The sequence below is a fragment of the Nannobrachium achirus genome (assembly GCF_963921795.1).
Source record: "Nannobrachium achirus genome assembly, chromosome: 12".
NCBI lineage: Eukaryota > Metazoa > Chordata > Actinopteri > Myctophiformes > Myctophidae > Nannobrachium > Nannobrachium achirus.
The window spans coordinates 47,536,156-47,680,334 of record NC_137832.1 but is presented as its reverse complement, the minus strand read 5'-3'; the positions used below and the strand labels follow the sequence as shown (position 1 = coordinate 47,680,334).

The 144,179-nt window shown below is 43.9% G+C and overlaps 4 protein-coding genes across 7 annotated transcripts; 3 read left to right on the top strand and 1 right to left on the bottom strand.

Annotated features, from left to right (window-relative positions):
* Positions 1 to 25,689: 25,689 nt before the first annotated feature.
* notch1b (notch receptor 1b) lies at positions 25,690 to 97,823 on the top strand. Its single transcript, XM_080739176.1, has 37 exons — positions 25,690 to 25,865; positions 26,972 to 27,047; positions 48,686 to 48,957; positions 49,659 to 49,997; positions 53,696 to 53,818; positions 54,062 to 54,295; positions 55,196 to 55,351; positions 55,833 to 56,018; positions 56,587 to 56,700; positions 62,119 to 62,232; positions 62,671 to 62,904; positions 63,613 to 63,723; positions 65,776 to 65,909; positions 66,729 to 66,787; positions 66,947 to 67,092; positions 67,757 to 67,870; positions 70,018 to 70,137; positions 70,727 to 70,879; positions 71,393 to 71,621; positions 72,129 to 72,330; positions 73,317 to 73,470; positions 74,619 to 74,803; positions 75,760 to 75,892; positions 76,447 to 76,704; positions 77,524 to 77,636; positions 77,867 to 78,193; positions 78,752 to 78,999; positions 79,606 to 79,849; positions 84,488 to 84,711; positions 85,283 to 85,425; positions 88,439 to 88,652; positions 89,005 to 89,095; positions 89,669 to 89,837; positions 92,605 to 92,903; positions 93,751 to 93,898; positions 94,812 to 94,909; positions 95,033 to 97,823. Exons 1-37 carry the CDS (start codon positions 25,808 to 25,810, stop codon positions 96,407 to 96,409), a joined length of 7,599 nt encoding a protein of 2,532 aa, XP_080595302.1. The 5' UTR covers positions 25,690 to 25,807; the 3' UTR covers positions 96,410 to 97,823.
* Positions 97,824 to 104,042: 6,219 nt separating this feature from the next.
* Positions 104,043 to 112,532, top strand: ubac1 (UBA domain containing 1). Of its 4 annotated transcripts, none has more exons than XM_080738029.1 (10): positions 104,043 to 104,555; positions 105,580 to 105,700; positions 105,798 to 105,871; positions 106,497 to 106,604; positions 107,142 to 107,244; positions 107,736 to 107,844; positions 109,575 to 109,866; positions 110,596 to 110,682; positions 111,679 to 111,817; positions 112,029 to 112,532. In XM_080738029.1, the coding sequence occupies exons 1-10, from the start codon at positions 104,418 to 104,420 to the stop codon at positions 112,142 to 112,144; spliced, it is 1,287 nt and encodes a 428-aa protein (XP_080594155.1). In that variant the 5' UTR covers positions 104,043 to 104,417; the 3' UTR covers positions 112,145 to 112,532. The 4 variants fall into 4 exon arrangements, with proteins under 4 accessions (XP_080594155.1, XP_080594153.1, XP_080594154.1 ...); XM_080738027.1 differs by having other exon boundaries at positions 109,554 to 109,866; XM_080738028.1 differs by having other exon boundaries at positions 104,043 to 104,564.
* Positions 112,533 to 117,573: 5,041 nt separating this feature from the next.
* Positions 117,574 to 119,019, bottom strand: LOC308295648 (hydroxymethylglutaryl-CoA synthase, cytoplasmic-like; the record flags this gene model as incomplete). The annotated part of the gene is made up of 1 exon (XM_080738698.1): positions 117,574 to 119,019. The coding sequence occupies one exon, from the start codon at positions 119,017 to 119,019 to the stop codon at positions 117,574 to 117,576; it is 1,446 nt and encodes a 481-aa protein (XP_080594824.1).
* Positions 119,020 to 121,015: 1,996 nt separating this feature from the next.
* On the top strand, positions 121,016 to 142,508 carry LOC308295350 (protein transport protein Sec24C). The gene is made up of 21 exons (XM_080738403.1): positions 121,016 to 121,143; positions 122,492 to 123,268; positions 124,489 to 124,559; positions 125,806 to 125,859; positions 125,955 to 126,066; positions 126,542 to 126,669; positions 126,988 to 127,123; positions 128,517 to 128,626; positions 129,499 to 129,611; positions 129,908 to 130,099; positions 130,827 to 130,923; positions 131,355 to 131,459; positions 131,903 to 132,070; positions 132,648 to 132,744; positions 133,298 to 133,446; positions 134,749 to 134,887; positions 135,713 to 135,834; positions 137,266 to 137,445; positions 138,942 to 139,148; positions 139,479 to 139,568; positions 141,747 to 142,508. The coding sequence occupies exons 2-21, from the start codon at positions 122,533 to 122,535 to the stop codon at positions 141,885 to 141,887; spliced, it is 3,147 nt and encodes a 1,048-aa protein (XP_080594529.1). The 5' UTR covers positions 121,016 to 121,143; positions 122,492 to 122,532; the 3' UTR covers positions 141,888 to 142,508.
* The last annotated feature ends 1,671 nt before the right edge of the window (positions 142,509 to 144,179 follow it).

Here is a 144,179-nt window from a genome sequence, read left to right as displayed (position 1 = left end):
CGGGTTCGATCCTGGGCTCCCCCAGAGTTAGTGTCGAAGTGTCCTTGAGCAAGACTCTGAACCCCTAATTGGTTCCGATGTGTAGGTTGGTGCCTTGCATGGTTTCCTCCGCCATCTGTGTATGACTGTGTGTGTGAATGGGTGAATGTAATGCACAATCTAAAGCCCTTTGGATAAAAAGTGCTATATAAATGGCAATGCACCATTTACGGTACAATATATATGTTACAGTTTGTTTGAGGTAACAGTAAGATTGATACCAGAGAGATAGAAAGGGGAAAAGTAGCAGTTAGTAAGGCAGTGAAATACAGGGGGGAAAGGAGAGGAGTGAGAGAGAGATAGGCCTAGTTGTAGAGATGCATTGCAGATACTTTTCAGTTCTCAGTAATCCCTGTGTTGAGCAGCGGCAGCTGGGAGATTGGCAGGCGTTCAGTCCCTAATGAGTGACCATCTCCCTGACCTCACTCCATCTCTCCCTCCCTCCCTCCCCTCTAGTCCGCTGCTCAATAAACCCCTCAGTCCCGACCTCCACTCTCCACCCCTCGCTCCAACCGGCTCCCCACAATTAGGAGTTGAACTGAACGTAATTGAAATGAGAGGACGCAAGCCTGTGTGGCCGCACACAGAGACATAATAAAGGTGCCAACTGCAGCCAAGACTGGTTCTTCAGTGTGATGTAATCTTTGTTTCCAGAAAGAGCCTTTCAGAATAAGGTTCTTTAGAGAACCATCTAGTATTATATTTTCTTATACCCTTTATACTTCCAGGGGGGTATCTTGGGCCACTCCTTTTTCCCATCTACACCAAATCTCTTAATTGAAAATAGTCAGTCTACAACACAGTGCGTTGCAATGCATTGTGAGCTTGTAGATCTGCCATTTTTGGTGAATGTTCACTTGGTGAATTGGGACGCTAAATGCAAGGGTTTGAGTGGTTAAAAGTGCCTCAAAGTACCATCAAAAAAGAACCATAGAACCATACTATGAGGAACATGGAGAACCATTCCCTAAATGAACCATAGACTTTCAAAGAACCATTCAAGAACCATTTATTTTTTCCGTGTGGCCAGGGTGATGATGATCGGAGCCAGATGCCACAGTGTTCTGTCTTTCCGTGCACAGTTCGTCCACACATTCGCACAGTGAGGGCCTTTGTCCTTAAGTGGTACCCGAATATATGAGAGATGCATCGCAAACCAAACCAGTGGGGCAGAACTTGCCTGGCTGGCATGGCGGCCCTGTACCACTACTACACTCTGGCACCAGAAGCCGGGGACGTGTCAGGGGGGACGTGGGGGCGTCAATTGGGTATTGCAGGGGTATGCAGCTGCCATACCCTGGGTCCAGGGGGGAAAATAAAAGTTACTTTTAAATATAAATCCACGAATGTCTCTTCAGTCTATCTGTTCTGGTTATTATGTTGTTAAATTACAGTAAAATAACTACAAATGCAAAATTTAACAAAATGGTCACTTTAACAAGGTATTATAATTGTTTTCTCCACACTTTTATTCTCCCCATCTTGACAAAATGGTATATTCCCAGGTTCTGCAGGTCAGCTGCACAGGTGCAATTCATCATTGTTAATTGTGGCACGTTTACTATATTATGCCAAGTTTAGCCACACTTGAACAACTGTTCCAGACTGCCATATCCAGCCCAAGAAACCATAGATTTTTTTGGGGGGAAAAAATGGAACTTCTATAAATAAATGTATCATTCATGTTGCCAAGGTATGGCAACATGACTGGTGTCACCAGTCATGTTGCCATACCTTACCTTTTTCTGAACTGACGCCACTGGGGGGACGTGGGGCAGGTGGCCAGTGGACCGTCTGAGAGGGATGAGGGATGGGGGGGGGGGGGGGGGGGGGGGTGGCATACTGGCTGTCTGGCCTGGCCTTGTCGCTGTTGGATGTTATGGCACAGCTCGATGATTCTGAATGGACTGGCACGATGGTCAGTGCATGTGTCCCTTTGAAGATCACAAGAGGCCACGGCACGGAGCATGTTACTCATGGGCCCTTTGGAGGTAAAAATAGCCTCCTTTGTCATGCTGTTATCGTTTGCCTCTAGTTAGGGCTCAGACTTAAATCGGACAAATTGGGTTTTTGAACCTCCATACTGTGTTAATTAGTGTGTGCACATGCATAAATGTGTACACACAGGATTTTACTATGGTATGTTCAATTGTAACCACATGAACCGGGTACATTTTTTACACACTCAGAGTTACACATAAATTAAAACTGAGGATTTGACTCTGTTGGAGTAACAAATTAATATTTTCATAAACTTCCGTTATGCAAATCCTCTCAGCCTTTTGTTGATGGAGTAAACAAGTTCATGTAAAGATGAATCCATCCAGCTGCTTGACGTGATGGGATCCTCAGCACAGCAGCCTCTGTCTTGACAAAAATCGTCTCAGTTTCCCTTTTTTCCTATATTCGCCTCCCTTTTCCCCCCTGCAGCCATCGAATGTGAGTCACCGCAAAACGACATCTCTAAATGTACAATGTGATCCTCCATTTGACACCAGACCCCGTATCAAAATGCAAATACATTTCCGATGGAGTGTAGCTTTACTTAAAGACTCAAAGCCGGGTGTAACCCAAAGCCTGTTGTGTAGGTTGACAGGGAAACCACCACCTATAAGTGAATGCCACGCCATAAACAGAAGCCGTCGATATTATTACACCACTCCAGACTTTTTCTTCCCAGGCTCTGAAGGAATTTCATTCCTGCTATAAAGAAAGAAAAAAGAATCCCACGAATGATTGTGCGCAGGCGACTGGGTGGTAAACAATGGCCAGTGTGGCCCTCAGGCTTATTTCTCCCTTTGTTTTGTTTCTGGGGGAGGAATGGAGGATAGGGGGGGAGGGGGGGACAGAAACCGTTGACTGGGATGAAACAGGATGACAGGTGTCAGGTGAGCGAAACAAGAGTGTGATGGTCCCATAGATAGATGGCTCTCTGGCTGGTGAAACAAGAGTGTGATGGTCCCATAGATAGATGGCACTCTGGCTGGTGCGAGCAGGGGCGTCACACCAAATTCTGGGCCCTGGGTACAAGGATTCACTGTGGGCCCCCCATGAATGTTAACTATTGAAAAATAGCAGATATACAAGCTCACAGCGCGGCACCGAGTGCCGCGCTGCGAGCTTGTAGATCTGCTATTTTTGAAAATCTTTGAAAATGTGTGCAAGAAACCCATGTTTCCATGTCAGTGATGCTCAAACTTTTTCATGTGAAGGACCCCCAAAATGATATGAATTTGGCCACGGACCCCCATCTCAAAATATTTAGTTCCAGGGACTACCCCGGAAGCAAAATTTGAGAATGTTCGCTTAAAAAATACATATTCAAAGATTTGCACACATTTTCATGACTTTTCAAAAATATAGCTAAAGTTACTAGGGCCCCTCCACCTTGGGCCCTAGTAACTCAGTCCCACTTTCCTACCCCTTGTGACGCCCCTGGGTGCGAGAAAACAAGAAATACCACCTCGCACTGCACCGTATCCAAGCCATTACACAAGAGTCAGCATTTTGAAAAATGATCACAAAACAAGCTGTGGGAACTGAATGCGCACGACACTCACAGTGGGGGAAATTGATGCAAACACACGATAAAGGCTTTGGGAGGCTAGGATATTTGTTGTCTTTTTCTTGATAAGATAAGATGCAGATTTGGTTGTCGGAAGGCAGCAGTTATTTAGTTCACTTAGCAGAAGGAATTTCAATGTTGAATAGTTTCTCACTAGGATTCAAGAAGGAACACTGCTCTGTAGGCAACTCTACGCGGTAAAATCCCAAGTGTTGATATGACTCTGGGAGTGTAAAAATGTGTAGTTTTTTTCTTCATTTTTTTTAACACTCTCTGTGTCAAATGTACTCTCAAGATTCTGCTGTGTACAGTGTGTGTTGTGTGAATCGCAATTTTGTGGCGACACTCATTCTCCACCCTCCCACCCTCCCTACTTCTGGGAATAACAGGCCATTTCCTGTTGCACAAGAGAGCTGGGGACATCTCATTTCCACCTCCGTCCTTATGGGATATTATGGGATGTGGGATAGCAGTGTGTGAACCGATGTCAGCCAGGGACGAACAGCAGCGACGTGTACATGCATGCCAGAGATTGGCACAGCTTTAGAGGGTGCGTGCCACACGCACACGGGCTCAAATGCTTGACAGCGAGTGGCTGGTTCGATTCCTGGTTGGCCGGACTATGTCGATACTTGCTGCACTTGTTGTCCCCTACTGCCTCTCCGTGTTTCCTGTCTACTCTCCAGTCTCACAGTAATTGTTTTAAACATTTTCCCATGGACCACCTGAAATGATGCCATGGACCACTGAACCACTGCCTTTGATAATACCATGGATGATGATGATGATGATGATAACACAGTGACCAGGATGAATATGCGGCAGCATTAAAACAGTAGTTCTCAACCGTGACCACCCAAAATAACCATATTTGAACTGGGAACCCCCACGCTGATAATCACTTGGAAGTAGGAGGAGTTGAGGCATTACATTTTTGGTTCTACAGATAAATATTTTGAAAATAGCAGATCTACAAGCTCACAACGCCTCGCAAAGCAATCTGCTATTTTCGAAATATTTGCCTCTGTCTTATATTATTTACCATTTTATCCAATGTTTGAAACATTTTTATTGTATAGTTTGTTGATTACTTTTGATGTATTGATGATTAATTTCATTTCTTCTTAAAAGGTCTTAAAAGTCCTTATATTGTCACTTTGCTGTCATCTGGGGACCCCCCCCCCAAAAGAAAAATCATGTGGGGATCCCCCTGGGGGTCTCGACCCACAGGTTGAGAACCACAGCGTTAAAGGTCCATACCAGTGGTCTGACATGTAGCCCACTGACTGTGACTCACCGTTTACTTGACATTACTGCAGAGGATTTTCCAAAACACGGCTGTAATTTATTTGATTTCCAAGGAAACCAATGGATTCTGTTCAATTCAGGATTGCTGTCAAAAAAAGAAAAGAAAATATTAATTCATGAATTAAATTAAAATGCCCATAACATGACTTATACACCATGTAATACAGTATATACCTAGCAATGACCTAATTTTAATTTAAGAGCTTATTGTCTTTTGAAAGGAAACCCTGTTTCAGATTTTAAATGCTTGAAACCTGAAAAGGCATGGGGAAATGTATTGGAGTTAGATGAAAAACATCCCTTTAACCACTGTGAACTTGCCATCCATATTTATATATATTTTGGGCATCTTTCAAAAATATTCATAAAGTAAACAAAATAAAATATAAAGCTAAAAAAACTACAAGCAACGTGTCATGATGTTTATAAATCAGCTATTTTCACACTGTGACGCCATCATAAGACAAAGAAATGCTGCACTGTGGCCTGGGCCACTGGTGTGGTGGTCCGGGCTGCAATGCCAGCCTGAAAGCGTGACGCGGGTTCGAATCCCGTTCCTGAGGACCTTTCACTGTGTGTCACTCCCCATTTCCTGTCAGTCTACTGTCCTATCAATAAAGGCATTAAAGCCCCCCAATAAATCTAAAACAAATTAAAATAAATACTGTACTGTGGTCACAGTGACCTCAACCTTTCACCTATGATCACCCACTTCAAGCTCAAAACTGAGCTTGTAGATCTGCTATATTTGCAATATGCAATGTGGCCCTCTGGAGTGAAGGTGGAAATATAGTGGCCCTCGCCATCATCAAAGTTGCCCACCCCTGGTCTAAGGAGTAAGGACACGGTCACAACGCACTTTTATTCTACCTATGAGGGTGGATTCTGCCAATGCATTTCAATGGGAATGGAGTGTTGGCAGAAAGTCTAGCTCTCCACTACTTTCTCACAGGCATTAAACACCCACCACCCAGTTGTTTAGCACCAGGTAAGCTAAGTTACTTTCCCACCACGGTGAAACTGTCTTGTCATGACTATAGGATGGAGTAATCACACAACAATAAGCCTCAGACAAACGGGTCTGAGATATGTCGACGACTGTATTTGGCTTTGTTTTGAGAGAGGGTGGTGGATATACGAGCACCCTGTGAACAAACATGAGAGCTGAAGCCCTCAAATAGCTGTTTTGTTTTAAAAAGCAGGATTAGGGACATGAGCTAATAGCTACCGGGTCTATACTTTATCCAAGTTCCTCCACATTTTCTGACCGTGAAAAGGGGAATTCCCTAAACCTAAAGTAAGGCAAATACACAAGTCAGAGGTAGGCCATACCATACAGTATCTTTGATTCTCCAGGTCTGCATGAGGATTACATATCAGACCTTTCTACCACAAGAACAGTACAGGAAAACAAAAAACTCACTTCCTTTGTACAACATACAATAATGTTGAGAGAAGTGGCGCACAATTATGTGATTGTGTTAACCACTTTAGACCTATAGGCTACTTGTCATATTACGACAAATAACGAAAATAATATACAGGCTATCAAAGCATCACAATGTGACACGTTGTGAGCCTGTAGTGTAGACTGTTTTCTCTACTAAGTTATGGCATGAATCAGGATTAGTGTATTGTACCTGACAATACCATTTTGGTCGAAGCGTAAAGATATTTTATCCTGCAACTTTAAATTCCTGTTTGGATTTGTGAGGTGCACTCACTTTGACTGGATTACAGTACATTATGTATACCATATCATTGCCGTAGGTCGCAGATTAGTAAACGTTCACAGCATGTACCGTATGTATGTATGTATGTATGTATGTATGTATGTATGTATGTATGTATGTATGTATGTATGTATGTATGTAGCCTATGTATGTATGTATGTATGTATGTATGTATGTATGTATGTATGTATGTATGTATGTATGTATGTATGTATGTATGTATGTATGTATGTATGTATGTATGTATGTATGTATGTATGTATGTATGTATGTATGTATGTATGTATGTATGTATGTATGTATGTATGTATGTAATGTGAAAGTCCTATGACGTCTATGACATCTGACATCATACCCTTTTATGCCCTTACCATGTCTGTAGAACCAGCCACACAGATATGGGCTGTCTTGGCCATACAGTATATGGATTCTGTTAGGGTGGTATGTGGCTGATGTGGCCTCCATATGGGTAACTGGTCCGATATACAGTACATCACTGGCCAGATGGCCAAGAATTCTCGCCCATCTTGCCCTGAGGCGTCTTACTAGTAGTATACAGGTATATACCATATTCCTTTTCTGGACATGTATAAAAGCTAACCACACAAAATAGCATTTTGCATCTTGTACCTGTGAGTAGTGAGTGACAAATAAAACATTGATTCTTGAGGGGTGCCGTGATTTGTGTGGCCAGCCACACCCACCTGTTTCATTAAGTATGCCTGGTTGTCAGGTGGGCGGTGACCCAGCTGAAGTTAGCCACACCCACAGCTGTTGCTTCAATTGGGCCTTTTGACTCAGGGGCCTTCGGCTTTCAGGAAGAAACCAAAAATAAGTGAGTACTTTTCCCAGTACTGTCTGCATAGCTCTGTGTCTGGCTGAAGCCCACAGGTGGTTCATTGTCACACACACAAAGCTGCTGCTCTCCCCATTCCTCTCAGGGTGTCGCGATCTCCCACTGTTCCTCTTACACACCCACCACACTACACTGTTCTTACACACCCACCACACTACACTCCACGACACTACACTGTTCTTACACACCCACCACACTACACTCCACGACACTACACTGTTCTTACACACCCACCACACTACACTGTTCTTACACACCCACCACACTACACTCCACGACACTACACTGTTCTTACACACCCACCACACTACACTCCACGACACTACACTGTTCTTACACACCCACCACACTACACTGTTCTTACACACCCACCACACTGCACTGTTCTTACACACCCACCACACTACACTGTTCTTACACACCCACCACACTACACTGTTCTTACACACCCACCACACTACACTGTTCTTACACACCCACCACACTACACTGCAACACGCAGAGAGCTACTAATCCCCACCCTTCCTTCCTACTCCCAAACTACAATTACCAGATTACTCACGCACACACACGCACGCACGCGCGCACACACACACAAACACACACACACACACACACACACACACACACACACAAATACTATCCCTTTTATATAATTTTTTTCCCACTCTCTCTCTTGGTCGCATAAATATTTGCAGCGAAATAACTGTTTGCTTAAGACTTTGATGCTCTCCGGTTTATTATTGGAGGATCTGGTGTCACTTAATGCGCTTACTGCACATTTGGAAGTGTGTGTGTGCGTTTGCGTGTGTGCACGTGTGTGTCTGTGCACGTATAGTTATTTAGCGGAAAACAATTGTCACTCTGATAGAGCGTGAAAATAAATAACAAAAAGACAGTGGGAGTAGGTGTGCGTGTGTGTGTGCGTGCGTGCGTGCGTGTTTGTGCATACATGTGTGTGTGTGGCATGGTGTGTGTGTGTGTGTGTGTGTGTGTGTGTGTGTGTGTGTGTGTGTGTGTGTGTGTGTGTGTGTGTGTGTGTGTGTGTGTGTGTGTGTGTGTGTGTGGCTGTGAGTGTGTGGTGTGTGTGTGTGTGTGTGTGTGTGTGTGAGAGAGAGAGAGAGAGAGAGAGAGAGAGAGAGAGTTGGAGAGAGGCAGAAAAGGAGAGAAAGTCCCCCTCAGTCCCGGCAGTGACCTTGCAGCATTTAAGCCTGTGTGTCACTAACCCCAGCCCGGACGACTTCACATGTAGCTATTTCATTCCCATGACTGGGTCGCAGATATTTACCCACAATTCCTGGGTGGGTTTGCCGGAGCCAGTCTGTCCCAGCTGCTCAGCGATCCTTGGCCTCTCACATCACATCTCCCTTATCAGATCTACATCGAGCCACAGACCACAGAGTAGATATCACATTCACGCTCTTTCACCACATAGAGTGGCACCGAAAGAAGCTAACAAAATAGATGCTGACCCTCAGGTTAACCACTTTCAACTTGGCTTCAACTATTTTGGCCAGGTAGTTACAGGCAAAAAGATTGAAACTTTTCGAAAGTTTCCTTACTTTCTGTGTTATATCTACAAGCTTACAGTACATCACATCCAGATGTGATGCATGCATCTTCATGCAACAGGCGACAACAAAGTTTGAATGGGGCTTTTCTTCTCTTTTCTTAAACTGGCCGATCCAGAGGTAAAGAATAAGTGATCGTCCCTAAAAGTCCTGGACAGAGCACCCCTAAAAACACTTGCTTTGTAGACGGTTGGACTGCCTCCTCTTTTCCTCTCAAAATGAACGAGAAAGAAAGCCAAAAAGGGACGCAAAAGGGCCCGCAAGTGGGAAACGGTGACCTGTGTAACTGGAATGTTAGGTGGTGGCCCTTTACTCTGTGGGAAGTGAGGCAGCATCGAGGAACACTGTACATTTCAGTCCCTTTAATTACGTCAGTGTGCAGAATATTGTGCCGCTGAATGCCTATTTGTTTAGTTGTTTCCTGATTTGGACGACTCCTTGGCTCTTTGTTTTGGCTGATATTCAAAACTACCATAGTCGTGGCTAATGAGGGTAATCTCATAGGAGATCTTACGGAAGATGAACTACTGGACTGAAGCAGTTGCATTACTTTTTTAAGTGTTGTGGTTACAATCCCCAGCCTTTTATTAGACAGATGTTTGTTTAGTAAGTCTATTAATAAATTATATTGGATGGGAAGTCTCGATAAAAAAAGAAAACGGAAGAAAATATATACATATTCTGAGTAATAATCGACCTGGGAATTAAATGAACCCAGGATGTCTGATTCATGACGCACGCTATACTGCACACACAATGTTAATTTAGTTGAATTAAATTCAATTAACACAGAGGGTGAATGGGTGCTTTATGAAGAATGAATGAGATTAAAGACGGCATAGAAAGAAAGAGAGAGGAAATAGAGTCAGAAGAGAAGAGTGAGCTGGTGGTGAGGGTGAGAGAGAGAGAGAGAGAGAGAGAGAGAGAGAGAGAGAGAGATGCCTAATTGTTCTGTGGGAAGTGAAGCAACACTGAAGAACACTGAACAGTTCAGTCAATTTAATTACGTCAGCATGCAGCAGACAGTGTCGCCTGCCAAAAATGGCAGATCTACAAGCGCACAGCATGTTGTAGAACGCAGACACCGTCGTCACACTACCACGTTATAAATCAGGCTTAACCCAGTATGAAAGACAGAGGGAAAGATGGACGGAGAACTGAGGAGGACTGGCATTACTGAGTCCCCGAGGAGCTCCTTAAGAGGAAAGGCCACATACTTCCCAAACTCACAAAACCACAGCCTGGCCGTGTCTTTTTCCTGGCTGCACCTAGTCGGTCTCAGAGAAATGATGGAAGTTATATCATTTATAGGCACCACAAAAACAAGTCTCTAATATCACATGTCCGACCACAAGACTTAATTCTTCTTCCTGCTTTGCAAATATGCAACAGCATTTCGTGTGACAGCTGAGTCGTGGTCATCATTTGCAGCTGCAGAGGTGGAATTTCTTGTACGGTGGAGCACATAAAGGTCATTTGTGTGGCATCACTGGCATGGCTTTTAAGAGAGAACAAAATATTAGATGCCATAGCCCAGGGGTCTTCAACAGGGGGTCCGGGACCCCTAGGGGTTCCTCAGATTTACTACAGGGGGCTGCCAAATCTCTGTATGATAGGATCATTGCTGCGAGGCGTTGAGAGCTTGTAGATCGGCTAGTTTTGGCAAATAGGTTTGGTGTAGAGGTAAAAAAAAGTATATTAGAGTGAAAGGTCAAATTTACAAAGTATTGACGATTTAAGTGGTTAAATATAAAAAAAAACACACACATTAACATGCATCTGCAACACAAGTTTATACAATATGTAGTGGTGGTCCCTGTTTTATCTCCCTCTCAGCTAAGGGGTCATTGGCCTGAAAACGTTGGAAGACCCCTGCCATAGCCCTCTCTGTGTCCAAAGGCCATTACCAAGTGTCAGGTCCGGACCCCCTGTTAAAGACCCCTGCTAGCAAATAGCAATGATTATCATCGAAATACAGAGCTATAACAAAACATTTAACAAAACCACTTACAGTACGGCCCCTTTATACATGGAGGATTTTGCAAACCCCCCCTCCCCCCGGTAAACAAAAGGAGGAAGTAGCCCTGTGTGACTGACTTACATTGACTTCCTGTTTGTGATTATGTGTCCAAAAACAGAACCAGCGTTTGTGGACCTCCCACGGTTGCATTACGCTGGGGGCAGGGGCACAACTGACCCACTGTGTCCCCTCTCTATCCACACATTGTGCTTACGTAGCCAGGGTGCCACAATACTGGGAAACAGCTGCGCCCAACATAAAAGCGCCAAGTGTATTTACTTCATGGCCCGGCGACATGTCAACTGGTCATTAGCCTAATTACCTTCATGATTAGAGTTAGGGGTTCTAAATGGGTTATTTTACCTCACCTTTACTGGAATTAGCGCGGTTGTTGATAACGTCTGACAGCAGTCTTTGTCTTGGGGAAATAAGCTACTGTATTGCCTATATACTGTACGTCATTTACTAGACATGGTGTCAAACCATAAAACGGATCAGTTGACGAGTATCCGTTATTGGGGTTAAGGGATCTGATCAAACATTAATAATACAATAGTAATATCAAGATAATCACCAGTAAAACACAGGGAAATTACAGTTCTGCAGCTGTAAATCTTTCTTTTAAATCAAAGGGAATGTTTTGTTACCCAACCTGTAGTGTAAGATGGTATGAAATATTCATGCGTCATTAAAACATCCTTGCATGGACCTTTCCTTTTTTTCCCCCTTTTGTATACTTTTCATGTCCAGAATCCAACCTGATGCATTGTAGAGCACATTAAAGCTTCAATGCTGAACTTGTTTTAATGAATACAACATTATTTTAACCAGTCTGTAGCCTACTCTTCCATTAAACCCTGGTGTTACATACTGTAGGACAGCTACTGGTTGACCTGTAACCCTGCCTGAAACACATGACCCCAATATCTCTCCTGGCCAAGAGGGGATTCCCTCATGGATCAGGATGAGATATGTGATCTCCTATACCAGTGGTTCTCAATGAATGGTCCGGGGACCACCAGCGGTCCTTGAGGGGGGTTCCAGGTGGTCCCCAGCTAAATAATGGAGAGTTGGTAACCAAATAGACCCTAAATAATGGAGTTGGTAACCAAATAGACCCTAAATGATGGAGAGTTGGTAACCAAATAGACCCTTTACCGATCTTTAAGTATTGAGAGCATAAAATGAAACCAGATGTATTTGGATTAATTTCACGCTCTCAAGAGTTATTAAATTAAATTATTGTTAAACATCTGTATTGCTTCATTTACAAGCCATCTACACAATTAGAGAATGTAGAAGAATTCTATATTTTGATCAATGTTTGCCTGTTATCTCTATACTGTACTGTAAATATTCTATTGGGTCTGAGAGGGTAAATCTCCTCAAATGGTGGTCCGTGGCTCAAATGCCAAATAAATAATGGACCTTGATATGAAAAGGGTTGAAAACCACTGTCCTATACGGGAGATCCAGGTTAGAATCCTGGGTGTTACAGTTACCTCTCTCTGTGAACTGTACCGTCATGTACCTTTTTCTATGCAAACTTCTAATAAAGTCTTCAATCAATCAATCAAATGTCATTTGAGGACATGGAACTTTAATGGATTGCCGCTTTAATGGCATTTCAGCTGTATAATACACAGCCCTGGTACCGTGTGAAATACACAGATGAGTTATCAGATGAATTATGTTCATTCATGCTTCTGTGCACCGAAAATAGCAGAAGCTCACAATGTGTCATCATTGTGGTTGAGCTTGTGCTGTACTGTAGATCTTGGCATTTGATGCTGTCGTACATCAATCATGTTTAGCAATGTGACACAATGAACTCTGTATGTCCCGTGTCATGGCAGCTGGAGGCTAAGTTTGTTTTGTCTACTATAGTCATATATAAACTTTATCTCTGACATACGAAATGTATAGTGCAGGCTAGCATTGATCCTGCACTTGCATCCCATTGTGATAATGAAAGGATGGATGCAGGGGCTTGCCAGAGGATTTCTCCCCCATTATTTTAACCCACTGTCCCGCTACGGTTTCCAGCGACTGGCTGCATATACATTTGGTCTTCAGCTTCACACAATACCTATTAACGGCAGTCTCCTTCCCTTAACCTTGCCGCTGCAGGAAAACAGGAGCCAAGGACCCCGGGCTCACATTTCCTCACACTGGACAGTATAACCTGCGATCCGACAATAAAGTGAATAAGGCCGCTCCCTATGCCATTGATAAGAACAATACAACAAGTCCAGGATACATAAATCTGGGTTTGATCCACTAAGGAAATAATAAGACTGCAATACAATGGCCTATGTGCCTTCTCTCGGTACAAGTCGTGTCCCTGTGGTTCACGGGATGAAGTATTGTCTCATATAAGTGGATGTGAGGTACACTTTGACGGTCGCGAATGGGTTAAAATCCAAACGAGACTTTGTTTGAAAGTCAAAGCCCCGCTTCCCACTGAAAAGTGCAGGATAAAGAGAGATAAAGAGAGCAGATCGCATCTAGTTGAACAATGAGTGATGCCAGTGAAATTATATGATTCATTCAAGAGAAGCCAAGCCACTTGATTGTATCCAAAAAGCCTGTGATTTTTTTTAAAAGCATTTCCAGTAAAGTGATAAATGTGTCATCTCAAGTCAGCTCTGAATAACCACATTTAGTGCTGTTCACATCAGTGGAGCCAGCAAATCGTTCAGAACCTTCTGTTTTATGCCACCTCTTTTCTTTTTTAGATATACAATTTATATATGGACTTTTGGCATTTTATCCTTTATTTCAGATAGTTAGCCTACAGAAGAGTGAACAGAGAGACAGGAAAGGTGGGAGCCAGGAGGGGTGACAGAGAGTCAAACCAGGGTCAGTCAGCTGTGGGAAGGTCTACACATATTTACGTCATATGTCCTCAGTGAAGCCCCTTTTTATGTCATTTTTATGCTATCTCAAAGGCCCTTGAAGATCTTGCTACCACACGATGAGCATTCCAAATGGAAAACTTACTACTTACTTAATCCTCTTCGTGCTAGCTAGCACATACGGTCTTCACCAACGAACGCCAATGCTGTCTGTCTTCTGCCCAATGTTGCACTTGGCCCCAGGTCCATTCCAAATGGAAAAGATTCATCTTTATCTTCCCACTTTAAAGACTGCAAAGGCAAACATTCAGGGGAAAATAGTAGATCTACAAGCATTTTTAACAACAGTTTTCTCTCATGGCAGTGCATAGTAAGCTGGCTCCAGACCCTGAATCGCTAGCCACGGCCATTAAAAATATATGTTCAGGAAATCAAAATGAATGAAACAAAATGAAAATTCAGGCTGATAGTCAGGCTTTGTGCCTGGCACAACATTATTTTCAGATGGTGTTCCGTGGCCAAATACAAATACATCGAATAAATGTGGCCGGGTCCTTGACATGAAAATGTTTGAGAACCACTGGTTTAGAAGTAGCAAGCAGTCATTGTTGTACCGGTAAGTAGACAAGTAACCATCAAGTTTCTCTGTACAATGATCAAGGACAGGAGGACCCTAAAGGCTGTCATAAGGAAGGAGGTCTGATTGGGTCCTCAAGGATGGTACCTTGGAACAAATTGGAACCTTTGAGTTTTATTTTTTTTATTTTTGTGTAGCCTGGGGGTTGATATACAGGTACTCTTTAGACACATTGCCATGGTGCCTGGCTCACAAGCACGTGTACGCTCACGCGCGCGCGCACACACACACACACACACACACACACACACACACACACACACACACACACACACACACACACACACACACACACACACACACACACACACACACACACACACACACACTACAGGGCAGCCCGGTGACACAGAACAGAAGTTAGAGAGGTTGACCCAGCAGACTGGGCGAAGGTGACTGCACCCGGGGCCAGATAGAGAGAGCTGATATCCACTGACGGTGTCAGTGTATTACGACAGCCATGTTTTCCAGGGGTCCCAACGTTCAGCAACAGCAGGACAGCTTTGCACTGACACCTTTCCTCACCTCTAGCATTCATATGTGTGTTTTTGTGTGTGATTGTTACTGTATGCACGCAGGAGTGCAGAGTTATAAAGAAGACAGTGGCCTCACACTTCTGTAATGGATCCGATAATGCCTAATTTTTATGATCTGCATTTTTGGCACACAACACCGTTGTTTAATTCACTTGTTCTCAAACCTTTTCATGTCAGAACTCCCAAATTTACACTTATTAGCCCATGGACCACCATTTAAAAAGACTAGCCCTTACCCGTTCAAAGGGTAACAGGTAGAGTCGCCGAAATGAAGCTCGCCGAGAAACGGGGGGTGCGTTCGGAAATGCACACCGGGTGTGGCAACGGTGCGCTTTTTCAGCCTGAACTCTGAAGGTAAACTTTCTGAAAAGCAGCAGTTGCTAACCATGATGTTTATAAACTAGGGTAAATTATGGCTATAGTCTTAATCTCACAGTATCATAAATGTTAATGCTAGCAACAACAAACATGTAAAGTAGGACACACAATCACAGTATGCCTTCTTCAGTATCAACATGAATTAATATTCTAATATTCTATTATAATTTACCCTAGTTTATAAACATCAATAGCAACGTTAGGTTAGCAACTGCTGCTTTTCAGAAAGTTTACCTTCAGAGTTCAGACTGAAAAAGCGCACCGTTGCCCCACCCGGTGTGCATTTCCGAACGCACCCCCCATTTCTCGGCGAGCTTCATTTCGGCGACTCTACTGGTATTCAATTTCAAAGATATGAGCTCCGAAATGATGTGCAGTGTGTGGGTTATGGGATGTGCACTGTGCACACAGTATATGAGGGATGGAAAGTAACTTTAACTGCTGCTTGCCTTGCATGATAATATGTAGGAGCATCAATGTAAGAAATACCCGTTTCGTTTAATGGCTATAGAGATACTGTGTACCGATCTGCATGATTTTTGGACAACATCTGTAACAGGGCCAGACACCCACACACACACACACACACACACACACACACACACACACACACACACACACACACACACACACACACACACACACACACACAGAGCCAGGCCCGGATTGACAGTAGGGAGTAGAGGGACGATTCCCGGTGGACTGCGCCGCCGCCACGGCGCCATAGCGCCGCGTACCCCCCCCCCCCCCCCCCCCCCCCTCGCCGCTGATTTCTTCTTTTTAGAAGAATCAATGCGTGATTGGTTAGTTTGGCTTTCTGGCCAGGCCCTACCACAAGCGTGCTCACAGACAGACCGACCGGCTAAGGAAGGCAGCACACAAACACACTTCTGACTGAGGATAGTGGCCAGACAGCAGAGAGAAGAAGGCGACAAAATAAATAAATAAATAGTTAAAGCCATACTGTGTAAGTTGCCCAACTAGTGGTCATTAGCCCTATAGCAAACCGCGGTCGCGTCCGCGTCTTTCGTCCGTTTTTCGTACCTTCAGACCCCCGCGTCTGCCTCCACCTCGCTGAGATCTATCTTTTAAGGGGTCCCTTGTTCCTGTGCGTTCAGTAATTCCAGAGATACGGACTCCTTCACCCTGCCTGGTAGGCGAAATTACCTAGAGAAGGGATGGTACAAACGGGCGACAACAAATATGGCTGCCATAGCGACCCCACTTCAAGATGCGCTGTGATTGGCCGGCAGTTGTATAACCCTCGCTGTGATTGGCCGGTAGTGTGATGACGCAATTTTGGCGCGAGATGCGGTCCACGGCAAGGATCTCAGTTTACATATAGAGAAGGCTTTACAGGCTGAAATTCACGGCGCGGATCTTCTAAAACTTTTGTGATTTAATAGTTAGGAGAATTTTAAGATTTGTTTTATAAAAAAAGTTACATAGTACAACTTTAAATTATGGACCCCAACCCCAGCCCCATAGCCCCACAAAGAAAAAGAGAAAACATGGAGCTGAAGGGAGAGAAGGATGGGGGGAAATGTTATACTGACTGAAATGTTCAAAGCTTCAGCATGCAGTCTTCTAGTAAGAATGATGCAGCAACAAGTAAGTTGTTTCAATATAAACACTGGTTCTTCTCAAGTTTCTCAACATGCATGTGGATCCCTAGGGGAGCATTAGGCCAGATACATTCATTGCCATTATTAGGATTATTAAGAACACAATTTGTTCCATTTTGTACCCTAACAAAGTTAGACCATTTTAATAGCATGAACACAAATTGCTGTCTGTAATGACTCTCAAGTTACACTTGAGGGTTTGGAGGAAACATTTGGTGGATACTAGTATGCACAACTCTAAAATAACTGGTGCAATTTTGTGTTGGAGCGCCTCTGTGCGGCTGCAGAGTTAAGGTGCTATCTATCCCTGAGACCACACTACTAAGTGATTATGCTAATGTATGGACAGAAGTTAAGAAATGGGAAACATTGTACTGAGTTGGAGTTTCATACACCATCTTCAGGCATATTCTACACTATTGTTGTCATTTTATATATAATTTGAGCTTGACTGTGATACATGTGGCTACCTGATTGATTGATGTTTTTGTGGGATAGAGAAAAATGTGAAGCTGCTGTGCTGTTGAAACAGACAATCTGTAAGCTAGCTATGTGGTATGTTGTTTGTAGGGTGGAGGCCAGTGCTTGTTAGTTCCAGTAATTATTCCACAATGTCTTCCTAACTGAATAGGAGGTTCCATAGCACTACTAGCAGAATGGAACTACTAGCAGATATAGTGATGATTCTAACTGAATATAAGATTATTCCGGGGGAGAGGTGCATGCAGAGCTCTACTCAGTGATAATACAGTACAGTACTAGATTGTACAGTTTTACATTGAACATTGGTGTTTGCATATAATATTGATATAGTAAGCTGACATCTAAATGCTTTGCTGACAAAATAATACTATATTTTTATTTAATTGCATACCATATAAATAATATGGACTGGATATAGAACACTTTCTAGTGTGACTGTTGGTATATGGAATAATGATTTTCAGTGATTACTTAGCCCATGTGGAAAGGAAAAATGCTGTAACTGTTGTCTTCATATGATTGCTCCTGTGACATACTGCACTGTCTGCACAGAAGCGAGTGTTGTAGTGACTACTTCTGTAGGCCTACAGTGGGTGGTATATATTAGTATATTAGTTTTTTATGTGTTTTGTTTTACAAGAAACATCTCAGCCAAACAGAACTGAAGCTCTGTAAGGCTGTCACATGTGTGTGAGTGCGGGTGGCAGGCGCGTTCATGTGTTTTCATGTTGCCTAGTGTTTGGGTAGGGTGGCCTGGAAGGGTGTATGGGTCCCTATGGACCAGACAGGCCCAGTCCGGCCCTGCACAGAGCTGGTTAAACACACACACACACACACACACACACACACACACACACACACACACACACACACACACACACACACACACACACACACACACAGAGCTGGTTAAACATGTTGCCTCATGCTAGATGCAGAATAGATATGCCTCATGCTAGATGCAGAATAGATATAGATACACCATAAAAATGCTAATATACAGCATATGATTTGTGAAAGTGACAAACGGGCTTCACAGTTATGTCAGGTGTGTTCATATGCTAATAGTGATGCGATTTCAGATAAATTGCTCCAGCCACTGAGGAGAAACGCTGTGACAGACAGACACTCACTCACTCAGATAGACACTCACTCACTCAGACAGACATTCGGAAAATTATATGTTTGATATCCCAATAAGAGAGGAAGAGAGGGTTTTTACATCTCTATAGCAGTGATTCTCAAACATTTAAATTCCAAGGACCCCCAAATGTACATGCATATTAGGCTACGGACCCCTATTTAATGGCATTTATATCTGTGGGACCCCAATTTATATTGTAAAATCAATGTTAATTTAACTCTGAGAGTGTACAAATGGAACCAAATGGACCCGTTAGCATTTGGTTCCATTTGCACACTCTCTGAGTTACATAACCATCAGGGTCCATTTGGTTCCTATCTATGATTTAGCTGCGGACCCCCTGGAACTCCCTCAAGTACCCCTGGGGGACCCAACTTTGAGAACCACTGGTGTAAATAAGTATATCGGGTGTGATGTCAAGAGGCATGAAACCGTTGAGGACACAAAGATGAAAACATATACTGGCCATGAGCTGACAAGAACACCAACATCACCAGGAAGCCGGATTGTGAAATCAATCACAGTGGAGGCACGCCTAGTAACCACTTAAGATCTAAACCTTTTCGTAGACGAATAGCAAAAAGCTTGCATTGGGATGTGTTGTGAACTTTTTAGAAACATTATTTTGGCACATTTTGACATTGTTTAACAAATGCGTCCCAAATAGGGACACAAGGGTTCATGTGGTTTTGATTAAATTGTTGCTCAGTTAGTCCACTCAAGTGGCACCAAAAACAATCTGCAAAAGGGAAGCTACAGTCTGAGAATTCATCTTTTGTTCCTAATTTATTTATTTTTAAATATATTATTAAATATAAATATTTATAAAATATCAATTGACATTTCCAAAAATGTCAATTGATATGTTATAAATATAACAGAAGCAGAGGTGTGGATTTCCTCCCCCAGGCCAGCATATCAAACCCTATTTTTTGCTAAATCACCACACTGGTACTGGCATGCCTTGTACCTTCACAGCCTGCAACAACTCAAAGACTTTCTCAAAAAAAAAAAATAGAGGAAAAAAAACATTTTTGAGAAAAAAATTTTTTTTGAGAAAAACATTTTTGAGAAAAAAAACATTTTTGAGAAAAAAAAAATTGAGAAAAAAAAAATTAGAGAAAAAAATTTTTTTGAGAAAAAAAGTTTTGAGAAAAAAAAAATTTGAGAAAAAAAAAATTTTTGAGAAAAAAAGAATTTGAGAAAAAAAAAATTGAGAAAAAAAATTGAGAAAATTTTTTTTTCTCAAAAAAAACATTTTAGAGAAAAAAAAAATTTTGAGAAAAAAAAATGTTTGAGAAAAAAAATAGAAAAAAAAAATAATAATAATAATAATAAATAAAACGTATTGGTGATGCGATGACGTGGTGTATACGGATGTTACTGCGATTGAGGTGAAAGAGAAAAGTGGAAAGTTGTGAGCTAACTATTAGCTATTTTTGTGTGTGTGTGTGTGTGTGTGTGTGTGTGTGTGTGTGTGTGTGTGTGTGTGTGTGTGTGTGTGTGTGTGTACACAGTGGTGTCAAATTTCACTCCACTTACTGCGACATCACCGGTCACCATGGCAACGGGGGGCCAATGATAGAGTTATGGGCGGTATTCCCTACGTTCTACCTACATCGGACGTTCTCCCTACCTACCGCTTGGAAGTGGGATGCGGCTTTAAGCCAATTGTAAATATAAGATTATATGTCAGGCACACGGCAATCTGTCAGAGCTGCAGTGGGCATGCCCTGCTAAATAACTAATAATACAAGCAAACAGTTATTTTGGTGAGCGACACTATTGTTCGACAAAGCATAAATTAGGCTTCAATATTCCCTATACTGTACACCCACTGTAGGTCCCATAATTGAACAGTAACAAACAAATCATAACCACAGCAGATCTACAAGCTTGTAGATCGGCTGTTGCTGGTGTTGTAGAGGAGTGTATGGAGGGGGAAAAAATGAGGGAGCCGTCGTATATAGGCTGGTTGATGAACCAAAGAAATACAAAAACATACCACCGCTGTTTTTTTAAACATGTCTACGCATATGATATAAGTTATGTAAATCACATAACTTTTCTATTGTGTTGTTGTCCAGTGTGATAAGGGGAAATGTGTTTATTGTGCGGCATTGTGAGGCTGAAAGTAAACAGGATTTGTGTTGCTTTCCTATTCATTGTGTTGACCTGGAGAGAGGGGGACAGACCCCCCCCCCCCCATACCCCCTCTAGATGTGGTATAGCAATCACAGATGGGGGGACCTGTTCCACTTTATCGGACCTGCTGCCTAAAAAAAACAGAGCCAGCTGTACCAAGTTCAGGGATCTCATTGGGTTAGACTAGAACAATCAGCTTGATAGTGCTGTAATCCTCGTTCTCTGACTTTTAATGCACACTCTCTCTCTCACGGGTATTATTGTAAGGAAGAAATTATAGGCCTGTGCAACATCTATTCACCTCGCCTTGTACTATCATGCAATTGGACAATGGACAATGCATTATCAATCTTTCACACCAATGAGAGAGGCCATGGACGGGGTTATTAGGCAATTTGCCGTGTAGCCTCTTGGGTAATGATGACCTTGTTTTCCCAGTGCAGGTGTGTTTGTTAGTTCTCTGAGTCTGTGGTGAGTTTATCTCTGGGAAGGGATCCGCTCCTGTTTGTTTTAGCCAGAGATTCATCAGCAGAGTTAATTCCTCGGCACTCAGTGCGTGACTAAACATTCACGAGGTTGTTCAGATTTTTCACCATGCTGTTTTAACCACTTGAACCCTAACATCCCTATTCTGGGCATGTCAGAATAGCCGAATATTCGGCGGAGACTCAGAGATTTGTGGAGGGAAAATGGGGTGTTATGGGGTGGTATTTTTATAATGGGATGGGGGCACACTACAGTAAAGCTGTGTTTACATCTGAAAGAGACAACTTACCATGAACCTCAACAATAATTGTCAAGTAAGTCATTCAAAGTCATTCATTCAAAGTAAGTAAATAAAGTAATACAAAGCACTGCATATTATGCATGCAATGTTTTGAATTACTTACCAAACAGATGATTAACTGACTCACAGATGTGGTGAGTCACTGTCTTGATAAGAAAGATCTAAAACAATTCATTTCTGTTTTTCTTTGAGTAGAATTCCGTATAAGCTATTTTCCTGTAAGCTGCTGCTTCTTTTTTTTCCTTTTTTTTGTCTCAGGCAGCTGTTCAAGCCAAGAGTGGTCTTCTGTGAAGCAAAGGCCTATACTGTTCTGCAACAGCAGCACATGTGGAGTGTAAAGGACATGTTAGGGCATGTTTAGATAACCCACCCACCCTCATGTACGAGACCATTATGGCATTTATCCACGCACACGCAGTAATATGAAATAGAGCACCATTAACGCTTCATCACTTTTGGGAGTAAATGCAAGCTCGAGACATTCCAGAAGAAATACTTAGATGCAGGGTCGGATTTGATGGGGGCATCCATGCTCTGGTCATGTTTTACCCCTGTTTCTGTTCAGACCTTTTGGGAAATGTAGTCTTCTGATATGTAGCCTACTTTTTGATAATATCAATAACAATTTAATTAAAAATGCATATCAACCACAATAACCCTGGCACCTGGTATTTTGTTTTAAAACTTTTCAAATAATTATTCAAATGTAATTCATAAATAGCATGAATAGCAGATATGCAAGCTCACAACACTTCACAACATTTGTGGCACAAAGAAGTGGTACAAAGAAGTATACTGTAGGTCTTAAGTGGTTACTAGGCATGCCTCCAGTGATGCTGCATTTGCGGAAACTTTCACAATCCAGCTTCCTGCATGGTGATTTTGGTGTTCTTGTCAGCACACAGCCAGTATATCTTTTCATCTTCATGTCCTCAACGGTTTCATGCCTCTTGACAGGGTCTAACTCTCAACTCGTCCCCTCTTTTATATCCCCCCAGGGCCAAAACGGTTTGCTCTACATTCACCACACACCTGTAACTACTTGGCAGAGTACCCCCCTCCCCCCAGGTGTCAAATTGAGGATTTATTAAACAAATGAGGCCTGAAGGTACACAAAACACACAGTTAGCATGTTGTAACAACAGATACACACAGAGTCTGTGTGTCCATATCATCACAAACTGGGCGAGTCATACAGGCCTTATTTGTTTGTCATTCAATTGAAAACTATTATGATTACAATAATAAGAGATATAGAGAAGTTTCACTGTAAAGGTAAGCTGTAAGGCATGCTGTATTATCAGTGTTGGGTGTAACGGCATTATAACTAACAGCGTTCGTTACATAGCGCCGTTAGGTTTGGTGGTAACGGAGTAACTTAACAAGTTACTTTTGCAATATAGCAGGATCGTTACCAGTTACATTTCCCAAGAAATAACGGTGTTAATTAGGTATTTACCTATAATTTCCTGTTCTTTCTGTTGCCACAAAGGAAAAATAACCCATCTGACACATTTGCGCTGTTTCCTGAATAAATGAGCTCGATCGGTTACGAAATTTGGTGTAACACGGGGTTACCCGCGGTCATCTATTAGCGACATAAGGAGAACTTATTTGTGCGCTTCTTGTTTACATTCATTTACAGTCACGCACGACATGGCAGGGCTTGAGAGAAGCCCTTTACTAAGGCTGTGGAAGGATTCACACTATTTTTGGATTTACTGGTGAAAGGATAGATCAACGTCATTACATTATCCACGTTGAAGCTGCATGCAGCCACGCACACAGCTGACAGCCTCAACAATCCGGTAGGCTGCACTCTTTTTTATGTTTACCAAACTTCCTCACAGGTGGGTTTTAATGGTCAGTAACGGAAAAAGTAACCTAACGAGTTACTTTTCTCAGTGGGTAACGATAACGTAACGCAGTAACTTAACGGATTAGTTTTTCAATTCAGTAACGATTGTAACCTAACAAGTTACTATAAAAAGTAACGATACCCAGTTGTGTGTATCATAAGACATTGTTGCCATTACACATGCTTTAAGTTTAAAAGGTGACTCTGAATTAACTAGCCTGCATTCTTATGTGTACCGGCTTGCAAACCAAATAATTCCTTATTATTCTGATTTACACAGCACATGTAGGCTATACATGTTGCAGAGGTGTGTTGATTAGACTGATTTATACTTAGCCTTGTCGAACACCGACAATAGGAGATTTACAAGGGTTGTGAGCTTGTATGTCTTAGTGTCTATTTTCAGTATGCAGGTGTTGACACTCCAGAGGCACTTCCTGTCGAGCAAGTACAGGTCATGTTCTATACTTGCCCAAAGGTCATGCCCACTTGCCCAAAAAGTAAATCGTCCATTATAAAATATAAGTAAAATTTGAATTACAGTTCAATTTAACACTTATTTTTTTACTTTCTGGGATCTGCGATAAAAAAAATGTCATAGGCTACCTCAATCTTTAATACATAGCTATGAATATGACTATGGGTTCCCACTTATTTTATATTTTTAAGTGTAGCAACAGTTAAAACTACGCAGCACATTATAGGTCAACAGTGCTCTTATTTTACATTACAAAGACAGAGCTCTGGCCACGTTCAGGTAGACAGATATCTCGTGTTATGCATGGTGCACCCCACCGACGGTTGCATCCCCTCTGAAACAAGCTCTTGCTTGGTCAGGCAACCTGAAATCAAACTCCACCTGCCAGAAATGTACCTGCCAGCAGCAGATGGGCAACCCTTATGTCAACGCCTGGTGACACCGGTGTGCAAGTAACTTAGGCTTGATTGATCCCAGTGAAAGTGTCTGCACACTTATGATTATGCATGACTCAACTGGACAATGTGGCTTTGATTGATTGATTGATTGATTGATTGAAGAATTCATAAGTTCACTGGTACAAGAAGGTCAACTTAAAGGACACCCAAGAAAGCCCAGGGCTTTATCATATGAAGGCACTCCCTGTACATGACAACATCTACCTGTCTGTCATGCACCAGGCAGGTGACAGACAGGCCATCTGATGGGAAACTGGGCTCGCTACGAGTGAGAACTTACCTGAGAGCTTGCTCAGCATTTCCTTATCAGAGAGAATCCCATGCAGCTTCTCTTTCAGGCTGGGACTCATCAAGCATCAATCCACCTGCAGGCCAGGGAAAAATAAGTATAAGTATGACTCCTCAGTCAGTGTAGGCTTGAAATCTATAGCTATAGTAGCCTATAATTATGCAAAGACAAAGTAGTTCTGTTTTAAATGATATGCATGAGCATTAAAGAGACTTATGTTTAATGTTTTACTTTCACCACACACACACACACACACACACACACACACACACACACACACACACACACACACACACACACACACACACACACACACACACACACACACACACACACACACACATTAGCATAAACCTGCGTTGTGATCTTGTAGATCGGCTATTTTCACTACTTCTTAAACATTTTTATTTCTAATTTATGTAATTTCTTCGATTTTTTTCTTTGATTTCTTCATGAAATTAGCCTATACTGAAATAAATCATTGAATTCATTTTTCATTCAAGAAAATCCTGTCCATTTTAATAATTAATACTTTTTTTAAAATAATTATTAAAAACACTAGAAAGGTTTAGGGAAATTAGGGCGCCACATTCAAACCAAGACTGAAAGAGTGCCGGTGAAACTTGCGTCCAATCATCAAGTTCGCGCGCGATAATGGCAGATCTACAAGCTCACAACGCGTCGCGACGCGACGCGTCGTGAGCTTGTAGATCTGCCATTGTCGCACCGGGGCGACTGCACACTGGTCTGGACTGGTCTGGGTCCTTAACTTTTTTGGAAGAAGAACGCCCCTAGATGTGGAGCAGGGGAATGGAGGCGCTCATTCAGGTCACTTCATTTCCAACTCGGGACTTGAAGTGACAACATCTCCGCGGACTTTCACACAGGCAGGCAGCGAAGCCACTGTCCACTTTGGGGGATTCTATTTTACACAAGGATGATGAATTAAAAGTTTTCGTGTGCTTTTTTTTACCCCCTTACCCGGTCGAAGAGGGGAGGTTAACGTTGGAATAAAACATTTTTTTCTTTAATCGAAGGAATGCATATTTTCTTTGTGAAAGTAACTTTCTTGTTGTCGCTGATTGCTCTCACACGAGGTAAGGATGATGCGCGCAGCTGTGCATGAACCATGCATTCTAATGCACGTACAGACAGATGAGTAGGATGGTAGTAGGAGCAAATACTATAACAATACTGCAGTTTGTTTGGACCAAAACTGATGATAAACTTTGAAAGTAAAGTTAGTCTAGTTGTTGTTGTGTGAACTTGTGTTTACAACGAGTAGGATAAGCTACTAGGTCTACTCGTTGTGTTTTGGTTTGGTTATAATTTACCTATCGGACATGCAGCAGCCTGCTTCATTTAAAATAATTAGTGGTTTCTTAGTTTAGTGATTTCTTTGTGACTATATTCAGCTGTTTAATTAGTTCGAAAATAATTCTTGCACGCGCCAATTCAATATTTCGTTTGCGCAGTGAGTGAGTGAGTGAGCTCTCATCTGCGACTTAATTTGTTTTCTAGGAGGTCATGTTTATTATATAACAGAAACATGAAAACTCGCAGACTGTCAGTAGCTTGTAGATCTGTTCTTGCTCCCCCCCCCTTTTTTTGGCAAGCGACACCGCCACGCTAGTGTAGGATTCATTCACAGGTCAGGTGCGCTTCCAGGTGGCAAGAAAGACACACACCTACATTCGATGAGTAATAGGATCATATACCTAAGCCATTTACTGTAACTGTGATGATGAATAAAACAAACATTAGAATGCATTTCGTAGGATTATCTCCTGGAATGACTATAGAATATGCTCAGACAATAAACGAGTTATGAGACAAGCATAGTTACAAGACTAGTTGACTTCTACAGAAGTAAAAACAAGTAACAACTCCATTTAATCAGCTTTTGTTGTCACAACACAGGTTTACAGGTGTAAAAAGGGGGTGATTATATTATTATTGTTTTTTCCAAAGCTACTACCATCATGTGTAGTTTTAAGTAAAGGGCAGAAGAAAGGGCCAGAAAGGTCAGATATATTCAAATATTTCTGATTGTGCGTATAGATGCTCAACTATTCCAGACATCCTGACAAGGTTAAGCATAATACATACATTAGGGTGCATGCCATGGTTAGAAGAAATGGAAATGGCTTTGTGATTATTGTTCAAACTTGGCATTTACATTCAAATTCTGAATCATTCTCAGGCCGAAGATGCTCCACCGAATTGTGTTTGAACCAGGGGACCTGCGAAGCTACTCCGGATGGTAATGGAGAGTGCAAGTAAGTTTAAGAATCAAACAATTACCCTCGAAAACAAGCCTTATTTCAAGAATGTGGGAAAGCAGCTACCGGAAAACGTTGTTTTTGCTATGTTGTATTTCCCAGGCCTCTAAAGGGCAAGAACTCACACTCCTGGTAGTAACCTTCCTATTCCTGGAGGGCAAACGGCCAGGACCGTGCAGCCAATGTGTGGATGGGACAGAGGTCATCATCGCACGCGCACCCATGAACATGCACATGTGTGTGCGCGTGTCTCGGTCTGCTCATGTCTGCTAATGCCACCACATACACCCCTCAACAGCCAAAGTCTCGCAGGCTCGCGGAGTCCTAAATCTTGTTAATCTTTTCTTTCGCGGAGCGACAGCTGGGGTTGCCAGAAGCTCGGCGACCATTGTTCTCCGCTGCGATTAATTCTGTGTGACTAATCTGGGTGAGGCTTCCCAGAGAGACCCTCAGACCATGTCCTCCAACCCCCCCTCTCCCCTCTCCTGGGATTTTGTCCCTTCTTCAATGGTTCTCAATGCTTTCTCTCACTCTCTCTTTCTCACTCTCTCTCTCCCTCTCTGGCTCTCTCTCCCCCTCTCCCTCTGTGTCTCTCTCATGCTCTGGGGCAGACGATTACAGGGCAGTTAGGCAAGATGCTTTCATAATAATAGTAAAAAAAGAAAAAATTATGGGAAGACATAATTTCTCTTTTTAACCTTTCGGTTTTCCCGAGTCTTGGGTTCCCTGAGAGTTATTTGACGTGTAGACCTCGAGGTCTCTGTTTAGTTGTGGCCCTGAACCCTCTTCATCCTGCCTTCAGGCTTAATTGGCACAGGAAGTGCCAGCTAGTGTTGTCTTACAGGAGCAGCAGACATGGAGTGTAGGGAAGGTGGACACACAGGTGTAGCCTGGTCAGTCGGGGCCTGCCGGGTTGGCCGGACAGGGCAGTGGACTAAAGCCCTCTAAAGGCCTAGGCAGGCCATCTTGGCTCCCCGCCACATCTTAATTTGGTCTGGCTGTGTTGTTCACTCCCTTCATTCAACCCCCCCGCCCCCCCCATCCCCTCCAGAGGACCACAAAGCCATCATTGTGCCTCTGCACTGTCCTGCTCCTCAGACTTCTCCAATTAAACATGGAGATGGGAATGAGAGGCTATAGCTCCACTGTTTTGAAGAAGGATTTTGGGGAGGGAGGGGGGGGGGGGGCACAAGGCATGGTGTTTTTATGTACTTTTTTTTTTTACTTTGTGCAAGCTGCCTGTCACTGCGACCAGGGGCTTGGTGTAGACAGAGTTCAGAGGTCGGGTTCGAGGTTTCTTTCACGGCTACTTGGAAGAGAGAATTGTGTTTGTTTTGACAGTTGGCAGGTTTTCCGAGCTGCTGTGAGGACTGGACTGAACACTGTGTTGTTGAGCAGAGCAGAGCAGAGCTAAATGAAATGAAAACTGCTGGCGTCCTCTATTCAGCAAGAGCAGAACGTCTTATTTTTGTGTAAGTGGTTTTGAGCAGCGCAGGCTAAAGTGCATGCAATGAACTCAGAGGTTGACACTAAGGTCTCAGAGACACTTGCCCGTCGGCCAAATACAGGTCATGTTCTACTAATTCTAGGTAGGTTCTTCTAGGTAATTCTGTTCAACATTTATTTTTCTACTTTCTGGGGCTGTGCGATAAAAAAAAATCATAGCTTAATGTTAATACCGAATCGTTACCTATAGTTATGAATATCACTTATATTTTTAAGTGTAGCAACAGTGCAAACAGCACATTATAGGTAAACAGTGCTCCTATTCTACATTCCACAGACCAGAAGACAGAGCTCTCTGGCCACGTTCAGGTGTGACAGATACAGTACATGATATGTACAGGTATCTCTATCTCGTGCTATGTTTATAGAGACGGTTGCAACCCCTCTCAAATGAGCACTTGCCCGGATGGGAAACCTGAAAGCAAACTCCACCTGCCCGAAGGTTTTATTTACCTGCCAGCGGCAGGTGGGGAACCCTTAGTGTCAACGCCTGGAACTGCTGGTTTCCTCTCTGATAATGTGTCCTTTTTGTGTAAAGCTGATGATGCCTACACTGCAGCAGCAAGTGTGTATCGATGCAATTGATGCTAAAATGCTTGTAAAACTGCATGGTCAGCAGGCTAGTCACCAACAGGTGGGTCTTAAAATCCACATATAGCCTTTTCCTGTTGTAATGTGAAGTTTAGCTTCCAGGTCTGTACAAACTATACTGTATTTAATTGAATACCAAGCCAAGGCTAGATTAAAGTGTAATCTTTTAATCTGTCAACAAGCCAATGTGCAAAATAAAATACATGGCCAAGTTAAAGTTAACCACTTCAGCCATATTACAAAAACATTTGAAAGAAAGAAAGAAAAGAAAATAGCCAATCTGCAAGCTCACCACACGTCGCCTTGTGATGTGTTGTCAGCTATTTTTGAAACATTGTCGAAGGCTTTCGAAGATCTTCACCTATATGACATGCCCAATATAGGGATGCTAGGGGTCAACAGGGAGCTATTTTTCACAGACTCATTTACATCTTGGTCCCCCACCCACCCAAGTATATGACGTGAGCATAAAATGGCTACTACGTGAATACGAGTCAATTATGAGCTTCTATCAAAAGCAGACGCATCTTGCGTCAAGTGTTAACTTATTTGGAGGTTAAGCTATAGTGCCATCGAATGTTTCAGTACTGTATAGTGTGGCAGTGATGCCTACTTCACATACCATACCATGAATACCACCTCCTCCATATCTGGCCCAGGCCACAGAGATAACGACTAATGTTTATCTCCAAAGAACTTGAAGGAGGCCTCTCATCTACTGTATAGCGGACTGGCGGTAACATTAAGCAGCGCCCGATCGACATGAGCCAATCCAGAGCAGGCAACCAAAAAAAAGTAGAAATTCCAACGCTGCCATTGCTGGAATGAAAGGCGCTTAGCAGAGCCCCATGCCAGAGAGATGAGAGATGTTGGGCGAGTGAGGGTCAGTGAGGAAGGAAGCTGCTGAGAGGTCGAATGCCATCAACTTCAGTTGGTTGACATTAATGTCCTGGAAAAGAAAAGGAGTTTTGACAGCCTGTTGATATACAGTACAGCACTGGTTGTGACCTTGAGTATATATTATCAGAGAGACTAGCTTAGGCCTTCTCAGGATATGAAATGGGCACGTACCTTTTAGGCGAAGCCCGAAGTGGGGAAATGTCCGATACCGTAGCGATCTGGCGAACGTCTTCTGGACAGGGCGTTTATCGTGCGCTTGCCCAGGCCTTACGGCCTGGGCATAAATATAACGATTGCATTCACCACGGCTTCGTAACTCGCGCGGCGCTCCGCCGGCCGCGCGGCCCTGGCCCGCTCTTCGCGGCCACTCGCGCCTGCGGTGCTCGGGGGCGAAGAGCAGGACCAAGGTCCGCTGGCCTTCGCGCCGCTTGCAGTGTCGTGGACAATCGATTCGCCAGATCGCTACGGTAGGAGACAAATCCCCACTTCGCCAGTTCGGGCTTCGCCAGAACAGGACTTTCCCTATAAAAGATGTGGTACTTTTAAGTGTGGAGTGGACCAGACACGCTGTAACACCTTGTGGTGTTGCGACTTAGTAACGAATGGCGTAACGTATTGGTGTTACAAAAATAAATCTCAGCTCCCTCTGCTACAGTGCACTCATAAGTCAAATGTATGCTTTGTTGCAAAAGTGTATGTGAGATACTGTATGTTGGTAAGGTCTGACATGCCACTGTACTTTCCCCCCTGAAGTGTAAATTAGACTTTTCTCCAGTTAACTAGCGACAATGTCCCCTGCACTGCCTGCAGCTAGCGCAGTGACGTGAGACATTGTCAGTGCCAGAGAAAGAAATAACCAGGATGAATGCCTGAGAAAGAGGTCCCCAACTTGAGGGCTAGATATACTGTACTTCAATGTGTGCGGTGTGTCGCACACTGAAAATATCAGATCTACAAGCTCACAACGGGTCACACTGTGACACGCGCGTGGGCTTGTAGATTTCCTATTTTCAGTGCGCGCAACTAAAGAAATCTGGCTTTAATCCTCAGTGCACTCTTTCCAAAGACCTGAGGCGGCAATACATCTGATAATCAATCACTTAAGTGGCACTGCGTGCGTGCGTGCGTGCGTGCGTGCGTGCGTGCGTGTGTGCGTGTGTGTGTGTGTGTGTGTGTGTGTGCATACATTTCCACCGCTTCAGTTAGATAACAAGCAGACCCATTAATCCCCGGGCTGGCATGTGTGCTGACTGGTGACTGCTATACAGTATACATCCACATCAATGAAAGTGTCTCCTTGTCTCCCCGATGCTGGGGATTCTTCAAAGCCACCTCTGTGTTTGCTCTAGTCAGATGAGTTCATCTTATCCCCCCCGCCTTCCCCTGTCTCCATTCAGAGTCAGGAAACGGGCCTCAGAGGGGCCCGGGGAAGAAAAGGTGCTGTATCTGATCATATCATCACACAGTCCAGGAGCACACACAGCCCCCCAGGCTTTTATATGGCCGCCTCCGCCCGGTGTGGGTTTCCAAATCTGGCGAGAGCCGGGGCTGGTGAGAGGGCTGATCGACTGCACTGAACGGACTCTGGATCAGACTGACAGTCGTGACATAGACAGAATGCCGAGATGATATATCACACAGACTTTGATCACCGGCTTATTGGACTGACCGGCTAGGTGTGCGTGTGTGTGTGAGTGTGTGCGTGCGTGCGTGTGTGTGTTCCTGACATAGGTAACATTTTTGGTGGAAAAACTCTGTCATCAAGCCAGTTGACTGGGAACAAAATTGGTGTCCCTCTTCATTATATTTCATAAAGATAGGCTTTAAATCCATTTTAGATAAGGTTAGGATTAGGAATAGGATGAGGAGATATGGAATGAATTGAAGTCAATGCAACAATCACAAAAGTTTGCAAAACTAACGGTGTGTGTGTGTGTGTGTGTGTGTGTGTGTGTGTGTGTGTGTGTGTGTGTGTGTGTGTGTGTGTGTGTGTGTGTGTGTGTGTGTGTGTGTGTGCGCGCGCGCAGTGTGCACACGTGCACGTGTGTTTTGTATGTGTATAGCACTGAGCGTACTCCACACCGCACTTCCTCATTTGGTGTTTTTTGAGCCTGACCACCTGTCTGTGGATCACAGAAGAACAACTGAAAGGGGACATGGCAGCATGCCCCATAATACCCATGATTACTTGTGGTTGCGGCCCATTCAGCTCCACACAGAAAACGTCTGTCTCACTCTGCCAGGTGCCCTTTTAGAGACTCACTCACTCTCTCACAGAGTCCCAGACGCGCACTCAAAGGATGCTTAGGAGAATGGAGCCGCGTTTGCCTTTGTTGTGAACCGAAGCAGTTCTGTTTAATCAAGGCATCTAGGGAGCTACGCAGTAAAATCCTAAACACAACAAAGACTCGTACGGATGCATTTGGTTCAAATTTTTTTACCGTACAGGATTTTACTGTATGTATATGCAGGTCATGTGACTAAGGTTAACCACGGTTTCTCTGTTACATTTGTTGCATTTCATTCTGCATTTCTCCCCTCAGTCAAGGCTTCATATGAGATTGTGACTGAGCGCTGCGTTTTAGCCGAACTCTCTGCGCGTAACAAGCTGCCGTCTACACTAACAACCTTAAGTGTCCGGTTGCGCTGTCAGTTTACACCGTAAGACATTCTTAGACCGTTGAAGTGGTTCCCAGCCTCGTAAAACACACATTGGCACTAGTCATTAGAGAGCTGCCATGACTCGCAAGTGCACACACACACACACACACACGCACGCATGCACACACACACACACACACACACACACACACACACACACACACACACACACACACACACACACACACACACACACACACACACACACACTGAGTGGTCAGTACCTGGAGAGACCCCGGGGGGAGCGGGCTCTTTCCCATGGGTTGTTTTAGTAATTGGACCAAATAAACAGTGTCTCTAAACTCTAATGGAGTCTACCAGATGTGGGCTGGCCAGGTCAACGATTACAATTAGAGAGAGAAAAAAGAGCAGGATGAGTGGAGGGAGGAACAGACGACATGGGGGCAGTGCAGTTGGACCCCCTGTAATTTGTAACAACAGTGGCGGTTTGGTGGTGGTGGTAATTTGGGTTTCGGTCCCAGTTTGAGGTCTAGTCCATTCCAGGCTAGGCTGCAGCACTACTCCCCACATGGGGGTCCCCAGATGACAGTGAAGTGACAATTTAAGGACTTTTTAAAAGAAAGAAAAAAGAGGAGTTGTGAGTTTGTAGATCGACTATATTCACAATATTTATCTGTGTAACCGAGTCAGAATAAATGCAATGCTCGAGGCATGTGTGTTCTTACAATTCTTAGTGCTTGTCAGCGTGGGGGGTCCCCAGTTCAAATATGATTATTAATATTTTGCGGGGTCGCGGGCCGCGGCCTGAAAAGGTTTAGAAATAAACTTGAATAAGTAGGGAAGGCCTGAGTCAGGTGTTTTGCTGAGTAGCTTCTCGATAATTAGTTGATAAACATTTTTTTGTTGAGGCAGAAAGGTGAGAACCAGTGTTTCTCAAAGTGGGGTCCAGGGACCCCTAGGGTTCCCAGGGGGACCTTACATGAATTTTATACTTTGGCTGTTAAAAGAAATATTGCTATTTTTGAAACATTTTGAAAATATTTTGAAAACACAAGTCTCCTCTGAATCTCTGGCACTGAATCTTTTCAGATGAGGGTCAAATACATATCAATTTGGGGATCTTTTTTGACGTGGACATCTTTGAGAACCACAGGGCTAGACTACAATTTACGATCACATTGTAGGCATACAGTATGTCTTATCCAGAGCAACATAAAATAAGCATGATAAATAATCACATACCTGTAGAATGCAGAGAGACGCTGTAGAGCCACACAGCCTCAATAAACTAGGCTACCAGGTAAATAATGAGCATAGCACCTGTCTAAACAATATGTTCACAATCTGAACATCAAAACTATTGCATACCAGGTAAACAGTGGACCTAGCATCTGTCTAAATAACATTCTTAAAGCTGCACTATGTAACTTCGCTCTAGTAGACTTCTACCCTGGATTTGAACCTGGGCTCCTGCGTGAGGGCTGACTATTTTAGCATTGAGCTAATAGAGGCTACCTGCTTGCTTTGGGGATGAATTGAATCGTGACCTTCAGCTCAAAATTTGTGTCAAACCAGAAACAGGATTGTGTCAAAGGTCATGTCTCACCTATACACAGGATCTAAATGTCTCAATTGAAGAGCAGGGAGACTAATTACAACAGCTTCAATTGTATAAAGGGCTGTCCACACTGTCTCCGACCACCAAACTTTGTCGGAAAGGTCCAGTTCAACTACAGAACGACGTCACTCACAACCTCTGAAAAGCATTACCATGAGTTTGAGTTTGGAAAGCTGCACACTCATATGTTGTGACTCTCCGACGAAAAGTTTGGTGGTCGGGATAGGATAGGCTGCATCGTATGATTCGTATCCACAATCATGTTGGTCAGTTGCTAGCATCAATGGAGAGAGAGGTAGAAGAAGTGGTACAGGGAGAGTGAAGTGCGAAGGCAGTGGTGGAAAAAGCACTCAAATATTTTACGTAAGTAAAAGTATCAATAAGAAGAAGTACTTGTTATGCAGAATGTCCCATTTCAAGTTTTCAAATGTATTAAAATCTTTGAAAAAATAGAAGATTTACAAGCTCACATGCGACTATTGTCGCATGTGAGCTTGAGCTTGTAGATCGGCTATTTTCAAATGGCCCAAATTTGTATAGGGGCTGAAGTGGTTACTGTATGTCTTGTAATAATAATCGAAATCTTCAAAGTAACCAGTAACTAAGTCTTCATATAATTATAGTCGAGTAAAAGTACAATATTTGTCTCTGAGATGTAGTGGAGTAGAAGTAAAAGTATTGGAAATACTCCGGTAAAGTAAAAAGAAACAAAATTGTACTTAAGTACAGTACTTAGTTACTTTACATCACTGTCAGTTGCTAGCATCAATGGAGAGCTACAGTAGGTGAGTTGAGGTGAACTCTGAAGAGTTGAATCTTCAGATTACGGCAGTAAATTGGGACTACGTCATGAATGATTGTGATTGTCTTTATGTTACATTGAGGATCCATGTAGCAGCAGACAAAAACATGAGACTGAGAGAGAGAGAGAGAGAGAGAGAGAGAGAGAGAGAGAGAGAGAGGTTGGGGTGGGGGTGGGGGGGGGGGGGGGGGTGTCAGGTGTGTGGAGGCATGGGAGAGAGGCACCCCCAATCCAGTCTTCCCTGGGGCAATGCTTTTAAAACAGATCAGACTAGACTTAGGGGGACTTAGCCCAGACACAGATACCAAACGGCCAGGAAATGAGGAAATGGGGGTTGGGGGGGGGGGGGGGTAGAGGTAAAAACATGCTGCACTAAAAACACAGTTTGACTCCTGCTTGGCAGCAATTCCATAATGAATTCAGATAGGCTGAGGCACCATTAACCAAGTTAAAGCTACCTACTGGTTAATTGAATTTTTAGGCAGTGATATTGTTCACTTCAATCAATCAAAAACAACAACTACAAACAAATGAGTTCCCTGAAAGGTTGACCTTTTGCAACCTATACATTGTAATACCTTTCACACCGGCTGCCACCTCTGTGTCTCATTAGTTGTTGCTACTTGCTACATGGCAAAACCTCGATATTTCGATGGCCCGTTGTTTCGAGGTCCCAGTAGTCCACCAACTGCGAATAAAGTATTCAATCAATCAATGCTATACATACATATAGAAACATAATTTAATACGAATTTGAAGGTCTTCAGAAAACCTTTTACAATCGGCCTCAGGTCTAAATGGGTTAATAAGTTGTCTACAAATGGAGCATGGAAACGATGCCTTTCTCACTATCCCACAGTGATTTAGTATACTTATTGGCACAATAATGGAATGAGCACACTTAATTCCTATAAAACAAAAACCCTAAAACCTAATTCCCTAAGCTTCTTAGAGAAGAGATAATAATAAATAAAAAAACGTGGCCACCCAAAAAGATCCCTTTGGTTTTGGCCATGCTTGTTTGTGTACAGTGCACATGTGTTAGCCCACATATTATGCAGGTTGAAAGCCTGGTGCTTGTGACCTCAGCAAAAGGTGGCAGATGGCAGATTGGCCCCGGCACTGAGGAAAACCCCTGTGAGTGACGTCTGGCCAAAGGGTCAGATGTCACCACAACATCTGCTGCTGCCGGCCGGGGCCCCGTGGTGCATCCCATCACTGGCTGCAGACAGACCTGTTGCCACTGGATACGGCGGCAGCGATCGAAGAAAAGTAGTTGTGAGAGGGTTTTTGAGCTGTGAGGGGTTGGGAACAATGCAGGCTACTGGCCAGGGATGACAGAGGAGATAATAACAGTATCAGCCTTACACCGCAGCACAGATAACTCCGCTCCTGTTCTGCGGTTATACGATACCTCCCCAGCACCTGATATTTGCACAGCTTCTGATTTGCGCCCCCCCCCGTCTTTTCATGTCTTCATTATTTGACTTTCCGAGCAGGGCCAGTTTACCTGCTGCTGTTGAGATTATCGCTTGTTGAAGCAGCTGCTTTGTTTTGTTTGTTTTGAACACCACCAAGAGACTCCATAAAAGAGAAGCCGAACATCTTTCGTTTTTATCCCTTGTTGTTGTTGTTGTTTTAACCATTTTAACTGTTTAAGCCACATACATTATGTTGTACGGCAAATAACAAAAATAGCTGATCTACATGCTGTTGTGAGCTTGCATTGAAATATATTTTGAAATTTTACATTTTTTGCCTATCATTAATTGACCAAAATAGGGACACCCGGTTTAAAGTGCTAAATTGGTAAAGTATCATTTAAACGGTGAGCTTCCGGTGAAAGCCTGTTTTTGTGCTGACAGCGTATTTGACGGGGTCTCGCCAAGTTAAAGAGCAAACTGTTAGCATTCTTTGCCTAGCGTGTGCTACGGTTGACTTAGCACCAGCGCCTGAGCCCGAGTGTGTTTGGACAGTGCCTCCACGTGCAACGAGGTAAATGAGCAGTGTGTGTGTGTGTGGGTGGGGGCTCTCTCTGTTTGCCTTTTGGGTCTCGGTGCGAGACGCCAGGCGCGTTTTGCGAGGGTAGGGAAGGCCGAAGGGGCCTGTTTCAAAGCCGGTGTGACTTTTTGCAGGGGGCCGTAAAGTGAGGCTGCCAGCGAGCGTCCATTGAGGTTTCTATTCAGGTCCAGGGGGGGACAGGGACGGGACACTGGGGGGGGGGCAGCTCTTTTAGAGTAAACAGCAACATTCCTTCTTACACTGGCCACCCCTCTGTTCGCCTGGTCCCCTTTTCTCCCCACTGGGCAGCAACCCCAGTCCAACCCCACAAAACCAGTTCCAATGTTAGTTTTTTTTTTCTCTCCGAAGCTTTTGTTTGTCCCGTGTGTGTGTGTGTGTGTGTGTGTGTGTGTGTGTGTGTGTGTGTGTGTGTGTGTGTGTGTGTGTTGTGTGTGTGTGTGTGTGTGTGTGTGTGTGTGTGTGTGTGTGTGTGTGTGTGTGTGTGTGTGTGTGTGTGTGTGTGTGTGTGTGTGTGTGTGTGTGTGTGTGTGTGTGTGTGTGTGTGTGTTGGGGATTTGTTTTCAGAAAGTTCCACTTTCTGAGATTATCTTACACTTAGTGCCTCAGTCCTGGCAGACTGCCGCTAGAGGCAACTCTTGAGGAAAGTTTTTTTGGGGATTCGTCAGACTTAATAAATCCTAATGCGGTGTTCTTTACAGAACTAGCCAACCCTATGAAAAAAGGGGTTTGGAGGGAAACGGTGAAAGACGGCACACACACACAAAACATACAGTACACGCATGCGCACGCACGCGCGCGCACACAAACACACAGAGGTGGAGGGAGACTTTTGTAAGCCGTCGCCTTTGAAGAGAGGAAGTTTAAAAAGAGGCGGGTGGGAGGGATAATACGAAAATAAAGAGGGAAATCCAGAGATGAGTCAAATATAAAGGAGGATCACAAGAAAATATATTTTTCGGGGAAGGAGAGAGAGAGAGCAGGAGGGGAGAAGAGGAAAGGAAAGAGGAGGCTTTACCAGCTGAATGCGCGCGCGGCCCCTGGCCTGTGGACGGCCCTGAATTGGTGTGTGTGTGTGTGTGTGTGTGTGTGTGTGTGTGTGTGTGTGTGTGTGTGTGTGTGTGTGTGTGTGTGTGTGTGTGTGTGTGTGTGTGTGTGTGTGTGTGTGTGTGTGTGTGTGGGGTAGAAAACAATGGGCCCACTCATCCTTCCCTCCCTCCTTCCCTCTCTCACTCCCTCGTTCTCCCTCTCCACTCCCCTTCTGAAGCTCCTGGAGTGTGTGTGTGTGTGTGAGTGTGCGTGTGCGTGTGCGTGCACTCATACCACCCCATGGTCCGGGCTCGTTCCATTCTCTCTGAGGGTTGTGGATGAGAGTGAGGAGTAGGGATGGGACGATACACGATATTATCGTTTATCGTGATAAAAACACTCACGGTATTCGTATCGTGGAGATTTAATTTATCGTGATATCGTCCTCCGTCATGCACTGGGATCAATTCACCTTTTATTTGCCGAGCTGCAGATCCGGTACCACTTACAGTAAACCCTCTATAATTGGTAAAAGGTACTTAATAATATACATTCTTTTTTTACTCTCTATCAAATGTCTTTGCCAAAAAATAGCCAATTGCGACGCGTTGTGAGCTTGTAGATCGGCTATTTTTTTGGCAAATGTTCCACCTCAGGATAATCCACCTCAGGATTTTGATTATCGCGATTATATATCAAAAATATGTCACAATAATCGTTCATATCGTCACATCCCTAGTGAGGACTGGGTGGTTGGGAGGGGAGGGGAGGGGAGGAGGAGACTAGAGGAAGAGAGGGGAGGGTGTGTGTGTGTGTGTGTGTGTGTGTGTGTGTGTGTGTGTGTGTGTGTGTGTGTGTGTTGGGGGGGTGAGGCAGCAGCTGCCGTCCCCTCATTAACATGCGCACCTGCTCCCTGCGGCCTTTTTGCCAGTGGGCTCGTGCAGCGAGCGCCTCCCGACCCCAGCACCCGCCAGCCACCGCTACCACTGTGTCTTAACTGGACTGACCCCCCCCCCCCACACACACACACACATTCTCACACTGTCCTCCAAGGGAATGTCTAAGGATGCTCAGGAATTCTGAGGAAGCATCCCTTGACACAAAAGAGTAAACAGAATTCTATAACAAAAAAACTAAAAAACTAAATTCATGAACACAAAAAAGTACCCTCTGGGTGTGGGCGATATGGATGAAATCAAATTTCGTGATATCAATGAAAAGTTTTAAAAGTATAATGAATAGGGCTTAGGTAAGTGACATGTTGTGGTTAAAACAAAGTGTTAGTGTTAGTTGAGAAAAAGATGAATCAGGGACCCCCACAATCTGTTCATAGATTCCTCCATATAGTTTCATTATTTGACAGGACAATTATCAGTGTATTTTGGATTCATGTCAATTTGTGTTTTCAGATGTTTAACCACTTGAACCGTCAATACTTAATAAACTTGACCTATCACTCTGTACTTAGTCTGCTCTTTTTACCCAATACATCAAAGCTCTTTGCCAAAAATAGAAGATCTGCGAGGCGTTGTGAGCTTGTAGATCTTCTATTTTTAGCTACATTTCTCAGAATATGGACACAAGGGTTCAAGTGGTCCCGGACCCTCTGTTGAAGACCCTTGCTGTAGAGTGTTTGTTCAGTAACAGGGGTCTCCAAGTTTCTCTTTAATAAACAGAAAATACATTTTCAGGTGGGTGGCCAAATTTCAGAGACAGAGAGTACCCATTCATCGGCTTAAATTTGATAGTGTTCTAGTTCCAGAGAGTTCTCTCTCCTGATTGGATAACATTGGTATCCTGACCTGAAAAAGCATTTTTCTCTTTTCTAAAGAGCTGGACAGACACTGAACAAACACTCTATGTATATAGAGTTATTTAACAAGAAATAGCACTTACTTACCCTATACCCTTAAGTGTTTAAAACCAGGAAAATAAACTAGACTTATGATATCCACAGACGATATTAGCCCAAATCCCAAAGGCGACGGTCTCATATCTCAATATCAATATAATATTGGAATGTTGCCCAGACCTAATAGGCTGCTTAAACAATTGTCAGTCTCAGTTTATTCACTCTTCTATTGACATGGAATTAGAAGAGCAAGTTAATATTGTCTTTGTCTGGCCATACATTAAACCAGATCATGTTTCATATTGATCCTAAATGCTACGGAGTTTGCCCAGAGCAGTGTTTCATGAACATATTTTTATGACTATTGGAGAAAAGATCCGTTTTTTGTTTGTTTGTTTGTTTGTTTGTTGTTGTTTTTTTAGCTATCCTACAACTTATGCCATGGCTACACAGAGCTGGATATTTCATATATCCAGGTTTTTCAGATATCCACATAGAAAAATATCTAGGTCCACACGGAGCTGGATATTTCATATATCCCGGTTTTTCAGATATCCACATAGAAAAATATCTAGGTCCACACGACAAAGATATCTAGATCTAACAAGCACACACACAGTAAAGTCTTCAGAGATATCCGGGTTCCCTGTCTACACGGATCCAGTGAATCGGATATTTTTCAATCTCTCCACTTATTTATCCGGATTCAAAAATATCCAGTTTCGCGGCCAAAATATCCAGCTTGGTGTGGCTGCAAGCCCCAACAGCACCAAAAAATGTCTAGATTCAGAAATATCCAGCTTCATGTAGCCGGCACCTTATTCTTTATTTATTTTATGTATATTTTGAATATCAAATATCTTAATATTGAATCAAGCAACAGTCTGGGGTGCACTGCACACACAAAATGCCAGAGTACTAGACATTAAAATGACCCCAGAAGAACTGTTATAAAGTGAAATACCACTTTATTTCATAATGTTTCTTTCTTTCTTTTGTACGTTTGGTTCCACACCACCAAATCGCTTTTGTGTCTGGAGGCGAGAGCGTTTGGAAACCCCAGCCTTGGCCTGGCAGACACCAAGTGTCGTTCAAGGCAATGGTCACCATTCTAAACACCAGAACAGAGCCATGAGTCCAGGGTTGCCATGTCCGCCTATTTTAAGCCACGTTGGGCTTGTTTTTCTGTAAAGGTGCTTGTAAATATTGGTCGTTTTTAATGTGTTTTCTTTTGGGGAGGGGGGGCTTGTTTCTAAAGCTATTTGGTCGTGTATGAATGTTGTCTAAACCATTGGTTCTCAAACATTTTCATGTCAAGACAAGGACCCCCCCCAAATGAATATGTAATTGTCTGGGCACCCCCACATCTGAAAACCTTTTCGTGCCAGATTTGTGTTGTTAAAATGTTTCCAAAATGTAAAAAAAAAAAAACACACATCTCACAACGCGCATTGTGCTGTGAGCTTGTAGATCGGCTGTTTTTAAACAGCAGTAATATAAAGGTTTATTGAATGTGGCATATTATAGTCGCTTAATTCTTTCTTTGTTGCTTGTTTTCATAGACCTGGTCGCTTTGTTTCTCTCTGCAGAATCTGGCAACTCTGCCTGAGTCCCCTCGGTTGTTTATGCAGCGGGTTTAGGGCAGCGTAGCATGTGATGTTTTCTTTTCCTCGCCACCGAACCCAGGGCTGCCTGATTCCCCTGAGACTGTGAGAGACCCTGTGTAAACACGGGCCCAGCCCGTAGTACACAGACAACACAGTGGCCCCTTTGGGAATGTTTTGGGGACATGGTTTTCTGTGAGCATCCCCCCCTCGGGGCCAATAGACTCGTTATTAGCTCTGGTCAGGTATTCGGGCGCCGCGCGGCGTGGGTTTGATGTCGTGGGAAGCCCGCTTTCATGTCTATGTGTGTGGGGGGGGGGGGGGGGGGACGCTTTACGCAGATAATTGATTCCGCCGCGAGGCGGAGGAAAGGCAACTGTACCAACAGTGGTCGGTTGTTACAAGTTTTATAAGTCCAACAATGAAAAAAAAGATGATGGTGAATTTTCTAAATGAATAGAGTCATTCTTATATTTATTTTTTTGATCCACACACACACATTCACCGTGTCAGTGGATGAGAGGTTGTTCCGATATGGGGTTTTTCAAGGCCGATGCTGAATTGCTGATGTTTTGGAGAAACAGGAAGGCTGTTATCAACATATGTTTCTTTCTCTCTTCTAAAATATTCATAATCTATAATCCATGTGGTGAACTCTGTATCCTGCAAGCTATCAGATTTCACTGTCTGTGCATAATATTATGTTTCTCATTCATAGGCAGGCATGTTTAGAATTTACCCTATTTTACATTTAAAGCACTTTAAGTTATCGTTATGATTAATGTACACAATTACTGGATATCACTCAGGAATCTAATCTGGGCATTTACCAGAACTCTCTCCATCTCTCCTTGCTACTGGTGCTATAGTGCCCTTCCTTGTCTGATAGTCTGGGATCAGCCTCTGTCCAGAAAGTAAGAAAGTATGTTTGTTGAACATTGGAAGTGGAAGGCATTGAAGTGCTTTGAAGTTGCCATAACGTTAGCTTGCAGCTCAAACACTGTGGCGCGGTCACGCCACAATAGAAATGCACTCTTGAGCTTTATTGTGTTTTATCCTTTTGACGTTGATGCTTTTCTGTGGCTGTGATTGTAGAATGAACAAGTAGGTAAGTTAAAATATGGAGGTTTTTGACAACGAAACAACAAAATGCATTCTTAACAGTAAAAACGCCAATCAATCAATCAGTCAGTCAAAGTGTACACAGTTCTAATAAAGCCTGAAATTATATTTATTTGTCATCGGTGAGATGCACGGAAATAGCCGCTCACTTGATGCGAGGAGCTGCAAACTTGTAGATCTGCTATTTTTGGTGTGTGACACTGGCGGCAACAGAGTACAACACCGCTTTTTACCATGCATGGCAGCTGCTGCCTCTCTCTCTCAGCTGTCAGAGAGAAAGGATTATGGAAAAGTATTGTAAATACTGTGCTTTTCCCTTTCCTGTTGTTGAATATTTTCCTTTGAGTTCATACCCTCCACCCTGTGGACGGACAGAGAGACAGACAGACAGACAGACAGACAGACAGACAGACAGACAGACAGACAGACAGACAGACAGACAGACAGACAGACAGACAGACAGACAGTGCATTAAGGATGAAACAAAGATACAGGTAAAGAATAAGTACAGAATAAGTAGTGACACCACAGTATAAAAATGTCATATAAAAGAGTAAATATTAAAGAATAAAGATGATTTAACCTGGGCTGGTCAGGTTGCATAGTGTTTAGGCCAGTAAGGCCACCAGTAGGTACAGATAGAGGTAAAGGACCAGTACAAATAGACATTGATTCAACTAGACCTGGCTGCTTGCATTTGGACTGACTGGACATAAATAATTACATAGTGCAATCATCACTGTAAAATGTAAGTACTGTAGTTGCGACCATTAGGTTGCAAGTTACTATGAAAAGCTCCACTGGCTGTCTGTCCCTCCCTCTGTCAGTCAGTCAGTCTGTCTGTCTGTCCGTCACGTCACGTCACACTTTTGCCCCTACTCTTATCTCCGGCACCGTTGCCCCTATCCATGCCAAACTTTGCACACACACTCCTTGCCTGGCAAACCACAACCTCCACCCCTGATTTCTCACATGCCCCTTCTCTAGCGCCACCATGAGGTTGCCAACCTGACGGTCGCTTATCTCCCGATTAGGTAGTCTTACTGGTTAGTATGTATAGAATATTGCAATGTATAGTAGTTCTGTAGTTAGTTATGTATGAATCGTATCAATAGTCAAATGGATCAATATGTACTGTATATACTGTAGGCATGTATATTACGCTGCACACTGTAAACATTTTTAGTGTTTCATTCAGCTCTTGATTGTAAAACTGGCTCCCCCAGCAGACTCTGGCCTGATCATTCCATGAGAGTGAGTCTTGCCATCCTTCCGTCAGACCAAGATAGCACAGTGGTTTTAAATGTCAAGGTAACCCTCACAGAGTTACAGACCTGTAACTAAGGGTCAGTGTTTAATTCCCTCAAGGAACCACTTTGAGAACCACAGCCGCTTCACGTGTGTGTGTGTGTGTGTGTGTGTGTGTGTGTGTGTGTGTGTGTGTGTGTGTGTGTGTGTGTGTGTGTGTGTGTGTGTGTGTGTGTGTGTCTAGGCCTGCCCGGTCACAATTATTACACCAGTAAGACTCCCTAATCGGGAGATAGGCAACCGTCAGGTCACATACACAAACTTTAGAAGGCAATGGTAGGCAATCAGAAGGGAATATGGGAAATGGGACAGATCCATGTTGATGACATAATTTTAGAGATACTGTGTACCGCTTTGTGTGATTTTAGGGCAAAATCTGTAGGAGCAGTGTCCAAAAATGTGTTTTGCAAGAATCGGCCTGATGGTGGCGCTAGAAGAGGGCCATGTGAGAAATGAGGGGTGGAGGTTGTGGTTTGGCAGCCAAGGAGTGTGTTGTCACAATTATTACATAATCGTCCAATCGCAATTATTTTAAGTAATCCTAATTATTATGCATAATCGTCAAAATTGTTTCCATGTTGAGAAATGTTCATATAGTTTCAAACACTTTCAAAAAGTAGTGGAAATAGCAGATCTACAAGCTCACAATGTGTCTCGATGCGACGCATTGTGAGCTTGTAGATCGGCTATTTCCACTATCAATGTTATTTAAGTATAAAGTTGTCAAATACGTGTAATTTCTTTGTATATTAAGGTTATGTGTCATATCTGCCATGTGCGAAGGGTGCCTGTGCGTAATCTGTATGTGAGAATCTCTATCCTTTGTGTGTGTGTGTGTGTGTGTGTGTGTGTGTGTGTGTGTGTGTGTGTGTGTGTGCGTGTGTGTGAGAGAAATGGATTGTAGGCAAGCTGTGCACACAGCGTATTAATGTGTTTGTGCATGTTTTGAGTGAGTGTGTGTGTGTGTGTGTGTGTGTGTGTGTGTGTGTGTGTGTGTGTGTGTGTGTGTGTGTGTGTGTGTGTGTGTGTGTGTGTGTGTGTGTGTGTGTGTGTGTGTGTGTGTGTGTGTGTCCCTCTTGGCGAGTAGTGTATTCTCTGGGGACACCCCTTCAACTCCTGTCATTGTAATTGTAAATGTGTGAATGAGATGAGATGAGATTCAATTTATTGTCAGTGTACAGTACAAGTACAGTACAGTACAGCGAAAAGTATTTTCGCATCTCATCCAGAGTGCAAACAAGTCAGCATTGAGGAGTACAGTAATCAATAATAAATGCAGAGATGAGCAGTATTAATAAATGAATAAATAGATAAGTAAGAAGTAATAAATAAATACATTGTTGACCATATTGCACATAGCCCTATTGCACAATGCACAAGTGTTCGACTCATGTCCAGGGGGGATTTTCCATAAGTCCAGTGACCAGAGTGCGCAAGTCACACACAGAAAGCACAAGCACAAGGAGGGAGGAGAGGGGTGGGAAAAGAGTTCAGGTAGATGACAGTGGAGGGGAAGAAGCTGTTCCGATGTCTACTGGTCTTGGAAGCCAGGTTTCTGTATCGCCTTTCAGAGGGGAGGAGGGCAAAAAGACTGTGATTGGGGTGAGAGGGGTCTCTAATGATCTTGTGAGCCTTCCTCAGGCACCGCCTGTCATAGATGGACTTGATGACAGGGAGAGATGTTCCGGTGATCCTTTGTGCAGCTTTCACCACCCTCTGCAGTGCTTCCCGGTCAGAGGCTGTACAGTTTCCATACCACACCGTTATACAGTATGTAAGGATACTCTCAATGGCACACCTGTAGAAGTTAACCAGTATCAGAGGAGATAGATGTACTTTCCTCAGCCTCCTCAAAAAGAAGAGACGCTGGTGGGCCTTCTTGACCAGAGACGAGGTGTTAAGGGTCCAGCTGAGGTCCTCGGAGATGTGGACACCCAGGAATTTAAAGCTGGGGACCCGGTCGACCACTGCTCCATTGATGTAGACGGGAGCGTGAGTGACAGCGTTAGTCCTCCTGAAGTCCACAATGAGCTCTTTCGTCTTCATGGTGTTCAGTGCCAGATTGTTGTCGGCACACCACGACGCCAGGTGCTGGATCTCCTCCCTGTAGGCTGTCTCATCATTGTCCCTGATGAGGCCCACCACCGTGGTGTCGTCCGCGACATCCATCCTGTGACCTGCGGCAGCTCTCTCTCTCTCTCTCTCTCTCTCTCTCTCTCTCTCTCTCTCTCTCTCTCTCTCTCTCTCTCTCTCTCTCTCTCTGTGTCCCTGTACTCTCTGTCTCTCTGTCCCTCTCTCTCTCTGGGAACTTGTTCACTGGGGGGTGGTATGGGGGCAGTGTTTATCAATCATCTAAGCCAGGGCTACTCAACTTAAGATGGCTCAGGGGCCACTCAGCAAAATACCAAAAGTCCAGCGGCTGCGAGCTAAAAATGACAATCCTATTTTGGACGTTTAGACAATGATTTTGTAACACACAAGTCTAAAAAAGGAAAAGGAAACACACAGGAAACAGCCACATTTCTGTCTGGCACAAGGCCAAACCCCATTGAACCCCATTGATCAAAAAGATCGCCATGGAATGATTAATGATGAAATTATTAAATTCTAATTTCTAATGAAGAAAAAGTTTCTTCTTTTGGGACAAAATAGCAAAACAGCCAAAAAGCTCATCTAAGCTATGATGACTAAAACTAAATTAGGATAAATATTTACAATTTCCATTTCCAACACACCTGACTAGGGAGGGACTATTGGAGAGGTAGACAAGTACTATAGACAAGTGTTTGGTGTTTGGTTGCGCTCGAGTCTTGCACTCTGAAAATAGCTTAGACCCCCGCCTGTACTACAGTATATAGATCAGTGGTTTACAACCCTTTTCATATCAAGGTCCATTATTTATTGGGCATTTGAGCCATGCACACGTACCATCATTTGATGAGATTTTATCCTCTCAGAATCAAAACTTGTGGTGCCATGGGAGAGATAACAGACGAACGTTGATCAAAATAACAATTCTTCCACATTCTGGTAATGCAATTTTTTAACGATAATTTGAGAGCGTAAAATGAAATCAAACCGACCCGCAAGGGTCCATTTGGTTTCAAGAGTTAAAGATCTATAAGGGTTCATTTGGTTAGCAACTCTCCATCATTAGCTGGGGACCACTTGGAACCCCCTAAATGACCACTGGTTGAGAACAACTGCTATAGATCGGTGGTTCTCAAAGTGGTCCAGGGACCCTCAGGCTTCCTTCAGGGAGTCCTTGAAATTAAAAAAGTTTGAGAACCACTGTGATAGAAGTAGAACTACAATTCCATACACGCAGCAGACAGAGGCATGGTTGGTTACAAGGGTCCATTCGGTTCCATTTGTTAAATTAACACTGAGGAGTTGCTTTTACACCAGTCATTACAACACCATGGTTGTTTTGGGGGATTGCCTTTTCCAGTAACTCTTATTTGTTATTGTAAATGAGTAGTGAAGAATGGAAATTCAGCGTTGAGAGAAAAGGAAGGAGATTATCTTCCTGTTACACGTTGTGTAAGTGATATTTGTTTAGTTAAAATGTGTTTTAGTTCAAATAAGTGTTAAATATAGCTCCATATTCTTTCTGATACCATTGTTGCTATAGTGTGTTTGTTCAGTACCAGGGGTCTCCCCGTCTCTCAAGCTCTTTAGTAAATGGAAAATACATGTTCAGGTCGCAATACCAATTTCATCCAATCAGGAGAGATTGGATGTAACAAAACAAATAAAGGAGCAGACAAAATTGGAATCGGAACACTATAAACAGCTGATAAATGGGTTCTCTCCACTGATTGGATAAAATTGGTGACCCACCTGAAAATGTATGGAGAGACTCCTGTTGCTGAAAAAACAACAACTCTATAGCAATGATTATTATTACTACAGTTAATTATAGTATCACTTAACCTTTTTAATCAAGATTAAAAAGGTCAAGATGATCTGGATGCGATTGCGTATACCAACCATATCCGCACGGCGGTCATTTCCGAGTACATCATACTCGGGCAGTGTGAATGTCAACATGGTCAATGATCCAGGGTTCCCACGGTCATGAAATTCCTGGAAATATTTTGAAATTAGAAAAATATGCTGGAAAAGTTTTGGAATTGATCAAGGGTCCTGGAAGGTCCTGGAAAAATAGCTATGCATTGTCTTTGGTTATTGATTTTGTTAATACCTCTGAAATGACAAATTAAACATTGGCCAAATTGTCAAATATTAGGCAGAAATTGTGAAAGAAATTGCTCACAACGCCTCGCAACGCAAGGCGTTGTGACCATGTAGATCGGCTATTTTCACAATAAAACCGTGTTATACAAAATTCCTCTACTCTTAGTGCTCGTCAGGGTGCCGGGTCCCCAGTTCAAATATGATTATTTCGTGGGTCACGGCCAGGAAAGGTTGAGAACCACTGCCATACACTACCTGTCTTTGGGCATTGCGCATAGGAGTAAGCGACTCCTTATTGAGCTGAATTATTGTTATATAGTCCTGGAAATCGGGTTAAATGTTCGGGAAATGTTTTGGAAAAGTTTTGGAAATTAATTGGTAAAGATGTGTGGGAACCCTGATGATTTCATGGTAAATGTCACCGATTCACATTCTTCTGTCATGTCTCCACTTTGCCCCCAGATGCCAAGACGGATATGTGGGGAGCAGGTGCCAGTTCGCCGACCCATGTGCCGCCTCAGCCTCGCCATGCCTGAATGGAGGCACGTGTCGCGCCGTGTCGCGCGGCAGCACGGTGGACTTCAGCTGCACCTGCAGGCCGGGCTACAGCGACCGCCGCTGCGCCACACGCCTCGACAACACGCCGTGCTCCAACTCGCCCTGTCGCAACGGCGGAACCTGCGAAGCGGACAGCTTCCGGGGGTACAAGTGCCGCTGCCCCCCCGGGTGGTCAGGTAAGACAACCTGTGGGTCGGGACCCCTAGGGGGGTCCCCAATTTCTTTTGGAGGGGTCCCTAGATGATTAACTTAATGTGCAACATTGTTTTCTCACTCAACAGTAAACGAACCAACGTAAAGTTTAAGTGTATTGAGGGTATCTGCACATTTCTAAAGGACTTTTTACCTCTAAAATGACAAGTTAAACATTGGCCAAATTGTCATAAATTCGAGGCTGAAATTGTGAAAATAGCAGATCTACTTGCCCACAACGCCTCGCAAACTAATAGAACCGTGTTATACAAACTGTTCACTGTTCATTTTCCCTTACGGTCCCACTGGCATTCACTGTTCATTACACATTACATGGTTGCACTTTAATTCCAGAATGAGGAGACCCTGTGATGCGAAACAGCCCCAATTAAAAAAAAAAAAAGAACTAAAATAAAGTAGAAATCCCTAGAAACATACATTACAAACCAAAAGTGTACTGGGCTAGATTTCGATTTTGGTTATGCTTTTTTACAAACTTACATAACAGTTTAAGAATATAAATTGATGTGTATACAAAATAAAAGAAGAAGAAGGAAAAAAAACCCTGGTTAAATAAAACTGCGATATGGCTATTGCATTAGTTAGTATCGAGATATATTGATACATTTGCAGTGCAAAACCTACAAGACGTTACCATTTATAACCATTCCCTTTCATCCTCCAGGTAAACTGTGCAACCAGGCGGACCCCTGCACCTCCAACCCCTGTGCCAACGGCGGCTCGTGCTCCGCCATCGACTCCCAGTACATCTGCACCTGCACGCCCTTCTTCTACGGGCAGACGTGCAAGCAGGACGTCAACGAGTGCGCCCTGGTGCCCTCGCCCTGCAAGAACGGCGGCGTGTGCATCAACGAGGTGGGCACCTACCGCTGCCAGTGCCAGCAGGAGTACACGGGCAGGCACTGCGAGAGTCGCTACGTGCCCTGCAGCCCCTCCCCCTGCCACAACGGAGGCACCTGCATCCCCAAGGGAGAGACGAGCTACGAGTGCTCCTGTGTGCCAGGTACGACATGATGCCGCCGTGACAGTGGTGGAAAGAGTACTCCAACTTTTTCACTTAAGTAGAAGTATCAATACTGTAATATATTAAAATAAAAAACAAATTTTGCATTGAAATGCATTGGCAGAATCCCCCTTTAGGTAGAAAAAAAGTGCCTGTGACTGTGCCAGACCTGCCAACCTGTACGTATTTTGCGTATTGAGCACGCATTTTAGGTCTCTGTACGCAGGTACGCAAACTCCTCTAACGGCTACGCATTTTTGGTTCGGGGGATGGTAACCCATGGTAACACAACACATTCTGCGTTGTGTTGTGAGGCCAACATTTTTGCTCCATGCCGTGTAGTTCTCCCAGGCACCACAGAATGGTGTGTGAATGGGGTGCATGGCGCTGCGGAGCACTAGAACGGAAGCGATGCTCGTTTTGTCGGTAGAAGAAGAATTTAACCAAATGGCCGCGGACGGAGTTTGTTTTGTTTTGGTCATAGAGTTATAAGAAGAAGGTTTTGGTTTAGTTTCAGCATGCACACATCTCACAGCGACGCGTTATCGCTCGGATTTCACATAGCGGCGATATTAATCAGATTAATTTATAAAGAAGATACTACGGAGAATGGCCGTGGTGTGCTGCCAACGAGTCTTAACAGGTAGGCTAATAATAAACTTTTAAAACCCTCCTCTGAGGTGAATTCACATGTCATAGCAGCCACGAGGGTGAGAATTGGTGAAATCTCGTACTATGCCTAACCTAAACCTATCTTGCGACGCTGGTGAAACAAAACAACGAGCGGCTGCGGTCCGCCTGGAGCTGTGGTGTTGTGTATGAAGCCTGTGTTGTAATTCGTCATACGACGGTGTTGCAGCGAGCAACCAGTCAAAACGTGTGACCCAGGGCTTAGTACAATGTGTATTGTCAAACACATTAACAGTGAACAAATTATTTATCACCTTTGAATATATGAAGACATTAATGGTCTATCAACAATGAGTAGCCTGCAGCCTATATGAATGAATATAAAGACTAGGCTGTATGTGACACAATGTAGGCCTATATATCATGGATGGAATAGAAACCTACATGAGTTGAATACCTTCAACTTCATGCAAATCATGCACAGACATATGGTTTTATTTAGGCTGCTCAATTAACAAAGACACAGGTTTATGTAAATAGCCTACAATGAAAAGCTATTTTGCAATTTGAATAACAGGATTATATTGATGTATGTTCATTCCTGAAGTCACTGGTGACTGTTTTGCGAGTCTATTGTTAACTAACTCTGAGCAAGTGCAGTTAGTATATTTTATTAAAGATTTGTCAACAATATTGCCAAAGCAACATTACTGTATTGCCTGGTAATACTAGCCTCCAGACCAAATGGCATTTTTATTTAAGAGGTTGTTCTAACATCTTGCCTCCTCCTATTAGTGTAAGTCAAGACATGCAATGTGCTACATTTCTGGTGTGAAATTTTGTTAACATAACTGTAAAGGTCCCACCCAAAAAGGTGCATGGAACCCCCCAAAATATACGCTGTTTTGTGCGGGAAAACAACAAAAATTGCACCGCGGGCGCTGCGCGGGCACTTCGTGCCCGCGCATGAGTACTCAAAAAAATTTGCCAGGGTTGGCAGGTCTGCTGTGCCCTTACAAGTAAAAGTACTTATAACTAACCTCTCACTCAAGTAAGGGGGCATTTGCGTTTCTTTCACCATAGTAAAAACTACATTCATGGTCTGGAGAGGGCACTTTTTACAGGCGGGTAAAAGGGGCAGGGGCTCAAGCCCCCTTTGATGTCTATGTGTACACGCCTGAGTGCAAGTATCTGAGAGAGCAACCAGCGGTGGGCCAATTAGGTTGCGAGACCCAAACTCCCCGATTCCGAGTGTCTACAAAGTGGGTACTGGTTCAGGAGCCATGATCTATCATTTATTATGATTGCTGGCAACAGAATGTGTAGTTGGGGTTAGGAGAAAATATATCGAAACCGATATTTAGAGCTAATAACGTCTTAATCTAGGTTAATCGATTAATTGAGAAGCAGGTATAAAATGTTTAAAACGCTTTTAAAATGTCTTATATATATCAATGAATTGACACAATTTTTTTTTTTTTACTATTGACTAAATTGATTAATCTGATTAACACATTAACACTGTATTAATTACACTTCGTTGTACAATGGTCGCGTATACAAATAGGGAAAATAGCTGATCTACAAGCTGACAATAATCAAGGGAACAGTTTGAACTAATAGCGATATTGATTTAGGAGTCATATCTCCCAGCCCTTCTCCCAGTTGTACTCAGAGGCTCAGAGATGATGTCACTGAAGGCAGGGCTGCTACCCCGCCTGTTGGGTCATGTGTGTTACGTGTGTGTGTTACGTGTGTGCGTGCGTGCATGTGCGTGCGTGTGTGTACACTGTGTGAACATGCTAAAGGAGGAAGGCATTAGGTCTTATCAGGCGGAAATGGCCAAAGCACAACATCCTTTTCACAGTGCAGCGCAAAGCATGCTGGGTATTTAGTACCTCCCATCACCTCATCACTTCCACACAGAGGGCCCTATTATGATCCAGGTCTTATGCCTTATGCCTTAACTTCTTTGCCTTTTTTTACTATTTTGTTTTTGTTTTTTAAATATTTCAAATAGCTGTTCAAATCTAGAGCTGAATACCAAAACATTCAAAGAATGCAATAGTACCATACATAAGTTGTATTCAATAACACAAAGACGTTTCATAGCACTTTTGTTTCATAACGTTCCGGCCGGGTCCATTTCATTACATTTGTAGTCTCTCAGAGTAAAATTAACTCTAAGGATTTCCATGTGAGGCTTTGTTGCTCACACATGGTAAGGAGACAAGCAGAGTGATCCAAACTGGTACTGGATTGAATTTGAACCCTAGGAACATCAATATTATATGCATATTGTGATATGAGACTATGAGACTACTTTACACTATTTTATAAAAAAACGTTCAAAGGTTTTCCAAAATAGCTGATCTACAACCTCACATGATTTCGTATCAGCTGTTTTAGCCATTTTTGAAAATGTTTGATAAAAAAATGTAATTAATGGGCTGCTAGCCCATTAGCCCTACATTACTCTGGATGGCACTTGTTACAATGGAACAGTGGCCTGTTGTGTAATTCTGTAGCAGGATGGGTGCTACTGCATGTGAGGGAAGTGTGCTGTGTATCGCTGTGCGCGCGCGCGTGTGTGTGTTTGTGTGTGTGTGTGTGTGTGGGTGTGGGTGTGCGCGCGTGCATGTCTGTCTGTCTGTTTATGAACCGCAGGCCTCAAGGAGGTTCAGACACCTTTTTCCCACAGACGAACAATAACATGTTGACCACATTTAACTGCTGCGGAGTTTCACTCTGTTTGTTGTGAGGGGGAATGTTGTTTTTGAACCCAGGCAATTAGCTTGGACCCAGGTCTTCCCCAACCCTTGTGAGAAACAAAAGTACTAGTTGACAATTAGTAGGTGTCCTTGTCGTAGTCCCAACACCAAGGGTCTAATTTCACAATTAAAGAATTCTTGAATTTTGAAATGCAGATGTGCTATTACTGCGGTTCTGTTCCACCGTATGCTCACAGTTAAAATAAGCATTTATCCATAGGATTAGACTGAAATAATTTAACTGGGGCAGGCAAAGAGTGTTTAATTTACCGTTGTTCTGTGTGTCTTTCAAACCAGGTTTCTCAGGAAAGAACTGCGACCATAACATTGACGACTGTCCAGATCACGAGTGTGGGAATGGAGGGACCTGCGTAGACGGCGTGAACACCTATAATTGCCAATGTAAACCAGAATTCACCGGTATGTGCCGTTTTGGTCCTTTCATATTTATCTCCAGTCAACTCATATGAAAAGAACATACAGTAGTTAGTACATAATAATAATAATACACACGTAAACGTAACATTTATTGAACCGCTAAAATGGGGACACATCGGCTGCCGAATCGTGCCCACAACCAATATTGTAATGAAAGCTATATCGACCAAATGGATATATGACAGGAAACATAAGGTCTCTCAATGCTTATCGGGTGTCCCACAGGCCAGCTCTGTGCAGACGACGTGGACGAGTGCCAGCTGATGCCCAACGCCTGCCAGAATGGCGGCACGTGCCACAACACCTACGGCAGCTACCAGTGCGTGTGCGTGAACGGCTGGACCGGCGACGACTGCAGCGAGAACATCGACGACTGTGCCAGCGCCGCGTGCCACCCGGGATCCATCTGCCACGACCGCGTGGCGTCCTTCTACTGCGAGTGTCCCCACGGACGCACAGGTCAGCACCGTCTCTCAAACAGTTCCAGCTCGAGACCCACAAGGGAACCTTTGGTGTCTCTCCGGGACTCAATCGCTTTCCATATCTTCATATAATTGGTTCTCACTTTACTTTGACTTTTATTTGTCTATTTAGACGGGACAATGCGTATTAACACGTACCTTGCCCTTTAAAAATGGCTGCCAACGTGCCAGGCTGCCACATTCCAAAAAAATAGTCACAGCTTTCAAACCAAAAAATCTGCTTAATTCCCCTTTACTCGCATTGGTGGGCTGTGGACAGTTCAGGAACCTGCCTAGTGCCTACCAAGCTAATAGAAACAAATCTTCCTGGAAGGTTAGCATGCTGAAATGGAAGCATTGTTTTGGCATGAATAAAACTAAATAAAAACGAGTGTGTGACATTTTGTTTGAAATGACCACTGGTTGGCAGGTTGTCCACAGCCCTCCTCTGTGACGCAGAGTGTGTAGACTAGACACAGTTATTAGCTACCTACATATGGCTTTGTCTGTGTATGTATGTACTGTATGTATGTATGTATGTACAGTATGTATGTATGTACCTGTACAGTATGTACAGTATGTATGTATGTCCCACACTTGGTTAATTGGCCAATCTTCATGGGACGCTTAATGACATTTTCTCATAAAAAGCCCTGCTCACTTTTAAATCCCTGTAAATATCAAGGAAAAAACCTAAACAATAGAAAAGATAAACAGGATATTTACTCACAACCCATAAAAACAGGTCTGGGACCTGAAATGGGTGGCAAGTTTGGCAACCCATGATATTTGGGAAACACTGCCCTATACGAACGATTGTTCGAAAAAAAATTGTTTGTTTTGGCAGTGTAGGATTCTTTGTTATTTCAACCGTCTCTTTCCTCTCCCTCTGCTCCAGGGCTCCTGTGCCAGCTGGACGATGCCTGTATCAGCAACCCGTGCCAGAAGGGCTCCAACTGTGACACCAACCCTGTCAGTGGGAACCACTACTGCACCTGTCCCGCTGGCTACATCGGGGCCTCCTGCGACCAGGATGTTGACGAGTGCTCGCTGGGTACGTAGTAAAAACCCACCGTTTTCGTGTTCATAGCTGTGCAAGGCTGGGATGATCACCCAGTGCCAGATGGTGAAAACCACCTAAGTATTATACTGTTGTAGCATAGGCTGCTAATTGAATAACACAAGATAGCATAGAAGAAGTCAATAATTTGATTATAAAACATACGTTCTACAACCTACAATTTATTAGAGCACGAAGGGTTCCCAGTTCGAATCCGGGCTCCCCCTGAGTTAATGTCGAAGAGTCCTTGAGCAAGTCTCTGAACCCCTAGTTGCTCCCGGTGAGCAGGTTGGTGCCTTGCATGGTTTCCTCTGCCATCGGTGTATGAATGTGTGTGTGTGAAATGGGTGAATGTAATGCACAATCTATGTAAAGCGCCTTGGATAAAAGCACTATATAAATGCACTATTTACTAATTCATGCCCACTGCATTCTCGCTAATCAAAGTGTTGGTTGGTCTGTATGTCCCGAACAGGCTCCAACCCGTGTGAGCACGCGGGGAAGTGCCTCAACACCAAGGGTTCGTTTGAGTGTCGGTGCCAGCGGGGCTACGTGGGGGCGCGCTGCGAGCTGGACACCAACGAGTGCATCTCCAACCCCTGCAAGAACGAGGCCACCTGCCTGGACCAGATAGGAGACTTCCACTGCATCTGCATGCCAGGTAAAACTCTGCCCTTGAACCCATTAAGACCTGAAAAATACCTTAAAAGGTCTTCTAAACACTAACCGTTTTCTGAAAAACATGTTTCTATATCAGTGGTGCTCAAACCTTTTAATGTCAAGGACCCCTAGAATTATATGTATTTGACCGCGGACCACCATCATCTGGGATTGTAAAACCAAATTACATCAATAACTTGACTAGTACAACTGTTATTGAATAGAAACAATGTTTATTTGCCATTATGCCATATTGGCATTGCAACTGAACTTTTGATGAGCTTTTTAAAAATGCTGTAGTCAGGGGAAGGGGGGGTACTGCAGCCAAAAAAGTTTGAGAACCACTGCAATAAGTGTTGATTTATCAATTTCTAACTCAGAGAGTTTACACATGTTACCGATTGTAAGGGTCCAATTGGCTTTTGCACCCTCTGGGGGTTGTGATGCACACTCTGGGTTTACCAGGTAACAGCAGCTGAGGGAGCCCGGGCAACATGCCTTTCAGTTTGTTTTCTCAAATGCAACCGATCTAACCCTCCTGCCGCGCCCTCCCTTGCTAATTGGTCCAGGCTACGAGGGGGAGTTCTGCGAGATCGATACGGACGAGTGCGCCAGCAGCCCCTGCCGGAACAACGGCAACTGTATCGACAAGACCAACGCCTTCCACTGCCAGTGCCCCACAGGTGAGGCCCACCGACGCACCGCTGAGGCGGGAGGGAGGGAGGGAGGGAGGGACTGTGTGTATACTGTTGCTATCGGGGGAAAAACCTTTTATGTTCCATAACCGTTACTTTTCAGGAAATGGAGAAAAGGAGAACCTGTGTTCCAATGGTTGTCCCAAAGTAGTTGTTACTTAGACACAGTCCTATTAATACTTTTCATTGGTTAAATTAATATATATAAAAGCCGCCGACTTTACCTACAGTATTTCACTTTCAAAATGTGGCAACGGTTTGGGAAATAGCTCTCAAGTCATTGTGTTACATAACGTTGTCAGCTTGTAGGTCAGATATTTTCACTACTTTTGCACAGCATTCTTGTACGACGAAGTATGTACATATATTCACACATTTTAAAATTAAATATGGAGATACAAGGTTTCTGCCCGAAAGCAACGATGTGTGTGAGGGGGCCCGGGGAGGGGAGGGTGGGGGGGCCCACAGAGGTCGATCGCGCACTCACATACATGCACAGCCCCCTGGACAGGGGCGCTAATCCCAGCCCTCAGGCAGGCTTACACGGGCCAGGGTAGCCCGGAGTGAACACTGCAGCGGAGATGGTAGGGGAGAAGGAGAAGGTACCGGGGAGGTGGGGGTGATTTGGGGAGATCTATAGGGAAAGGCTCTGGAGAAGTTTGAACTTTTTTAACAAGTTTTTTTTTTTTCCCCCCCCTTCTATCCGTTAAGTGGAAGTTTGATGATTGTGCAGTTCGGCTTAGTGGAAAACTCAACGCAATAATGGTGATTTGCGAGCGAGAGCAGGGGAAAGATAAGAGTTATAGAACCTAAATGTCAGAGATTACGTCACCGTCACAGCAACTAATAGAGGGTGTGCGCATGCATAAAGTGAATGGCAAATTGAGTGGCAAATCGAGTGGCAAAGTGAGTTTAGTGTTGTTTAACGTCGTTTAATGCAATCAGATAGGACTTTCTTTTGGATGTATGGGCTGTCAAGGCCAGAAAGTAGTTTTTTTGCCACTGAGTAGGCGTTCCCGCATAACATCCGGGTATGATGATGATGTCACTCTCTATACCTGTTGTGCCGGCTGGCGGTGGTGGAGGGAGGTTGTTCTTTTGCATCCTTATTTTTCATTTATATATTATATATAAATATATAAAAAAGCAAAACCCGGGACCCTTAACTCACCCACAACCGTAATATTTAACCAAACTACTGCCCACATACAGTACTGGCTATTTTTAGTTTGTCTTACCTTCTAAAAAGTAGTCACAGAATATCATGCACGATCGTGCACGTGCGTGTAGATGACCACTGAACGCGTTAATCCAGACCCCATGTCCGTACGTCTTACTCCAAAGCTAAGCTAGTGCAGAAATGCTGCAGGACACGTGACAGGATCAGAAACCCGAGAAATTGGGGTTTTCCTGCAAAATGTAACATACAAGCCAATGCAGATCCATTTTATTCATATCCGGTTTTTAACTGTTTCCGGTCAAAACAAGAATCGCTACTTTTTGAGCAGATAAACGGCAGTGTAATGTTGGATTAAATGAAACAATAAAAAAATAAATCTGTCTTATCTTCTGTACCATTGGTACAGAAGTAGGGATGGGACAATAAGAACATTTCATATCACGATTATTGTGACAAAAGAAATTGCGATTAACGATATTATCGCAATAATCAAAATCCATTATCCTGCTGGGTGGAACATTTGCCTAACATCAGCAGATCTACTTGTAGATCGGCTATTTTTTTGGCAAAGACATTTGATAGAGTGAAAAAAAGACTGTATCAAGTACTTATATTATAAGTACCTTTTACCAGTTAAAGAGGGTTTACTGTAAGTGGTACCGGATATGCAGCTCGGCAAATAAAAGGTGAATTGATCCCTGTGCATGACGGAGGACGATATCACGATAAATTAAATCTCCACAATATGATTATCGTGAGTGTTTTTTATCACAATAAACAATAACATCGATTATCGTCCCATCCTTGTACAGAAGGCTTTTTAAAATCACTCGTCATATCTTGTCATTGGTAGTAAATGAGTTAATCACTTATTAGGATAAGTGATTAACTCATTTACTACCAAATAAAGCCTTCAATCAATGACAAGATATGACGTGCGACCTACATGCTCATAATGGGCCGCAATGCGTTGTTGTGAGCTTGTAGAGCTGCTATTTTCACCGCTTTTGAAAATTTCTTTGACATTTTTTCAAAATTCAATTTTTATTGTCACCCGATGTCATCATTTTAGAATATGTGAGATATTTGTTCGGGACACGGGTCACCCAGCTTGAAAACGGGCCAGTCCCGGGGGCCAAACTGGGACTTCTGGTCACCGTGATTTTGCAGCCTTGTTTTTCGAGGACCGCGTGACTGCATTTTCAGTGCCAGTTGTTCTCCGACAGTGTTCCTCCCAGAGATTCCACTGGAGTTACACTATTGGCGTGAGAGAGGCGAGGTATTGATGCTTTGTTTGGGGCTTGGAGGAATGCAACTATTCAAGGACGGATAGAGAGAGAAGAGAGAGAGGGAGAGAGAGAGAGGGGAGGTGAAGAAAGGGAAAAGAAGGCTCTTCAAACACCCCAAATGTGTTTTTGTTTTTCGTTCTTTCAGCGGGATCATTGAGGTGGAAGTGATTTTTTTTTCTCCTTTTCTTTGGTGGTGTATGTGCGTATGGGTGGTGTGTGTGTGTGTGTGTGTGTGTGTGTGGGGGGGGGGGGGGGGGGGGCTCCAAGTCGGCGTGGATCAAAAGCAGCCTGGGTGGAGAGGCAGGAGTGTGTTAAGCGAGCGAGAGAGAGAGAGAGAGAGAGAGACCCTAGTTATAGGAAGCTGAAGAATAAATGTTGTGGGGGGTACAGGACAGAACACAAGAGCTTAGCGCTTGAAAAGATCCCCCCTCTGTGTGTGTGTGTGTGTGTGTGTGTGTGTGTGTGTGTGTGTGTATGTGTGTGTGTGTGTGTGTGTGTGTGTGTGTGTGTGTGTGTGTGTGTGTGTGTGTGTGTGTGTGTGTGTGTGTGCGCGCGCGTGTGCGTGCACGCGTGTGCGTGCACGTGTGTGCGCGCTCACACTGTGAGTGTGTGTGTGTGTCTGAGTACGCTTGTATTATAATGTATTACTATTCTTGTATTAATCTCCCAGTGTACAGTGGTGGAAAAAGTACTATTTATTTGTTTTACTTAAGTAAACATATCAATACTGCAATGTAGAAATACTCTGTTACAAGTAAAAGTCCGGAATTCAAAAATGACTTGAGTAAAAATACAAAAGTATTGCAATCAAAATGCACTTAAAGTATCAAAAGTAGAAAGTACACATGTTGCATAATTTCTCATTTCACAAGTTTTCAAATGTACAAAATGTATAAATGTCTTTTTGAAAATCGTTGTCTATATTCAAATGTACATAGGGCTGAAGTGGTTAATATGGGTGTAGGGGTGCAGGGGTCCTCATCGCCCTGGTTGAGATGTAAATGTGTCGTCGCTTTTGTGAGGGTCCCTGCATGCTGGCCCCAGGTTATAGGGCCCCTCCTTTCATTTCTGTACAGCGAGCGCATAGCCATGGAAACCCCGCTGAGGGGCCGTTGAAATGTCTGATTCCGGGGGACCCCAGGGCTAAATAATCCCCAACCGACCGCTGAGGCGGTCGGTTTTCTGTGCTAGAAGGGGTGAGGGAGTTTGTGTGCATCTCGCTGTGTGTGTGTGTGTGTGTGTGTGTGTGTGTGTGTGTGTGTGTGTGTGTGTGTGTGTGTGTGTGTGTGTGCGTGGTGTTTGTGTGTGTGTGTGTGTGTGTGTGTGTGTGTGTGTGTGTGTGTGTGTGTGTGTTTGTGTTTGTATTTGTATTTGTGTCAAGGTTGTTATAGTATTGCATTTTTCATTAGTTAACATTTTCATTTCGTTTCGACCTTGTTTATAAAGTCGTTTTTACAAGGTTTAATTTTGGTTTCGTTTGTATTCATCTTAGGGTCGAGTTGAGTTTTCTTTATTGTGACATCATATGCATGCAGATTGGCACACGTGTCGTGCACTGCATGTACGTATGCGTGTGCACGGCACAGATCCGTCCCAGAAAACGTAAAGTACAACACGGGCATGTTGTTGTGTGAACGAACGCCCTGCTAAATCCACAGGGAGAAAGTTAGCTCACCGCCAGCCATGCAGACACTTCCTCAGCGGATTAGCCACAACTGAGCCTGTCTCTGCTCCGCTTAAGCCACCTGTGTGTGTTCCTGCGGTGTGGGTGGGGTGGGGTGGTAGTTGTGGCCATAGAGAAGCGGTACCTCTTTATCAAACAGCCCCACTCCTTAAGTTGAATACCACTGCTCAAACGTTTTCGTACCTCCAAATTGATATATTCTGTATATATGTCTGCGGACCCCCATCTGGAAATGTTTTGTAACCAGGGACCCCCACACGGTAAGATTTGTGTTAACAAAAACTATTCACGATTTTTCCCAAACGTTCAGAAATAGCAGATGTACAAGCTCACAGCGTGGCACCAAGTGACGCACGTTGAGCTTGTATATCTGCTATTTTTTTGCTGGGGACCCACAGTACTTTGTTACTTTCCACCACTGTCCATTGACAGCACAAAGAGGAGGGATGGATGGAGCAGAAAAGGGGAACAGCACAGATGAGAACGCACGTCAGGAAAGAAAGGAGAGAGGGAGCCTGCCGGTTGGTTTTGAATGACATGGGCTTTGAATGAAGCGCAAAGTCAAAGGTCAAGCTGGACTCTTTTTTTGAGAGAGAGAGAGAGAGAGAGAGAGAGAGAGAGAGAGAGAGAGAGAGAGAGAGAGAGAGAGAGAGAGAGAGAGGCGGGGGGGCGGGCGAGGATTGAGGGGAGGGGGTGAAAGCAAGCCTGGAGAATGCACATTGTGATGGAAAAGTTTTGCGGGACAAAGGCAGGCAGTGCGCTCAGCTTGGCATTGCATTGAGCAGACAGACCCCGATCGCGCCCACTCCCCCTTCGCCTCTCACCCCTCGGTCAGGAGGCCTCGCCACTTTCATTCTTTACTCCTTTCTTCAATCCCCCCCCCCCCCCCCCCCCCTTCAGACGAAACGGTCCCTCTCTCTCTCTCTCTCTCTCTCTCTCTCTCTCTCTCTCTCTCTCTCTCTCTCTCTCTCTCTGGAGCTGTGCTGAGAAGCAGTGAAAGGGAAAAATAGAGAGCTTCTACTGTGTTGCACAGTTGATAATTAATGTGTTGCCTTGTGATTGGTAGAGAGCCCTCGTCATAATACAGGCCCGGGGGGCTGTGGGGGAGGCTGAGCAAGGACCACCTCTGTAAACATGCATGCACTCTCCCTCTCTCTCTCTCCCTCTACCTCTCTCTCTCTCTCTCATATTCACACACACAAACACGCGCACACACGCACACTAAACTCCTACTTGTTTTTGTTTTTTTCCAGGCTTCACTGGGAACCTGTGCCAGATAGATATTGATGAGTGCGCCAGCACGCCATGCAAGAACGGGGCAAAGTGCACAGACGGGCCCAACAAGTACACCTGCGAGTGCAGCGAAGGTATCAGGACATTCACTCAATTTCAAGTTAATGGTCAATTGAATGAATGAAACGATACCAAACAATCTTGAATTTTGATTTAAGCAAATAGGAGCAGTGAACTATTTAATCTGTTATTAAAACATGTATAATTGTTAATAAAGTAATAGATTCATAATCTATTCCTTATTTTGGCCATGTCGCAAAAAGACATTGATAAAATGCGGAAATCATCGATATTTGCTCATCTATCAATTCCCTCATTTCCCTCACTTATCTTCCTAATCTCATCTCCTTCCTCGATGTTGATTGATTTAATACATAGGACCATAATTGAAACAAGTCCCCGGGACTTGTCTGACTGTACTTCGTGCCGTTTCCATCTCTGACTAACAAAGCATTCAACCAAATCAATCAAGTCTCACGTATACTTCATCTCCCATCTCTCTCATAACAAAGGCTACTCGGGGAGGCACTGCGAGACGGACATCAACGAGTGCTACTCTGACCCGTGCCACTACGGCTCCTGTGTGGACGGCCTGGCCTCCTTCACCTGCCACTGCCACCCCGGCTACACCGGGCGACTGTGTGAGACCAACATCAACGAGTGTGTGAGCCAGCCCTGCAGGAACGGAGGCACCTGCCAGGACCGCGAGAACGCATACGTCTGCGTCTGCCCCAAGGGCACTACAGGTAGGGCTGTCACCATTTTACATGAAGATTAATTGTCACTCAAATACGGTAATTGTGATTAACGATTTAATTGTGTTTTTGTCGTTGACAATTACATTTCTGTTGTTTTTTTTTTTGGCTTTGAAGTTGCACATGGCAGATACTGTATGACACATAACCTAAACCTAAATATACAAAGAAATTACTGACATAGGCCTATTTGACAACTTCATACTTAAAAAAGAACATTGATAACATTGATCTGCTATTTCCACTATTCTACTACATGTTATGTATATGAAATATATTTTTCAACATGGAAACGATTATGACAAAATAATAGCGATTAAGTAAAATAATTGCGATGAGACGATTATGTAATAATTGTGTGACAGGCCTAACTACAGGTAGGGGAACTGCTCGCACGCACGCACACACACACACACACACACACACACACACACACACACACACACACACACACACACACACACACACACACACTCACACAAGCGCACGCACACGCACGCACACACATACACACACACACACACACACACACACACACACACACACTCACACAAGCGCACACACACACGCGCACACACACACACACACACACACACACACACACACACACACACACACACACACACACACACACACACGCACAAACGCTGCACAATTGTCCAGAATCTATGGTTAATCCAAACCCCCCCCCTCCCCCAGGTGTGAACTGTGAAATCAACATAGACGACTGCAAGAGCAACCCCTGTGACTATGGAACCTGCATTGACAAGATCAACGGATATGAGTGTGCATGTGAGCCAGGCTACAGCGGTGAGTACCTGAGAGGACCGACACTGACGCGCACGTTAGAGCAGTGGTTCTCAACCTTTTCAGGCCGCGACCCCCCAAAATAATCAGATTTTAGCCGATCTGTAGATCGTCTATTTTCACAATTTCATCTGGGGACCACCCAAAATAATTTGGGGACCACCCTGGGGGTCCTGACCCACAAGTTGAGAACCACTGCGTTAGAGGCCCATGTCAGCTCTTTGGATGCTTGGGTACCGATTTATGAGAGTCCTCGAACACAGAATTACCATGTACTGAAAAGTTGAGAATATTGTAACTTTTATCTGTTTGTCTAAAAACCGAAAGATGCGACCTGCAGTGCAAGAGAGGAGTGCAGGACAGGTGCGCTGTACTGTAGGAAAACAACAGTTTTGTTGCAGAGTCTCTGTATGGGCGCCCCCTTAAGTTTCAAAACATCAATGTTCCACAACTGACCCTTCTGGGGTCAACTTTCAGTATTCATAGGTTGCATTTGTAGTCCTACACCAGCCATTTTGAGGACCAACACAGGTGTTTTGATTAACGTAGAACATTGGTTCTATGTCAATCAGACAAATTGAACACCTGTGTTGGTCCTCAATATGGCCGGTTTAGGACTACAAATGCAACCCATGAAATAGATGAATATGAATTGGCCGTGCAGGGGATTTGGTGCCCTCTTGCTTTTGCATCTGAGCACCCTGTGCACCCTCCCTGCACCAATGCCCACAGTATATGTGCCACCAGCAGAAGTGGTTTAAGTTAAAGGGTAACCGTGGGGCTCCCTAATCAGGTGTCTCAGGTGACGACGGCGAGACCAAAAGTGGGAGAGGGGAATCGGGGCGAGGGGACGGGACGGGAGGTACGGCCGGTGGAGTGTGGGCCTGAAGGGGGAGGGTGACAGATGGCGAGCGAGCAAGCACGCTCCTCCGAGGCCCGGCCGCCGGTGTCACTTTCCAGCCCCTCCCATGTCCCCAACCTGTCGCTGTTAGGACACGCAAGCTGCCCTCGCACACAAAGAAGAAACACATGCGCACACACACACGCACACACACACACACACACACACACACACACACACACACACACACACACACACACACACACACATACTCACATTGACACACATGGTCACCGGGGATCTGAGCAGGAGAAAAGATTCCCTCAAAGATTCCTGAAAGATGAGCTCTTAAAAGGTTGGGAGCCGGTCCCTGCTTTAAAATGGTGGGGGGGTCTTTATGTACTTCGTGGCACCTGCCTGAATGGCGTCAATGCTTCAAGTGGCCGACAAAAGCCGACTTAAAAGGCCCTCATGTTCTCTGTAAATTGATACTGTTATCGTGAAAAGGTATAGATGGCTCTATGCGCGGTTGTGTGTGGCTTTTATGTTTAGTTTTGTTGCATTTCAGAGTGATTGTTTATATTTGCTGTTTGCTGTTGACAGATGTTAGCGCAATGTCTTCATGTTGTTGTGATCAGTGTAGACTGATCAAGTTGATCGTTTGAATTCTAACGATTCAAACACAAAGATCTTTGTACCGGTATATTGGCTATTTTTGAATATCCAATGTATAAAAAAAGGGTTAAATGCTCCCACTTTGAGAACCACCATGATAATCACATGATAGGGACCACCGAAACATCACAATTCAATGTCTTGACCGTGTCACTGTAAAGATAGAAAATATCCTCACTGTCGGGCAGAAACCTTTTATCTCCAAGTTTCAAATTTGTAAATTTCTCGTAAAGTAAAGCCTTGCTTCATCATACAAGACTGTCGCACAAAACTAGTGAAAATAGCAGATATACAAGCATCACAAGGCGTTGTGTGCTTGTAGATTGTCTGTTTTCACTATTTTAAATCATTTTTAAAATACTAAATACAAATAGAACGGTTTTGGACATACAAGGTTTCCACCCGACATCGGCGATATCTTATCTGGATAACTCAACACAACCACGTTTCCCACCAGCCCTGTAACAACCAGTAGATACAAAATGTGGGGGCCCTTGTAAACCTGACAGGAAGTCATGTGACGTTGTGTTCCCCGCCAGGTACCATGTGTAACATCAACATTGACGAGTGTGCCATCAACCCCTGCCACAACGGCGGCACCTGCATCGACGGCATCAACAAGTTCGTCTGTGCCTGTCCGGAAGGTTACCACGACCCCACCTGCTCCTCCCAGGTAGGACTGATGCTACCCATTCTCTTCTCCACGATTATTGTGTCCATTACTTTTCCAATTGATTGAATAATCAAGAAATGTATATATAACATATTAACATATATATATTTTTAAAGTATATTTATATACTAGTAAGACGCCTCAGGGTGACAGTGATGTGGATATCAGGGATGTGGACATCAGGGATCTCCATATACTGGCATAAAAGGGATTTGTTCCCCTGGCATCACAGGGATCTCCATATCTCCATATATGGGCATAAAAGGGATTTGTTCCCCTGGCATCACAGGGATCTCCATATCTCCATATATGGGCATAAAAGGGATTTGTTCCCCTGGCATCACAGGATCTCCATATCTCCATATATGGGCATAAAAGGGATTTGTCCCCCTGGCATCACAGGGATCTCTCTAACAGGGCATCATTAATATTGATGACATCAGGGAACCCATAAAAGGGATTCTGTTCTGTTAGTGTGACATCACAGTGAAGCCAGAGCGTGACGTCAGAATTAGAGTGGTTCCCCTGACATCACAGTGACATCAGAGCATGATGTCAGAGCGGCAAACCCATAGACCGTAAAAATGTGTACACGTCTACACAGTACACACGGACAAGCTGTGACGTTTCTCATACAGTAGTAAACAATGAATAAATCCTATTTTATACTTTTTCACACAATTATGTTGTGCACAAATAGTGAAAAAGCTGATTTACAAGCTCACAACGTGACACCGATTGTGTGCTTTACAAGTTCACAATGCTATGGTATATAGATCATCTATTTTCTTATTATAACCGCTGCTCCCTAACTCCCAGGTCAACGAGTGCCTCAGCAACCCTTGTATCCACGGCCACTGTGAAGACAAGATCAACGGGTGAGTCTCCGTCTCCACGATGACACAGTTTTTAACAGGTTTTGAGACAGATGTGACTCAGGTTGGGTTAAACAGCTTTACTAGTAAGTACCGGTAGGTGTAGAGTTTAAATGGTTAATCAGTGGAATATCTATACCTCCCTTCCCCTCCCTCCTTCAGGTACAAGTGTCTCTGTGACTCGGGCTGGAGCGGCAAAAACTGTGACATCAACAACAACGAGTGTGAGTCCAACCCCTGCATGAACGGAGGGACCTGCAAGGACATGACCAGCGGATACGTCTGCACCTGCCGCATGGGCTTCACCGGTCAGTGTTCACACACATACCTACCGGCGTTGTCCAAAACCCTTCGTTTTGTATTTATCATTTGTGCGACAGTCTTTTGTGATGAAGCGGGGCTTTGCTTCACTCAAACTATGTGCACATTTGAAACTTGGAGATGCGAGGTTTCTGCCTGACAGTGACGATACACTGTCGCTTTCAGGTGGAAACCAAAAGACCAAAAGCCTCTCTTTTTCAGATAATGTTTAAAAAAAATGATCCATTGTAGATATTATTTAGTCACAAGCGCTTATCAATACTTTTTAGTCTGTAAATATTTTTTTGAAAAGCCGCCAGACAGACTTAACCACTGTCAACCTGACATCTCTATTTATTTATTGTACTAACAGGGCAACCAGACTATAGTTCTTGTCAGACTTTCTTTCTTTCTTTCTTTCTTTCTTTCTTTCCGGATAAACCTTATTTTGCCGCGCTACTCCTCCCATAGTTTTGGTGGCACCCATTTGGGCATTCTCATTAGAGGCGGAAAATACAACAAATCTAAGTTACAAATAAGGTTTTCAAGTGTCAATTGAAATAAAGATGAGCAGCTGAGCAAGAGCAGAGTGCGGGAGTTTTTGTTCATGAAATAACTTTTCATGATTTCTTCAACAAATAAGGTTTTAACATGAACCTCTCTGAACCACAGGGCCGAGCTGCCAGACCAACATCAACGAATGTGCCTCCAACCCCTGCCTCAACCAGGGCACCTGCATCGACGACGTGGCCGGCTACAAGTGCAACTGCATTCTGCCCTACACCGGTACGAAAATATTATCGCAAACACGCTCCATATGCCTGTCACGACCGCCTCCAGCTCAGGCATTTCCTCTCTGGGAACGCGTCCAGCCATCCATGTCCTTTAAGTCACAGCAGAAACGTGCCTCGGCCGACGTGGCGTAGCCCTCGAGCAAAGTTCAGCGGCAAGACTTCCTCGCAAGCGTTATAAGTCACCGGTGGTGGTGGAAGAAGCAATCCTAATGACACAATATAATACTCTGTTACAAGTAAAGGGCCTGTATTCAGAAATTACAAAAGTATTGCCATCGAAATGTACTCAAAGTTAAATATTTTTAATATTTGTCAAACCTTTTTGAACATAAGCAGAACCACAAGCTCACAACGTATGGCACCGCTTGTAGCTTGTAGCTTAGCCTACTTAGCCTAGCTTTCGAATAGCCGAATAATGAAATAGGGATTCATTTGTTTTGAAATAATAACCGAAATGCTCCTGAGGTGTAGTGCAGTAGAAGTATAGAAAGTATGGAACGTTTTTCATACTCAAGTAAAGTAAAAGTACCTCAAAATCGTACTTAAGTACATACTTGAGTAAATGTACTTCGTTACTTTCCACAACTGTTATCCCCTGAAGCCTTGTATTGACTCTGTGAGTCTTCGCTGGTATTCCTGATAACAAAGCCTGAAAACACTTTCCCTCCAACCCTTCACGTCCTCCCCTCTCTCTTATTATTATTATTTGACGAAACAGATAATGATGGAACGCCGTGGGGGCAAACCTTTTTTTATAAACCGAATCGTCTTTTCGGAAAAATCGACAGGCCCTGGCAATAATAAAGGGCTCTTGCTGGTGACGGGGGTGGGAACAGGAGCTTTGACACATTTCCTGTTTGCCTGCTTCCTGTCTCACAGAACAGCAAATGGTTTGACAATGGGCGGAAAGTGGAGCCGGCTTCCTGTGCGAGGCGGGTGTTGTGGAAACAGATAGGGAACCGTCTCGGCAGGCAGGCAGGCAGGCCTCTGAACACCGACGGAGCCTCTGGGCCCGCAGGTTTCTGATAGGACCCATTGAACAGTGATCAGGGGTGTCACAAGGGGTGGGGGGAAGTGGGACTGAGTTACTAGGGCCCAAAGTGGAGGGGCCTTTAGCTATTGAAACATAGCAGATATACAAGCTCACAGCGTGGCACCGAGTGCTTGTAGATCTGCTATTTTTGAAAAGTCCTGAAATTTGTGTGCAAATCTTTGAAGATATGTATTTTTGAATCGAATATTTGTAACTAAAATTTTGGTTCTGAGGGAGGTCCCTGGAATTAAATATTTTGAGATGGGGGTCCGTGGTCAAATACATAACATTTTGGGTGTCCTTCACATGAAAAGGTTTGAGCACCACTGACATAGAAACATAGGGTTTAAAAAAAAACTATTTATAGAATCGGGTCAAAAATATTCAGACTTGCACAAATGTGCAGAATAGCAGATCTACAAGCTCGCAGTGCGGACTCGGTGCCGCGCTGCGAGCTTTTAGATCTTCCCATGCAGAAAAACATTCATGGGGGGCCCGCAGTGAATCCTTGTACCCAGGGCCCAGAATTTGGTGCGACGCCCCTGATGATGATCCAACGGAGCACTGGAGCTTCTATCTCTGTGGGTCAGCGGTTATCGCCCAGCTCACGGCTTCCACGCAGCGATAGCCGGCGGTTCGAAAACAATAATAGTTGAGCTCAGTTCTTTTTAAGCGTTCACGATTAGGGGCTTTGTGTGTGTGATAATGCACGTGTGGCCTGCGTGTGTCTTGTGTTGTAGCCGCGGATTAAAGTTCTCAGTTGCAGTTGCATTTTTATGAGACTAAATCATTATTAGAATGGGTCATAGAATTCATGTCCTATTGCTTACATTGTAAATTGATGAAGCATCTTTCAGAAAACTGAGATATTTCATAAAAGCAAAGGTTAAAGCGTCAATCTGAAATTCTTCAACTTGTTGGCTTCATGTAGAACATCAAGAATATAGGTTTAGAATGGTAATATTGTACCTAAACATCATTTGTAATTCTACATATTGTGTTAATTGCTTAAGAAGTGTGGGAGGACTCCTCTCACGCTGTTTCACAAATCACAGATTGGGACGGCATAACAAAGGATTTTGTTTTTTGCCTTAATCCTTGTGTAGGAGAAAACTGCGAGACCCTGCTGGCCCCTTGCAGTCCAAAACCCTGCAAGAACGGAGGCGTGTGTAAGGAGTCGGAGGATTATGAGAGCTTCTCCTGTGTCTGTCCCGACGGATGGCAAGGTAAAGGAATCACTGTAAAAAAAGCCTGTTATTTTGCTACATGGACCCTACATGGATCCCTATTCCGGGGGAAAGCATGATCGGCTTTTTTTCAGCCAAGAGATTTGGTGGAGAGGGAAAAGAGGAGGGGGACCTAGTATAGAGTTTACACATTTTATAAAGATTTGTTTTGGAGATGATGCCTTTATTGATAGAACAGTAGACTGACAGGAAATGGGGAGAGAGATGGGGAGTGACACGCAGCAAAGGTTGTCGGGATCGGAACTCGAAACCACGACACCCTGTTAGGCATCAGAGCCTATGTGGTATGCCCCTTGACTGGTAGGCCAGCGGGCGCCCCTAGCGTGTACAAATTGACCTGGACATGTTAGTCCATTCGGTTCCATTTTAACAATACAGTTTCTCCTCTGTCTGTCCTGGCAAGGCAAAGGAATCACAGTTAATTTAACCAATTAGGTTCCAGTTGCATTCACGCCATCTTAACGTCAAGAGCTGCCTGTTGTTTGCTTATGTGATTCTGGACACAGGATCAAAATGTGCAAATGAAAGGTGACGAGCCCTAATCTGTCCTCTGAACCGCCTACTGTAGGTCAAACCTGTGATGTGGACATCAACGAGTGTGTGAAGTACCCCTGTCGCAACGGAGCCACCTGCCAGAACACCATGGGAAACTATCACTGCGGCTGCAAGCCGGGATACACCGGACGCAACTGCGAGACCGACGTCGACGACTGCACACCCAGTAAGAGCTAGAGCAGGGATTAATCTCCACCTTTTTCCATTTCAAGGACCCCCCAGTTTGATATGCGTATTAGGTCGAGAACGCCCATTTGATAAAATGTTTTATGAGTGTACAAATGATGTAAAAGATGTCCTCCATTTGTAGACTCTCAGAGTTACAAACCTGTAAGGCCTGGTGGTCCCTGGAGCATACAGTATGTTGAGAACGAGTGGGTTAATGCAGTGGTTCTCAACCTGTGGGTCGGGCCGATCTACATGCTCACAACGCCTTGCGTTGCGACACGTTATGAGCTTGTATATCGGCTATTTTTTTGCAAAAAGATTTGGTAGAGAGTGGAAAAAAGACAGTATCACGATACGATTATCGTGAGTGTTTTTATCACGATAAATGATAATATCGCTTATTGTCCCATCCCTAGTGGGTGCTCAACAAACATATCCAGAGAGACAGAGCTAAGCTAACGGCTACCCCCCCCCCCCCCCCCCCCCCCCCCATGTCTCTCTTCCCCACCAGACCCTTGCAGTAACGGGGGTCTCTGTAAAGACGAGGTGAACGGCTTCATGTGCACCTGCCCGCCAGGCTTCCGGGGCACCAAGTGCGAGGAGGACATCAACGAGTGCGAGAGCAACCCGTGCAAGAACGGCGCCAACTGCACCGACTGCGTCAACAGCTACACCTGCACCTGCCCGCCGGGCTTCAGCGGCATACACTGTGAAAACAACACACCCGACTGCACCGAGAGGTAGGGTTCTAGTTTTAAAGCCACTTTCGTCAAATTGGAACAGTGCAATAGCCAAGAGAGAGCGGTCCAAAAGAATGGATCTCGCCATCTGTGGCTTAATTGTACAGGTTGGCCTCTGCTGCCTCTGTTTAGGTCAACAGGTTCACTGTGATCCCAAACCCCCCTTGTCCTTGTCCACTACTGCCCCCTCTGGTGGAATAGTGGTTACCAAGGCAAGCAAATGGCTGTGAACTGTGTCTGGCATTGTACCGGTATCTGTTCCACAAGCTTTCAACCACTTTCAACCTGGTGTCCTTATTCTGGGTGTGTAATTAAAGGCGAGAATTTTTACACGTTTTAAAATACATTTCTAAAATAAAAATACATAAAAACCCATAAAAAAAATATATAATAATATTTTTTATAGCTAATCAACAAGCTTCAAGCTCCTCTCATCTCTTAACACAGAGAATAATGTATTCCTTGGTGAGGATTCACTCATCTTATTCTCTTTATTATTTTTTTCAGTTCTTGTTTCAACGGAGGCACCTGCGTGGACGGCATCAACACCTTCACGTGCCGCTGTCCCCCGGGGTTCATTGGCAGCTACTGCCAGCATGACATCAACGAGTGTGACTCCAAGCCCTGCCTGAACGGGGGCACGTGTCAGGACAGCTACGGGACCTACAAGTGCACCTGCCCTCACGGCTACACCGGACACAACTGTCAGGTACTGTAGACCAGTGGTTTCTCAAACGTTCACATTTCAAGGTCTCCACTTAACTCTGACAGTGTACAAATGGAACCAAATGGACCCGTTAGGGTCCATTTGGTTCCATTTGTACACTGTCAGAGTTACAGACTTGTGATGGTCAATTCACCCATTGTCCCGCCCCTCTTCACACCCACTGGTTGCTGTGTCTTGGTGGGACACTCCATCCACTACCATTTTAATTCAGTTGTTTGTATTGTTATTCTGTGTGTTTAATTCTAATTCCAAACTTGGTTTCAGTAAAATGGAGCTGCTCAGTGGCAGTATAGTGACTCAGCATGTTTTTAAAATGTTTTTATTTCTCCATAATTATGTTTTAGCAAATTCAACATAAAAGAGACGGAACCAGGGCGGGACAAGGCAGATAGAGCCTGCTGGTTGGTCAGTCAGGGACCAACCAGAGGGCTAAAAAGGGTGAATTTAGACCGCCCAAAAGGAACCCACAGAGTCCCTGGAATCCACTTTGAGAACCACTGAGGTAGACAACGGCCTCCGCTGTAATTGCCTGGCTTTTCCCAAGTCAAGGACCCCCAAATAGCCATAAGACCTGCTTAAAATATAAAAATTAAAAAATCATAAATAGCTAAAAAAGTTCTATGCATTTTCTATTCCATAAACACTTTCAGTAATCTATGGAACAAAATGGTACACCACAAAGTATAATGATATCTGACACACACCTTCAATAGCATTGGTGGATGTTGGCTACTACTTTTTCTTCACAATTTACTTTCTAGTTTCCACTGTTCCCGTCTGCTGGCATGGTCATAGCTGCAGTAGAGGTGGACAAAGTACTCAACCCTGCAGTACTTTAGCCAGAGTATAGACACTCCTGGTCAAATATGATTGAACGTTCAGCTCAGTCGGAATTGACATTTTAGTCAAAGTACCGGAGCACTTACTTTTGAATGCTGCAAAATATACCAAACATTTTCTCCTTGCAGAACCTGGTGCGTTGGTGCGACTCGTCGCCCTGTAAGAACGGGGGAGCCTGCTGGCAGACGGGCACCACCTACAGCTGTGACTGCAAGACGGGCTGGACGGGCCTGTACTGCGACGTGCCCAGTGTGTCCTGTGAGGTGGCAGCCAAGCAGAGAGGTAACATGACCTACTGTAGTATAACATGAAGGGGTTGACACACTGAGGTCTGCCCGAAAAGTAAATTGTCCATTATACATTTTTAATTACCGTTTTTTTTTACTTTCTGGGGCTGTGTGATAAAAAAAATCATACCTCAATTTTTATGCCGAATACCTACATAGCTATGACTATGGGTTCACACTTGTTTTTTTATAGACCGATTTCTCAGAGCGCCAACCATTAACTGCGGTGTCTAGCGGAACTGCTTCACGCAGCGACACCGCAGCTACACGGCAGCACTCTGGAAAAAAGGTCTATTTATTGCGACCGTAGGTCGCACTTACTATCAAAACCTGCACAAACTGTGAGTGAGTCCGTCAGTCAGTCAGTCAGTCAGTCAGTCAGTCTGTCCGTCTGTCTGTCACACCTCACACGTCACACTATTGCCCTGCTCATATCTCCGCAACCGTTGCCCCGATCCATGCCAAATTTTGCACACACACTCCTTGCCTGCCAAACTACAACCTCCAAGACCCCCCGAGCTCCAGGGTCCCCCAGGTCCCTGGGGGACCCCCAGATGTAAAAAATGACCAAATGTGCAAAAATGACCAAATGACCACCCCAACGGGGCTGCTCACGGGGAATTCCCGGGGACCACCGACTCCTGGTGCTCCAGAACGGATGCCAAAGTGGTGGCGCCCCCAGTGGAGGACCCCCTCCACTGCAGCTCACATAAAATGCCGTAACTCGGGCTAGGAGCGTCCGGGAGAGCCGGGGCCGGTACCTATTCGTCCGCCAAGGCAATGCGGAGACCCCACCCCTCATTTCTCACATGGCCCTCTTCTAGCGCCACCATGAGGCCGATTCTTGCAAAACACATTTTTGGACACTGCTCCTACAGATTTTGCCCTAAAATCACGCACATCGGTACACAGTATGTCTACACATTGCCCACACAACTAGGAACCAATGGCAGTTACAGTGATGTGTTTAAGGCAAACTAAAGACGGTTGCGTCCCCTCTCAAGCTTGTGATTAAATAATAACTCATGGATCCATTCGGAACACACAGTTTCTTTTTTCCAGTTCCTGAAAAGTAACTATTTTGGACATACAAGGTTTCTGCCATACTGTAACTCGCTAGCATTGCTCTCTCTCTCCGTCTAGGGGTGGACGTGACTCATCTGTGTCGTAACTCGGGCCAGTGTAAGGACGCGGGGTACACCCACATCTGCCACTGCCAGGTGGGCTACACAGGCAGCTACTGTGAGGAGCAGGTGGACGAATGCACCCCCAATCCTTGTCAAAATGGAGCCACCTGCACCGACTTCCTAGGAGGCTACTCCTGCAAGGTATGCCCCTGAGGAAAACTTGCTGCTTGTATGAATGGTATTTAAAAGTTCAATATTTCACCTACTGCACATATATAGTACAACAAAGAGTTGTTAGCTAGTTTAAAAGCTAGTTAATATTCAGGAGCTTGTATGCCCATCATTTTATCAGCCCCTGTTGTCAAAGTATATGTTCTGTTGCGATTCACAGATAGTGACAAAATGACAAAATGTTTTGTGCCGATGAAACATTTTGTAGATTAAGTGACCAATGTGTGAACGCCAGCAGCCATGCCCGCCAGGAGAGCTCACAGGCGGGTAGTACAACCGTAGGAGGAGTTGGTGTGGTGGTTCTAATGTCGTAACACCTAGCAGCTACCATTGGAAATGAATGCAGTCCACTTTGTCGCTTGTTGTTGCTGGCGCCAGTATGAGCGTATTGTCTTTGTTTAAAAAAGAGATCAATCAGAAATCATACGGCTGCACCTCAAGTTATTTTTGCTGCACTTTTCAAACTTGTTTTGTACAGCAGGTGTGCTCAATACGGAGCAGATTTGGGATCCCAAACCCAAACTGAATTCATTCAAAATGCTCTGGAGCATCAGCACGCAGTCAGTCTTTCATCTCCCACAGCCAATAGTTTCTGTTAGTTCTTATTCACAACATCAGTGGGCAGCCTAATGAAGAGGTTTGTTTATAAATAGAAGACACACTGCTCGGCCAATGCTAATCTCCCACGGAATAAAGAGATCTGCTGGCCTTGGCAGAACGCGGGCCCAGGAAACTGCCAGGTAAACAAAAACAAGCCTCTCCTTTTCATGTCGGACATTGATTGAACCCTCTCCTCTCTCTTCTTCTATACATCTATCTGTCTTTCTCTGTCTGTCATTCTTCTCCTCTCTCTCTCTCTCTCTCTCTCTCTCTCTCTCTCTCGCTCTCTCTCTCTCTCTCTCTCTCTCTCTCTCTCCTTCTCCCAGTGTATGCCAGGGTATGTGGGGACCAACTGCTCGGACGAAATCAATGAGTGTTTCTCTCAGCCGTGCCAGAACGGGGGCACCTGCATTGACCTGATCAATACCTACAAATGCTCCTGTCCCAGGGGAACCCAAGGTCAGTGGACCTCACACACACACACACACACACACACACACACACACACACACACACACACACACACACACACACACACTCCCCCCCCCTCTCTCTCTCTGCCCATCCCTGCTCCGCCCTCCCCTCGTTTTCTCCTCCACGCTTCATTAATTAGGGCTTAACGTTGCCCAGAGCACGTCTGCAAAACTCCATCCTCCTTTTTATTTAGTCTCAATCCCCCTCCCCAAACCACCCACCGACCCACCCACCTGTCAAATACGCCATTGATTTTCCTCTCGGACATGAAGGCAGTGTGTCTTGTGGGTCAGCCAGCGTGCCGGTCAGAGTTGTTGTTGCAGCCGCCAGGAAAAAAAGTACAACTCCGACACGTTGCTGGTAAAATTCTGACCAGTGGAATTTAACAATCTCTTGTCGTTTCGGGCTAAGATCCAATAAGAAATCTGTAGAAATTGATTTCAAAAGTAGATTTTTTTATTGGAGCGTGGCCATAACAACAAGAAGCAGCCAGAAACTAATGTTTGCTTGTCCCCCGCGCACACACCTCTCCCTCATAGGCGTGCACTGCGAGATCAACATCGACGACTGCAACCCGTTCACCGACCCTGTCACCAACGAGCCCAAATGCTTCAACAAGGGCAAGTGTGTGGACCGTGTGGGGGGCTACCACTGCACCTGCCCCCTGGGCTACGTGGGGGAGCGCTGCGAGGGCGACGTCAACGAGTGTCTGTCCAACCCCTGCGACCCCAGGGGAACGCACAACTGCATCCAGCTCACCAACAACTACCGCTGCGACTGTCGCACTGGCTACACAGGTAAGCCCAGGCCAGCCCAGGCCCAGACTATATCGTCTCTGTTGTATGTCCAAAGCTGTTCCTTTTTTAATTGTTGTTTTAGAAATGTGTTAAAGTAGTGAAAATAGACGATCTACAAGCACTGTAGATCTGCTATTTTCACTACTTTTGTGCAGCACTCTTGTATGATGAAGCAGGGCTTTACTTTACGCAAGAACATACTATTTTGAACCTTGGAGATACAAGGTTTCTGCCTGACAGTGACGATATGCTACTTCCCATCATGGTAGGGCTGTCACGGTTACAGATTTAAGGTGACTATTAATTGTCACACAAATAATCGCGATTATAATGATTTAATTGGCTTTTTGGCATTGGACATTGGAGATCGTGAATGAGCTTTTTAGGCTTTGTGATAAAACATTCCACAGGACAGATATTATAACATGTAACCTAAATATACAAAGGAATTACTGACATGTTTAATAATTTTATACAAAAAAAATAGTTAAAGATTTTTAGATCTTGCTGATCTACTAATTGATCTGCTATTTCAACATGGAAAATTATTTCAAATAATTGCGATTAGGCGATTATGTAATAATTATGACAGGCCTACATAATACATCGATCGATGTTTAACACACCTTTTGCCAGGGATTTCTGGAGAGAATTTGTGAAGAAAACGTCTGAATTACTTGAATTACTAACCACTTTCACTAGTATTTTCACAACATTTTTAAGTGATTCAACAAAATCCCCTATAATGATGGCAGGTTGAAAAAGAAAAAGAAAAGAATCATCAGTAAACCTAATGTACGTTGTCTAACCCAATTACAGGCCTGCGTTGTGACACTGTGTTTGATGGCTGTAAGGGGAAACCCTGTCGTAACGGAGGGACTTGTGCTGTAGCCAGCAACACACCACATGGCTTCATCTGCAAATGTCCTCCTGTGAGTACACATGTACATCCTACATAGACACTTTCTTTTTCTTTTCAACTTTTTATATGTTACACAAAAAGCTAGTTTTTGAACATTAGATATTTGATTTGACTGTACTATACTTGTTGTGTGTCGTGTCTCGTGTGTTCCTCTCTAATCTTCCCTATTCCAACTCCTCCTGTAACTGCAATGTTATTTTTGATGTGACAACAAGGTTGATTCTGATCCTCTCTGTTCAGGGCTCCACCGGCTCCACGTGCGAGTACGACGCGCACGCCTGCGGCAGCCTCCACTGCCGCAACGGCGGCACCTGCATCTCGGGCCACAAGAGCCCCATGTGCCTGTGCGCGCCGGCCTTCACGGGGCCCGAGTGCCAGCACCCCACCGACAGCCCGTGCAACTCCAACCCCTGCTACAACGGCGGCACGTGCGAGTACGTCTCGGAGTCGCCGTTCTACCGCTGCGTCTGTCCCACCAACTTCAACGGCCTCCGCTGCCACTTCCTGGACCCCAGCTTCTCGGGTGGCGTCGGACACGACGTTGCGCCGCCCCCGTCGGACGTGGAGGTTTGTTTCATTTGTTTATTTGTCTTCCTGGGGTCCGCACATACAGTACGTAAAAACAGTACATACGGTACATTTAAAAACATACATTTGAAAGACGAAACATAAAGAAAAAGAAAAAGTACCTTAAACTTTATAATCCATAATACAAATCATTTTATGAACACATTTAAGACTAATTCAAAAGCAACATTCTAGTAAATTGATTTACTATTTACAATTTAGGCATTTAGCAGACACTCTTAATCCAGAGCGATTTACAATAAGGAAGGCAATAAATACATCAATACATCAATCAATCAAATGCATAGAAATAGCAATCCAAGAAAAGGAACGTAGGTAGACACCTATTCAGTAATAACGTTATATAAAAACCTAGAAAATGCTATCTAACTTACTTATGTTACTACATTCCTAAAACAGATATTTTCCCAAGTGTTTCTTTATTAGCTTTTTGAATTGGGATTTCTGTGTCAGTTTGGTCATTAACAGTGGCAAAGTATTCCATGTTTCTCTGTATTCTACCGTATGCTTCAAAATAAATTGTTTTGGGGGTTTCAGGTCAGCTGCGACATCCCGCAGTGCGTGGAGCAGCACGGCGACAAGTACTGCGACCCGCAGTGCAACAACCACGCGTGCGAGTGGGACGGCGGCGACTGCTCGCTCAACTTCAACGACCCGTGGCAGAACTGCTCGGCCTCGCTGCAGTGCTGGCGCTACTTCAACAACGGCCAGTGTGACTCGCAGTGCGACAACGCCGGGTGCCTGTACGACGGCTTCGACTGCCAGAGCCTGGAAGGACAGTGCAAGTGAGTGACACGTGACAAGTCTAAGCGTACAGTATGTCAGTGTTTCCCAAAGTGGGTGCCGTGATGCCAGTCCAGGGGTGCCTTAGTAATAATTTGATGATATTAGGAATTTGTACAATATCACTTCATCAATATCACTTCACTATATGCTTAGTAAAAAAGAGTAAGTTTGCACTTTACTTGATGACTTGTTTTTCCATCTTCGGCTAACTCGCTTCACCAAAAATATCAGATCTACAAGCTCATAACGTGTCACAAGCGTTATGAGCTTGTAGATCTGATATTTTTGGTGAACCTTCCCCAATAGGGATGCTGGGGTTCAAGTGGTTAAACATGAAGTATAAAATTATTTTCAGTCAGTTCTGATGGCGACGGATAATTCTCCCTGACATATCGTAACTCAGGTGGAAAGATGTGCTTATTTACGTTGCGTAATATGATGTAAAATTCTAAAAATAATAACAGTCTAATTCAGGGGTGCCGTGGAGAAAAATGTTATTTACCGGGGTGAAAAAAAAAAGGTTTGAAACCCCCTGCAGTATACAAAACGACACTAAACACGTTGCTGTCAAAATGAACACTGTTCCTCCTCCCTGGCTCCCGCAGCCCGCTGTATGACCAGTACTGTAAGGACCACTACGCCGACGGCCACTGCGACCAGGGCTGCAACAACGCCGAGTGCGAGTGGGACGGCCTGGACTGCGCCGACAACACGCCCAACCTGGCGTTCGGCCGACTGGTCCTGGTGGTCAACATTCTGCCCGAGCCGCTCCGCAACAACTCGCTGGGCTTCCTGCGCGAGCTCAGCCGCGTGCTGCACACCAACGTGGTGTTCAGGAAGGACGAGAAGGTAAACCCAGCCGTTCAGCCATTAGTGCATTAGGCCTGAACACATTATTACGCAATATTTTATGCTTTAAATATTAAAAAATAGCAGATATACAAGCTCACAGCGAGCTTGTAGATCTGCTATTTTTGAAAAATCATGAAAATTTGGATTTTTGACCTGATTTTATAAGTGTCTTTTGAATCCTTCTAAGGTTTTTGGAAAAAAAACTATGTTTCTATGTCAGCAATCTGGCCAGCCATCGTCAAAGAAAAGGTCCTTTTCACTTAAATGGAGATCAGTTAGTCTGTTCTTGAGAGACTTCTATGGTTCTCAAACTTTTTCATGTGAAGGACCCCCAAAATGATATGAATTTGGCCACAGACCCCTATTTCAAAATATTTAGTTCCACTTCCAGGGACCCCCCAGAAGCAAAATTTGAGTTACAAACGTTTGCTTTAAAAATATATACATTCAAAGATTTGCACACATTTTCACGACTTTTTCAAAAATAGCAGATCTACAAGCAGCATGGCACGCGCTGTGAGCTTGTATATCTGCTATTTTTCACTGGTTAAAGCATTCAATAATTCTAGGCCTAAATGCCTTAAAACTCATTCACTGCCATGGGTGCACGTTGCCTTTCCGAAATCTCGCTATTCCGACCATTGAATTCCATTCTTCGAAATGGCGGTGTGTCCAAATGTTATATAAGACCCGCCATTCCGAAAGGAAACAGCACCGCCTTTTCGAACATTGACTTTATTGTTCGAAATGGCGGTGTTATTTATTTTTCTATAGCACCCCTCCATTCCGAATAGCCTATAACTCTCTCTCTCTCTCTCTCTCTCTCTCTCTCTCTCTCTCTCTCTCTCTCTCTCTCTCTCTCTCTCTCTCTCTCTCTCTCTCTACGCGCACGCACTGTGCGTCGGGCATCGCTGCCAAAGTGCACCAAAAAATGAGAGAAAAAGCAAAAAGAATCATGATCATCATAATAACTCATATTTTCGCTGCCTAAAAATAATCACTGCATGCATGCATGCAAGCAAGCATGCGTGATGCCAGATCAATGGTTGTGATGCCTGCTCTGTTTAATTAATTTGATATGTGGGTGGTGCATAGAAAAAGTGCGCAGTCGGGCACAAAATGGATTGCAGCGGCGGCCTCTCTCTCTCTCTCTCTCTCTCTCTCTCTCTCTCTCTCTCTCTCTCTCTCTCTCTCTCTCTCTCTCTGAAACGCAGCTTACTTCTCGTTCATGTGTAATTTGGGGCTCTTGGATAGCTCTCCAAAAACCCATCAACATTCAGAAGGCCTTTTCTCATCTATAATTCTCAATGAATGTCTGTTATAGCCTACTCATTTCTAATTCTCTCCCACCGTCCCCGTCCCCTGTGACCCAACACACAATGTGCGCACATCTACCACATAACGGTATTCGAAACTAAGTTATGATGCCAGGCAGAATTTACAGTTAAACGCACACCTTTTAAAACATCCAACAGCAGCTTTCATCCCAGAGCTGTAGCTGCGCTCAACACGCACAGCTGTGAGACGGGACACTTTACTTTATGCTTTTTATACATTGTATTATCTTAACTTATTGTTTTGTCTACACACTAAATTAGAAGCCAAATTAAACAAAGCCCAGGCTTAAAATGTGATCTTTCACAGCTGAACTTGTATATTTATTTCAAAGTAGACATGAGATTTACTCCACGGCAAAAAAAAGCAAATAAAACAATGGAATTATGAATGATTATTAACATAAAAATGTAAGTATAACAACGGTATAGGCCTACTCATGCACAATGTCCCAATTCAAGTTTTCAAATGTATAGGTCTACAAATCAACAGTGCACCCCAGCAAAATTGCGGCGCTTATCTCGGTCGGAAACGGGCGATCAAAAAATAAAACCAGCGGTGATAAACCCTGCAATAAACCAGACAGATCATATAGAGCTTAGGCCTATACTTAGTTTAGCAAGATATGAATGTATATTCAACGTCTCTCTCTATCTCTCCTCTCTCCCTGTCTCTCCTCTCGCCCTCCCTCTCTGTTCTATCACTCTCTCCTCGCAGCCCGCTCCGCGCGTAACCTCGCATCACCAGGCTTTCGCCGCGCGTAAAACGTCTCCATTTGCCACGATTTGGCCTGCAATATTCTATTTTAGGCATATAGCCTATAGGATACATACAATATTTCTCCTCACTCCAGTGGCACTTTCCTTTTATCTGACTCTCTGAGCAACTCCTCACAAAATAAACTATGCACGATCTGGGGAGTTCCACATTTTCGTGGTAGCGTGCAGGAGAACGAATTGGAGACGTTTTAGTGTCTGTCAAATTGGTTGTACGTGATTAGTGGAGCGCCCTCTTGTAATTGTGGACATCCTTGACGTTTAGGAAGTAGTTATAGGCCTAGTTGTCATGAAGTTCAGGCAGTTCCCTTTTTCAGCTGTGAGACTGTAGTCTAATTAGCAGATGTCATCTCTTGTCGAATCCCCACACCAAAAACTCCACTCATACCTACAAACCTCCAGACATCACCACTTTGATCCTTAATTGGTGGACCATATTCGTTTGATGTCACAGCAGGAGCTAATGACCGGCGCCAATTCACACATCTATTGTTTGTTTTTCCTTGAAAGCAAATAATGACCGCGCTAATTGATCCATTGGTAACTGGGAGCTATACCAGTGGTTCTCAACCTGTGGGTTGGGACCCAAATTATTTTGTCCCCAGATGATTAACTTAATATGCGCCATTTTAACAGTAAACAAACCAACAAAGTCTACGTCTATAGAGCAGTATCTGCACATTTCTAACATGACAAATTAAACATTGGCCAAATTGTCAAATATTAGAGGCCCATTTCGGTCTCATATACGTAAGTGCAACCACTTTTAACACGCTGTCTGTGATGAGGGGCTGCCTGCGGTGCTGAACTGACTGACTTCACGTTCTCGTGTGCAATGGGAAAATTATCAATCTGTCTGTCTGTCTGTCTGTCTGTCTGTCTGTCTGTCTGTCTGTCTGTCTGTCTGTCTGTCTGTCTGTCTGTCTGTCTGTCTGACTGACTGACTGACTGACTGACTGACTGACTGACTGACTGACTGACAGACAGATAAATGAATTAATAGGCCTACTGTCATTGCATTTCCATTTTTCAATAATAAACCGAATAGCGCAAGTAGGCCTATAGGGTCAACGAGTCAAGTCAACCCAATTAGCGCAGCAGTCCCACAGCTGGTCTGAATGGACTCTGACCAGCTCTGCGCTTCTCAAAGTTACATTAGATAATTTAAACCATTGTGGCACATTCTCAGACAACTAATGATAGCCTAGTCTATTCTGCATTCTGGTTGTCGTCACCCCAAATAACGGATTACTTCTTCATGGACCTTCAAAATGCATCACATCACATCACATCACATCACATCACAGCGGCAGGCCGGCAGCGACAGTAGGTAAAGGGTTATTCACAATTCACAGTCTTTATTCAGTTTATTGGATGACTTTTCAGACAGTAATGAATAATGATAATGAATGCAGGAGCAGCACAGCCAGCCTGCAGGTGCACTTACTGCGGGCGACCACCGTGCACCCAAATCGATTATCACAACAACCATTGATCAGGCATCACGCAATATTTTGGCATGCATTCCGTGTTTATTTTTAGGCGGAGCAAATACCGGTAGGCCTACATATTAGTTATTAGGCTCTGAATCTATGATGATGATCGGCTTGGCCTTTTCTTCTTCTTTTTTTATTTTTTGGTGCCCTTTGGCAATGTGTTCCCAGACGCACAGGACGCACAGTGCGTCATGCATATTATACGTCCATATAATTAATAGGCCTATATGGCATTCATATTATTCACTTTATTATCGACATGTTGCAATTATAGGTCAATATAATTAATATAGGATATAATGCAGCAGCACTCTTTATGTGCAAAGCCCTAGTGTTGACGGGGGTTCCGGCCGTTCTGGCTCACCTTAAGCCCTGCTGGTGGAATAATCTGCTCAAATTCAAAATTTCGGAATGGCGAGGTCCCGACTGCAATTTCGAAACCCCACCTTTCCGAAAATTAAAATTCGAAAAGGGGGGGTTTCGAAAACGGGGGGTTTCGAAAACGGGGTGTTTCGAAATGGGGGGGTTTCGGAATGGAGGGCCGACCCCCACTGCCATTGACATATTAACTCGGCAAAAATAAGGCAAAAACACTGAAAAACCCTGGCAGAGGTAGATTAATTAATGAATTGATATTTGGCAGTTGATGTGTCAATTTATTCAGTGCCAGAGTAAATAAAATAAAAAATCCCAGAGAGTTTTTCCTTAGCTTTTCAAGTAGTCACAGTTCTGTAGAGTTCTGCAGAGGAGAACAATGGAGGTGAGATACAGGCATGTCATGGTAATTGTAGAACACCAGTCTGTTCTAAATCATTGATATTCTATATCATTGTATAACAACCCTTAAGTTCACACCTTGACAACATTTACATGCGTTGTAGTGTCACACCAGGGTGATTTAACAAAGTAACGAGCCTGTATGCATATCAATAAACCACTGTCGAACTCCTGTAGAGTAGACATTAAACATTACATCGCCAATACAACACTGGTCGTGACGCGCACACCCCTCTCTCTCCACGCTGCAGGGCGACATCATGGTGTACCCGTACTACGGCAGCGTGCAGGAGCTGAAGAAGCACAACATCAGGCGCTCGGTGGACACGTGGACAGAGGTGGCCACGCCGTGGACAGAGGTGGACACGTGGTCGGAGGTCCCCGCCAGCCTGCTGAGCGCCGCCAAGAGGAGCCTGGTGGGCGGCGGCGCGGTGGGCCGCAGCCGGCGGGAGCTGGACCAGATGCAGATCAAAGGGTGAGAGGAAGGAATCTAGAACAGGGGACTTTAATGTTTTCAGGCCAAGGACCCCTTAGTTGAGAGAGAGAGATGAAGCCCCCCACAACCTTTTCATAGATTACATTTTGTTTCATCATTTGACAGCACAATCATCAGCGTATTTTGGATTCATGTCAATTTGTGTTTTCAGATATTTGACCACTTGAACCGACAATACTTAATAAACTTGACCTATCACTCTGCTCTTTTTCCCCTCTACACCTAACCTCTTTGCCGAAAATAGCCAATCTACAAGCTCACAACACCTGGCAGAGCGAGGCGTTGTGTGCTTGTAGATCTGATTTTTTTGGCAGTTCTCAAAATATGGACACTATGGTTCAAGTTGTTTATATAAAAAGGATTGGAAGATTTGGAGGACCCCCTGTAGTAACTCTGAGGACCCCCTAGGGGTCCCGGACCCCCTGTTGAATAAATTCCATTTAGTCTTATTTTAGTCATCTGAATTGTTATAGTTTTAGTGATGACGATATCTCAATAACTACGCCTTTAGTTAACCCATTGAGACCTTTCTGTTCCCTTCTCTCCGCAGGTCCATAGTGTATTTGGAGATTGACAATCGCCAGTGCGTCCAGCAGTCCTCGGAATGCTTCGAGAGCGCCACAGACGTAGCAGCCTTCCTGGGGGCCCTGGCCTCCAGCGGCAAACTCAACATTCCCATCGAGGCCGTTCACAGTGAGTACACTTCATATTCACTGAAGGTCATATCATATGTCATTTTTCAAACACACACGCACACACGCGCACACACATACACATACACACACACACACACACACACACACACACACACACACACACACACACACACACACACACATAGGATAGGGCTGGTATCCTTTAGGATTTAAACAATTCTGGGTCCTAAGCGATTCCTTCTTAACAGTCCGATTCCATAACGATTCCCTTTAACGATTTTGAAATATTTTGACAAATCTTACGTATACAATTTTGTCCCTACTTTATAATTTTCATTAACAAAAAAATCTATCATACCGGTATATACAATATTGCATTCATATTATCGTAGTTTTGGTTCTCAAACTGAGGTCCGGGGTAGAGCCCTGCATCGGGAGCGCGCTCCCGCGGGACCTGCAGGACCCGTCACCATATATTGCGGCGCAGGCGGTAGTTTAATCCCTGCGGGCAGGGACATGCGGTCAAAATGAAGTCGGCGGGCGCCGCAAAATCCCGCACTCTCCCGCAATAAGCTTTTATCTATACTTTAGCAAGATGTGAATATGTAGAGAATGTAATTTCCCCTGCTGAGCGCCTGAGGAGAACGCATGCACCTACAGCGTGGAGCCATGGACTTTCTCTTTCTCTCGCTCTAACTCCCCCTCCCTCCCTCTCTCGTCTGTTAACGGCTAACCGGTGGGCAGATATTTGCGGCGGCATTGTCACTCACTATTTAGCCTAAATAACAACTATTTATTATAATATAGTCCCATCGCCTATGTCCAATCGCAATATAAACACTTTACCTCTGTTAACAACCTCACAAATGCTCCTCTCTCGCGCACGTAGGCCTACACTAGTCCTGTTGGTTTTGGATCTCAATGGATTATATACAAACGTCAACGTGCCTTCTTTAGCAAGTCAAGATGTGAATAGAGAACGCAATTCCCCCTGCTGAGTGAGGACAACGCACCCACATTGATACAGTACGTGGACTGGAGTCTCTCTTTCTCTCCGCCAAGTTCTCTCTCTCTCTCTCGCCTCTTGCTCTCTCACTCCGTGCCGTGGCTCCCTCGCTCGCCCTCTCCCTCTCTCTCTTTCTCTCATTTGTTCTCACCCACCGTCAGTCCGTCACAAATATGCTCCTCGCATGGCGCACACGGCACACTTTTTTGTTTGGTAATGGTTTTGGATCTCATTTCAATGTGCCTTCTTGGGAGGGAGGCTGTTGGACGTGCTGCGGTACTGTGCGCCGCGGGAGTCCGCGGGTCAAAATTCACATCATTTGTTTGTCGCGGGTGGGAGCGGCGGAGAGGAAATTACAGCGGACGGTCAAAAATGAAATCATTGGCGGCGCGGGCAGGAGTCGGCAGAAATCAGGCGGGAGCGGGCGGGAGCGGGTTCAATAAATCAGTCCCGCGCAGACCTCTAGTCCGGGGACCCTCTGAGTAATGTGATGGGGTTCCAGATGGATCCTTGCAGGTCTGTAACTCTTGAGAGTGTACAAATGGAACCAAATGGGTCCTTTAGTTCCATTTGTGCACTCTCAGGGTTATGGTGGTCCGTGAAATTAAAGAGGTGGTGCCATAGTTTTGTACTTTTTTCTATTTTGTATGTGTCTATGGAGTTAACATTACTCTAATAGACCCCAAGGTGTGGTTATAATTATGCAAGTATGTCTTCCCTGTGTATTTATGGTTTCTTCCTGAAAGCTGAAAGCCTCCGAGTCAAAAGGCCCAATTGAATTTGAAATACACTGATATAATGACATCATAATATCATCCCCTTCCCTTTTGACCACACACCTCTGGTTCTGGATCCCAACCCTACACACACACACACACACACACACACACACACACACACACACACACACACAGTGAATGTGGAAGACACGTACGTGCACGGCACTCAAACCGAAGGCACCCCTTGCCCTGTGGTCAGGCGCTAACCTTAGCGCTCTTTGATTTGTGTATTTGCTATTCAGCGGCGAACAAATGCAATTGTGAATCTCCCGGCCTAAACAATCAATCCTTCTTTCTGTGCGTAAATCCATTGTGCTCCAGGCGCCAAAATGGTTAATTGCCGCAAATCAACTTGTCCAAAACCCCACCACAACCCCCCCAAAACTTGCACGATATACCCCTTTTCTCGTCTCTGTCTCTCAGTCTCTCTCTCTCTCTCTCTCCCTCTCTCTAATATACGTGCTGAAACACACACACACACACACACACACACACACACACACACACACACTTATACACGTACACACACGCGCACACTTCATCCCACAGTGCGAGCTGCTGCTGCAACCTTCACCTCGCTGAATGTAATACCAGGACTTAATGCATCTCCAAGGGTTTAGGTTGGGGGAGTTTATCATTTCAAAATCGTTAGTGGAGAAAAAAAAAAGAGAGAAGGGGAAAAATTGATCGGGAGTGTGCTAGAAGTTGGGAGTCTTTGTTATCTCGAAAATCCTAATAAATCCTTCGTCTTTACAGCTTAAAGCGCGTGCAGTAATTTGAAGTTCATTAATCCCCCCCTTCTCTTTTTTTCCCCTCCTCCTTAAAGAAGAAATGGTAAAGTTGTCTCTTGGTACCCTGGGTTGAGATGGAAGAGAGGAGGTGGTTAGTTTTTTTTCCTCTCTCTCTCTATTCTTTTCCTTTTTTTATCACGCCCCATCCTTTTTTCTTTTTTTTCTTTTTTTTTTTTTCTTTTTTTGATGAGAAGCGGTTAGCAATTCTGATTATTACCAAATAGTAGAAGCTGGCTTTGTGAACGGCGAGGATCGTCATTCGGTCTGTGGCATCGGCTGGTGGTGGACTATAAAACCGGGGAGGGGGGGGGTGTTCTTGGAACGGGAAGTGCTGGCGAAGGAAGGGGAGCCCGGGACCGGCTCTTCCTCAGACTGCCAGCCTCAGCCTGGGCGCCCGTCCGTCCGTCCGGGTCGCTCCGTTCGCCGCGAGTCCACGTCCGTCCTCCTGACCAATGTCTTCCCTCTCCCCGCCAGGCGTGGTGGGACCGCCGCCGCCGCCGCAGAACTACGCCGTCTACGTGGTGCTGGGCGGGCTGGCCCTGCTGGCCTTCCTCGGGGTGGGGATGGTGGCGTCCCGGAAACGTCGCCACGAGCACGGGCGGCTGTGGCTCCCGGAGGGCTTCAAGTCCAGCGAGACCAGCAAGAAGAAGAGGCGCGAGCCCGTCGGAGAGGATTCAGTGGGCTTAAAGTAAGTTGCATATTTAAACGGTGGCGTTCCGTGGCGCCGGGTGCCGGTGTCTTTTAGCGGGTCCTGTGAAGGGATAGTTTCGGGGCACTAAGCGGCTGCAGCGGTTGATCAGAGATTTGGGAAAGGGTTTTTTAGTTGGGATCATTAGAGGTAATGATACAGAAGGTTTAAGGTGCGCATTAATTGACTTGTCGGGGCAGAGGAGAGGGCTGGGGTGGGACCAGGTGGGGGGGCTCAATCAATGTATTAGGTTTGTTTTTTTGGCATTGCTGCGCCACTAAGGGTGATGGGCTGGTCTGAGAGGGAAGCGTTGGAGTAAGGATGTTTGAATGGGATCTCTCCTTGACCACAGGCCACTGAAGAACACCTCTGACATCTCCTTAATGGATGACACCCAGAATGAATGGGGAGAAGATGAACCCTCTGACGCCAAACGCTTCAGGGTAAGATGATAGAAGCTCAATCACTGGCAGAAAACTGAATAATATACTATATATATATATATATATATATATATATATATAATAATAATAATAATAACTCAGATTTATATAGCGCTTTTCTAAGTACCCAAAGACGCTTTACAAGGGGGCAAGAGAAAACTAAAAAGTAAAAACAACTTTAATAGAAAAACACTTTAAAACTAAAGGATAAAACCATATATATATATATATATATATATATATATTTATAATAAAAAAAAAAAATATATATATATATATATATATATATATAATCTTTTGATTCACTGAATTTTACCTGTTTTGTGGTGGTTCAAATTAAACTTTTGGACATAAGATTTTCCTTTTTCCACATGATTCATTTGATCATGAATGTAAAAATATATTTATATTTTGTTGTATTTTATTTTTGAGGGAGTTTCAGCTCCAGATTTTCCTCATTTTTAGTTTTTTAGCGTTCATCTCAAGCCAGCGTTGATGATGCTCATCGACGTCTATGGCAGTGGGTCTAACACTTTGTTTTTGCGTCTCTCTCCTCTCTTGGTCATCATCCAGCAGTTTGAGGAGCAGGCGATCCTGGAGCTGGACGGCCAGACGGACCACCGGCAGTGGACGCAGCAGCATCTGGACGCCGCCGACCTGCGCGTCCCTTCCTCCATCGCCCCCACCCCCCCGCAGGGCGAGATCGAGAACGACTGCATGGACGTCAACGTCCGCGGACCAGGTGGGTCCCGCCGGTTCACTCCTTCCTTACCTGCCTTTAAAAGCGTTTAGACCCAGATGCGTTCTTACGCATTATTACTCTTATTTTATGCTTTAGCTATTTGAAAAATAGCAGATCTACAAGCTTGTAAATCTGTTATTTTTTAAAAGATCGTGAAAAGTCTTTGAATATTTTGCCCCGATTCTATAAATCTATGATAAATCCTTCTTCTAAATCAGTGGTTCTCAAACCTTTTCATGTCAAGGACACCCAAAATTACATGTATTTGGCCGCAGACCCCCATCTAAAAATATGTTGTTCCAGGGACCCCCCAGAAGCTGAGATTTGAGTTACTATAAAGTTTTTTTTTTTGAAAAATATATATTTAAATTATTTTCACAAATTTTCACAATTTTTCAAAAATAGCAGATCTACTAGCTCATAGCGCAGCACTCGGTGCCACGCTGTGAGCTTGTATATCTGCTGTTTTTCAATAGCTGAAGTATAAAACAATTCCATGTTAATGGGTTAAGATCTGGAACGCATCTCTGTCACTTTAGGTTTTAACCACTATTAAAATAATAGCAGATATACAAGCTCATAGTGCGGCACCGAGTGCTTCGAATATATTGACACAATTCTATAAATGTCTTCTGTCAAGAACCCCCAAAAGTATATTTATTTGACCGGACCCCCATCTCAAAATATTTTGCTCCAGGGACCCCAAGAAAGAAAGATTTGAGTTAAAAATGTTAGCTTTAAAATTCAGATTTGACACATTTTCAAGATTTTTCAAAAATAGCAGATCTACAAGCTCAGTGCCAAGTGACACAGGTCTTAATGGGCTAAATTACATAGTTCAAAATACTTTTTTTATTATGTCTTTTCGTATTCAAGTATAAAAGAGAGAAATTTTGTGCAAAAAAAAGGAGAAGACATTTTGTGTAAAAAATGTGTGGCACTGAATTTTAGCCCAGGTGATGCGACATGCTTTCTTTTCACAAAAACATATAGAGATCAATTCAAAGTGTTAAAGTTTTTTTGGGTTCTCTTTCTCTAATTGTCATTATTGTTCAATGTCCTATATTTGTGTGGGGAAATATTTAGAGCAACGACCTACAAATTATAAGAAATGTATAAAAGAAAAAAAATATTCCAATATTTGTTTTATACTGCATATAGTTTTGGCTTTGTCCTTTTTAGAGTGCTATGTCAAAATTATTTCACGGCAAATCTTATTTTATTTATAAAATAAAATAAAAACTCAACATCTTACTGATGGTATGTCTCTATGTTGAGAAGATTGATTGATTCAATTCTAGTTTAGTGTGTGTGTGTGTTTGCGTGCGGGCGTGCGTGTGTGCGTGCTTGCGCGTGTGCGTGTGTGCGTGTACGTGGGAGTAGCTAAAGCCCCATGTCTTCAGGGTAAGGGGATCTTCTTCAAAGCAGCTGGCTGGAAGCCAAGTACCTGGGGGAAAACGCTGATTCCTGCTCAGATGAATCATTTGACCAGTAATGGGTCTCCGGTTTTCCTGCCGTAACGCCATATTAATAACGCATAACGCATTAAAAAATCACGACTGCACTAAGTGACAAATCCCCCGAAGAACATCTAAGAAAAATCAAAAAGTAACCAGGTTAAAAACTAGAGAGCACGCGTTTTCTCCCTGTGGCGTGTATTGATGTGCTTCCAATCGACCAAGATTCTGCCAGATCTGGGGTTTGCTATCCTTTTGAAGAGGAGAAAAAAGCCATCCAAGTAGACGACTAGATGACTGACTGACTGGCTGGCTGGCTGAACCGCCTCTCAAAGATAGGTGATAATGCTGGGGTTTTCCAGCTCGCCGGCTTTAACCAGCCCTGGCCTCTATCTATCCCCCCCTAGCTTCTCTCTCCTTCTGAAGCTTCCCCTACGCCGGCCGGCGCCTTGATCAGAATCCGTTATCGAAGCCGCCGTGATTCCACCCAGGCAAAAGCATCAAATCCATCCACATTCGATTTGTTTGTTGCTTTGTTTTGATCTCCTTGGCTCTTTGAAGTGCAGGCTCCTATAAGGTTCCTGCTCTAGAGTCAGGGGGCCTGGTGTGCTATTCTGACCCCTGCAATCAGCTGACCCCTATTTCTCTACCTACACACACCATACATGAGCAACTGGCGGCCCGGGGGCCACATGTAGCCTTAATGTGGCCCGCAACTTTAATATCAGAATACTGATATAGTATTGATTTCAGCCATTACAATTCCAACCATGCAAACATGACTCACTGTAATTACTTCAGTCTAAATTAGTGTAGCATATAGCACTAGTCTTTTATATTTAAAGGGGTATCTCACCCCCAAAATAACTTTTTTTTCCTATTGATTACTCATGCCATGGAGACTTGAGTTCAATAATATTGTTTTGTATTTGTCGCATTCTTAAGACAATAATTTGATTACAATAAATGTACCCCCATTGATTCCGGATGGGGACCCAAATGCATTTGGGTCCCCATCCGGAATCAATGGGGGTAAATTTTCTATAATACATTTTTTGAAACCAATCCTTTACTTCTGGCTCCCCGGAACAAAATATCTAGAGATGGGGGTCCGCAGTCAAATACATATATTTCTATTGGTCCTTGACATTAAAAACTTTGAGCACCACAGATAAAGAAACATAAGTATTCGGTCTTCATTCCTCTTCTCATCTTCTTATCCTTCATTCCTCTCCAGCCTCCACTGAGCCTAATCTCTTTACCCCCTCCTCTCTCTGTCTCTCTCTCTCTCTCTCTCCTCCCGTGTCCAGACGGCTTCACGCCGCTGATGATCGCGTCGTGCAGCGGCGGCGGCCTGGAGATGGGCAACAGCGAGGAGGAGGAGGACCCCTCGGCCAACGTCATCAACGACTTCATCTACCAGGGTGCCAACCTGCACAACCAGACGGACCGCACGGGCGAGACGGCCCTGCACCTGGCCGCCCGCTACGCCCGCTCCGACGCCGCCAAGCGCCTGCTGGAGGCCAGCGCCGACGCCAACATCCAGGACAACATGGGCAGGACGCCCCTGCACGCCGCCGTGGCCGCCGACGCCCAGGGCGTGTTCCAGGTGGGGGATCCCAAAGGCCACGTTAACATCTATCTAGTACAGTGGTTCTCAACCTTTTCAGGCCGCGACCCCCAAAATAATAACATTTTAACTTGGGGACCCCTCCACCCTGACGAGCTCTAAGAGCTGAGACAATACATGTTGTATAACACGGTTCTATTGTGAAAATAGCAGATCTACATGCTCACAGCGCCTCGTGCTGCGAGGCGTTGTGAGCATGTAGATCGGCTATTTTCACAATTTATGTCTCTAATATTTGACAGTTTGGCCAAGGTAAAAATTTCCATTTAAGAGGTATTAAAAGGTCCTCAAATTGTCATTTTAGGATGGGGAGACACCCTCTATGCACTTAAACTTTATGTTGGTTTGTTTACTGTTGAGTGAGAAAACAATGTTGCACATTAAGTTAAGTTGTTTGAAAGAAAGAAATTCCATGAATTAGAAAACTAATTTTTAAAGAAGTTGTGAAAATAGACAATCTATAAGCTCACAACGCATATACAGTGTGCGCTAAGCGTGTGTATGTACGCGTGCATGTGCGCATGCCATGCGTGTGGGAGGTTGGTTGGGGAATAAATATAGATGCAATCCAAAACAAATCTAGAACACACCACTGGTTGGTTCCATTGATCCAAGCCAGAACATGATTGATTGTTCATTCAAATAATCATGCTCAGAAAAAGCACATGGCGTACCCATCAGATGGGTGGGCCGCAAACACTTTCATGATTTTTGGGCCCTGATGCAGAAAAGGTTGAGAACCACTGAACTAACTAACTACTGCTTGAGTCACTATGATCACATTTGCCTCACAATGACCCAGCTTCATTTTTGATCATCCCTGTAGATTTTGATAAGGAATCGCGCCACGGACCTGGATGCCCGCATGAACGATGGCACAACCCCTCTGATCCTGGCTGCCCGGCTGGCAGTGGAAGGGATGGTGGAGGAGCTCATCAACTGTCACGCTGACGTCAATGCCATCGACGACTTTGGTAAAGATTTGTGTACCCTTCTCATAATAAGTAGTCATAGTAATTCATTACAGATATATTTACTTATTATTTGGTTAAATAATGTGTTTGTTTTGTTTTCTACAAAGCATCTTTGTGTACCGTAAAAGCGTTATATAAGTAAATCTTTCAAATAGCAGATCTACAAGCCCACAATAAGTTGCTATGTGTCGTGTTGTACATCAGCCATTTTTGCCTCGTGCCACTGTCACAAGACCTGGTATGAAATAGGGTTTGAGTGGTTAAACAGTCAGTTATAGCAACTAGCCCTTACCCGTTCAAAGATATGAGCTCCAAAATGATGTGCAGTGTGTGGGTTATGGGATGTGCACTGTGCACACAGTATATGAGGGATGGAAAGTAACTTTAACTGGTGCTTGCATGATAATATGTAGGAGCGTCAATGTAAGAAACCCATTTCGTTTAATGGCTACAGAGATACTGTTCCCCCCCCCAGCCCGCCCGCCCACCCGCCTGCACACACACCCGCCTGCCTGCACACACACACACACACACACACACCCACACACACACACACACACACACACACACACACACACACACACACACACACACACACACACACACAGAGATAGATGTGCCTCATGCTAGATGCAGAATAGATAGTAGATACACCATAAAAATGCTAATATACAGCATACGATTTGTGAAAGTGACAAACGGGCTTCACAGTTATGTCAGGTGTGTTCATATGCTAATTGTGATGCGATTTCAGATCAATTGCTCCAGCCACTGAGGAGAAACGCTGTTTCAGACAGACAGACAGACAGACAGACAGACAGACATTCGCAAAATTATAGTATAGATAGAGGCGATGTACCGGTAGATATGGAATTACAGTATGTATAACCTGTTTTATTTCCTGCCTCACCAGGTAAATCAGCACTACACTGGGCTGCTGCAGTGAACAACGTGGAAGCGGTTATAGTGCTACTGAAGAACGGCGCCAATAAGGACATGCAAAATAACAAGGTCCGTAATAATAAGAAAACGTCTTTGTCATCACTTGACAAGACAATAGCGAAACTCTTTCCAAGAAAGAACATTCTCTATGTGTGTGTGTGTGTATCTCTAAATGGGTTTTCCCTGTCTCAGGAGGAAACGCCACTGTTCCTGGCAGCCAGGGAAGGAAGCCACCAGACAGCCAAGGTCTTGCTGGAGCACTTTGCCAACCGGGAGATCACCGACCACATGGACCGGCTGCCCCGGGACATCGCCCAGGAGCGCATGCATCACGACATTGTGCGGCTCCTGGACGAGTACAACCTGGTGCGGAGCCCTCCGATGCACGGCGGCTCGCTGGGGGGCACCACGCTGTCGCCTCCCCTCTGCTCCCCCAACGGCTACCTCAGCAGCATGAAGCAGCACCACCAGCCGCTGCCGCAGGGCCAGGGCAAGAAGGCGCGCAAGCCCAGCGCCAAGGGCATCGGCTGCAAGGACGGCAAGGACATGAAGGCCAAGAAGAAGCACTCCCACGACGGGAAGTCCGGCAGCCTCCTGGACAGCTCGGCCGTCCTGTCGCCGGTCGACTCGCTGGAGTCGCCCCACGGCTACATCTCCGACGTGGCCTCGCCGCCCATGATGACGTCGCCCTTCCAGCAGTCGTCGTCGGTGTCCCTCAACCACCTGCAGGGCATGTCCGACCCCCACCTGGCCGTCGGCCACATGGTCATCCCCAAGCAGGAGCTGGCGCGCATGCAGTTCGACCCGCTGCCGCCCCGCCTCACGCACCTGCCGGTGTCGGGAGGGGGCGGCCAGGGCGCCATCAACGGCCAGTGTGATTGGCTGTCCAGGATGCACGGTCAGTTTAACCCCATGAGAGGAGGCCCAGGTGGCGGGCAGGGGGCCTTGCATCAGGGTGGGCAGCAGCAGCACAGCCTGATGACGTCCCTCCACAACGGCCACCCCGCCTCCAACCTCTCCCAGATGATGAGCTACCAGGGGATGCAGAACACTAGGCTGGGCTCCCAGCCGCACCTCTTGCAGCAGCAGGCTCAACAGATGCAGCAAATGCAGAACATCCAGCAGCTACAACAACAACAACAACAGCAGCAACAGCAAAACATCCAACTGCAGCATCAGAACTCGAGCACTGCCGGAGGTCAGAACTTCATCAGCGGCGAGATGAGTTCCCCAGAGCTCCAACAGGGCACGGGCAGCAGCAGCATACCCATCCACACCATCCTGCCCCAGGACACCCAGATCATGCCCTCCTCTCTCAACCAGTCCATGGCCAGCACCCAGTTCCTGACCCCGCCCTCCCAGCACAGCTACACAGCCCCCATGGACAACACCCCCAACCACCAGCTCCAAGTGCCTGACCACCCCTTTCTGACCCCCTCGCCCGGCTCCCCTGACCAGTGGTCCAGCTCCTCTCCGCATTCCAACATGTCCGACTGGTCGGAGGGCATCTCGAGTCCGCCGACCAGCATGCAGTCTCAGATCGGACACATACCCGAACAGTTCAAGTAGCCAACCCGTACCTTTCTGCCAAGACGAACTGCTGAATATTTTTATATGAAAAGGGCACCAGTGGAAGAAAGAGATAACAAATAAAAGAAAAAGGTAAAGCTGTAAATTAATTTGACAGAAGGATTTTTTCTTTTCTTTTTTTTTTTTTAAATAAACTTTTATACTAACAGCAAGAATGACCTGTGTCTCTTTCATTTTCTTTTTATTTATTAATGTCTTATTTATACTTTTATCACCTGCATACTGACATTTGAGGGAACCATGGTGTTGGTAGAGTCATCCGCAGGGGGAGAAAAAAAGCTCTATATGACATTTTCTTCATGTTCAGTTAGTACTTTTTTCTACAGTGAGCAGGGTCAGTATACACACTGGGTATTTATTTGTTCAGTTAAGTCTTTGCCTTTTTCATACGAATCGTGAACGTCTTTGTTTATATTTTGATATTTTTGTATAATCTTGTGTATAAACACAACTTGTATAATGCCTAAGTAAGGCACGATTCCTACTTTGTCATATGATGGTGTCGCGTGCCGAAAATTGATGATCCGCAAGCTCACAGCGTGTCGCACGGTGAGCTTGTAGATCCGTGCAGGACGTCATCGTACAACGCGTGTTAAATCGTGCTTAACCCTGCAAGACCCGAATTAATTTCTACTGGCCAAAAAATAAATAAAAAAATCAGATGGTGTTTTAGGAGTCCTAATCACAGGAAAATGGAATGTTAAAAAATTAATAATGTTTTTGTAAGGTTTTATAGCCATAAATCATAAATCATGCTCTAATTTGCCAAAAAGCAACGCTGGGCCTCGCAGGGTTAATCGGACCTTTAGAGAACTGGTCCGTGGGTCACGTTTGTCTCGCACACGTCCACACTGTCCAGAGGGACGTGGAAGATTCACTTTTCCATTCCCTCATGTTAGTTCTAGCCTATGGCTGTGTTGTTGTTGCTTTTTTTGCTGTGTAAATAAGTTACGCATTTCCCTTGTAAAGAGGATTTTGTTTCAGAAATCTGATGATTTTTAAGCATGCCATTCTCATAGAGAGGGTCAACAGTCTTCTAAATGTTACACACACGAACATTATCTCACACACTGCCTGAGGCAGAGATAAAAAAATAAAATGTCGACATGTACAATGTATTATTTGGAAGGTTTTCTTTTTTTTTTTCATAAATATAAAACGGAAATATTAAAGTTTTATACATTTATATTTATTTTACTTAACTTTTATTTTATTGGATTTTTATTTTATTTTTAAGACTGCTGTAATTACTGTAAAAGGAAAACTGTTGGCCAGGTTCTCTATTGTTGTCTCTAATGGTTTCTTGTTGAGACGCTTCATGGTATAGTTCTCAAAATGTTATCAAATAAATAGGCTGTAGTAAAATTGTAATATCTACAATTGAATGTTTCCTTCCACCTACATTTTTTATTTGGATAAAACCTATTTTCCCTCTGTACATTTGTTTTCTTGTTATAATAAAGAGCACCTCTGTGTGTCTTGATTTGAACCTTCTGCTTGTGAATTGTACTTTTCTAAACCTGTATTTCTATAAAAATCAGTTTGCTGCACGTATTTTGAGATTAATTCAAGAATTTAGAGTTAGACCCTGGAGCGCAAATACCCAAATCAAAGAAAGGCCATTGTTCAGCATTGTGACTAATTTATACTCTGTGATGGGCCTATAAAACTGGGCCGATTGATGAAAGTCTATTATTTTTGGCGACACTGCAAGCAAAGAGATGAGCCACAGTGAGTGTGTGTGTGTGTGTGTGTGTGTGTGTGTGTGTGTGTGTGTGTGTGTGTGTGTGTGTGTGTGTGTGTGTGTGTGTGTCAGTGTGTGTGTGTGTGTGTGCCATTTACTGGGTTAAGAGCTAAGAGTATAACATTTTGCTTAGCATGGCTCCCTCTAGTGGCTGCCAGGGAAGGAAGCCACCAGACGTTTAGTAGCTTAGAGAGGCTTACATTTTGTAAAATCATCAGACAGATACAAATACATATTATTTTGTGTATTTTTCTTTTTTCTTTTTTTTGGAGCTGAGTGAAGCACAGGCTCCCTATACGTGGCTGTGTGGGTCTGTGTGTCTGTGTGTGTGTCTGTGTGTATGTAGCCTGAACTTCCTAAACTTCGGCACGCTACTAGTCCCACAGTTTTGCCACCACACACTCGCGCCATATGTCAAATCGACCGGTTTACTCGGGAATCGTGGGCTAGTAACTTGCTAAGAGAAAGGTTCAATAGTTTAATTGATATTAATTTATTAGTGAATTAATTTTCCCCATTGACTTATAATGGGAATCGCAAAAACTCACATTCAATTATTTGTCTCTCGCAAACCATAGGGGCTAGAGTTTCAAGACTTGGAGAGGAGGTTCATAATGGTTTCAAGGATTAAATAAAAAATAATTGTGTCATTTGGCCGCATGGTGGCGCCATAACACCCCACTTTACGTTTTGGCCCGTAACTCTTGAACCGTAGGTCGGAAAATTAAAAATATTTTTTCCCTGGATTCCTTGGGTCATGACGCATCTCCCCATATAGGCCACGCCCATTTGCGCCATGATAGATTTTCCGCCATCTTGAATTTTCTCCAAAACACACTTTTTGCTCCTTTTCCTACATATTTTCTTCAAATGTCACAAAAATCGGTACACATGATCCACACACACACACACACACATGATCCACACACACACACACACACACACACACACACACACACACACACACACACACACACACACACAGCTCCACTTCACACGGGTGTGATTTTTTTTAACAGAGAACATCAAACATATTTTTTACAAACATAAAACAAAAACAATCCCGTAACAAAACCACAACACAATATAAAGAAAAACAACACAATTACAAAAAAATATCCCACTCCCGGTTCCTCCATCAAATGCGAAAGATCGTTGCCCTTGACATAATGAATAAAATTCCCCCATATTTTCTCAAATAACTCTTGTTTGTTTTTGAGAGTGTATGTGATTCTTTCCAAGGGAAGGCACAAAGATAGTCCCTAAACCACTGAGCGATGCTGGGTTTCCCTGTCTTTTTCCATGAAAGGGCGATAACCCTTTTGGCTTGTAGGAACCCAAGGTCCAGAAATGTTATCTCACAAATACATATTATTAAAAGAAATACCAATGTCAAGAGATATGCACATACATACATACATACATACATACATACACACACACGTACATACGTACAGACATACATAAAAAAAAAATCACACCCGTGTGAAGTGGAGCTGTGTGTGTGTGTGTGTGTGTGTGTGTGTGTGTGTGTGTGTGTGTGGATCATGTGTACCGATTTTTGTGACATTTGAAGAAAATATGTAGGAAAAGGAGCAAAAAGTGTGTTTTGGAGAAAATTCAAGATGGCGGAAAATCTATCATGGCGCAAATGGGCGTGGCCTATATGGGGAGATGCGTCATGACCCAAGGAATCCAGGGAAAAAATATTTTTAATTTTCCGACCTACGGTTCAAGAGTTACAGGCCAAAACGTAAAGTGGGGTGTTATGGCGCCACCATGCGGCCAAATGACACAATTATTTTTTATTTAATCCTTGAAATCATTATGAACCTCCTCTCCAAGTCTTGAAACTCTAGCCCCTATGGTTTGCGAGAGACAAATAATTGAATGTGAGTTTTTGCGATTCCCATTATAAGTCAATGGGGAAAATTAATTCACTAATAAATTAATATCAATTAAACTATTGAACCTTTCTCTTAGCAAGTTACTAGCCCACGATTCCCGAGTAAGCCGGTCGATTTGACATATGGCGCGAGTGTGTGGTGGCAAAACTGTGGGACTAGTAGCGTGCCGAAGTTTAGGAAGTTCAGGCTACATACACACACACACACAGACACACACACAGACAGACAGACAGACCCACACAGCCACGTATAGGGAGCCTGTGTTTCACACAGCTCCAATAAAGTTTCCCTAGAACTATAGTGTGTTGCCCTGTTAGGGCAACCACACTAACTAGAAAATGTGCAATTTGGGAAATTGCGAGTGTGGTTGCCTGCCCTGCCGCCCCCTATGGGTCGAACTGGAAATGCTTTTGGGGATTTGTTGAATATCCCACCCGTGACTTGTGGTTACAATTTGGTGTTGACTGGATGTTTCGTTTCTGATTTATGGCTACTTCTTACAAAACGGGCTTCTCCCGCTAACTTTGGAACCCTGTTACGGAAGAACGGTATGGACTATCGAAATATCCTTTGAATATGTTTATCGCATGAGTCCATAGATCATGTGTACCGATTTTTGTGACATTTGGAGAAAATATGTAGGAAAAGGAGCAAAAAGTGTGTTTTGAAGAAAATTCAAAATGGCGGAAAATCTATCCTGACGCAAATGGGCGTGGCCTATATAGGGAGATGCGTCATGACCCAAGGAATCCAGGGAAAAAATAATTTTAATTTTCCGACCTACGGTTCAAGAGTTATAAGCCAAAACGTAAAGTGAGCTGTTATAGCGCCACCATGAGGCCGAATGATGTAATTATTTTTCAGTTAATCCTTGCCTGCATTATGAACCTCCTCTCCAAGTTTTGAAACTGTAGCCCCAATGGTTTGTGAGGGAAAAATAATTCAATGTGAGTTTTTGTGATTCCCATTATAAGTCAATGGGGAAAATTAATTCACTAATAAATTAATATCAATTAAACTATTGAACCTTTCTCTTAGCAAGTTACTAGCCCACGATTCCTGAGTAAGCCGGTCGATTTGACATATGGCGCGAGTGTGTGGTGGCAAAACTGTGGGACTAGTAGCGTGCCGAAGTTTAGGAAGTTCAGGCTACATACGGACACACACACAGACAGACAGACCCACACAGCCACGTATAGGGAGCCTGTGTTTCACACAGCTCCAAAAAAAAAAAAAAAGTTTCCCCCTCTAACCTATACCTACGTTAACAGTAAACCTGAAAATCCTTTCAGTATCTGGAACAGTTTGATTGATTGATTGTTTGGTTGATTGAATACTTTATTAGAAGTTTGAATAGGAAAAGGTACAGGACAGTACAGTTCACTGATACAAGGTCAACTAAAATGATAAAGACCACAAGAAAGCTATTCGGCTTGTTTGCATTGGGGTTCCTTTGTACAGTATTTGATTTGAACCGCCCCATTCCAGAGACGGCACTCCTTACAGTCACAGAAGCACTCCATGCTGCCCAAGCTGCCTCACACTCCAGTCCGCAGTCCTGATTCTTCTGGACTTATCAGTGGCATTCGACACAGTGAAAAGACCACCAGCTGCTCCTGGCCCCTTGCTGACCTAGGCAAAGTAGGCATCACTGGGACGGCACTAAAGTGGTTCTTCTCCTACCTAACTGACCGGACCTACCAGGTCTCGTGGAAAGGTTTGCTCAGGAGTCTGTACTTGGCCCCCTCCTTTTCTCCCTGTACACTAAATCCCTTGGTGAGTTGGTGCTGTCATCTATGCTCACAATCTATCCTACTAGTAAGACGCCTCAGGGCGACATGCGACCAGGGCGAGGTCGCGCCATGTCTTGGGGCCATCTGGCCAGTGATGTATATTGTACCAGTTACCCATATATGGAGACCCCTGGTACCCATATATGGAGATATGCTGTGAGAGCCCAAACATGCTTACTCAGTTATTCGCTATGTGAAAGTCCTATGACGTCTATGACATTTGACATCATACATACAATCCCTTTATGCCCATACATGGAGATCCCTGTCTGTAGAACCAGCCACACAGATATGGACTGTCTTGGCCATATATGGATTCTGTTAAGTGTGGTATGTGGCCGATGTGTCCTCCATATATGGGCATTCCCATATGAAGTCCTGTTAGGCTTAATATTGATGACATCAGGGATTTCCATGTATGGGCATAAAAGGGATTCTGTTAGTGTGGTTCCCCTGACATCACAGTGAAGTCAGAGTGTGATGTCAGAGCAGCAAGCCCCTGTGGTTCCCCTGACATCTCAGTGACGTCAGAGCATGAACCCAGACAAGACGGAACTTCTCTTCTTCCAAGCTCACTATCTCCAATGCCCTGGTGACTTCAGTTTCAACTGCTAACGACCTTGGTGTTGTCCTGGACAATCAGCTCTCATTCAAGGCACACATTGCATCAGTCACACGATCCTGTAGGTTCACACTCTATATAACATCCCTATAGGATCAGACCCTTCCTTCCTCACCCAGGAGCCATGCAGCCCAGCTCCTCATCCAGACATCAGTCATATCAAAACTCGACTACTGTAACCCTCTCCTCCCTGGCCTCCCGGCATGTGCACTTAAAGGGCCAGTTCAACTCTGGGACAACCAGATCTTATTTTATTGTTGTTTGGGTGAACTGTCCCTTTAAGACTGCAGACTCACTCCCTAGTTTCCGCCGTGGTCTGAAGACTCACCTCTTCAGACTTCACCTTAGCCCATAGCACTTGCCTACCCTCAATGACCATGCATGTCATTTAGATAGCATTTTTTGTTTTGTTTTTTATAATGTTTCACTGCATGAGTGCTTGCCTTGGTCTACTGGGTCTATACCTAACCCTAACCCTAACCCAAACCCTAACCATAACCATAACCTCAGTGAGGGAACATAGGGCTGAGGGAGCTTGAGCGTGACCCCGGTCTACCTACGTTTTTCTTAGATTACTATTTCTATGCATTTCATGTAGGCCTATTGATGTTCTCACTGTTGACATGACAGTGAGATACTTGTTGCACTAACTAGCATTGACTGCTATGGTCACTTTTTGATTTGGACACTGTACTATTTTGATAGTTGTGCTTAAGGACACTTTATGTATATAGACCTATATATATTTATTTATTATTTGTTCCCTCTCTTGATGTACCTTGCTCTTCTGTACTGTTCTTGTTTTTCTTTTATCTTTTTCTTACTTCTCTGTAACTTTGTAAATAACCTTATAGCCTACTGCTGTGCTGCCTCTGGGCAACTGATTTTCCCCCTTGGGATAATAAAGGTATATATCTATCTATGTTGATGTATTGATATATTATACCATGCTTATTGTAAGTCGCTCTGGAGCGTCTGCTAAATACCTAAATTGTAAATTACTCCCTTTACTCAATTCATACAAAGCCTTGACCAGTGTACACTACATGCTGTATTTTTCTTATAGGCCTACTACATGATTTCGTTTGACTGTTTATTATTTCTGATACAACATTTAAGAAGCAACCATATGTATTTCCCCCTGTTTAACTATGTATAGGCCTATATGTATATAAGCTGTAGTAGTAATAAAAATCCCTATTTAGTAAAACATTTAACAAAACCCAAAGTTATCAAAACCAAAAAAGTATGTCTTATATGCCTACTGTATTACTAAATTCGGCACAACCTCAAGCATATTTATTTTTTTATCATTTTAAGTTATTTCTTTTTCTAGTTTTTAAACTACACTTTGTCCTGATGTTTTGTAATATTTCTGTGTCAATATTTCTCTCAATAAAAGAAAAAGGGGGGGGAAGTTCTATAACACACTAATACTCAACCAATAAAAGAACCACAGTTCCCAAGATGCACCGCGGGGTCAGGGCTGCCTCGTCGCCTTGAGAGAAAGTTCAGAGTTCAAACCATTGCCATCAAAATAGGGCTCCTCTCGCCTTATGCTGGCTGGCTTGCCTGTTCCTCCCAACAACAACACATAAACAAACAACGAGAGGGAACGCGACGACAGCAACAACAACCAAGACAACAACACAATAACCGAGGAGGAGAAGACCCAAAATGGTCGCCTGTTAGTCCGGGTGAAGGTGCGTTAATTTCGGTCACCGTTGCGTCGGGGCCCCCGGTGCGGTTGGCTCTGTTTGGAAACCAAGAGGGAAGACTAGACAGACAGCTACTGGGAAGAGGAGGGCTGATCAACGTTAGCAACACGCTAGCTCTGCTAGCTAGCAGTGGGGCTGTCTGCCTGCCTGTCTGTCTGTCTGGTTGGTTGTGGTACCTCCTTCAGGAGGTGGACAGTTGAATTATGTTCGTGCAGGAGGAGAAGATCTTCGCCGGGAAGGTGCTGAAGATCCACGTCTGCACCATGGAGGGCCAAGAGTGGCTGGAGGAGGTCACGGAAGACACGAGCATCGAGAAGCTCAAAGAGAAGTGCTTGAAACACGTAGGTTCGGTAAGGAATAAGGATAAGGAATGGTTATTATGGACCCACTGTCCACGGACTGTCTGTCCCCCCGACCCAACCATCCCCTACTCGGGGTGCTTGATCTGGCAGATCTGCCGTTTTGTAAAATCAGCCCCCTTATTATCTCTTGTTTGTCTTGTCTTTTAGTGGCCGGGTCTAGTCAGCCCAGGCCCCGGGCCGGCAGTGTCTGTGTCAGCGGTTCACTATAAATAGTCACTGGGTAGACTTTGCTATTTATAATTTAACAAGTCGGCTCTCCCCGGTGAGCGTCACTTTAACGTTACATGTACATGTAGTACCTTCTCCTCATGTCAACCCCCCATCAGCAAGCCTGTCTTTGGTATGGGGGAATAATAATAGGCTACAAAGATCCTAATCCTACAGACTACTAGACTAGAGTAAATCATTATAATGTCGTATTGACTTGTAGTAGATTAAGTGGTCAAATGGTATCTCAAACCAATGGCATAGTTACCTCAAATTAATGACTTGGTGTCTCAAAACAATGACTTGGTATCTAAAAATAAATCATGACCTAAATACCTCAAAATAATTAGAAACCTTGTTAACTCTTTTTTTATAATTTTTTAGATCCCAAATCATAATGTTAGATACTTGCTCGTTATTTTGAGATATCACTTTATTATTTTGAGACACTGACTCATTAAATTAAGCTCCTAACTAAGTTGTTATTTAGATAAAGGTTCTCATATAGCCTACAGGAACTTTTGTTTCATCAAGTTGGCAGAAATGGGCCAACTGTTTTTCCTCCGCTCGAGTTGACATTTATTATTAGTTATTACTCACATGACAGAGTAAAATTCTGATGTTCAAATTATTGTAATAGTTGCAAGTGCAACATAGAATCTTTCCTGGGTTGTGGAATTGTTGCACTTAATGTTTCACCATGAGAAAGTTTCTCATAATACTCTGTTAACTACCTTATGTTGCTTGATACTGAGCCACACTTGTTACCTGCTTATTCCATTGTTTCTTTTTATAGTATGTGCACGGAAGTCTAGAAGACCCCAAAACACTTACCCACCATAAACTTATCCACGCTGCTACAGAAAGGATCCTTAATGACACTAAAACAGTTGCAGAGGAAAATCTCAAAGATAAAGGTGTGGTTACGATTTATTTATTACATACTGTGTAAATGGTGATCCTATGCTGATTTGGTGTGACCTGACTGACTGACTGACTGTTTATTTATTTTAGATGTATTGCTGCTTATCAAGAAGAGACCGCCACCGACCCCCCCAAAGATGACAGACATAGCTGCAGAGGAGAAGGTAAGCCAGATATTTTCGTTCATTAACAGTCTACCTGTATATATGCTTCGTTGTACGGCAAATAGCAAAAGATTGCTGATCTACAAGCTCACAATGTTTCGCGGCACCATCTTGCTCATCGGGAGCAGTTAGGGGTTCAGTGTCATCTCCTGAGGTACTGTTTCCCAGGACATTGGTGTCCTTTAATTCTCTATTCTATTGCAAACTTCTAATAAATTCTTCAGTCAATCCAGACCCACATATCCACCTGTTTCCGCGAGAATTTACTGTAGCATTATTTGCGGGACACTTCCGGTTAACAGCAGACATACAAGCTCACGTCGCGTCGCAGATGCAACTGTTGTGAGCTTGTAGATCACACTCGGCTGTGACGCCGGAAGCTCCGTGCAACTTCTGCGCAATGCACGATGGGATGTTGGAAAGTTGTGGATAAGGTGGATTCCACTGGTGCCTGCCGTCCCATGTCCCTATTTTTCACTCTTGTGTCCCTCCTCTTAGCTTTCTAAACTCTATGTAAAACAATACAAAGTGGCTATGTTGCACACTTTGCATATTGCATCTCCCCACCCCTGTGTCCAAGATGTTTGCTGTCTGTCTCCTCATGGTCTACCGTTTTGCGTTTCAGAAGAAGCAGGATACTAAGGCTCCAGATAAGGATGCCATCCTGAAGGCCACCACCAGCCTGTCTACCCGTCACACCGACCGCACCGTCACCCAGCACAACATCAGAGACGTAAGTGAAAGTGTGTCTCCTCCAAGATGGATGGCTTCAGCTGATAGATAGGGTGGACAGGTGGTTTGAATTCACCCGCTCGGATCTGACTATGCAAACACAATTGGCCTGGTTTGGGAGAGGGAAGCTAGGCGGGGAGGGTAATCTACAGGCTGGGGTGTCAGCAGAGGGGGGGTGTTGAACAGGAGGAGTTGGACAGACATATATGTCCTCCCGGTGGGGGCTCCTCACTGCCAGGTAGGCCTGTTGTAGGATACAGCAGCTGCGGCCACACAAACATTTGTGGAGAGTGTTAATTGGCATAACGACTAAACAGTATAAAATGTGTTGTATGTGTATATTGTATATTGTGTATTTGTACTTTCAGATTGGCAAGTTGTTGATCATATTGTATTGTGTGTGTGTGTGTGTGTGTGTGTGTGTGTGTGTGTGTGTGTGTGTGTGTGTGTGTGTGTGTGTGTGTGTGTGTGTGTGTGTGTGTGTGTGTGTGTGTGTGTGTGTGTGTGTGTGTGTGTGTGTGTGTTTACATTTCACCAGTTTCAGACGGAGCTTCGAAAGATTCTGGTCTCTCTCATCGAGGTGGCCCAGAAGCTTCTTGCCTTGAACCCTGATGCGGTTGAACTCTTCAAGAAGGCCAATGGTACGTTAACATGAGGTCAACAAACACATGAGACTTTAAACCACATGAACCCTCACGTCCCTATTCTGGGCATGTCAAAACAAGCAAGCACACAACTTGTCACATTTGTGTCCTTGAAGAGGGGAAAAGAAAGGGCACATTCTGAACTCCCAAGCACCGGTTTAAGTGGTTAAAAGCCCATGTCTGTGATATTTACATATACAGAATTATGCAAAATGATGCATCAGAGTTTATTCATTTAGGTAGATGATCTAGAATCTGATGTGTGCATAACTGTGTTCAGAAGGTGGCATACTTGTTTCCTGAACACACAACACCTTCACACGTGTTTCCAGTTCAAATCTGATGCCGAGCCAATCAAACAAGGCTGTGGGGGAAGATGAATTGAAACGGGAAATGGTTATGTCACCTCCTGAAAACTGGGACTAGAGTTGGGAATGGAGCTAACTATGGATCTACTGTTTATTCACCTCTGTGTGTGTGTCTGGTAGCCATGCTGGATGAGGATGAGGAGGACCGGGTAGATGAGACGGCCCTTCAGCAGCTGACCGAGATGGGCTTCCCTGAGAGCAGAGCCATCAAAGCTCTCCGACTGAACCAGTGAGTCAACCAGTTTCTTTATACGGTATATTATGTTATATATTTTTTATAATCTATTACATTTATTTGTGCAATTAATTGATCCACCCCCTACAGCCGTATGCTATTTTCTTTTTTTTCTTTTTTACATTATGTTTATTTAGTTTTTAGGTTTTTTTTGACGAAAAAAACAGAACAACATTCACATGGCAATAAAAAGACTACTTACAGACAAGACATGAAAATAAAAAGAAAAGAATACAACACCGTACAGAAAACAAACAAAATACCTGACATTGACACAACACATAAAAATATTAAATAATTGTAATACAAAGAGCACATAACATTCACAGTGACACCCAGAGTTCCTTGCCATACGGCCGGACAAATGACTGCAGAGAGGCTGCGGCTACCCTACTCCTGGTTCCTCCATTAAGTGAGAGAGATCATTGCCCTTGACATATTGAATAAAATTCCCCCATATTTTCTCAAAGAGCTCTTGTTTATTTTTGAGAGAGTACAGTATTTTCTGGACTATAAGGCGCACCTGACTATAAGGCGCACTGTCAATGAATGGTCTATTTTCAAACTGTTTTCATATATAAGGCGCACCTGACTATAAGGCACACATAATAGACGCTACCGTTGCGTTATGCATCAAACAGATGGAGCTGTGCTAAAGGGAATGTCAATGTCAATGAATGATCCATATATAAGGCGCACTGGACTATAAGGCGCACTGTAGTTTTTTGATAAAATTAAAGGCTTTTAAGTGCGCCTTATAGTCCGGAAAATACGGTAAGTGATTCTTTCTAAGGGAAGACACAAAGACAGTTCCTTAAACCACTGAGCAATGCTAGGTTTCCCTGTCTTTTTCCATGAAAGGGCGATAATCCTTTTGGCTTGTAAGAACCCAAGGTCCAGAAATTTTATTTCACAGTTTTTTATCTTATGACCAATCGGGTGTATGCTATTTTTACCGTATAGTGCTATACTTTTAATTTCAGCAATCTATTCACCGGAATGAGTCGAACAACAATAAATCCATTGCACAAAGTGGATTTTCAAAGGAATCACATTATTTTAATGTGGGTTGATATGTTACATTATCCACATTCGTAACACATCTATAGATTTTAGACTCAGTCTAAAATCTATTTCACAAATCTCTTCATGTTCATAACATAGTTATGCACAATAAGGCTATAATAAGGCCTTTACCGTAACCTCTTTTCATCTGTGTACATATAAAGCTATTATCAAGTAACACGCCAATGGCGAGTGGCGACAGTCAGGTCAGAGCTTCTAAATACGGTACCTGTGTGTATATATAAAGCTATTATCATATTAAGTTGTGGTATGCATGCCACTGTCATCCATGGCTTATTGATGTACACTGAGTGAACACATATATGTAAAATGAAACCAAATTATGTAATTTACAAGAAGTCTACTCAGTTAGAGGAGACTGTAGAAGAATTGTTATCCTGATCAACGTTGGCCTGTTGACTCTCCTATGGTACTAACATCAATACAGCATGGAATTGTGGACAAAATCTTAGGATAACAGAATATTCATTATTTATTTTTTGTTTTGGGTCTCGTGAGAGGCTAAATCGCATCAAGCGGTGGCCGTGACTCAAAGAAATGCCCAATAAATATTGGACCTTGATATAAAAAAAAAAAAGGTTGAAATAACCACTGGTGTACACGCCGCCTCCTCTCAGTCCGCTCCTGCTTTCCTGCAGCATGTCGGTGACCCAGGCCATGGAGTGGCTCATTGAGCACGTGGACGACCCCACGGTGGACGCTCCCCTCCCCGGCCAGGACCCCTCGTGCAGCGTAGCGGGGGCCACGGCCGCCGCAGCTCCACTAGGACCCTCCATATCCACCTCGGCCGCCTCCTCCGTCTCGGGCACGGCCCACCTCCTCCGCAGCCTCTCGCAGTCCACCGCCGCTGCAGAGGACATCAGGCAAGACGAGCTCACGGAGATCTTCAAGAGGATCCGCAGGAAACGAGAATTCAGGCCCGACTCCAGGGTGGGTGGTTGTTTCTTTCAGACACTTATAATAAGCATATACGTTTTTTTGTTGTTGTACGCCAAATAGCGAAAATAGCCGATCTTCTAGATCTGCAACACTGTATTTGGACCACCATGATTGTTAACACTTTGACCTTCCGTGCCCATTCACGGCCGCTCAGTCTTTTTTTTCACGCAGAGAAGAAATAATACAGCCACGTTGATCTGTAGGAAACAGGACGTTTTGACCAAACAAGCGATATGGGAAAAGAAGAGGAGAATGGAGATATATCCATGTTTCTGCAGCGAGTTTGTATACAATGCAATGGGAATCAGAAGTCAGCGGGATACTATCTCTGCTAGGAATCATGGGAAATTGAGTTTTCTCGCTCACTTGCGGCTGCCGCAGTGCGGGGGCTATCGGTTACCATGGTAACCAGTTAACGTCTGTGGACATGATAATGGGGTTCCACGTTGTGTCTTATCTGTCGGGTGGATACCTCATTATGTCCAAAACTGTTACTTTCCGGGATTCAAATTCAAAACTAGCAACTAGCAACTTTTGTGTGACGTAGGGCATTCATTTACGGAAAAACACTAAAGGTTAAAGAGGTTTCTGCCCAACAACACAACATGCTATTTTGAGACAATAGAGGTGAAAGTGCATGGGCTGTTGTTGTAAGCAGCAGGGTGACGTGTTGAAGTGAACCAGTAAACAGCGTGTGTGTTTGGACTGTGTCTTGTGCAGGCAGTGATGGCACTGATGGAGATGGGCTTTGATGAGAAGGAGGTGATCGACGCGCTTAGAGTGAACAACAACCAACAAGATGCCGCTGTATGTTTCTACGTCTGGTACCAACACACTGCAGCCCATGCTCCTGTTGTCTTGTTTAAACCATAATTCTACAACAGGACTGATGTATTCAGAGGAAAATGAAACACTCAGTATGTTCTGTGGATTTCATTTTGAAATTGATGTAGATGAACATGCACATCCAAACCCAAATCAGGCAGGCACTGTGCAGAAAACACAATGATCTACAAAAGAAAAATCAGTTGGGCTCCAGTTGAAACACTGGCTTTATAGGCTCTAATGCACAGCAGTCATGCTGTAAAGGAATTGGGCCTCTTCCTTCCTTCCTTTACAGGTGTTACCAATGATACTAATAAAGGCTCAGTTTCATTCTGGGAGTCGGGGTGTTGATATTGCGCATCTTGGCTCAGTGTAAACACTCTGCTACTCCAATGGGTCTCAAAGTGTGGTCCAAGTACACTCATGGATCTTTGAGGTGGTTCCAAATGGCTTAAGGGTCCATTTGTACATTCTCAGAGTTATAGGGGTCTTTGACATTAAAAGGTTTGAGAACCAATGTGCTACACTAAATGGAACAGAGCCTTAAATTAGTGTAATTGGTCAAACCTGCAAAGCAAACAAGGAAGAAGCCCAATTTCTTTCCAATATGGCTGCTGTGCATAGAACCTGTTGCACCAGCAAGTGCCTGCGTGATGGTTCTCTTCATCAGACCATGTCCATGACCCATGTCTGTTGAAGAGCTCAACTTTGTGCGAGCTGTTTTCTCCATTGTAAGTTATTTTAAAATGCTTTACTCAAGTTTCCATTCCCCTTTTTAGCATTAAAAATACATTTGTCCCGCACTGCCATTATTTTGGTATTTTATTTCCTAATTTGTACTTTTTCATTGTCAACTCTGCATATAATTATGAATGAGAGCTCAGATGCTGGAAAGGATGTTGGAAAAAGTGCCACACCGTCAAGAATTTGGTTTAAAAGTTGTCATGATGTCATGAAATGTCATTTGTCCTCTTCTAGTGTGAATGGCTGCTGGGTGACAGAAAACCATCTCCAGAGGACTTGGACAAAGGCATCGACACCAACAGCCCTCTTTTCCAAGCCATCCTGGAGAACCCTGTGGTCCAGCTGGGACTCACCAACCCCAAGACTCTTCTGGGTACTGATCTACAAGCTTGGAGATCTGCTATCTTTTGGCAAATGTTCCGCCCCATAGGATAATGGATGTTGAGAATATTTTGATTATCACGTTACTATCGTAAATCGCCATTTCTTTGGTCACAATAATCGTGATATGAAATTGTCATATCGTCCCATCCCTATTTAAGTGGTTAAAGTTATAACGATATGTTTGTCGTTTTGTCATGCAGCCTTTGAAGACATGCTTGAGAACCCGCTGAACAGCACCCAGTGGATGAATGACCCAGAGACGGGCCCCGTCATGCTCCAAATCTCCAGAATCTTCCAGACCCTTAATCGCACGTAGAGCCTCCTGGTGATACCCCCCCCTCTCCCGTGTGACTGTTGCAGCCAGTGAGCTGTGTGTGTGTGTGTGTGTGTGTGTGTGTGTGTGTGTGTGTGTGTGTGTGTGTGAGTGTGAGTGTGAGTGTGGGGATGTACGTATGGGTGTTTGTGGAAGCGGCAAGTATTGTTTTTGCCTTGAAAAGACACAGCTCGAGTCAAAGAACTGTGGAGTCTGTTAAAGAGATGTTACACACACACATATATATATATATATATAGTATATATCTATTTATAATGTTGCAGAGAAAAAAGAAAACTTATACAAAATAAATGTTAACATGAACATTATTATGATAATTAAACTTTAGTATGTTTTTACATTTTAAATGAGAACAATTTGTAGTTATGAGTATGGCGGACATGATTTATTTTGTATAATTTCTCCATGTGCAAAAAAAAGACATCAATTCAATATTTACACTTTGTTTTTGTATGTTTTGCAATATTTAAATATTAATTATAATTGTGTCTCTTTAAAGCACAATTAAAGGATGGGTTGTGCAGTTAACCTTGCCATGATGTCCAAATAAATATTGATGAGATATCCTCAATAGCGTTTGTTGCTGCTGCAACCAGGACACGGTGAGTGACTTGAGTAACATTATCAGAAATTAAAAAGTCAGCACAAGGAGCATTGAGGGCTTTTCAGACAGGGAGCGATTGAAATACTTAGTAATTCATTTTTAATTACTGGTGAGCAACTAGTTGGGGGGCGGTGGACAATCTGAACTGTGGAGTGGTTGTCTGTCTGTGTATTCACAAGGTTTCCCACAGATCCAGGCGAGAACACATGCGTTGTGTCGCTCCCCGTCTGAAAAGCCCTTAATGCTCCCAAAACGATTTACTGTGCAAACTGCCAAATCACACCATTATAACCGGACAAATTGGGTCAAAATGTTTCCAGGTTGCACAATAAGTAGATTTCTTCAGAGCCTTTATCTGTTGACTATTTCTTTCTGATGAAGGTACAGTAATAACTACGCAAACCAAACCTCCACCAAAGTTTAATTGTGCTTTAAATTGTTACATTTCATACGAGGTGAATGTTTGGGGTGGTTCCTCTCCTTATGAGCGAGTCTTTTTCACCTCTCGGAGAAATGGCTCTGCCGATCATCGAGGGGCCTAAAGTGAATATCAAAAGGTTGAGTGTTTGTTACGGTCATCCAGTGTGGGTCTTCAGACACGTCGCCTCTCTCATCTCTGTTGTCGGCTTTTTAAAAAGAGAGGACACCTGTCTGGTCACTGTTAATCACACTCCTGACTTTTAAGTGGAGAACATGTCTTTGTGCTCCTTTGGAGAATTTATTTATTACTTGTGTAGGGTGGTGGCGGGTGATCTAAGCAGTCACATCTGGTTAAATCGGCCATCTCAACAATAACTCAGCCCTTTCCTTGAGTATGTAGATGGGGGTGGCTGCTTTATCCTGTGTGCATCAAGTCTAGTCACACCCAGCCCAGAGTAAAATTTGTTTAACTGAGGGCAGTTGTGAACTTCTGACTGTTTAAATCAGCCACCACCACCACCATACAAACTACTTTCTTAGTTATTTATTTGTTTGCCTTTTGAAGGGGGAAAAACATACACCACGCTGTCTGTTTCTGTCTTGATCATGTTTGTTACAAAACAGAAGTTGTATACTACCTGTAGACCTACTTGTTTAATTGTCAGTGTGCTCTTGAATGTCACATTATCATGTTGCAACCATTTAGCACTTACTCACACCTGAATACTGTTCACTGCAACACGTACAAAACAATGTGCCTCTAAATGTAGAGGACTGCAGCCGCGTGGGATGACAAAGGAACCTGAGCCAAGTTGAATGAGTGAAGATGCATCATCTCCTCTTCCCACAGAATCAATCAACTAAGGTGCATACCACAGTATCTTCGAACTAATACAACAAATTTGTGATCTAGCATTGTCTTATCGTTGCTATTTTCCTTTGAGAGCAACAAATGATTTATGCTGTCAAACGACAATTTCACTATATGACTTGACTTGTTATGCTTGAGTTCTGCGTAGCTCTGTGTTTTGTGTACCCAATAATATAAAGTCTACAAGCTCACATGGTGTCGCAGCGTGATGCATTGTGAACTTGTATATGCTGTTTTTGGTGTACAACACGCGCAACTACCTACTACAAAGATACACCATGTATATCCGTGCAATACCTAGGGAATTACTTAGTAATAATTATATTTGATTTGAGTGTTTTGAGAACTGTGTGAAATGCACTGGGTAGTGTGTCTGTAATAAATATTACCCATTGCATTGCGTACTGTAAAAATCTACTGCTACTTAACAGTGGGCCTAATTTATTCTCTATCACACTACAGGGTCGCTTGTCAGAAAGAATCGATTTACAAGCTGTCCATGCTTCACAATGTTGCACGTTGGCTACCCAAACGATGCATGGGTACGCGAGGATAAATCTGTTCCTTTCAGCTAGCGACACAGTCATGCGATTGCGTATAAATTTAGCTTTAGCCTTTCTCAGTTTGATTGTGAGATAAAAGTAACTTGGGGGTGGTGTGTGTTTTTTGCCAAGCTTGAGTGTTTCTATTCAATCTTTGAAATGGGGTATTGATGTAACTTTCTGCTCAGGGAGGCTGACATTGTTTTTTCTAGCACCACCAAGGCAAACCTCTACTTATCTGCGAATCTGGGATTTACAAACAAAATGGCTTTAACTAACCATAATAATGCATATGGGTTGGAGCATTGTGAACGTGGTTTGGTAAATGCAATATTTGAACAAATTTAAATGTTTTTTTAAAGAGAAGTATTTGCTTGAGCTTGAGTATTGTTTATAATCGAACCCAAAATCTTAAATTTCTCTTATGACAAAATGTTTTAGGTATCTTGAAAGTTGAAGGATGGAAATTACTGAAATAATTCAATAGTTTTTAGTTTGTTTTTACAAACCATACAAAATGTACTAGCAGGTCAAAATGATCATATTATGGTTTGAATGTGAAAGTATTTGTGTACAAGTTGTGTCTGGAACCCTCGCTGCTGTGCCATGTGTCTCAGTCGTGGCCACAGTGACCAGCTATCTCATAACTTATCTTGGGAATAATCATTTCCATCGACATTTCAAGCAAAATAAACTGAAAATGCATCAAATTTATCCACTTTGTCAATATAGGAGCAGAAATGAGTGAACTACTTTCTGTTTATGGACTAGCTGTAGTGGACAGTAACAAAGTACATTTACAGGAGTACAGTACTTAAGTAATTTTTTAAGTATCTACTCGTTCCACTCCACTGCATTTCCAAGAGAAATAATGTACTTTTGACTCCACTACATTTCTAGGAAGAGAAAAAGGTATATTATGAATGAACCACTTAAGCCTTATTTCAAATATAGTGAAAATAACACAAATCTACAAGTAAACATGTTGCAATGCGACTCGTGAGTCCGTAGATCTGAAATAAATAATACATTAAAAGCATGTACTACATTACTTAAGTTTAAAGTACAAATTTGACTGAGTAATATTTGACCAGGAGTATGAACACTTCACTGTAGCCTACTTTGTCCACCACTGATTTATCAACTTTGTCAATAGGAACAGAAATGAATGAACTACATTGTTTAGGAACACTAGAGACTTGTTGGAGTCACAACAACCTATGCAATACTCTCACTCTGCCTAGTGGCTACTGTCATTTTATCCCCATCACATTAAAATATGTTTTGTGGCTGTATAATGCTTTGAATCCTTGTGCTTTTTAACCTGTAGATTCTGTTGTGTTTATATAAAGAAAAATCAATCTGCTAATATAGATTCTATTAATCATGTGCAGGCTGGTGAATCACTACGATCTGGTGTAGTCAGCAGGACGAGGAGCGTGAGATCCTCGCGGGGGGGGGGGGGGGGGGGGTCTAGGCATACACAATGGTACATCGCATTTATTGTATGACCTGTTTCCATTCATTCACAAATGCGCATTTAGTTTATTCGATAAAGCCTCAAAATCCACCTCCTCCAAGCGGATAATTTTTTTTGCGGATAATGAATGTTTATTCGCATTTTGAAGTGTTTCCATAAAAAGATTTAGCGAATAAGCCTTAAATGCGTATTAAGAGGCTTTATGGAAATGCCACGAGTGGCAGTGTTTGAAATTCTTCTGATAGGTTGAAATGAAACAACAGGAACTGTTCGTTTGTGTAACACACTAGACAGGAGTCAGGACCTGTACCTCATTGGCTAGGAACTGACTGGCGGGGACTACTGCCCAAATCACTCTCTCTCACACAGGCACACAGACGCACACACACACACACACACACACACACACACACACACAGAGCCAATTTCCCCCTTGGGATAATAAAGGTATCTATCTATCTAGAGCCCAGAGTGGAGGTTAAATTCGGCCCCCAGGGGCAAAATCAATGCCCCCAGGGGCCCCTGGGTGCCACAGGTGCACCGTTGCTCTGATCTGCACCAAACTTGGCATAAACACTGTTCAGGGGTTTGCCACGACAAAAGTCACACGAGGGGCCATGTGGGGCCCCCAGGGGCCTTTAGGTGCCACAGGCGCACTGTTGCCCCATTACGAACCAAACTTGTCACAAACACTGTTCAGGGGACTGCCCTGAGAATAGTCACACCAGGGGCCACATTAAGGGCTCCCAGGGGCCTCTGGGTGCCACTGATAAACTGATGCCCCATTACGCACCAAACTTGTCACAAACACTGTTCAGGGGTTTGCCATGACAACACTCCTGAGGTCATGTGTGGGGGCACCTAGGGACCACATAAAGCAGACAAGAGAATAGTCACACTAATGTATTGTCACTCTGTGACTCAGAGGTGGGCTGTGGACAGTTCACTTATGTTGGCTTGTTACTGTCTATATGTCGCTATTATGGAAGACTCCTGAACAGTGTTTGTGCCATATTTGGTGCAGATCAGAGCAACGGTGCACCTTTGGCACCCCGGGGGCCCCTGATATGGCTTACGGCTCAACTCTTTTGTCTTCACAACGACTAGCGGTTTAGCGACTGCGAAACCGCTCCTGCTGCTCTGATTGGCCGTCTCCCCCTTTCATACATAGATATGGCTCATTTGTGATGTCAAGTGAAGCATGACAACAGTGACAACAATGTGTGAAGAGTCGTGACCTAAAGCTTCACTTTTCTTTTGTGCAAGGTTAACAAAAAGCAGGATCACTTTGTTGGAAAGTAATCCTTGGACCAAAAATAATAGTGTGTAGCAACCACACTAATAAGGAGGGAAAGAAATCTAGGAAAGAAGTCAGTAAAAAAACATTACAAAACATGGTGGCGTTCCAGAATTGCCATCCCCTCGCTGTGGCATTCCAGAATTGCGATCTCAAATGTTCTCTTTGGTTTCCTTAGAAAAACCCCATGCTTGACCTCATGGAGAGCGTAGATTGTCTTTATCATTGGCATGTCTGCTGTACATTCTGCGGTGCTGGTGGTCCACCTGCGTCAAGTACCATGTCCCAGGGAACAGCTCGGCCACTGGGCTCTGTGGTACGTAGCCAGCGAGGTGGTGAGTCTCTTCCCGTAACTTCATGTTCTCAGCAAACGCGGCAGGGGGCACCTTCCTCCGCGAGTCCAGCCGGACCTTCAGGTCACTCAGGCTGGCGAGCAGTTTGTCCAGTCCAAAGCTGGGTGTGCTGTCCTGTGAGACTGTGAGGGAGTAGAACGTGGCGGCGAATCCCGATCCATAGGAGAACACCCCGATCCTCTGACCCAACAGCTGCTGAAGTGTGTGTTGTGCAAGGACAGACGCTAGGCAGCCGTACACTGAGGGGGTGTACATGTTGCCATTCTGGTTGGAGACCAGGAGCGATGGCTTGGTCTTATGCTCAAACAGCTCAGTACTGGCTTTCAGGAAGGCTTTTTCTACGTCCCGGTTGAAGTAGGTCTCCTCCAGTTTCACGTCTCTGAATGCTTCCAGGCCGGCGAAGGGTCCCGTCTCGGTGTTGGGGTTTGGGTGGCTGAGGAAGTCGTTCAGCATGAGCCGGGCCAGGGACTTCTGCACCAGCTTGCAGTACGGTGCGTGGAAGACCACAAAACCGAAATCGTCCAGGCCAAAACGCTTGTCCACGCTCTCCTTTTTCCACTGCGCGTGGATCTTGTTGCGGTACACGGCGTAGCACCGATCCAAGGCACCGAGGTAGCATTCGATGGACAGCTTTCCGTTCACCACAGGGTACTCTGACAGCATGTCAGGCTTGTAGAAGTCGTACTCGTGCTTCATGTGCGTTCCCCGCAGTCCTCGGTCGAAGACGAGAGGAGCGTCGGGTCCAACCAGCATGGCCACCGCCCCGGCGCCACCCGTGGGCCGGGCGCTTCCCGCGGCGTAGACGGCGATGTCCCCCGCCACCACCAGAGCGTAGCGGCCGTCCCAGTAGCTGGACTCGACCCAGTTCACGGCATTGAAGAGTGCCGCGGTGCCCCCGTAGCAGGCGTTGACGGTGTCCACCCCTTCCACGTCCGTATTGCCGCAGTCCTGGAACAGCTGCATCAGGACCGTCTTGACGGACTTGGACTTGTCAATGATGGTCTCGGTCCCCACCTCCAGCCGGCCCACACGGTCGTAGGCCAGCTGGTTCCTCTCCATGAGGCGCTGGACGGCGGTGAGGCACAGCGAGTTGATGTCCTCGCGGTCCGAGCAGAAGCCCATGCGCGCCTGGCCCAGGCCCACGGTGTACTTACCAGGGGACACGCCGTCAAAGCTCTCCAGGTCTGCCTGGTCCACGTACTGCGAGGGGAAGTACACCTCCATGGCGAGGATGCCCACGCCTTTGGGCCATGTGGTCGACAGGCCGGCGGCGCGATCTGATCCAGGCATTAGGGGCCTATAGGTCTTAGGTTGCTGTAATTTACAGAACCAAAAAAACTAAAGAGATCTCCTATTCAGTCCTGATCCACTTAACAAGGGCTCGTTTTCTATCTATATCCTGGTACAGTAAATTATTTATAAAGACCACTGTCCCATATTAGGATAGGACACCTACATGCTCTGCTCTAGAAGTGACGTCAAATAAATCCCTTTGACAAAGTTGGTTCTCCTCCTCCTCCCAGGATGGTCAAAGTAACGGTCCTGAGCTGTGACGTTGACGCGATGACGTTCGCCTCGAGACGTCACTGCGTGCTTCTACGGATGATTGCAAGGATCAGTTCATCTTCGCTGCAACGCTGCTGCAGCCAGGTTAAATGACAGCTACACATCGAAATCCAACAAAACCATGTACGCTGCTCAAATAAGACCGCGCTAGAAATGTAAAAGGGACACTTTAAGGTCCATTTAGGGACGGTCCGTTTAAAATGAATAATTGGTATAGTCCATAAGAGGGGGGGGTCATCAAATATTTATCTGAGCAGTTGGGGGGGCCATGTTTTTTTTAATTTTGTCTGTAGGGGGGGTCATGCAACTTTAATTAGTCGAATTTTGTAATTAAAAATGCTTAGCTTTGTTGTTTATCTAAACAACATTAAGTTAGTATATCAAAGTTTCACCCCTACATAGTTGACTCAACTTGGTACATTCCAGTCCTACACGTCCCTCGGCCCCGCCCCCTCCTCTGCTCTCCACTGTTCAATGCGTTGTTGCGGACATTCACTGCGTGCTGTGCTGCTCACACAGGAGTTTCCTGGTAGCAGCTGGATACATATAGGCTAACAAACACCTTATTTGTTGTCACAACTCGAAATGTTCACTTACCAAGAGAGGAATATAAGCATACCTCCAGTTTTTCCCCCCCAAAAAGAAAAGCATGTAGAAAAAAAGGTGTGTAATTCTCTCTCTCACTCTCACTCTCACACACACACACACACACAGCTGCAGTGGGAAGGAGTCAAGGAGAGAGAAAAGACTCATGCATACTTTGTTTACTTTGCTTGGTTTTCATATCATGGAAAATGGATCACAGTTGCTCAATCTTTCTTTAGTTTGGAGTGTTGGTGTAACCCCAAGAGGGCACCTATGGAACCAAATGGACCCCCAACATCAAATAGTGTGTTATAAAATTTGCCTCTAGGTATTGATAAACCTATAGGCTATAGCAGCAATTATGTTAAACTAGTATCTAGTAAAATAACGGTGGCTCTTAATAGCCGCTTTGTGAGTTTCTGTAACCCAGAGAAGGGATAATATGGACCCTCAAGGCTGTCATGGGTCCAGTGGTGGAAAACGTAGTCCAATTATTTAAGTAAAAGTATCAATACAATAATGAAGAAATACCCAGATACAAGTAAAAGTCTGGAATTCAAAATGTACTTGAGTAAATGTACAGAAGTATTGGCATCAAAATGTACTGAAAGTACCAAAAGTAAAAGTACTCATGCAGAATGTCCTGTTCTTTTCTGATCTTTTGAAAATAGCAGATCTACAAGCTCACAATGCGTTGCGTCTATTTTCAAATGGCCAAAAATGTATAGGCTATAGGGCTGAAGTGGTTGATGTAGGTAATCCAAATATACAAAGTAACTAAAGTTTTCAAATAAGTACAATATTTGTCTCTGAGATGTAGTGGAGTAAAAGTATTACAGTATTGGAAATTGGAAATACTCAAGTAAAGAACAAATACCTCAAAATTAAAAAGTACAGGACTTAAGTAAATGTACTTAGTTATTTTACATCACTGCATGGGTTTCTCCTGTTGTCTTGAATACAAAAAAACATTGTTTATAGTGGGGGGGGGGGGGGGGTCATGCATTTTCCTCAATTCTCTCAGGGGGGGTCACCCAAAAATATTTGAAGGGTGTGGGGGGGCCAAGGAAAAATATAAAAATGATATCACATGTGAACCAGCACCCCCTAGTGGAAAAAAAACGAATGGTCCCTTAGGTCCTACTACCGTTTTGTTTTGTTTTTCTGGACGAAAAGGAGTTTGTCTGTGGTTTACTCGTTTGAAGGATATGATGCTGATGGCGTTTAGTGCAAGTGCGATACCAGGCCAATGATGTCTAAACGGTAGGCTACTGTCTGTGTAATTTAATGTATCACGAACAAACACACACACACACACACACACACACACACACACACACACACACACACACACACACACACACACACACACACACACACACACACACATATTTGCCTCTTTATTAATGACTGCTACAGCCTCAGCGGAGAGAGCAAGCGGTTAGATATGCAGTAGCCTAATAAGGATGAGTATTATTTATAATAATAGGCTATTAATAATAATATATCTTCTGTTGCATGCTTTAATTTGCAATGTTGTTTTTAAAATAGCCTAAAGCTATTGACTGTTAATGTGTAATTTAACTCTGAGTGTAGTAATTGGGCAAATCAAACCTAATGGACCTGTAAGGAATTGCCAATTTTAGTATGTTAGATAGGTATTAAGACTACTGAGACTACTGATGGCCATGTTATAAGAAACAAAAACAAACGTGACATCACTGTTCCACGGTTTCCACCCATAATAAGATAACAAGAATCAGTCGTGGGAAAATTACTCACATTTGTTACTTAAGTAAAAATATCAATAGGCCTACTGCAAATTGTAGTAGGCCTATTGATATTTGTTCTAGTATTTCTACATTGCAGTCTGCAATGTAGAAATACTAAAAGTCTGGAACACAAAATCATTTGAGTAAAAGTCAAAAATTATCGGTATCAAAATGTACTTAAAGTAGGCTACCAATAGTAGAAAGTAGAAAAGTACCCATTGTGCAGAATATCCCGTTTCACAATCTTTCAAATGTATAGAATGTTAACAAATCTTTTAAAAAGGCTATTTTCAAATGGTCGAAATGTACAGTATATAGGGCTGAAGTGGGTAATGTAGTTTTTAATAATAATCAAAATCTACAAAGTAACTATTAACAAATAATTGTAGTGGAGTAATAAAAGTATAATATTTGCCTGGAGTAGAAGTAGGCCCTATAGAAAATTGGAAATACTCCAGTAAAGTAAAAGTACTTCGAATTTGTATTTAAGTACAGTACTTGAGTAAATGTACTATTTTACACCACTGATAAGAACTATATACTGCACTCTGTTGAGGTGCCAACCCGCTAATTGTGCGCCAGCAGAGCGCGCCTTGTTATTTATATCAGGTTGCACTTGTTGATGGTGATGTCACCAAGAATGCGGGTCCCTCATTGGCTGTTGATGGTGACGTCACCAAGAATGCTGGTCCCTGATTGGCTATGGGAGTAAACACAGAAACACAGATACGCGACAGATACGCCACCGAAGGCAGTACTTGCAGCACTCTGCTGGCGTGAGTAATGAACGCTATGTCCTCTTGACTCACATGACTTTTGTGTTTCAAACCTGACTTCAGGACACGCCTCCAGTGTGGAAAAGGCCCGATCACTGAGGGTTATGGAGAACAATGCGCCTTGGCAGCCACCATGGACAGGCCAAAACAGCCCGTGGTCCCCTGCTTCAACTACTGGAGCCCGATACAACCCTGTACCCAACTTACAGCACCTCAGCCTCACTTCAGAGCACCACCTACTAGCAGCCACTGAGCATCACAACCAGGACCATCAGAGAAACCGCGGCGTCCCAGAACCCTCACCCCATGCTCACTATGAGGCACTGTGCAGAACGTCTGGCGCTGGCCACAGTTCCCCGCCCACAGCCTTCCATGCTAGCAGCAGCACTGACCAGAATGCACCACCTGTTCACGTTTTGTCCACGACTCCAGTTGTAAGCCCAGGAAAAAACGTACCTCCTCCGTCTTCCCTCCCCGTAGCAAGTCAACACACACAGTCTTGCAGACCTCAACCCATGTCCCCATGTGCCCCCTGCACCTCCCACAAAGCGGCCCCCCCTCCTGTGCAACCTCCATGTGCTCACCAGGGTCTGTTCAACGGACCCAAGTCCCTGCACCGGGAAGAAGCGGCCGTCCCCCGGCATCCGATGCAACAGTGTGTGAACCAGGGACCACAAAGCTTACCTCAGACCATGTGTGGAAGACCACCAGACCTGGGTCCTCCTCCTCCTCATCCTCCTTTTCCCCCTCCTGGTGGGTTTGGCTACAACCCCAGCCACACTTCACCCACCTCTCCTGTCCATCAGCAAGCTCAGTGGGCACCTCCACCGCATTATAGTGGTAGGTTTCTATGGCATGGCACTGTAGGCTAGCGATCTATACGAGGGTCTGGTCTGTCTGTATGCGTGAGTGTCTGTCTGTGTGTATCTGGAGCTAATATAGCATGCTTATTTTAGCTTTTAGCTGCCATCAGACCACTGAAGTACCCCAAACATTGAGATATTTAACTTGAATGTTATAAATGAACCCAATGGTGATGATCAGATTGTGCTGAAACCGTGCCCATATTTGAATAATCTGTCAAATACAATGTCACTCACAGATCCACATGGGTTCCCAAACTTCCCATGTTGATCTCCAGATCCAAATCTTCCTTTTTTTGAAGCGGTGAAAGCCGCTTCAAAGGAGTGGCTTTGTCTGTCCCGTAGATTCCCATAGATTCTCAAGGAGTGAGAATGTCTGTCCTGTACATGTCCCGTACCTGTTTTTTGAGGATTCCCATAGATTCTCAAGGAGTGAGAATGTCTGTCCCGTACATGTCCCGTACATCTCCCGTGCATGCAGAATTGAGGATTGGTCAAGCAAGACAATTTGGCCCTCCAGACAAAATCATTCAGAATTCAGAATTCATAAAAGTATAGAACTAAAGCACATAGAAAGTATAGATCTAGAACACAGAATGTATAGATCTAGAACACAGAATTCAAAGCTCTAGAACACATAGAATAAAAATTCACCGCTTCACTTCGAACCGAGGTTTGATTTTTAGCACTATAATTGTAGAGTCAACAGGAGGATATATTGATTCAATCGATCCATTTTCAATACATTTTATATACTGTATGTAGAGCCAAGTCACAACAAGTTGTCTCAAGACACTTTACACGTAGGGCAGGTCAGGACTGTACAGAGACCCAACATTCACCCAGTACACGAGTAAGCGCAGCAAGGGGAAAAAAAACGTTAATCATACTAATCAATGTAATTGATCATTTGTATTTCATTTTAATAATAATAAAACATAAATAAACAATTTTCAATTATAATCTTTGCGATGGGCTTACATTTTCTTTTCTTTACTTTTTTGTATTTATTAAAAAGAAAAAAGCTAAAATAACAAATACTGTATATAATGTGTTATACATGACTTGTAAGTAAACTAAATACAATAACACCATTATGGTCCTTGACGTTCAGAAACTAAAATGTAATCAGTAAATGTATTGACATAACGTATTAACTTGGAACACCCCATTGCCTCTGTCTTGTGTTTTCCTTAGGTGTCGTATCTGAGTCTGTTCCTGCGGCAGCTGACCATCCTTGCAGAAAGCCATCTGAACAGGAGAACATGGTCTGAATTATCTGCAGTATCTTATTATATGTTAGTTAGAGTTATGCAGAGGTGGTTGAGTCAAGTTCCCTGTTCAGGAGTCAGCGACATGCTGGCTTGTGGTGGACGTTCTTGGCAAAAGTCTATTTCTGCTGTGGACATACAGAATGAGTAGACATAACATAATAAAGAGGTAGCCCTAAATTAGATCTGTAATTCTGAGAGCATACAAATGGAACAGGGTCTGTTTGGTTCCGTTTGTATACTCAGAGGTATGGTGGTCCTTGAAAATAAAAGGTTTGAGAACCACTGACCTAGCGGACTCTTGTGGACTATAGTGTCATACTAAATCAGTGTCATACGGTACATATTCTGTGGAAAACCCGGAGACTGACATTCAGTAATTGGGTATTATGATCAAAATAACAACAGTATAATGGAGTGTAAAAACTAAATCTAAAATCTGTCATCGGTGAGGTCAAGTCTTGCTACGGTACGGACACATTTGTCCGTCTACGGACATATTGATGAGTGATGACCCCTGTCTCTGATCACTATAGGCAACAGTTAACCGATTAAGTCCTGAGGCCCATTCTAATTCCTTCTAAATCAGTAGTTCTCATACTTACACGATTTGTTTCCAAAATAGCAGATGTACAAGCAGTGTGAGCTTGACACAGATATTGTAGATTGGCTATTTTTGAACAAATGTTCAACCGAGTATGAGGACGTTAGGGTTCATGGGTTCTTATTTAATCATGCATACATAACTAAAAGTAACATTTTACACTGAATCGCAGGAATGGTCCATTTTGAACAAAATGCCTCAAATCATGAATGCAGGGTGCGATTTCCGCACAAAATTGTGCACACACATTGGCCTTTTCAAATTTGCCTGTTTATGGAGACACCAGGAGATCGACATTTGCAAAACACATTTTGGAACAAAATGCTTCAAATAATGAATGCAGTGTCCGTTTGGTGTGAAAGTCCGATGAAAACATGGCATCCTTTTCACATTGGCCTATTATAGCGCCACCAGGAGGCCACAATAATCGACCTGACCTGGCGGAGATCTGTGCTCGGAAGAGCACTGCTTCTAGTTTAGGTTTTTGCCGTTGAAAACTGGTAGTTGACGAACATTTTCCGACACAGTTTTAGTCTACGAAATGACCGCTGCAGTAAAGTTCATCTCCCATCAGAAAACCACCAGCACCAGGCCCATGAGTTCACATGCCTTGACTTGGTTGTTGTCATTTGTTTCCAGTCTCCCAGCTCTGAGTCTCGCTATGGTTTGGACCCCAAGTTGCTGCCCAGCGCTGTAAGCCCTCCACTCACACTGCATGGTTATCTTCACCCATTTCAGTCTGATATCATTGACTCATTTACATGCTTCTTTCTTTCTCTCTCTCTTAGGTGAAGGTGATGGCAGAGGACAGGGCAGAATGGGAGGGGAAGGTTTTCACGTCAGAGCCCTGCTCCTCCCTTCCTCCACTGGCTACCACAGCCTGCATCATAGAGGACATGGGTACACACACACACACACACACACACACACACACACACACACACACACACACACACACACACACACACACACAGAGAGACAAACAGTAGTGGTGTGAGAAAACGTTCATTTCAGTGAACGAATCATTTAGTTCACAGCAATGATCAGTTCAAATGATTTGTTCACGTTCACCGTTCACAGCGCGATCGTCCCATGAAAAACCTTTTTTATTACGTCCCGTGTACAGCCCGTCCTCCCGTCCTGTGTGCCAAGGGCTATTAGGGGGAGGGGACGTGGGGTATGAACGAAAGCGTGAACGTAACTTTTTAAGGAAATGAATGAATCGTTCATGGTTAATTCTTGTGATTCGTTGACACATCACTAACTAGACAGAAAGAAAACATATTTTTTAAAGCATAGACCTACAAAAACATATTTTCCAAGCGCATCTCAATGTTGCCTAACCTTTAGTGTCTGTGTCTCTGCGGCTGTTCAGGTAGTGCCAGTCCCAGAGCTATCCGTTCCACCTGTTACTGTGTGCCCTGTGAGGGCCAGACCGCCTCGCTCAGCCACCTGCCCCTGGGGGCTCTGATCACCCCTCTAGCTACAGCAGCTCCTGGAGAGGTCAGTGCTTGATTGCACACACGCAAACACACGCACACATTCATCCAAAAAAACAAACGGTTGAAATGTTTATACGCAAGGCTGTGCTGGGATGCAGTTAGGGCTTACTTAGGGATAATTTTCTTCAAGATTATTCTATTGATCACTTTTTCGACTTTTCCAACAAATCAACACGAAAACATTCAAATGTTTTTTTATACCTTGCCCAAATACAGCGTCACGGAAGAAATAATGAAAATAAATTGCCGATTTACTGTCTGTCTGTCTGTCTGTTTGTCCGTCTGTGTCTGGGCTTACCTGCCTGTCTGTGTCCCCCAGCGGTCCTTACCAGTGTGCAGTGAGACAGAGTGTGTGAGGGGGTGTGCAGAATGTGGGGCCTACATGTGCCCTGCGATGGGCTGGCAGGACTGCGGCCAGAGGTTTTCCTGTCCCTTCTGTGGTAAACTCAGTGAAGGTAAGACAATAAGTCAATGATTTGGAAAACATTCAGTTGACTTTTATTGTACGTTACACATTCACTGTTTAGATCAATTTAGATTTAATTTGTTTTCTTTATTGGGATTCAGTGTCAAACAGTGTTTGTTGGCACACATTGGGCCTCATTTATAGTACGAAACACAGGTATGACAGAATATTGGGCGTCATTTCCACACATAGCTCAGCCATTTATCAGTTTCGACATGAGTGTACTAGACAACAAATTATTACTATTCTGTCATCTAAGCATATGCAGTCACATATTCATCATTTAAAATATAGAAGGATGAAGTCTATGGCAAAGTACAGGCCCACATCAAATATGTGTTACAAAAAAGTAGAGAGTCCTTTCTGCTGTTCTTTTGCTACTGTGATTTTCTTTATGACTTGTGAAGTGCACAGAGACCCCTTGGGGTGGTTGCACTATAAAAAAAAGAACTGAATCTGAACATGTGAATATCACGGCTGTATGTTAACTGGAAAGGTTCTGGTATGAAAAGGCACAGGTCAGTGAGGGAAAGGATGTAATAAAGTACTTTCTTTACTTCATTACAGTGCAACCAGAGTGACAGGCTGTAAATGGAAAACAAATCTTTGGACAGTGAACACACAATGAAAAGTATAATGGCACGTTGTCAACACTTTGACAAACTTGATGTCACAATATTATAGCCTGAAGGCCAGTTAAGAGTCCAGCATACATGGACCGTAGTCTGATGGGACTGAAATGATGCAATAGCTCAGTGCTGCTCAAAGTTGTGTTCCCAGCAAAATGAGGTACAGTTGAATAACACTATTTAACACCAGTAAGGCTCCCTAATCGGGAGATAAGCGACCGTAGGTCACTTATCTCCACAAATAGGGCAAAAATGTGTTTCGCCAAAATCTTCCTGATCCATGTTGATGACATGAGTGTAGACATACTGTGTAGTGATTTTCGTGATTTTAGGGCAAAATCTGTAGGAGCAGTGTCCAAAAATGTGTTTTTAAAAATCGGCCTGGAGGTGGCGCTATATGGGACAGATTCATGGTGATGGGATGAGTGTAGACATACTGTGTAGCGATTTGCGTGATTTTAGGGCCAAAACTGTAGGAGCAGTGTCCAAAAATGTGTTTTAAAAATCGGCCTCATGGTGGCGCTAGAAGAGGGCCATGTGAGAAATGAGGGGTGGGGTGTCCGCGTTGCCTTGGCGGACGAATAGGTACCGGCCCCGGCTCTCCCGGACCCTCCTAGCCCGAGTTACGGCATTTGGCAACGCACCACGATGCAAGGTGTTGTGATATGTCTCCATCTGATCATAAGTGTTTTTTGTACGTGTGTGTGTGTGCGTGCGTGTGTGCGTGCGTGTGCGTGTGCGTGTGCGTGTCAGTGCCCTGGCAGTACTACCAGCCCACCAAGGGGGTGGATGGAGTCAGAGTCGATAGAGCCAATAGGCCTGAGCTCAGTATGGGATCCTATGAGATCCTCAACTCTCAGAAGGTTAGTTCAACTTTGCTTACTATAGTCAAGTTTGTGTGTGGCCCTTGTATCTACTAAGGTGTACTATCGGTTCTCTGTTTTAATATTTAATCGAAGATGTTCAATATTTCTTTCAACCCCAAACCAAACTAAACTGTAAGGTAACTGAACCATTGCATCCGTAGTATGTACGAAATAGAATTGAAGTCTGACGTCACTTTTGTTACCCCCGCTGGGTCACAGAGTTGGACCTTTTTTCTTTTTTGTATTTTTCTTTTTTTTTCTGTAGAAGAGTAGCAGGAATGTTTTTGACGGAATGTGCCATGTTTCAGTGGAGACAGTGAATCACAGATTTTCCAAAACACAGGCTGTATCTAATATAATTAAATATCATAAACAACACAGGGCCACCTCCCTGACAGAATTGCCGGACTATTTACATATTCTTTTATATATTGGGAGGGAGCAAAGGGAGCATGGGCCTGCTGTCCAGACTTTTGTAGTCTATAGACTACAAGAGCAGTGATGGCTGAGTGGTTAGTGTCCACACCTAGGACTCCGGAGGCCCCAGAGGTCGCAGGTACGATTCCCCGCTCCAGCTATCACTGCTCCCCTCTCCCCCGCGCTCCTTGTGAGCAGCACTGGGTTCAGCTGGGTCAAGCTGAAGAAAAAAAGCAGCTGGGTTGGGCTGCGATATCTGAATTTCCCTCGCGGATGAGTAGGTATTTCATTTAATTTCATTTCTATTGCATTCAATAGAACGCATTTGTACTGTTTGTACAAATGTTGTACTTCTTAGAAGCATGTGTGCTGCGGACGTGCGTACATGTCAAACTGCTGTATATCATATGTATATATTATCTATATATGTATGTATGCGTCTATCACCCCAGGATGAAGCTGCAGCGCTGCTGCTGGCTGTAGACGTATCTGCCTCGGCACTGAGAGGAGGACAGCTGGACTTCATAACACAGCAGATACAATCTCTACTCACCTCTCTCAATAGGTATCTCACACACACGCTCGCCTCACACACACACACACACACGCACGCACGCACGCACGCACGCACGCACGCACGCACGCACGCTCACACACACACACACACACACACACACACACACACACACACGCACGCTCACACACACACACACACACGCACGCATGCACGATACTCATGCCTAGACTCAATCAGACACACACACACACGTACCGCGCTGAATAGTATCCAATAATGCAAGCAAGCATTGGCTTTGGTATGGCGTTATTAGTCAGTTGATGTCTTTATCTTATTGGTTGGAGGAAGGACGGCGGTGCCGAATCAGACGTTCGGGTGGGTTTGATGACCTACGACAGCAGGCTCCACCTCTACGACCTCAGCCCCGCCCTGTTCCGCCCACACATGCTGGTTGTCACGGAGACGGAGGACCTGCAGCTCCCTGTGAAGGAGGGGCTTCTGGTCGCCCTCAAAGACTGCATAGACAGCCTGGGCAGGTAACTGTCACATCCACACTAGAGATGGCAACCATATTATCCTTTATATATCCTGGACATTTCTTATTTATCGTGAAATTATCCTCTGTGATGTACTGGGATCAATTCAACTTTTATTTGCCATGCTGCATATCCGGTACCAGTTAAACCCTCTATAATTGGTAAAACGGACCTGCAAATAATGTACTTGATTTTCCTTTTTTTCACTCTCTACTAAATGTCAAAAAATAGCTGATCTGCAAGCTCACAACGTGTTGCAACGCGTTGTGAGTTTGTGGATCTGCTATGTACGGCATGCAACACCAGCATGCAACTAAGGGTGCTTTCGGATATCCAGAGAGCACTGGCCAATACAAACTTAATATGTGAGCCGGTGCGCATTTCCGAACGCACCCTAAGTATAATTGGGTTTAACAGTCGTATCCACTAACTAGCAGCTAGGAGATGGTCCTGACCTGTATTCCAAACAGAGATTTTAAATATAGACAGTAAAAAGAATACGCCCGCACACTGCCGAACTGCACGGTACAGGAGCAACCATTTAAAAGTTTCGGTCACTGATTACCTTTTTCAGGCAGGATCAACAAATCTAGTCTTAAACATTTTACTTCATTGGGGCATTTAGTGGTAAAGCATGATTCCAATGTTTTCTTCAGATTCTCACCGTATTGTGCGTGCGTGCGTGTGTGTGTGTGTGTGTGTGTGTGCGTGCGTGTGTGTGTGTCAGTGTGTTGCAGCGTCTCCCACTGTTCACTCCAGAGTGCGATGACTCCAGTGGAGTTCCTTTGGAGATGCCCCTCACAGCAGCTTTGACCATATTTCAGGTTAGCATGGATCTCATGTATAATTATACCACAACCCATTCTTATATATAAAACCTTTACTTTATAAAACATTTATTTCCCATGTTCTGCTAGTGTGTACAGGGCTATACTTAATGGTTTCAATGTTCAATTTAGGGATTTCAATAATTTAACTATGATGATACTATGAAGATAACTATAACTATATCATTCCGCATTGTATATTATTTGTAATAGTCGGTATGAACACTGCCATCCACTTGAGTTGGAACAACTTTTAAAACTATACCTTTATAGTTATAGTGCTCAGTGTGAATGGCCCTTTAGTGTTGAGTATTTAGAGTTGTGTTGTATTTGAGACCACCTAAAATGTGACAAGTCATTAGTTAAGGTCAAGACCAAAGGGATGTTTAGACCTGGTCAAGATGTTTTTTCATTGTGCTGCTCTGTAGGCGATGAGTTGTTCAGGGAAGCTGTTGGTGTTCCATACTGCCCCTCTGGTTGAGGGGGCTCACGCACACTGCTCCTCAGCCTTCTTTGGCTCCAACAAACCAAAGGTAACATACGCATGCACGCACACACATGCCTTGTTGCATTTCTTTTTTAAAGTTATGTTGCTGCTATAGTATATATACACAACTTAACTAAAGGAGTAGTTCACCCCCAAAATGGGTTTTTCTCTATTGATTACTCACGCCATGGAGACTTCAATAGTTCAATAATATTTTTTACAAAAATGTGATTATAGCAAATTTACCACCATTGATTCCAGATGGGGACCCCATTCAAGGAACCATATATCCACTGGTGTAGCAGAGTGTTTCCAGTGAGCCAACATAAACAATATCGATACCCTGACTCTGTTTGATCAGAATGGAACAGAGCCCTGATTAGTATAATTTGTAAGACCGGTGGAAGAATGGGAAGAGGCCCAATTTCTTTCCCATATGGCCGCTGTGCATAGAACCGAATTGAATGTCCTCTCTGTTCCATTTTCCAGTCCATCTTCCAGCCGCCAGAGTTTGCCGTCTCATTGGCCAACGACTGCATCAGTCAGGGCTGTGGCGTACACCTTTACATCCTGTCTCAGCAGGAAGTGGGAGGGGCTTGGCCGGGACATGTTCCATATCTGACAGGAGGAGCTCTGCACACCTACAGCAGCCTGCAGGTAGGGGGCGCTGTGTACACCTCCAACAAGCAGCAGCTTGTTTGGAAGCCAGTTATAATAGGCCATTATGGAATATCAAAATTTGTTCTGATAATGTACATGTTCATCACATGACTCCTGAGATAACGATTTGTGTGAGTTTTGAAGAGAATGGGAGTAGTAGCAAAAAGTGTGTTATTTATTTAAAAATGCTAAATGGCACACACACACACACACACACACACACACAAAATCTATAAATCAAGGTTTAAGCGCCTTTCAGATGGGAGGCGTTTGACGCGACCTAGTAATTCATTTTCAGTGAGAGGCGGGCGATTATTCGGGATGCGCGAAGAAGTTGTGGAGCGGAGAGTTGAGCAGGCGCTGCCCTGTGAAATTCTTGTGCGGTGCATGTACGCACCCGTGGGCAGCAAGAGCTGGATTGTGGTCATCAAATACTGCCTGGCGTTTACTTGTGGAGCACTCATCACCATACTGTATTATTATACTGTATGCAGTTAACATCACCTGTAGAGACCATGGGTCTATACGGTTAACATCAACAGCTGGGCTTTATTCTTTGACCCCGCCCCCACAGGGTGAGATGGACAGGCAGCGATTCAGCACCGACCTGCGGAGGAGTGTGGAGACAGAGACAGGCTACAAGGCTCAGCTCAAGATACACGTCAGCAAAGGTGTGTGTGTGTGTGTGTGTGTGTGTGTTCGCGTGCATGAGCATTCGCTCCCATAGTGGAAGAGAAAGATGGAATGCAAAAGAGATAACGTGTGCACGTTGCTGCTCTTTCATAATCTCTCTTGTGCGTGTGTGTCTGTAAGTCGCTTTGGATTAAAAGCGTTTGCTAAATGCCTAAACTGTAAACTGTGTGTGTGTGTGTGTGTGTGTGTGTGTGTGTGTGTGTGTGTGTGTGTGTGTGCTGTGTGCTGTGTATGTGACTGTGTGACCCATGTGATATCTGGATGTCCTCTCAAAGATATTTCACCCGGTCCTAATCATTATTATCGTTTATCGTGATACAATAAAAAAAACACTCACAATAATCGTATAATCAGAATGCTCACCATTGTGAGCTTGTAGATCTGCTTTTTTTCGGCCAAATGTTCCGCCCCAGGATAATGGATGTTGGGGTTATTTTGATTATCGCCATAATATCTTAAATCGCATACAATATTATCATATCGTCGTCCCATCCCTAATGTCCTCTCAAAGATATTTCACACGCTCCACAGATCTGCGAGTGTCTGGCTGCTATGGGATGGTTGTCCCGGGGCCATGTCCCAGTCAGGTGGCCCTGGCAGCCCTGGACGGGCGCACCACGCTGGCTGTGGAGCTCACACACTGCAGGTCTCTGGATGACAAGAGGCCTGTCGCAATACAGGTACAGCACAGCAGGTGGCAGCAGAATCACCAGTCAGGGTTCTGTTTCTTATTGCTCTGAATGATGTTTCTTGTTAACAAAAGAAACAAGACGGGTCTAATTTCGGCGTGGGTCATGTGGGATCTTGGACTTCCATATAGTCAATCTATGTCATGTGGGATCTTGGACTTCCATATAGTCAATCTATGACGTCAGTCATGTACGACGTATCTACGAATGAAACCACGTTTTTAAGTTTTTATCCCGATCCGACTGCCATTCATTTCCATTATGAAATTACATTTAAATCGTAAAAAAAAAAAGATATAAAATATTTTAAACGATTTTGGGATAAATAGTGATATTATCAAACATAAATATCCCAAAAGGAAATTTACGTTTTTAATGCAGTCTGACCAGAAGCAGGGATAAAACATATCCCCACCAACGATAAAAATGCACAAGATGAAATTGGAAATCATTCCTATTCGAGCGGTGCTAACCGTTCCGTCCGTGTCCTTTTATGCCCATATAATATGGGGATCCATTATGTCATCAATATTAAAGGACAACTTTGTTTTTTTACAACAAGGGTTCATATTTTATTAGATTGTAATTAGAGAAAAGAAAAAGTGAGTGTTAAAATGTTTTCATTTGCTTTGTTCTATTGTTTTATCGCATTTACTGTGCTAAAATGTGGGGCATGCGTATTGCGTACGCATGGGGGCATGCGTACAAGTGGCTAAATATGTCTTTTTGACACAATAAGCCAGCAGTTTCTTCATTGCTTTTTACAGTACCACTTCTAGCCCCCATAAGTCACATCCAATCATGAAAGGTTGCGTTGTATCTTGGGAATGGGCTTATTCTGTGTAAAATGACATAGTTAGCCACTTGTACACATGCCCCCAACCACTGAAATAAGAATCTCTAAAACAATAGAAAGAAGTAAATGAAATAATTTTAACACTCATCTTTTATATTCTTAAATTACAATCTAACATAATATGAACCCTTGTTGTAAAAAACTAAAGTTGTCTTTTAAGCACATAGCCTATCTTGGAATGCTCATATGGACATACTGTGTCAGTCTCATGTGGTCTATGATGTCACACATCTATGACGTCAGTCATCTCCATATTTGGGAAAAGTTTAATTTGTAATTAAAGTCGATGGAGTATCTCTTGAACAATGCAAGGATTCGATTCCCTACTAAGACGGTCGATTTGACACGTGGTAGGGGTTATCAAAAGCAGAGGAAAAAAAGCAGAGCTCCCCCCAGACAAACTGACCCCTGGATGTAAAATGCTATCTCTGCATTAGGCGGTGCTTTCCTACAGCAGCCAGCGAGGGGAGAGGAGGACGCGGGTTCATACGCTGACTCTGCGCTGCTCTCGCCACCTGCAGGACATCTTCCGCCACTGTCAGGCTCAAACCCTGCTCACCTTCTACTGCAAGAGGAGTACGTTTTCCCAACCCATTTTGTTTATTTGACCGGGCGACCAGGCCAGTCAATGTTGTCAGGGGTGTCCCACCAAATTCGGGGCCCTGGGTACTTTATCTATTGAAAAATAGTAGATATACAAGCTCAAAGCGCGGCACAGAGTGCCGCGCTGCGAGCTTGTACAGTAGATCTGCAATTTTTGAAAAATTGTGAAAAACTCTCAAAGTCTTTGAATATTTCAAATACTAACGTTATTTTGAAAAACCTATGTTTTTGAGCGGTGGTCACGCCGCTCCTATACGTGGCCGTGTGTGTAGAGGTACGTGTATGTGGGTGCGTCCGTATGTAGCCTCAAGCCTGTGGTGTAGTACCTTTTCTGACCACACATGTTAAGGGAGGGGCGCTGTTTTCAGGCCAGGCCAGACCAGGCACACACACGCACACACACACACACACACACACACACACACACAGGGGGGAAGGGGGGAGGGGGGGTTGGTGGGTAAACCACCGCTCAGTTCACACGGGTGTGATTTTTTATGTCAGTGGTGCTCAAACGTTTTCATGTGAAGGACCACCAGAATGATATGTATTTGGCCACGGACCACCGAAAAAGCAAAATTTGAGTTACAAATGTTCGCTTAAAAAATACATACAGTATATTCAAAGATTTGCACACATTGTCACGACTTTTCAAAAAGATCTGCTATTTTTCAATGGCTAAAGTATAAAATAAGTTCAGGCCCCTCCACCTTGGGCCCTGATAACTCAGTCCCACTTTTCCCCCCCTTGTGACGCACGCCCCTGCTTATGTTGCTTATGTTGATGTTGGTTTGTTCTCAGCATACTGTGCAGTGCTGGAGCGCCCTCTGCAGGAGCTCAGGGAGGAACTGCAGGCAGAGGTGACTGAGGCCCTGGCCTGCTACCGCAAACACTGCAGCTCTGCCTCGGTGTCTGCAGGACAGGTACGTAGATACTGTTGTTCTATACGTCTAGGATAACCCACATTCTCATTGCTGGCCTCTAAACAACACAGAGACAAAACCAAATTCAGTTAGTCCCAAAACTCAAAAGTCTTCAAATGAAAAAAAAAAAAACCTTCATGAGGTTAAGTTATTTAACTCCAGTGTGATCACCCAGTGTGATCACCCAGTGTGATCACCCTGTGCTACGTTGACGACATATCAATCAGCTAGTTTGAATTAAGGCTGCCAAAGAGGTTCTCAAAAATGTTGGCTCAGGGCAGCCCTGAATTAAATTGATACTTGCACATTACATTTATGTCATAATATAACTTTGTACTTGACATTTAACCCCTTGAACCCCATCATCCCTATTCTGGGGGGAACATAAGCCAAAAATGCTATTTATGGCAAAAAGATTTAGTATAGATCGAAAAAGTAAAGTACAACCTAGGTCAGTTTTTCTTAAGAACACCTCAAATATATATAAATATTATATATATATATTATAAATTTAACCCACATTTAAACGTGCATCCAACCACACAGTTATTTGAATTGTTTTTGTTTTCCAAAGCAGACATGTCACAAATAGTTGTATATTAACTGAACTTGAACACTTGATAATAATTTCACGCTTGCCAATGTTGTTCACTATCTTTTGAACATTCATTATAGAAATTACAAAAAGGCCACTGACAACTCTGCATCACTGTGTGTGTGTGTGTGTGTGTGTGTGTGTGTGTGTGTGTGTGTGTGTGTGTGTGCGTGTGCGTGCGTGTGTGTGTGTGTGTGTGTGTGTGTGTGTGTGTGTGTGTGTGTGTGTGTGTGTAGATTTACTTAAGTACTGTACCAATTTGCAATACTTTTACTTCTACTCCACTACATCTCGGATCAAAATATTTTACTTTTACTCCACTACAATCATTTGAAAACTTTAGTTACTAGTTACTTTGCAGATATAAATGATTATAGAAAACATACATTAATCCACTTTAGCCCTGTTTTATACCTTGGCTATTTGAAAATACAATATATACAAGCTCACAACGCCTCGCGATGCGCTGTGAGCTTGTAGATCTGCTATTTTCAAACATTTTGTACTTTTTACTTTTGGTACATTCTGTTGCCAACACTTTAATACTTTTACTCAATTGCATTTTGAATTCCAGATTGCCGTAGTATTTCTATATTGGCCCCATGGTTCATACTCCCGTTGGTCTGAACACCGTCAGCAGGTTAGCTACTCACCAGCGTTAGTTTTACAGAGGTTAGGGTAAAGGTTAGGTTTAGGCATAGTTTTACTGAGGTTAAGGTTAGGTTTAGGTGGTCGGACCAAAGGGAGTTCGAACCAAGGACATGTTACCCTATATTGCAGTATTGACATTTTACACAAGTAAAACGCTTGAATACCTTTCCCACCACTGTGTCTAGCTGGTCCTGCCCCAGTACCTGCGGGCGCTGCCCGTCTACATCAACAGCCTAAGGAAGAGTGAGGTGGTGCTGCCAGGCCTGCAGAGCTCTGTGCCCCAGCGGCTCCAGCTGCGCTGCCAGCTCCTCCACATGGACACCAGCAGCACAGCCTCCCACTTCTACCCCATGCTGCTGCCACTGGTACGGATGGGACAGTCACCACACATCACTCTCACTGGCCCGGGTACCATAAATCAATGGTTCTCAAACTGTGGGTCAGGAGGGACCCCCAGGGGGGTCCCCAAATTATCCCCAGATGATTAACTTAATGTGCAACATTGTTTTCTCACTCAACAGTGAACAAACCACCATAAATACATGTTATAATTTTTAATACTTCTAAAATGACAAATTAGACGTTGATCAAATCATCAAATATTAGAGGCAAAAATTGTGAAAATAGCTGATCTACACCATGTAATGCCTCAACTCTTAGTGCTCGTCAGGGTGGGGGGGTACCCAGTTAAAATATCATTATTTGGAGGTCGCCGCCTGAAAAGAAAACTACTGCTGAGAACCACTGCTGTAAATGACCAGGAGACAGTGGTATAAAGTAACTAAGGACATTTACTCAACTGCTGTACTTAACTCAATTCAATTCAAAGGAGCTTTATTAGCATGCGAAAACATATGTTTACATTGCCAAAGCAAGTGTCAAACCATAATAAAAACAGTTGAAAATGGGGAACCCATATATACAGTTGGAGGGGGTACAGCATTGCGTAAGCAGAGCTATGTCACATTTTGTCATTATGTACAGTATATACAGGGTATGAAGCTTTCTTACGTTTAATTAATTAAATTAATTAATACTTTTACTTGAGGAACAAATTTGATAACTTTTTCCACCACTGCCAGGAAAGCATGTCTGGGTTGGAAAATGTTTAAATGAACAACATGAGACATGAACTGTTTTAAAAAGGTTTGGTTCTGGTGGGGAAAAAACTGTTTTAGACATCATATATTGTGGCAGGTGGTCCATAAATAACCTGAGGACAATACCACTTATATAGTTTCATCCAGATGAAACTATATTGTCTGTTTTTCCATGGTCATTTAGAACACCCCTGTGAGTCAGGGTCCCCACATTATTTTGTGGGGTCCCCAGATGATTAGCTTCATGTGCAACATTGTTTTCTCACTCAAAAGTAAACACACCAACGTTAGGGTTAAAGTGTATCGACATGCACATTTTTAAAGTCACAGTTTAAGGACTTTATTTTTATACTATACCTCTATAATGACAAATGAAACATTGGCCAAATTGTCAAATATTAGAGGCAGAAAAATAGCCGATCTACATGCTCACAACGCCTCGCAACACAAGGCGTTGTGAGCATGTAGATCTGCTTTTTTCACAATAGAACCGTGTTATACAAAATGTAATACTGGTCAACGTTTCGATCTTAATAGATGTTCATCAGGACAAGATCTGTTAAGATCGTAACGTTGACCAGCAATAAACTTATGGAGCTTAACCAGTGTGCAGAATCTATGTCCTTCTTCATGATTCTGCTTGTCTAGCACCTGGGCCACGGATGTGCGTGCACTACTCTCTTCATACAAAATGTAATGCCTCAACTCTTAGTGCTTGTCAGGGTTCTTCTGTATTGTCACTCTTATTTCCTGGCCCGCAGCCTCTGTCAGCAGACGTCTCCGGTGCCGCCAGCTCCCCCAGCCTGGCGGACGCGGTGCGCTGCAGCGCAGCCAGCCTGGACCCCGCGGGCGTCTACCTGGTCCACGGACCCCTGGCCCTGCTGCTCTGGGTGGGCAGCCAGGTCCCCGGGCACGCCCTGGTCCAGCTCTTCAACGCCAGCTGTTTCTTGTCCGTTCCCTCTGGACAGGTGAGCCAGTTAGAAAGACGCAGGAGTTACTTTCAACCTACTGGCATTGCTATTTCTGGGTATTTCTTTACAGGTGAAATACCAACATATGATACAATGCAACATGTTAGATTGACTGCTTTTGCTACTTGCGGTACAACAAAGAATATAGGGCTTATACATTGGTTAAGGATGATTGGACAGTGGAACATGGGGTGAAACGCAGTATGGTGGATGAGTCAGAACACAAAGGTGAGAGGAAAGTAGAGAGAAGATGAGCCAGGATATTATTATATATATTTTTTAATTTACATTTGACATACACTGTATGCATGTTTGTTATTCCTTCAGACCAAGCTGCCGATCCTAGACAACTGTCTGTCCATCCGTATCCGATCCTTCATCGACACACTGGAAGACAAGGTGCCTTATGCTCGCAAGGTGAGTCACCTTTTTCTTCTATCTTGATGCCATGCTTGCACATAATTTATTTTCTAGCAGTGACTTTTACAATTGTACAAATTTTCAATTTACAAAGTGTTGAGTTGGAGGCATGAACTCTAGCCAACCAACAAGTAAATAGAGAATAAAGAGGTGAGTTGGCATTGCAAGACTGATGATGTGGATTAGTATTAGTCTGGTCTTCGGCCCATAGGTGGAGAGTATGAGAAATCAGAAAATGACCGGACCAATCATAGGCTATTTTTCACTGTTTTACGGACTACAGTTGAAACGCAGTCACTGATTGGTCCGGTCATTTTCTGATTTCTCATACTTTCTGCCTATGGGCCGAAGTCCAGACTGATACTGTGGAGGAACGTGTGAGTGAATCCACGTCATCAATCTGGCTAATGCCAGGCTAGTAAGGGGGCACCATGCACTTGTTCGCCTTGTAGATCATCAGTAGAGTTTGAATTGGATGCAAGCAGTAGCTGGTAGTCAGTGGATTGTACACAGACGTAGGGAGACATGAACATTTTGGGAGGTTGAAGACCAGGCACGCTGCAGCATTCTAGATCAGTTGTAGAGGTTTGAGCGAGCATGCAGGCAGTAGCTGATCCTGAAGATGACTAAAGCTTGGATACAAAGCTGGGCAGACTCCTTGGTGAGGAGGAGGGGTCTAATCTTCCAGATGTTGTAAAGTGCAATCTGTGCACATGTAGCAACACACATTGACCACAGAGCGGCACCACTGCATGCAGCAGGTGTATTGGGATCCAGGCCCAAGGCTGCCTCACTGGGAGTTGTTGAAGGAGAGGAGGCAGGGAGTCATCGCCATGTTGGATTGTGGTGGACATTTTTATCAAAATTAAATTTTTGCCACGGACAATAATAGTGGACAATAATATTACCAGAAACACATAAAGAGATCTTAATGACCATAACCATATGGTCTGTAACTCTTTGAGAGTGTACAAATGGAACCGGTTACATTTGTACACTCTGAGTTATGGTGGACCTTGCAAATGAAACGTTTGAGATCCACCATCAGTGGCCATAGTGTCGTGGTAAATCAGTGTCATACATATTCTTCTTTTTTCTTTGTTTTTATTTCAGTTTAGGCAGTACAAAAATATCAAGACATATTTTTGTCATACATATTCTGAAGAAAACATGGAGACTTCACATTCAGTAATTGGGTATTATGATCAAAATAATAGAACATTATAATGGTGTCTGTGTAAAACAGAGAATCTAAAGTTTGCCACGGACAAGGCCAAGTCTTTACCACCGCCACATTTATCCATGTGCGGACTCATTGATGACCCCTGAGAGGTTCTCTGGGGTTTCAGATGTTTTGCATTACAGTCACAAGACTCTTCTCTCTCTTTAGGCAGCTAAATTAAATGTTTTTTAATATAAACATAAGCATTTACAGAAATTACAACTGACAAAGTGGGCCTACTGTCTCTATCCCTATCAATAAAGGCATCAAAGCAAAGAAATATGAAACTAAAAGTGAAAGGAAACGGGCAGCAGTGAGTAGGGATATAAATTGTATTTAACGCTGACTACTGTAAATACCTCTGTCTGATCTAATAAGTCTCTCACGGCTTTCCTGTCCATCTCGTCTGCACAGGAATGGTGTGCACTCATGCACTGCATGCACAAAGCATGTCCGGCGAGGATCATGTGCAGTGATTGTCTTCGCTTTCACTGGCACTTCTTGCCTTGGTGCCTTGGCAAATGCCAGGATGAAACTCATTGTCTCCCCTATACATAGTATAAGTCAAGCCCCTAGCAGGGACCCCCCTTGAGTCTATAATTTTATGGAAGGATGATTGTTATTTTTGGCGATTTTAATTTATTTACATAATCATCATAACGTGCACCGGCAGCAGCGGTGATGCCTGGTGATGCCAGTGGTTATGCCTGTGCTGGTGAGTGCACCTCATGGCACGCTCTGCTGTCGCACAAGTAGGCCATACATGGTCTACTTGGCACATGTGGGGTCCAAAAGGACCACTTGACTTGTGGGGTCCAGGTTTTTTCATTGAAATCAAGTCAAGACATGCCCACAATGCTGTGTGTGTGTGTGTGTGTGTGTGTGTGTGTGTGTGTGTGTGTGTGTGTGTGTGTGTGCGTGTGTGTGCGTGTGCGTGTGCGTGCTCCCCTCAGCTCTGGGTGGTGAAGCAGGGGGACGGTTGTGAGGAGGCCCTGCAGCGCCAGCTGGTGGAGGACAAGAGTCCCAACGGGGGAGCGTCCTACGCTGACTTCCTGTACCACCTCCACGTCAACTCTGTCAGGCTGCAGCACTGACCCCACCAGCATACAGACATGTCGTCCTTATCGGGTGGAAACCCCGCATGTCCAAAACCGTTCGTCTTGTATTTATAATTTTTTTAATTATTTAAACTAGTGAAAATAGCCTATCTACAAGCACACAATGCCTCGCAGTGTGAGGTGTAGTGTGCTTGTAGATCAGCTATTGTCACTAGTTTTGTTAGACAGTATTGTATGATGAAGCAGGGCTTTACTTCACAAAAGAAATGTACATATCTGAAACTTGGAGATACAAGGTTTCTGCCCGACAGTGACAACACATACACAGAGCTCCCATCAGTTCCTGTATTCCCTCTTTGTCTGTCTACACACTACTGTTGTTATTATTTAGGATATACATGAAACTGGGGTGCAGCTTTAGGGCTATGCACGGGGAACGTTTGAAGCCCCACAGAAAAGTCTTGTTTTTTTTTGTATTTTACTCTTGAGCATTACAAATGTAGCCAAACAGATCTCACAGGTCAGTTTGGTGACATTTATTTTGTTCCATCAGGGTTACAAAATGAACATGGTGGATGTTACTGTTTGTCATTAGTGTGTGTGTCGAAAGAACGTGCTGAAGATGTTCATTTATTTCCACTGTCATATCAACTCTAATCCTCGCACCTGAAATGTGTTGCATGTGTGGAGAGGGAGGAGAATGACGTGGTGTGCTTTGTGAGAGTCATATTCAGTATATGTGTACATCCAGTCACCTGTCTACTGAGCAAAAATAAATACTTAATTTAATGTGACTTTCCCCACTTTGTCTTCAGAGCGTTTTTATTACATTGTGTGAGAACACCAAAAACTGCAAGGGAATGGGGGTGGATTATTTACCAAATTCATTGAGGTCATCTGATTCTGTGTACCCACTGTACCCAATATACACCACACACTGGGTGCGTTTATATGCACATTCAGAATGGCATTCAGAATGAACTTATTCCGAATACAGCTTCATACCCAAACGTTTACATGGGACCTGAATACAAGTATCCCTCATTCCACTTTCGTTTACATGACCAAAGGATTCATTCGGAATAGAACTTTGGGCATGCGCAAAGTAGGCCTACTTCAGGTCGGAGAAGAGGGGGGGGGGGGGGCAGTTCAGACAGCAGTTCATTCCGAATGGAGCGTTTATATGACAAATGTATCCCGATTGAAACGGCATAAACCACCTCTTCAGACCAGAATGAAAATTCATTCGGGTCAGACCGGAATGGCCATTCCTAAACGTTTATATGAGCATTTCTATTCTGAATGAGCAGTCATTCCGAATATAAGTGGAATACATCTGTGCATATAAACGCACCCAATGATAGCCAAATGCACTACTCAGGTAACAAAATAGCAGCTCCATGTTGAGTCATATTGGTTGATAAATCGGGAAGATTATTCTGTATTGCAACAATGCTGCTTATTAGTCTGTCATTGGGAGGGAGGTAGGGACATGGGGGAGCACTCAATTTCATTTAAAGGGCTTTATTGGCATGAGAAAACATGCCAAAGTGTAACTACACAATACAATCAAAACAAAACATGTACAAGTGAAAGAAGTGAAACAGTTCATGTATCAAGATTACATGCAGACAGTGCAGGGATATACACAATGATTAGTAGTCTTTAAGGTGGTTGTGTTCCATTTGATATCCTATCACAGCATCTCAGGAATCTTGCTGCTGTGTTGGCACATTGTTGTACTTTACCCAGAATAAATGGGATTTTATTTTGTATTTTTTATCATTGGTCATGTTTTCAAACTCCTTGGGTGGTTATGATCTGTGGGAAATATGTGTCTCTTATGTCTTGGTACAGTGGGGAGGCGGTTAGGAAGTGTAGTTCAGTTTCCACTTCATTTTGTGTGCAGTGGGCACAAAGTCTGCAAACTCAGGGCTCACTCTGCCGTTGTGCCGTGTGATGTTTCTTTCTAATCTGAAACCGATGGACTAAGCTAAAGCCTCGAGAACCTACAAAAAACAGCTAGGTACAGTAGTCATAGCCTAGTCTGGACTTCGGCCCATAGGGAATAAGTATGAGAAATCAGAAAACAGGGCACGTCTTTGTAGTGGATGTGTTTTATGTTCCCCTCCTCAGGAATGAACAAATACACATATATTACTAGTACTATTAAGAATTTCCTCTGTGCTGTCTGGTGGCAGCCTCTGATGGACAGTTCACTCCCCCTTTAACCAATGACATTGCGGGTGTGCCCCACAGCCCCTATATACAGTAAGCAGACACTCACAGCTCTGATTCAGTGCACAGCAGTCCCTTGGTCCACAGCAC

Bases quoted from the DNA above. Each gene is read 5' to 3' on its own strand.
- ubac1 (XM_080738026.1), top strand. From the start codon at position 104,418: ATGTTCGTGCAGGAGGAGAAGATCTTCGCCGGGAAGGTGCTGAAGATC. The intron at 104,565-105,579 runs GTAAGGAATAAG...TTCTTTTTATAG, and splicing joins GCTTGAAACACGTAGGTTCG to TATGTGCACGGAAGTCTAGA. The intron at 105,872-106,496 runs GTAAGCCAGATA...TTTGCGTTTCAG, and splicing joins ACATAGCTGCAGAGGAGAAG to AAGAAGCAGGATACTAAGGC.
- LOC308295350 (XM_080738403.1), top strand. From the start codon at position 122,533: ATGGAGAACAATGCGCCTTGGCAGCCACCATGGACAGGCCAAAACAGC. The intron at 128,627-129,498 runs GTTAGTTCAACT...CTATCACCCCAG, and splicing joins AGATCCTCAACTCTCAGAAG to GATGAAGCTGCAGCGCTGCT. The intron at 134,888-135,712 runs GTACGTTTTCCC...GTTTGTTCTCAG, and splicing joins CACCTTCTACTGCAAGAGGA to CATACTGTGCAGTGCTGGAG.
- notch1b (XM_080739176.1), top strand. From the start codon at position 25,808: ATGCATATTTTCTTTGTGAAAGTAACTTTCTTGTTGTCGCTGATTGCT. The intron at 71,622-72,128 runs GTAGGGTTCTAG...TATTTTTTTCAG, and splicing joins ACACCCGACTGCACCGAGAG to TTCTTGTTTCAACGGAGGCA. The intron at 74,804-75,759 runs GTATGCCCCTGA...TCCTTCTCCCAG, and splicing joins TAGGAGGCTACTCCTGCAAG to TGTATGCCAGGGTATGTGGG.